This window comes from Acomys russatus, chromosome 16, assembly GCF_903995435.1.
Source record: "Acomys russatus chromosome 16, mAcoRus1.1, whole genome shotgun sequence".
NCBI lineage: Eukaryota > Metazoa > Chordata > Mammalia > Rodentia > Muridae > Acomys > Acomys russatus.
The window spans coordinates 24,071,444-24,193,016 of NC_067152.1; the positions used below are offsets into that span (position 1 = coordinate 24,071,444).

The 121,573-nt window shown below is 51.2% G+C and overlaps 7 protein-coding genes and 3 non-coding genes across 12 annotated transcripts; 5 read left to right on the forward strand and 5 right to left on the reverse strand.

The window, feature by feature from the left end:
* The first annotated feature begins 567 nt into the window (after positions 1-567).
* Positions 568-21,085, forward strand: Mllt6 (MLLT6, PHD finger containing). 2 transcript variants are annotated; one of them, XM_051158440.1, is made up of 20 exons: positions 568-754; positions 2,055-2,134; positions 2,793-2,847; positions 3,050-3,159; positions 4,159-4,262; positions 4,437-4,530; positions 6,485-6,706; positions 7,338-7,436; positions 10,042-10,264; positions 11,068-11,679; positions 12,229-12,410; positions 12,558-12,666; positions 13,638-13,704; positions 13,825-13,970; positions 14,561-14,758; positions 14,851-14,939; positions 16,007-16,356; positions 16,692-16,782; positions 19,058-19,414; positions 20,135-21,085. In XM_051158440.1, the coding sequence occupies exons 1-20, from the start codon at positions 646-648 to the stop codon at positions 20,174-20,176; spliced, it is 3,339 nt and encodes a 1,112-aa protein (XP_051014397.1). In that variant the 5' UTR covers positions 568-645; the 3' UTR covers positions 20,177-21,085. The 2 variants fall into 2 exon arrangements, with proteins under 2 accessions (XP_051014397.1, XP_051014398.1); XM_051158441.1 differs by having other exon boundaries at positions 10,042-10,177.
* Positions 21,086-24,571: 3,486 nt separating this feature from the next.
* On the forward strand, positions 24,572-27,799 carry Cisd3 (CDGSH iron sulfur domain 3). Its single transcript, XM_051158438.1, has 3 exons — positions 24,572-24,693; positions 24,983-25,102; positions 27,365-27,799. The coding sequence occupies exons 1-3, from the start codon at positions 24,580-24,582 to the stop codon at positions 27,542-27,544; spliced, it is 414 nt and encodes a 137-aa protein (XP_051014395.1). The 5' UTR covers positions 24,572-24,579; the 3' UTR covers positions 27,545-27,799.
* On the forward strand, positions 26,933-27,039 carry LOC127200941 (U6 spliceosomal RNA). Its single transcript, XR_007832157.1, has one exon. It is a non-coding gene; the product is annotated as a U6 spliceosomal RNA (small nuclear RNA).
* An 842-nt stretch (positions 27,800-28,641) lies between the features above and the next one.
* On the reverse strand, positions 28,642-38,400 carry Pcgf2 (polycomb group ring finger 2). Of its 2 annotated transcripts, none has more exons than XM_051158434.1 (10): positions 38,363-38,400; positions 32,442-32,593; positions 31,799-31,895; positions 31,569-31,624; positions 31,424-31,474; positions 31,096-31,204; positions 30,923-30,977; positions 30,753-30,848; positions 30,028-30,108; positions 28,642-29,412 (listed from the first exon to the last, which is right to left on the reverse strand). In XM_051158434.1, exons 2-10 carry the CDS (start codon positions 32,551-32,553, stop codon positions 29,041-29,043), a joined length of 1,029 nt encoding a protein of 342 aa, XP_051014391.1. In that variant the 5' UTR covers positions 32,554-32,593; positions 38,363-38,400; the 3' UTR covers positions 28,642-29,040. The 2 variants fall into 2 exon arrangements, with proteins under 2 accessions (XP_051014391.1, XP_051014390.1); XM_051158433.1 differs by lacking the exon at positions 38,363-38,400 and adding an exon at positions 38,008-38,114.
* Positions 38,401-41,480: 3,080 nt separating this feature from the next.
* On the reverse strand, positions 41,481-41,554 carry Trnan-guu (transfer RNA asparagine (anticodon GUU)). Its single transcript has one exon. It is a non-coding gene; the product is annotated as a tRNA-Asn (tRNA).
* Positions 41,555-42,381: 827 nt separating this feature from the next.
* Psmb3 (proteasome 20S subunit beta 3) lies at positions 42,382-52,331 on the forward strand. The gene is made up of 6 exons (XM_051158437.1): positions 42,382-42,517; positions 42,813-42,997; positions 45,534-45,641; positions 49,487-49,664; positions 51,084-51,178; positions 52,230-52,331. Exons 1-6 carry the CDS (start codon positions 42,515-42,517, stop codon positions 52,276-52,278), a joined length of 618 nt encoding a protein of 205 aa, XP_051014394.1. The 5' UTR covers positions 42,382-42,514; the 3' UTR covers positions 52,279-52,331.
* A 4,486-nt stretch (positions 52,332-56,817) lies between these two features.
* Pip4k2b (phosphatidylinositol-5-phosphate 4-kinase type 2 beta) lies at positions 56,818-91,289 on the reverse strand. Its single transcript, XM_051158449.1, has 11 exons — positions 91,041-91,289; positions 77,950-78,047; positions 74,975-75,071; positions 66,284-66,436; positions 64,049-64,195; positions 62,570-62,608; positions 61,954-62,067; positions 59,581-59,839; positions 59,054-59,157; positions 57,351-57,472; positions 56,818-57,048 (listed from the first exon to the last, which is right to left on the reverse strand). The coding sequence occupies exons 1-10, from the start codon at positions 91,197-91,199 to the stop codon at positions 57,392-57,394; spliced, it is 1,251 nt and encodes a 416-aa protein (XP_051014406.1). The 5' UTR covers positions 91,200-91,289; the 3' UTR covers positions 56,818-57,048; positions 57,351-57,391.
* A 2,317-nt stretch (positions 91,290-93,606) lies between these two features.
* Cwc25 (CWC25 spliceosome associated protein homolog) lies at positions 93,607-117,096 on the reverse strand. The gene is made up of 10 exons (XM_051158451.1): positions 116,952-117,096; positions 112,222-112,394; positions 106,903-107,139; positions 104,472-104,541; positions 101,484-101,611; positions 100,816-100,879; positions 98,088-98,293; positions 97,199-97,288; positions 94,497-94,658; positions 93,607-93,807 (listed from the first exon to the last, which is right to left on the reverse strand). The coding sequence occupies exons 1-10, from the start codon at positions 116,967-116,969 to the stop codon at positions 93,693-93,695; spliced, it is 1,263 nt and encodes a 420-aa protein (XP_051014408.1). The 5' UTR covers positions 116,970-117,096; the 3' UTR covers positions 93,607-93,692.
* On the forward strand, positions 105,153-105,615 carry LOC127200287 (60S ribosomal protein L22-like). Its single transcript, XM_051158450.1, has one exon. It carries the CDS (start codon positions 105,161-105,163, stop codon positions 105,545-105,547), a length of 387 nt encoding a protein of 128 aa, XP_051014407.1. The 5' UTR covers positions 105,153-105,160; the 3' UTR covers positions 105,548-105,615.
* A 2,708-nt stretch (positions 117,097-119,804) lies between the features above and the next one.
* Positions 119,805-119,876, reverse strand: Trnac-gca (transfer RNA cysteine (anticodon GCA)). The gene has a single exon. It is a non-coding gene; the product is annotated as a tRNA-Cys (tRNA).
* Between the last annotated feature and the right edge of the window lie 1,697 nt (positions 119,877-121,573).

Here is a 121,573-nt window from a genome sequence, read left to right on the forward strand (position 1 = left end):
CCCAAAGTGTGACACCGAGGGCTGGCAGAAGGGAGGGCTCAGGAACTACCCACCTAGAGTCATAAAAGCGAAAAGAAAAGACGGAAAAAGCTGCACGGAGCGCACGAGCGAAAAGCTCCCTACCAAGCCAGGCTTTGTTCCCTGAACCTAAGACTTTACCCGGCGGCGGGCGGGCCGGGAGCGAGCGAGCGAGCGGAGGCGCGCGGCCATGGCTGCCGCGGCCGGGCAGGGGGGCCGGGGGGGCGGCGCGTGAGCGGGAGGCGCGGGGCGGGCGGGCGCCCGCGATGTGCCACTCGGCGCCTCCCCCGCCGGGCCCGGGTTGCACGGTGGCCGGGCGGCCCTGGTAGCGGGCGAGCGGCGCGGAAGGAGAGCGCGGCGCGCGAGTCTCATTGTTGGTTGGGGGGGGGCCCGTCGGGGCATGAGGGCGAGAGCACGGCGGGGGGGGCGGCCAGACAGAGCGAGCGAGGAGGAGGAGGAGGAGGAGGACGCCGAGGAGGAGGAAGGAGGAGGCAAAGAAAAGAAGCGGCGGCAGCGGCGGAGGAGGGGGCGAGGAGGCGCGCGGCCCCCGCTCCCTCCCTCCCCCCCTGACCCCCGACCCACGCCGGCCGGCCCCCAGCCCCAGCCCCGGAGGGAGCTCATGGGAGTATGAAGGAGATGGTAGGAGGCTGCTGCGTATGTTCGGACGAGAGGGGCTGGGCCGAAAACCCGCTGGTCTACTGCGATGGGCACGCGTGCAGCGTGGCTGTCCACCAAGGTAAGGCGGTGGGGGGGGGGACGGCCGGAGGGGGGGTGCTGCGGGACCCCGGGGGCGGCGCACGCACCGGGTGCCCTCGGCCGCGCCCTCCAGAGCCCTCCCGGGGCGCGTGCCCCTCCCCCACCCACCTGAAGCGAAGGGCGACGTGGGCTACCCCCCCCCCCCCCCGCAGCCGGGTCCTTCAGGACCGGGTCAGGCATTGTTTTCTTGCCTATTGTTCCAGTCCCGCGCCCCCCCACCCCAAGTTGGTGGAGTTTTGGGGAGAGTCCAGGGAGCCAGGAGTGAACTCCCTGAGCCCCGCACCGCCGGTGTCTTGGGCTGTCCCGGGAATGTTTACCTGCGATGTACCTCTCCCCCCCCCCCCAACTCCCGCCCAGTTTATTTTGGTTCCCGCTCCCGGAGGAAGAGGTCAAGGGGGGGTCATCCCTCTTCGCTTCCGGATGCTGGGAGGAGCGGAATTGGGCAGGGAGGAGAAGGGGTCCCACGGGAGAAGGGACTCCTGAAATCCTCCCGGGAAAAGCTGAGGCTGGGAGAGCGGTTGTACAGGGGGCCGGAATGGAGGAGAGGGAGGTTTGGAGTTTCCCCCAGCAGCACATGGTTCGGGAGTTAACTCCTTAAGGAATCTTGCCGAGGGCGCAGGCTGGCATCTCCGCCTGTCTGGCACAGGCAACCGGCCTCCCCCTCCCCCTTTTTCTGAGACAACCCTTTAAGGTTTGTGGTTGCGGGCTCTTCCCGCCCTCTCCTCCGGGTACCTGCACCGCACCTGCCCTCAGTTTTGACTTTTGACCCGCACCTGTGTTGGAGGCAGAAGATGAGGTCCTTGGACCCCCGACTTTCATGTTTTATCCCTTACTGGCCCTTTAAGAAGTCCCCCCCACCCCCCAGTAACAACAAAACGTGTTACAATCATGACTATTTCTTGTTATGATGCCTAGGGGACTGGTCAGGGCGGGGCGGGGTGGGGCACGGGACGGGACCGGGGAACACGTCTAGAAAAAAAGGGGGTGTGGGGGATGAGGATGGAGGATCTTTGGAAGTTTAAGGTCAAGGACCCTTGTCAGACTTTTTGCTCCTGTTTGGAATGCTTGGTTGTGTGTGATTGAAGGCTGGCTCTGTGCTGTTGGGACATTTCTTGTGGTCCTGTTTCATAGAGTGACCCCCGGGTTTGGGGAGGAGCCCCACCTACTGGACTGGTTTTAGTCTCTTCCCCACCCCCAATTTTGGGTAGGTGGGTGGGTGGGGGCCCCAGGGAACCAGTGGCTGACAGCTGTGCTCACTGACTCTCTTCCTCCACCCTTAGCTTGCTATGGCATCGTCCAGGTGCCCACGGGACCCTGGTTCTGCAGGAAGTGCGAATCTCAGGAGCGAGCAGCCAGGGTGGTGAGTTCAGACTCTTAGTTTTTCCCTCTCTTCCTGCGACACCTGAGCATCACCTCCAGGTTGAGCTAGGGTTCCCTGGGGCTGGGGCAGGACTCGGCTTTGTCACTCAGGATTTCCTGTTTCCTGTTGCCTATCACCAGACCCATCTCTTCCCTCAGCTCATCACTCCGCTCTGACCCACCTCTTGGGGGCTTTGATTTTCTTTTCTTTTTTTTTTTTTTTTTTTGCCTGTATGTGTGCTTTTCTGTAACTTTTTTTTTTTTTTTTTTTTTTGAGACAGGATTTCTCTGTGTAGCCTTGGCCATCCTGGACTCACTTTGTAGACCAGGCTGGCCTCGAACTCACAGCGATCTGCCTGCCTCTGCCTCCCGAGTGCTGGGATTAAAGGCATGTGCCACCACGCCCGGCTTCTGTAACTTTTTTTATTATGGAAAGTTTTCAAGGCTACAGAAGTAGAGGGGCTACAGTAATGAACCCAAGGTTCTCCTTATTGTAGTCTTCACTAGTTATGACCTCATGGCCAAAAACCTCTCTTCCTTTTACACCCTCACCCCCCACACCCCCCAAGTCTTGTGTCATCTATGGGCCTTTTGGATGAGTTCAGGGAGGGCCCAGCTCATCAGATTCCCCCAACCCCCTGTGCTCCTTGCATTGGCAGAGGTGTGAGCTGTGCCCACACAAAGATGGGGCGTTGAAGAGGACTGACAATGGAGGTGAGGGGAGCCCTGAACACCTGCTGAGGTCAGCCAGCCCTGCCCCCACCCCCCCAGCAGGTGTGGGGTGGAGGCTGGCTTTCCCTGCTCTGACTGGTACAAGAAGGCTGTGGAAGCAGGGCACAGTCTATGGCTTGGTGTTGGGGAGAGGTGGGGTCTTGGGCTTGCCACCCTGCTGAGGCTGTTCCGCACACTGCCCCAGGCTGGGCCCACGTGGTGTGTGCTCTCTACATCCCCGAGGTGCAGTTCGCCAACGTGCTCACCATGGAGCCCATCGTGCTGCAGTACGTGCCTCACGATCGATTCAACAAGGTCAGCGGTCCCTTGCTAGTCCCTCCCTGGCCCACAGTCCTGGGGAGCCAGCACGCTCAGGGAAGTCAGGAGGTGGGTGGTTACCCACCGCTGTGCACAGACAGATGTGTGTGTGCGCGTGCCTGTGTTCTGTAACTGTAAGCTCCCTCAAAGTAGCACAGCCAGAGAGTAGCTTTTAGTTAAGTGTAGTGCCTTCCATAGGTCACCTTTTATTGAGTCTCCAATGCGTCCTTGCCGTTAATCAAGACAGATGTGTGAAGAGGCTCTGCTTAGATAAAGGCTGTTCAGTGAGGCTGGCTTGGGTATAATAAGGTGGTCAGGGAAGGAGATGTCTAGGCTGAGACCTGGGGCATGAGGAAGAACTGATTTCTCAGGCTGGCCGGTCCCAGGGTCCATAAAAAAAGAGACAGCACGCGCAGAGTCCAGCAAGTGGGGCAGTGGGTACGTCAGGGAGCGAGGCTGATGTAAATGCTGGCCTCTCAAATCTTACCAAGGATTGTGCTGTTTAACGAAGCAGCTGGCTACAAGAGGGTGTGGCGATTGACTATTCAGGGGCTGAGGGGATGACTTAATGGTTAGTCCAGGTTGCACCCACATGACAGCTCACAACCGTGTTTACGTCCGATTCCAGAGATTGAATCCAGTGCCCTCTTCTGGCCTCCGAGGGCACCAGGCACACAGTATGGCACACACGCGTACATGTAGCCAAACACGCTCACATACAAAAATCCAAAACAAACCTTTAAGTTGAATACTCAGAGTCCATTTCCTCGGTCCCACCAGCTGCATTTCAAGTGCTTGATGGCCCTGTGACTAGTGGTGGCTGGCTTAGCTTGTACAGGTTAGCGACCCTTTCTGTTCCTGCAGCAAAATCTGTGGAATAGCTCTGATCTGGGGTGGTGGGGGACAGGATAGAATTGAGGGGGAGGCCAGAGGATCCCCTTATCAGGCAAGGTGGGGTTCCCTGGAGGAGGGGGTCAATTGTGCTGTGCCCCACAGACCTGTTACATCTGTGAGGAACAGGGCCGGGAGAGCAAAGCCGCCTCAGGAGCCTGCATGACCTGTAACCGCCACGGATGTCGCCAAGCTTTTCACGTCACCTGGTGAGATTCCTGTGCCCAGCTGCTGAGGTGTGAGGTGGCTACTGAGTGAGAGCACCCTAACTCCTGTGTTGTGAGAGACTCTGACAATGCCCTGCTTGATATTGGGTCCAGGAGGAAGGAGATGGGGGGCTGCTGTGGTTTGTGGGTACTCCTTTCTGACCTGAGTCTCCTCAGTGCCCAGATGGCAGGCCTGCTGTGTGAGGAGGAAGTGCTGGAGGTTGACAATGTCAAGTACTGTGGCTACTGCAAATACCACTTCAGCAAGATGGTGAGTCCCTCCTGCCAGTTGGGGCACGTAGGCTATGGGCCTTGCCTATACTGGGTGCTGGGACTTAGGCCCCATCCCCCAGTTCCTGCCTTTCAGGAGCTCTGCCTGTGACAGGGAATGAGTTGCAACCAGAGGGGTGCAAATTGGAACCGAACCAAGCAGTCCAGGCTAGGAGACAGACACCCTCACCCACACACATACACACCACCTGTCAGTCTGGGAATCTTTGAGCCAGGTAGAATTAGAAGGACAAGTAGCATAACAGCTCCCTACTGGGGGAGTGTCTTTGCCACATCCATGACATGTCTTGACATCATGTGGCTCTCCCTCAGCCCCAAGTGTGCTTGCATGTGCCCCGTTTCACAGATGGGTAAATGAAGGTTCCAGGCTTATCATGTAGCTGGTCTCCCAGCTGGGCTGGTGGGTGGGATTCAGAGCAGTTTAAGCAGAAGGCCTCTGAGGACCCGGCGCTGCCAGCGGTGGACATAGCCCTAAGATGAGAAGGACCTTGTGTTGGTGGCAGGAGGGGAGGGCGTTAGGTGGGGCTAGGCATGTCACGAGTTTGAGGCAGGGAGATGAGAGCTTGGCCCAAAGCTATCGCGGCCGAACAGACTCGTAGGTTCTGGATGTATCTGCAGAGGTAAGCTGCAGCCAGGCCTCCGCCCTAGGCCACAGTTTGGAGCACTCCTAAGCCGGGGAGTAACCTGATCAGATTTGTGTTACAGGCAGATTACCCTGGCATCAACCACAGAGCTGGGTTGAGAGACAGCTGCAAGGATGGGGGTGGGTGACAGGGTCAAGGCTGGATGCTGGAGTCACTCGCTTAGAGGTGGATTATCCAAGTGTGAGGGTGGTCGAGAAGTGGACGGCGAATGTGAGATAAGATCCAGGTCGTAGCTAGTCGTGGAGTGAGGAGAGGGGGCTACCTGGGGGTGTTTGGAAGGGGGCAGCTGGCCTCTGAGGTGAGGCCATCTTGGTTTGTGGCTGTTGCCTGGTGTATTGATTAATAGTCCTCCTTCCATCCCTTTACAGCAGTGTCCAGGTTTGCTCATAAGTTGCACGGTTGCCATGCTTTCAGAGTTTGCTGGTGACTTAGGACAAGATCAGGACTTCTGTTGCCTTTGCAGGTGGCCCCAGGTAGAGACGTTCAGATTTGGAGGGCGTCCCTAGGCAGGAGGCCAGGGCAGATGGAGGTTGCAGGACTGAGCCTGCCTCTCTATGGGTGTCCAGAGTAGACTGGACCCAGGTGTGAAAGAGCCCTGGGAGAAAAGATCTGGAGCTTGAAGTAGGGGCAGAGTCCAAGCTGGTGAGGCCTGAAATTAATCCTAGGCGTTGGCAGTTGTGGGGTAGTTGGTGAGCTTAGATTGCAGCTGTGAGCCTGGGCTGGGTGAAGCCAGCAGACCAGGCACACGGGGAGAGAGAGCAAGCCCAGGGAGGAAGTTTGGTGTTGGTTGCCCTAGTTCGGGGCAGCAGGTCTTCTGTACAGAGCTAAACGGGGGAGCAGAGGGAAAGCAGAACCAAGGGAGGAGGATGTGATGGTTAGAGAGAAATGGGGTTCCCAGGGAGCAAAGGCTTCCTGAGTGTCCTCTGCACATTCTTGTTCTAAGGGAAGAAAATGGAAGCGGCTGGGGTGCAGTCTGCCCGAGACTGCCAGGAGAGCACTGTGGGGTGGCGGAGTGGGGGACAGAAGGCGCAGGTCCATCTCCAGCCCTGCTGCCCCTTGTTGGGGGCCGAAGCTGGTCTACACCTCTTCTCAGCCTCTGTGGTTGGATCTGTATGTTGGTTAAGACAGCCGGGAAGCTAGGATATCTAGGGTGACCAGAGTGTCATGGAAGACACAGGTGACTTGCAGCAGCAGCAGAGGAGCTAGCACTGGGAACAGGCGACCTTCAGGAGCCTTCTCTAAGCTAGTGAAAGGAAGGTTAGGCAGTCCCTCTCAATCTCTTTCCCACAGAAGACATCCCGACACTCCAGTGGGGGAGGAGGAGGAGGAACAGGAGGAGGCGGCAGCGGTGGAGCAGGCGGCTGCAGCAGCGGTACCGGTGGCGGAGGTAGCACAGGGGGAGGTGGCAGCAGCGGCGGCAACAGCTTCCTTACTGGCAGGAGAAGCCGGTCAGCCTCACCGTCCACCCAGCAGGAGAAGCACCCTGCCCACCATGAGAAGGGCCCGAAGAAGGTGAAGGGCTGCGCGCGCACGGCGCTCTCTCTCGCGCGCGCGCTCTCTCTCTCTCTCTCTCTCTCACACACACACACACACACACACACACACCTTTTTTCAGAGACTACAACCTAGGCCTAGGCCTTCCTCTGAGGCCGCTGAGGTTGGAGAAAACTAAAGAACAGCTACAGCTGGAAGCTCAGGGATCGGGACCTGGGTTCTGTGTCTTCTATTCCCCTCATGACATGACAGTGACCCAAACCTCCCAGTTTGTGGCCCTTTGTGTTTACACACATCTCGTCTGTCTCCTCCTGCCCGGTCCCGTGGAGTACCCACTTTTGTTCAGTGTGTGTTCCAGGAGGGACACCCTTGTGAGTGCCTGCTCATGTCATGTGTGTGGCGCTCTGTCACTGGCACGATAATGGGACAGGCTATTTTTAGCAGGAGGGAGGATGGGGGGGAGGGGCTCTTGGCTCTCAGAGGATCTTGCCTGAGCCATTCCTGTCCAGCTGGAATCTAGATCCCTCTGTAGCGGGAGAGGATTCACTGAGCCCCACTCCTAAGAGAGGTTCAGTTCGCCACACCCACTAGTCATGGTTAACCTCACACAACCCCTGGGTCAACATCTGGTCACCTTTCCCTCCACTAGAGTCGAAAGGACAAAGAACGCCTTAAACAGAAGCACAAGAAGCGGCCTGAGTCCCCCGCCAGCATCCTCACCTCGCCTGTGGTTCCCACTGCTGATAAGGTACCTCTGCTTACTGTCAGGACCCAGGGTGTGCTGGTCTGGGGGTGAGTAAGCACGAAGTGTGAAGGGTTATGGAGGATGGGGGGCCGCTTTGGTATCTTCTCACCGCTCATGGTTAATGTCACCTCTGCTACCTCCACCCAGTTGAAAGCCCTGACACTTCTCAAGGGTGAGGTGGGGTGCTTCCCGGCACCTGCCAACAGGCAGAGAGAGGCTCAGTGTGGGCCCTCAAGCTTGTTACCCACATTCTGGGGCTCAGCCCTGCAGGACTGGTGAAGAGCTCCTACCACTGAGCTCCTTCCACCAGGAGGACTTCTAGATCCCGTTGTGCCCTGTGGGGCTGGGGGTTGGGGCCAGTTTGACATTCATCCCACCCTCTTCTTTAGAAATGTGTAGCGTCTGAAGGTGCTAGGCCAGTGAGTGCTAATCCAAGCCAGAGCAGACCCTGTGAGTCCCCCGAGGGGCTGGAGGAAGCACCCCCTCCTGTCCCATTACTGCTAGACACCTCCGCTCCCTAACAAGGTTGGCAGGGCACTGGGCATCTTAGCCGGAGGCTCAGGTATCAGGTTTCCAGGGTGATGTTGCTGTGGCAACTGCCCCAGTAACTAACTAACTAATTAACACACACACACACATTCATATTCCCGCCCCCCCCTTTGCTTCCCTGGGCTCACCTGGGAAAGTTGGTCTGACCTTTCCTGGAGCTTATAGGCAGGCAGAAAGACCTGGGAGGCCCCCTACCAACTGGGTAACCTTTGGTGGACTGTGCTGTAGAGTTTTGCCTGTCCCCCCCAGCACCCATCCCAACATTTAAGCTCCCCTTCCCCCAGCTCCTCTCTTCCATGGCTTTCTGAACCACATCTGGCTTCCTTCAGAACTCCAGCTGCTGAAAAGAACAAAGGAAGACAGAGACTAGGGCTCCACCCAGGGAGGGGAGCAGCACAGGGTGCCTCTCACTTCCCCCTCATTTGTTCTTGAGCGCAATTTGAATACCTGGTATTCACCCAAGAGAAAATCCTCTTTCCCTGGTGCTTGAGGCACAAATACATAAAGGCCAGACTGTCTTCAGATCTAGGGAAGAGAAGGGACAAACGGGAGGGCTTAGTTTATTTCTCAAAATAGCCCAGCAATAGATGCCTTACCATTTCCACTTAGTAAGTGAAACAGAGACACAGAAGGTACATAATTTGTCCAAAAACAAACGGTAAAGTTTTGAACCAAAGTAGTCTGGCTAAGGGCTGTGTTCTTTTTTTTTTTTTTTTTTTTTAAGATTTATTTATTTGAGCCAGGCATGGTGGTGCACGCCTTTAATCCCAGCACTTGGGAGGCAGAGGTAGGTGAGTTGCTGTAAGTTCGAGGTCAGCCTGGTCTACAAAGCGAGTCCAGGACAACTAAGGCTAACACAAAGAAACCATGTCTTTTAAAAAAAAAATTATTTATTTATTATTTTATGTGCATCAGCGGTTTGCCTATATATGTGTCTATGTGAGGATTTCAGTTGGAACTGAAAGTTACAGGCCGGTGTGAGCTGCCATACGGGTACTGGGAATTGAACCCAGGTCCTCTGGAAGAACAACCAGCGCTCCTAACTGCTGAGCCATCTCTCCACGTGCTGCTGTACAAGTCAGACTTGTGGACTGACACTCTTCACTGTCTGCCATGGAGTTGCTTTGACCCTGAGTAGGCCCCTAACGATGATGCAGCCAAGCTGGGTCTAGTGCTGTGAGGAGGGCAGAGCCTTTTAGGCTCACAGCTGCTGCCTTCCCTCAGTACTTCCCAACACCCTGCCCTCCTGGGTTACTGACCTCAGACATGGGACAGTTTGCTTCCCTTCAGGGCAGCATGGCAGTTCCTGGTACACACAGGCACTATTCCCAGTGTCATGAGACTAAGACCGAAGGAGTCATTGGCCTAGGTGTGTAGGGGAGGCTTCCTGGAGTGGGGACTTCCTAGTTGCATGTTGGAGGAGCAGAAGCTGCAGGCCCAGGTGTCCAGTAAGAGCTTGAGCTTGCAGGGAATGGTCAGAGATGGGCCAGAGCCAGGTGCCCAAGACCAGCACCAGCCTTTAGGCCAGAGGTGTTTATGCATGAGCCTTGGATGAATAGGCCAGTGCAGATTGTGGACTGGTCTCTCTGATGACAGACCTTTCTAGCTGGCCATGGTGGTGCACACCTTTAATCCCAGCACTCTGGAGTCAGAGGTAGGTGGAGCTCTGTGAGTTCAAGGCCAGCCTAGACTATAAAGAAAGTCAAGGACAGCCAAGGGTCTATGTAGCAGAGAAACTCTGTCTCAAAAAAACAAAAAATAAATAAAATAAGATAAAATAAAGACAGAAGCCTTGGGTTCATGGCATTCCCTAGAATTCCATAGCTACCTCCTAGTCAGGCTGAGCTGGTCTGTTCCTCCTTTTTTTTTTTTTTTTTTTTTTTTTTTTTCGTTTTCGAGACAGGGTTTCTCTGTGTAGCCTTGGCTGTCCTGGACTCGCTTTGTAGACCAGGCTGGCCTTGAACTCACAGTGATCCACCTGCCTCTGCCTCCCGAGTGCTGGGATTAAAGGCGTGCGCCACCACGCCCGGCTCCAGTTCCTCCTTTGTCTCTCCCTTAGGTCTCCTCAGCTGCTACTTCCTCCCACCATGAGGCCAACACTCAGGAGCCGGCTGAGAGCACCAGGGACTCAAAGGGGAAAAAGTCTTCCAGCCATAGCCTGAGTCATAAGGGGAAGAAACTGAGCAGTGGGAAAGGTGTGAGCAGTTTTACCTCCGCCTCCTCCTCTTCTTCCTCCTCTTCCTCTTCCTCCTCTTCCTCTGGGGGCCCTTTTCAGCCTGCAGGTGAGTATGGGTGTCCTGGAGGAGGCTGGGAGCCTCTTGAGCTGTGCTGTGGTGGCAGGAGTGTTTGCCTGCTGGTTACATACACCTCTTGTGTGTTTTTACAAGCTGATGTTGGGTAACAAGGTTGGGAATCCCCCAGTGCCTCATTTCTCAGCTGGGTTCTCCACCCTTCCCCCTTTTCTTTTTCTTTTTTTTTTTTCCCTGTAATTTTATTTATGTATATGGGTGTTTTGTCTGCATGCCAAAAGAGGGCGTCAGAGCCTGTTATAGACGGTAGTATTGGATCCCATTATAGATGGTTGTGGGCCACCAATTGGGTGCTGGGAATTGAACTTAGGTTCCCCGGAAGAGCACTCAGTGCTCTGAACTGTTGAGCCATCTCTTCAGCCCCCACTCAGTCCCTCTTAAACCAGAGCTCCCCTTTCCTTACAGGGTCCACCCCTGTAACCCCACAGTAGTGTCCCCCACCATTTGGAAGCACCAGTATTAATTCCAGACAGAGAGGCCTGCAATCGCAGCATTTGGGAGCTGCAGGATTGCCTGAATTTGAGGGCAACCTGTGCTAAGGCACGAGAGCCTGCCCCCAGTCAGTACTGGCATAACAGCAATTTGTTCGGTTTCCTCAAGAGTGGGTGTGGCTTTCCTCCTGGTTTTTTTTTGTTTTGTTTTGTTTTCCAGCAGGGACTATCATCCTAGGGCAGAGGCAAGTAGAGCTGGCTGGGACTTCATTTTCTAGCTAGGCTCTCCCTCATGCTGTTGGGGGAGAGGCGGTGGTCCACAGCAGTTCCCCCCCTCCTCTGCAGGCTCTTCTCTGCAGAGCTCTCCTGACTTCGCGGCATTCCCCAAGCTGGAGCAGCCTGAGGATGACAAATACTCCAAGCCTGCGGCCCCCACTCCGCCAGCCCCTCCCTCACCCACGGTCCCTGAGCCGCCAAAGGCTGACCTCTTCGAACAGAAGGTGGTCTTCTCTGGCTTTGGGCCTATCATGCGCTTCTCCACCACCACGTCCAGTTCTAGCCGAGCCCGAGCCCCCTCACCTGGAGACTATAAGTCTCCCCATGTTTCGGGGGTTGGGGCCTCAGCAGGCACCCATAAGCGGATGCCTGCACTGAGTGCCACTCTTGGACCTGCTGAGGAGGCTCCTGAGACGGGCCTGAAGGAGAAGAAGCACAAAGCCAGCAAGCGGAGCCGACATGGGCCAGGCCGGCCCAAGGGTAGCCGAGGCAAGGAGGGTGCCACAGGCCCGACTGTCTCCCTCCCTGCGGCTCAGTTGGCTGGCTTTACTGCCACCGCTGCCTCACCCTTCTCCGGGGGTTCCCTGGTCAGCTCCGGCCTGGGGGGCCTGGCCTCCCGAACCTTTGGGCCTTCAGGAAGCTTGCCCAGCTTGAGCCTGGAATCTCCTCTTCTGGGGGCAGGTTAGTGACCCCAGTAGACAGGAGAACATCTCAGTATCCGGCCAGTCCTGTGAGGGGTTGGGCAAAAACAAGAGTTGAGGGAAATGTACTTAGGTGGAAACTCTCCAGAAGGCAGAATGGAGGTGGCCGTTACCCTGAAATGTTCCCTTAAACACCAGCAGGACTTATATGGTTCTGGTAGAGGAGTAAGAAAAGCTAATGAGGCTGGAGAGATGGCTCAGCAGTTAAGAGCACTGACTGCTCTTCCAGAGGCCATGAGTTCAATTCCCAGCAACCACATGGTGGCTCACAACCATTTATAATATGATCTGATGCCCTCCTCTGGCCTGCAGGTGTACATGCAGGTAGAGCACTGTATACATAATAATAAATCTTCCAAAAAACAAAAGAAAAAGCTAAGAACTTCCTAGACTAAGGCAGGGTAGTAGACTGTATGGCCAGAGCCCCAGGCATGCTGTGTTCCTGAAGGGAGGCTGCCTTCAGCACTTAGAGGATCCTGGGGTGCAAGGTGACCATAGGGCTTCTTCCTCTGTGTCTTTGTACCTTTAGGCATCTATACCAGTAATAAAGACCCCATCTCGCACGGTGGAGGGATGCTACGGGCTGTTTGCAGCACCCCACTCTCTTCCAGCCTGCTGGGCCCCCCAGGGACCTCAGCCTTGCCTCGCCTCAGCCGATCCCCATTCACCAGCACCCTCCCACCCTCCTCTGCTTCCATCTCCACCACTCAGGTGAGACCCTATTCTGGATTCTTCCCGGACAGGTTGGGGACAGAACTCCCTCTGTGGTCCCCTCTTGTTTCATACCACACAGTAGTACGACTGTATTCAACTGTGCTGCATCTGAGTATGAGAGCTAGTGTCTGTTCTGCACAACAGGTGTTTTCTCTGGCTGGCTCTACCTTCAGCCTCCCTTCTTCCCACATCTTTGGAACCCCCATGGGCACTGTTAACCCCCTCCTCAACCAAGCCGAGAGCAGCCACACAGGTATGCTGGCCCCTGCTCCTGCCCCCTATCTTCTGAAGGATGAGGCTATAGGAAGCATGAAGGTCCCCTCCCTCTGGCCTGGCTGTTGCCTATGCTTCCTAAACAAGTTTACTTCACATACAAAGGGTCACCTTACAGGAAAACCAGTGCAGGGTCAGGCATGGCAGTGCCACTCCATCATGCAGAAAAGACAGGACTTGCTCAAAGCCAGTTCTCACAATCAGGTGCCAGCCCGATGTGATCCCTCCCCCTCTTCCTGTGCAGTTGTAGTGGGATCACAGAGGTCCTACCAGCTGGGCTTTCTGCTCTCCTGTTTAGGAGTTAAGGAGGTGGGTGGCAAGCTCCCCCATCTTCCTAGAGCCTACCCAGCACCCCCTCCCCAAGCTGGTCTGTCAGCCTGGGGGCGGGGCTTAGCTGCAGGCTGACAGCTCTGGTAAGCTTTCAAAGACAGCAAGTTGACTTCAGTTTCAGGGCTCTGTGGTGGGATCTTTTGAGTTTTCTGTAAGCTGGGTTCTGTGGCCGGCAGTTTTCTCATTTGAGTTTATGACTGTAAAAAGTCAAACAAAGCTCATTATGATAATGCAATGATGGAGGGTTTGCTTTGTGCTCGCTGAACCCTCCAGCTGAAACACTTCCCTTTTATGACCTTATTTTCATCTTCATAATAATCACTGTTGAGAGCCTGGTTACCAGCGCTAGGTCACACAGCCAGGGTCAGGTTCAGTTGACCCAGGTGTGTCTTGGCCTCAGGTTCTGTCACTGGAAGATCTGGAAGCAGGGCAACAGGAAGCCCGTAGAAAGGGGGAGAGAGCTCTCCTGAGGTGAGGGTGCTCTCCTGAGGTGAGGGTGCTCTCCTGAGGTGAAGGGTCAGTTTTGCGGTCTGAGGAACAGCAGGGACTTGACAGGGAGGGCCCTGAAACAGATAGTGCCCCCTTCTCCCCTGACCCTTGCCAATCCGTTCTCCTTCCAAGAGCCAGACCTAGAAGACTGCAGCTTCCGGTGTCACGGGACCTCCCCCCAGGAGAGTCTCTCTTCCATGTGAGGGAGGGTGCACCTTGGAGGAGGGAGGAGTGGGTGGGGACTGGGACCTTCTGTGGGAGTGGGTGGGGCTGGAATTGGTGCTGGGTTAGCCTGAGGCAGTTTCTCCTCTGGACCCAGGTCTCCCATTAGCAGTCTCCCTGCACTCTTCGACCAGACAGCATCAGCAGCCTGTGGGGGCAGCCAGTTAGACGCCACGGCCCCAGGGACAACGAACATGGAGCAGCTGCTGGAGAAGCAGGGCGATGGAGAGGCTGGTGTCAACAGTGAGCAGGGGTGCACAGGGGAGAGGCTGGCCGCAACAGTGAGCAGGGGTGCACAGGGGAGAGGCTGGCGGCAACAGTGAGCAGGGGTGCACAGGGGAGAGGCTGGCGGCAACAGTGAGCAGGGGTGCAGGGTGGCCCAGCTGTCCCTTCCTGTTCCCCAGGGCCTCAAGCCTCTTTACTGGCCTTGCCTAACTGGGCACTCTGTTCTCAAGGCCTCCTGGCACAGATCTTTTTTTGGTTTTTCGAGACAAGGTTTCTCTGTGTAGCCCTGGCTGGCCTCAAACTCAGAGCAATTCACCTGCCTCTGCCTCCTGAGTGCTCAGATTAAAGGCGTGCACCACCATGCCTGGCTCTGGCACAGATCTTAACCAACACCTCCCCCCTCCCGTTACACCCACTCCTCTCCATCTCTTTGGTGTGTCAGGCCCTTGCACCAGCCTCAAACTTGTGTGTCTCAGACCCACCTTACCACTAGTAGGAGCAGCCTCCCCAAGGAGATCTGAGTTGCCTTTTCCCTCCAGACCCTGTCCCTCCCGCTGCCCCCCCCCCTTGATGGATGGTGCGCTAACGCAGACTCTTCCTTTCTGAAGTTGTAGAGATGCTGAAGGCCCTGCACGCGCTGCAGAAGGAAAACCAGCGGCTGCAGGAGCAAATCCTGAGCCTGACAGCCAAGAAGGAGCGACTACAGATACTCAATGTGCAGCTATCTGTACCCTTCCCCGCCCTGCCTGCTGTCCTGCCGGCTACCAATGGCCCTATCCCCGGGCCCTATGGGCTGCTTCCTCAAGGTGAGGGGATCCAGTCCTGGCTGGGGTGAAGAATTCCTGCCTGGTGGCTTGAACTGGCCCCATTGCAGCAGCTCCTGTGTCCCCTCACTTAGCCGGCAGCAGTGACTCCTTGAGCACCAGCAAGAGTCCTCCAGGGAAGAACAGCCTTGGCCTGGACAATTCGCTGTCCACGTCTTCCGAGGTGGGCACTGCGCAGAGGAACAGCGAGGGAGGCGGGACAGGAGCAGGCCCTTTCGGTCTAGTTACTACCCAGAAGCTGTTGTAGGCTGGCCAGTGAGGAAGGGATTGCCTGGAGAATTGGCTATCATATTTGCTATTTTAAAAGAGTAATTTACACAGCACTGACAAAGCAGTTGGTGAATAAAATCGACTTGGTCCTCCTGAAGGTGGGCTGAACCCAAGAAAACAGCACATAATTGCAAAGGAGAGAGAGAGAGAGAGAGATGAGCTCAGTTAAGGGCTGACAGAGCATGAGGGAAGGCTGTCTGGGGAAGGAGTGTTGAGAAGGACTTGTAAAGGGCTTATTACAGTGCATCCTACGAACTAACCCTGTGTAATTGGTGGCAGTCGGAATAGCACTTGGTATTGTTACATTGTGGTTATTATTGGGATCAAACCGGGCGCTCGCCACTTCTCTGCCACTTACTGTTACGTAGGGCAGTCGTAATCATAAATAACACTAGTTGCGTGCTTGAAACTTAAAAAAAGCAGGAGTTTCTTTAGTCTCCACGGTGACCTTGTGGAATGGATATTACTGTCACCCGTAGTTTATGCATTCATAAACTGAAGCCGAGAGGTTGAACCCCAGGGCTACCCAAGCCATTGAGTTGTGGGCATGGGATATGAACCCGAGCCTCTCACTCCAGTGAGAGTTCTGTGCTCTTGGCTGCAGAGTTCCTGAACTGTTAAAGGCAGTGCCTTTAGCCATAAAGTGGAAATAACAGGCTAGTACAGGTCAAGTGCTAACCCTAGACCTCCTGGCTCCCTTGAACAATCACCGCCATTACCACTGTTTGTTATTAAGCCTGAGGAACAAAGGGTGTTGGTCCGCCGGAAGTGGTCAGTAAACGTGATCGATGAAGACTGCAGATCTTTAGCCTTTATCCCTGGGCCTTGCTGTTTCTCTGGAGTGTCTGCAGGCTTAGGGGGCTTTGCCGTGGGAGAATGCTGGTGGCTACTGGGCTAGGGGCCAGAAAGGACCCACTGGCCCTTTGCCCTCTGACCGGTCCCTTCCCCCTCCCTCCCCAGGACCCACACTCAGGCTGCCCGAGCCGCAGCAGCTCATCGCTGTCCTTCCACAGCACGCCCCCACCGCTGCCCCTGCTCCAGCAGAGCCCTGCCTCTCTGCCCTTAGCCCTGCCTGGGGCCCCTGCCCCGCTTCCACCTCAGCCACAGAATGGGCTGGGCCGGGCCCCCGGAGCAGCGGGGCTGGGGACCATGCCCATGGCCGAGGGGCTGTTGGGTGGGCTGGCGGGCAGCGGGAGTCTGCCCCTCAATGGGCTTCTGGGGGGGTTGAATGGGGCTGCTGCTCCCAATCCTGCCGGCTTGAGCCAGGCTGGCGGGGCACCCGCACTTCAACTGCCCGGTTGTCTCAACAGGTGAGGGGAAACTCAACCCTCGGGAAGGGGATGGGAAGCTGGAGCTGGGGGGGGGGGATTGCCCCCTCCAATACCCCTTGTTCAGCCCAAAGAAAAAAATGCCCCTGGCCCTATAGGATTTATAATCTTGGCAGTCTGTTGACTTTAGGAGCTCCTCATAACGTTAGTCTGGGTGTATCTGCAAAAGAATAGTCCAGGGGACAAGATTTTCAACCATGTCCCTACTGTAGGTCTTCCAGACAGGACATTCTTCTGCCTGGGCCTGAGGGAGTCTGGGGGGCTCCTTGGTTGGGGGTACACTTCTGCACCTCCTCATCTGTGTTCTCTTGCCTCAGCCTGACGGAGCAGCAGAGACACCTCCTTCAACAGCAGGAGCAGCAGCTGCAGCAACTCCAACAGCTCCTGGCCTCTCCACAGTTGACCCCGGTGAGCGTCCCCTCCCTGTCACCCACTGCCCTGCTCTACCCAAATTGCCTACCTCCAAGAACTCGGCCACCCAGGGGGTGTCTCCAAGCTGGTAGATTGAATCTTTGGGGCCTGCAGGCTGTTAGAGGATTGTTTCCAGAGCCTCCTGGGCATTGGGTAAAGGCTGTGTTGTGCGGCAGTGAGTCTGGAGGTGGCAGGAGACGGTGTCTGGGCAGGCGATGTTCCCTTAGCTAGCATCTCAGGTCTCCTATGTTGTGCTCTTCCGTTCTCTAGAGAAGAGTGGTTCCATCTGTGAGAATGAGAGAATGGAGCAGGGCGTGGCCTGGTGGCCCAGTGTGCATGGGTCCTTGTATGTATTTCCAGCAAGGCAAACAAATAGCGGTTGCTTGGTATGGTGTGTGCTGTACTACAGTAATCCAAGCATTTTGGCAACTGAGGCTGGAGGATGGCTATGAGCTCAAAGCCAGCCTGGGCTACATAATGAGTTTCAGACTACCCAAGACTACAGAGTAAGACCCCTGTCTTAAAGAAACAATAAAACAGCCGCCCCCCCCCCAATAGCAAAAAGGCCATTAAGACGGCTTTCCACTTAAGTGAAGGGCCTTCCCTGCTGTCCAGCTTGATGCACTAAAATAAGTAAATGTAACTTCATTCATTCATTTATTATTTGTTTTGTTGTTGTTAGTTTTTTGTTTTCTTTGTTTGGAGACAGGGTTTCTCTGTGTGGCCCTGGCTGTCCAGGAACTGACTCTAAACGAGGCTGGCCTCGTACTCAGAGACCCTCTTACCTCTGCCTCTCAAGTGCTAGGATTAAAGGTGTGCACCACCATTGCCCAGCCAAATCAATGTAATTTCAAAACAAGTTATTCAATAAGAGAAGCAATTTAATTGATTACTATATGGGAATAAAAATAGGCACAAGGTTTTCTTTTTTGTTTTAAATATTTATTTATTATGTATACAATGCTCTGCCTGCATATACACCTGCAGGCCAGAAGAGGGCATCAGATCACATTCTAGATGGTTGTGAGCCATCATGTGGTTGCTGGGAGTTGAACTCAGGACCTCTGGAGGAGCAGTCAGTGCCCTTAACCTCTGAGCCATCTCTCCAGCCTTTTTTTTTTTTTTTTTTTTTTTTTTTGAGACAGGATTTCTCTGTGCAGCCCTGGCTGTCCTGGACTCGCTTTGTAGACCAAGCTGGCCTTAAATTCACAATGATATGCCTGCCTCTGCCTCCCAAGTGCTGGGATTAAAGGCGTACGCCACCACGCCCAGCTCAAGTTTTTTATTTTTATTTTTGGTCTCCTTAGTTGTTTTATTTTTATTTCATGTGTATGTGCACCATAGAGTGTAGTGCCCACAGAGTCCAGAAGAGGGCACTATACCCCTTGGAACTGGAGTTACAGACTGTTGAAAGCTTTGGCCAGGTCCTCTTTGGAAGAGCAGCCAGTGAGCCATCTCTCTTGTCCATAAACCAGTTTTCTTCTTTTTTTGGGGGGGGGGTTGTTTTGTTTTCGAGGCTGTGTCTCACTAGCCCTGATTGTTCTTGAACTCACAGAGATCCTCCTGCCTCTCTCTGCTTTTGTCTCTTGAATGCCACCACACACCCAGCCAACAAACCAATTTGTTTGCTTGTTTGTTTTTAATTTTTCCAAAACAGGACTTCTTTTTTCTTTTTCAATATTTTTTTCTTTCTTTCTTTCTTTCTTTCTTTTTTTTTTTTTTTTTTTTTTGAGACAAGGTTTCTCTGTGTAGCCTTGGCTGCCTGGAGTGGCTTTGTAGACCAGGCTGGCCTTGAATTCACAATGATCTGCCTGCCTCTGCCTCTTGAGAGCTGGGATTAAAGGTGTGCGCCACTGTGCCTGGCTTGCTACTTATTTTTTAAAAATCTTTCAAACCAGTTTTTGGAAGGAAGGAAAATGGGGGTCAGGGGAATGCTTGGCGAGTGCTGTCCCAGTTCAGTGGTTTTTATTTGGAGTGGCATTGTGGTTGTCTTAGGGACTGAGGACCTGGTACAGTGGGCAGGGCCAGAAGTGTTTACAATCTGCACTGGCCTAGGTACTCAGCTGACTGATGCGTCCCTCTGTGTGTAGTCCTTCTCTTGTCTGGGTGGAAGACGGAGGCCCAGAGTGTAGAGGTAGAGACAGAACCTTGGTTGTCTCCCTGTCGTGGGCCTTATGGTTCTAGTATGAGGGGCCTGGGTCTGGCCAGGCAGGCAGCCCTGGGGAGAGACAGCAGGGGCCCCCTGCCAACGTGCAGTGTGTCCTTCTCACAGGAGCACCAGACTGTGGTCTACCAGATGATCCAGCAGATCCAGCAGAAACGGGAGCTGCAGCGGCTGCAGATGGCTGGGGGCTCCCAGCTGCCTGTGGCCAGTCTGCTGGCTGGGAGCTCCACCCCGCTGCTGTCCACTGGCACCCCTGGCCTGCTGCCCACAGCATCAGCCCCACCCCTGCTGCCTGCTGGAGCCCTGGTGGCTCCTTCACTAGGCAGCAATACAAGTCTCATGGCTGCAGCAGCTGCGGCCGCAGCAGTGGCGGCAGCAGGTGGACCTCCAGTCCTCACTGCCCAGACCAACCCCTTTCTCAGCCTGCCTGGGGCAGATGCCAGTGGGAGTGGCCCCAAAGGAGCGGTGAGTAAGGGGCCTGGGCCTTCCCATGTTCCTATGGGACAAGGGAGGACAAGGGGTTACAGCTGCATCATCAGAGACGTCTGAGCAAGAGGCAGCTGTAAACTCTAGGGCAGCCTGGTACCCTGCTCCAGACGACAGGACCTCAGCTCCCATTGGGGGTTCTCTTCAGAGGGAAGAAGGCCACTGTGTAGGTCCCAGTAATAAAGGGGCCACTTAGAAAACAGCCTTCCAGCCTTGTGAGATGGCTCAGTCTGTTTAAAAAAAAAAAAAAAAGCTTGCCGCTGAGCCCAACGACCTGAGTTTGATTTCAGAGACCCAGAGGGAGAGAACTGATTCCAGAAAACTGTCCTCTGCTGCCCACACATGCATGCATACACATATAATAAAGGAATATTTTTCCTTTAAATTTTCTTTTTAAAAGAAAACCGCTTTCCAATGGGAGGAGAAATTAGAAAATAACATTTCTGTTGACAGTTTTAGAAAAAGATGACACTTCAGGTGGGCCTTTCTTCCTTGGAGGGCTAGCCTGAACCCCAAAAGTCAGTTTTGGGCACAACAAGCTAGTCACTTCCTCACTTCACACAGCACGCTCTAGGCTGAGGCCTGGCCGGCTTCTAGTCCACTCCTTCAGGAGCCTTTTCCATCCTTGGGAGATGTTCCTGGCTGGGGATTAGGGCTAGATGCCTCCAACACTCAAAGCCTGCCGCCTTGTCTTTGCAGACTGCTGACAAAGGAGCCTCAGCCAGCCAGGAAAAAGGCTAACTCTACTCTGCCCCTCCTGATCCCTACATGGCTTGAGGGTCCTTGCCTGGAGTGGGCGCCTGGGCCCAGACTCTGGAGAGCCAGGCCCAGTGCCTGTGCTGATTCCAGAGAGTATGTGCCGGGAGTTCCGGGTGCTGAGGACAGAGACTGGAGGGGACCCCTTCCACCTGGCCCGTTCCCTCACCACACTGGCTGCTTCAGGAGAGAGGATCAGGGAGGACAAGCTCCAAGCCTGCCTAGGAGCCCCCTCCTCTGCAGATGCCTAGGGGCCCCCAAAGAGCAAAGTAGGTCATAGCATAAGAAGTGGAGGATTGGTTGGACCTACCACATAACCCAGTCAGCACTTGAATGGGGAAGGTGAATGAGGGGGCCCCTGGGCCTGTCCCTATGTGGAGATTCCTTATGGAAAAAGGGCTGGTCCCACTTGACCTTCGGTTCCTTCCCAGCAGAAGGGATCCATCCCTTTGACTGTTTCTCATCATCCCTCCCCACTGAGGGTCACAAGCTGAGCTTGGAAAAGCCTACAGATGTGGGGGGCTGAGGAAAGGCAGGATAGCACCTCTTAGGGCCTCGTGATGGGGCTGGGCGGGAGGGGGGGAAGTCCCTTGCTATCCTTGGTGTCCTGCCTCTTTTTGCACTATTGGCTTGAGGAGTGCCGAGGGTGGGGAGAGGGAGCTGCCTGACTCCACAGAGCGTGAGAGTGTGTGAGTGTGCGTGTGCCTGTGTGTGTTGGATGGTCAGTCTGTCTAACTTGTCTGTCACTTCTTCCTCTGGACCCCGGAGCAGCAAAGGGCAAGGACAGGAGCAGTGGCCGGAACCAGAGCAGGAGCTCCTGGCTCTTGTCCCCTTTACTCTATCACCAGCTCTGGTCCTTTTCTAGGGCATGAGTGGTTAACTTTTTAAAAAACAGAACAGTACTCCAGTATTGGAGGATTCTTGGGGTGCTGGGGCTCTGAGTCAGGGTAATCTGCCTCCCCTTCCCTGGACCCCACTTCATCTCAGGGTCCCTGCAGGGCCCCCTCCCCCACTGGCAGTTTGATCTTTCCTGGCACAAGAGATCAGGGGAGGGGTAAAGTGCCACTTCTTTTAGCAAAAGTCTCCCTCTCAGAAGTAGCCAGCCTGTCTCTTGAATCCTACTTTCACCAGCTAGTAGAGCCACTTAAGCTAATGACTGTCCCCTTAACCCATCAGCTATTTTCCAGGGTGTAATAATAGGTGACAGAGTTCGTCTGTTGAATGGGACATGGGAGGCAGCCACGGAAACCTGTGTCTCTTTCTCAGTTGCACTGGCTGGGACTGAAAGTCAGTCCAGTTTCCCTAATGCTCGTGTCTCTGCATGTGTGCATTTTGGTGTGTTTCTGTTTGGGTTTTGTTGTTGGGGCTTTTCGTTGCTTTTTTCCCCCCAAAATAAAAGATGTGTATATTTTTGGCAATGACAGAAACATAGTGCAGATATATTTTTGCCTGTGCTGCTCAACTTTTTTTTTTTTTTTTCCTGATCTGGGAAATAATCTTCCTGTTGGTAAGACTGTAAGATGTCAGGTCTGGCTGGGAACCTTCAGAGGCACATGGAATGGTTTTGGGGGTCAGTTGTTCAGTTGTAATCTCTCAGAAATGCTCGTTTTTCTAACTGCTTAATGTCAGAAAGACATCATCTTCATCGTTTCAGCTCTTTAACCCCTGTCTACAAGCCAGTGGTTTCTTCAGACTCTTAGACGAATCCCTGATCCAGGCTCACGCCCTTGCCCCAGCCACATTCAGAACCGAGTAGCCTCCGCCGTGTCTGCAAAGGGTGTCTCTTGAGGAGCAGGAGCTCTCAGTGCCCTGGGCCTGATGCTCCCTGGCCCCAGTCACTCTGATCTCTGGAACTCTGGTCTCAACTTTTTTGAGCTCTTTTTCCTACTTTGGGGCAGGATGCACTTAGCAGGTAGTCAGGTTAGATTTGCTGAGAGCTTTAGGCCGTGTGTGGATTGGTGCTGCTCCTTTTTTGAGGGTGTGTGAATTTTTCCAGGCAGCTTTCTCTGTGTGGTCTTGGCTGTCCTAGAACTCGAGGTTTGCCTCGAACTCAGATCCTAGAGGAGGGCTGCTGGCGGTGGTGTTCCTTGTACTGAGACATGAGGGAAGTTGTGCCACTTCTGGTGCAGCCTCACGGGGAGAACTATGGCACCCTTGAAAGGAAACAGGATACTGCAGAATGGCTCTAATGACCTCAGATCCTCCAGCCTTGGCTAGTCCGTCCTTTTCTTTCTTTTTTCTTTTTTTGATTATGTAGCCCTGGCTGCCCTGGAACTTGCTATGTAGACCAGGCTGGCCTCAAGCTCACAAGAGATCCACCTGCCTCTGTTTCTGCCTCCCGAGTGTTGGGATTAAAGGCGTGTGCCACTAAGTTTGGCTTTAGTCCATTTTTTGGTAAAGAGCTTGGTAGAGGGAGGGGAAGGATGCAGGTTTGGGGCCGTCTCTGTCTGGGAGGAGGAGGATGTGGTTTGCAGAGCGGAAGTGGAGTCTGAGCCTGCATGAGTGGATCTTAATGTCACCACCTTCAGAAGAGAGCAAGTAATGTGCACTGAGCCTGTGCCCACCAAGTGGGGGTCATGGCTCCTGGATGTCAGAGCTAGAAGGGACTGTATTTAGGGGTCATTGGAGCTGGCTTTACAGGTGACTGCTCTAAACCTAGGAGGCACAGGTACTCAGTGACAGCAGCGATGAGCCTCAGTCCCCAGCCTGTTACTCCTGCCCCACTGCCTAGCCTTTTAGCTGCAGCTGGTTGGCTGGCTGTCCCTCTGTGTGTGTGTGTGTGTGTGTGTGTGGTGTGTGGTTGTGAGTGTAGGGTTGTGACCGTGGTGAGAAGGTATCTATGTAGCACTGACTGTCTTAGCTCTGAGCTGACGAATCCTCTCCATAGACAATGACACTTTAAGGGTTGCCTTTAAAAAAAATAAAAATAAAAAGATGTATCTCCCATCCCCTCTTCCTCATCCCAGCTTGTGGGTTTCCCTCTTAGGCTCCTCCGTCTACTGCTGCCCCTAGGTAGCCTGATATTTAGGCTGGTGACCCTTTCCTTCCCTTTCCTGTGTTGAGACCCATGGAGTGCACACCCTAGACTCCTAGGAAAGGCCTAGACAAATGAGGGGAGCCCAAGGAAAGGCTAACATTCACATTTCCCTTTCCCAACCTGGAAATGCTGACACAGGCTCCCCTGCTAGTTCCCAGCATCATTAGGAGCACAGTGGGCAAAAGGGGAAAGCCAGCTGCTGGTTCCTAAGGGAGAGGTGTCCAATAGGAGGGAGGTAGCTTCACCCAGACTCTGGAGGAAGGCTGGGCCAGGGAGCGCCCCCTGCTCCCTCCAGCCGCTCCCTCCTGGGTTATAGGTGTGTCTACTTCCCACCAGACCACCTTGTCTTGATCTACTGAGGACTTAGGGGCTGAGGGCTACCCTCATTCTCCTGTGTTCGTGTTCTCCAGCCCCGCGTGGGACTGAAGACCCGAACTCCGGCTCCCTTGCTTACATCCCAGCCTGTTTCCATGTAGCAGACCCTTCCTAGGGGAGCAAGGAAGGGAAGCCGCAGATTGCAAACCCAGGGGTTCATTTTTCATTCTTTCTGAAACCTTTATATCCTCAGCCCAAGAGGCAGGTTCCCCTGCGACCTCCAAGCCTGGAATTGTGCATATAAGCCTGGGTCTTGTATCTTTGTATAACGGATGTTATTTGTACGAAGGGCAGTTCGTAAACAGCACTTGTTCTTTTAATAAAAGAATGTTTTACTAAAAAAAAAAAAAAAAAAAAAAAAGACCTTGCTTTGTCTGGCTTCATTGAAGGGAGGGAGACACGCTGCCAACTGTGAAGGCCTGTGGGAGGAAGATAGGGTATGGATGGTGACCCTTTTTTTCCAAGTGCTTGGAAGACTAGGTTAAACCGGAGTGCACAGAGTGTTGCGTGCAGGTAAGGGTGCAGGCACCTAAGCCCTACAGGGCGAGATATCCCCCACATTGCGGGTGCTTGTAAACACACGGCCTTCCCTACCTCAGGGCCAGGGCTGCTCGGCCCTGCCCCTCCCGCACGGGGCTGGGCGGTGTCTTTCCGGGGGGCGGAGCGGAGAGGGCGGTGACCCGGACGCGGCGACGGCCATGCGCGGCGTGGGGACGAACGCTGTGGTCATGCGCGGTGTGTGGGTGAGCGTCACCCCCCATCCTCGGTGACCCCGGGCCTTTCGGCCCCGCCTCCCCCGGCCGGGGTCAAACTCCACCCCTCGGCTACAGCTCCCCTCGGGCCAGTTTTTTTCCCTAAGGGAGCAGCCAGTGGATGCTAAGAGCAGCCAGGCCTCTTCTGTGACCCTTTTCCCCAAACCTTTTATCGCTCCCACGCCCCCTTTAGCCTGTGGGTTTCCCCCTCCCTTCCTTCCCTGATGGGCTTCCGTCGTCTTCCCTTCTCCACTGATTTTATTTTTCTGTTTCCAAATCACATCTGCCTGCCTGCCTTGTCGAAGCAGTGCCAGAAGCGGGCAATCTCCTCATGGCTGGTGAGTACGTACACCTCATTTCTTCTGTCAGCACACAAGTCCCATCAACTTCCCCAGGCTTCCAGAGCTACATCAAAGACAGCGACAGGGACACCCCTGCTGCCAGCGGGGTCTAAGGCAAGTTTGGTAGAGGGCAGAAGGCAAAGGAGCCAGGCTTCTGGGCGGAGGCAAGGACAGCTACCTGATAGGCCAAGACCCTAGGTTTGAAGAAAGTAACCGGACCTTGCAAACTTAAAAGTACTTCCAAGACTTGGGGTGACCCTGAGCTGCTCATCTTCCCTGGCCATAGACCCGATGGTTCCCCAAGGACCCAGCCAAGCCGGTGGTGGCACAGAAAACACCCATTAAGTTGGAGCTGGTTGCTGGAAAAACCTACAGGTGGTGTGTCTGTGGCCGAAGCAAGAAGCAGGTGAGTTACTTCTGTTGCCTTTTACTTAGCTGTGGCCCAGGTCTGTGGCCATGTCACCCTGAACAAGCCTGATTTTCGAAGCTAAGTAGGCTTAGGCCTGGCTAGTACCTGGATGGGAGATGTGACACACACCCGTCTCCTCCATTGCTTGGGGTCAGCGTGGTGTATAGTGGGAACTTCCAGTTCATCCGCATTTCCTTTCTTCCTGTACATACCCAAGTCTCAGTGGGGGGTGGGGCATGATAGCAAACGCCAGCTCACAGGCCAGAGTCACCACTGTCCATAGTGGGCATTGTTTGTGTATGCCATGTCCCTCCCGAGAAACGTTCAAAGCGGAGAAGTGGACGATGGCCCTTCAGCAGCTGCCACAAGTGCTGAGGCTGCCTTCAGTCTTCTTGCAGTTCCTCCTCCAGGGCACCAAGGACCTGTCTGTCTGTCTTTCTGTCTGTCCCTCTGTCCCTCCCTCTCCTTCGTCCCAGGGAGCATCTCTGTCCATGTGCCAGGCCTTGGACCTCCTCATGGCTGGGAAGATTCCGCCCAGTCTTTCCCAACGTCTGTCCCTCCCCAGGTCTCTTCTCGTCCCCTCTTCACCTTGGATGTGACTTGTGTTTGCCCGATGCCCTCAGGTGCCATCCCAGCTGTACATGAGCCCTACGTTGTAGCAGGAGCTTTGCCCTGCCCTTTCCTCTTGGAGAGCTCTGCCCTGTTCCCTATGCTGTGGGCTTGGGTGCACTTTGTTGTGGCCTTTGAACATATTCCAGAGGGTGGGGCAGTTCTGAGGGCATACCAGCTAGAGGACTGTGGGCGCAGTAGGTGCACATGACCACTCCATGCCTGTTAGGCAGGGTGCTGGCTTCTCTCCTCCTCCCTTAACAATGCCTCTCCCTTCTTTGGGCCTCAGTCTCTATCATCCTCGGCTTTGAAGGGTCCTCGAGACTTGGTGTTTGCATTAATGCTGCTACTCCAGGCAGGCGGGCTGTTGCCCACACCCCCTTGCTTGTTTCCTGAAACCAGGAAAAGACTGATCACACTCTCCCTGCAAAGGCACTGGGGTGCTGGGCTCTCTCTCCCACTCTGGGGAACATTGAGGAGAATGTCACTTTCATGAGCCAATAGGGGTTCACTTAGCCATAAAAAACAAAAATCTAAGGGTGAGGGTGGGTATATAGCTCAGTGGATAGAATCTTTGTCTGTTGTGCTGAGACACCCTGGAGTCTCTCCCCAACCCTGTATAAACAAGGTGTGGTGACACATCCAGAATTCTAGCACCTGGAAGGTGGTAGCAGGATAGGAGTTCAAGGTAGGCCTGGGCCACATAAGAACTTGGCTGGCAAGATGCTCAGTGGGCAAAGGCACTTGCCACACAACCTTGCTGACTACTGTGTGCATAAGCATATGCACACACAGGAAACTTTAAATATGTAAAAACTAGCTGGGTGTGGTGGTGCACGCCTTTAATCCCAGCACTCAGAAGGCAGAGACAGGCGGATCTCTGTGAGTTCAAGGCCAGCCTGGTCTACAAAATGAGTCCAGGACAGTCAAGGCTACACAGAGAAACCCTGTCTCGAAAAACCAAAGGGCGGGGTGGCGGGGAGGGGAAGCTGGGGCTGGAGAGATGGCTCAGCAGTTAAGAGTGCTATCTGCTCTTCCAGAGGACCTGAGTTCAATTCCCAGCAACCACATGGTGGCTCACAACCATCTATACCCTCTTCTGGCCTGCAGGTGTACATGAAGACAGAGTACTCATATACATAAAATAAATTTAAGAAAAAAGTAAAAGCCAAACAGCAAAAACCACCAACCTTTTAATGTTATATAATACCTAGAGGTGTGCTCACTTCGGCGGCACGCGTACTAAAATTGGAACAATACAGAGAAGATTAGCACGGCCCCTGTGCAAGGATGGCATGCAAATTTGTGAAGCATTACAAATTAAAAAACAAAACAAAACAGGGCAGGGGCAGCACTCGAGAGGCAGAGGCAGGCGGCTCCCTGTGAGTTCGAGGCCAAAGCGAGTCCAGGACAGCCAAGGCTACACAGAGAAACCCAGTCTTCGAAAACCAAAAAACAAAAACCCAAAACCTAGAGGTATTAACATTGTCTCTATCCGAGGCCCAGTTCCCCTTGCAAACGGTCCTGGCCTCCAGGGTCTCCAAAAGGTGAGCATGGAGAAACACCTGTAGTACTGTGCAGTGACATCATCTCCCTGACAGCCTTCCTGTGCCTCCCCACCCCCACTCTGACTTCTTTCTCTCTCACCAGCCCTTCTGTGATGGTTCCCACTTCTTCCAGCGCACTGGCCTTTCCCCACTCAAGTTCAAGGCCCAAGAGACCCGCACAGTGGCCCTGTGTACCTGCAAGGCCACCCAGCGACCCCCTTACTGTGATGGTACCCACAAGAGCGAGCAAGTACAGAAAGCAGAAGTGGGCGCCCCGCTCTGAGAGGTACTGTGGCTCCCTTCTGTGAAGCTAACAGCGCCAAGCCACGGACGCCAACAGCCAAGGACAGGGCTCCTAGTTAGCCTGTATTCTCCTGCTGGACAGCTGAGAGCAGGCCCTGGCTCAGCACCTGGAGAAGCTGTCATTAAACAATGATGCCCACCCAGACTGTCCCTGTGGTCACTGGTGAGGCTCACAGGTCTCCCGCTAGAGAACAAAAAGGTATCTGGTGTCCAAAGGTGGGTTTAGAACCCACTCCTGTTAGTACGGTAAGGCTGCCGAGCACTTCACCGCTCTCCTCCCTCTACCCCAAAGAACCACAGGCTCAAGAGAGTATGCAGTATTTATTACAAAGCCAAGAGGTACAAATGACCCAGAACAGGAGGGTACAGTCACAGGACCTCAGACTCAGGACACAGTGCAAACAGACCCCAGGGGGCTCAGAACCTCACATACTGGTCCAATACCCTGGCCTCCTCTTCCTCCCCCCAGGTCTATGTACACTCGAGGAAAACCAGGTGGGCAAGGTCTGCCCCGAATAGATGGTCCGCCGGGTAGAGCTGGGGTCAGCTTACACTTTTATTTTCTTGTGCTTCTAGATGCTTCTGTCCCATCCCTGCTCAGCCTCAGCCAGGGACTTTTGGCAGATCAGGAGTCTGTGCTTGTCTGGGGTTACTCACCCCAACCCTCCACCTTAGGCCCCCCCCAGTGAGTGTCACCTCCAGCCTTGCTAGTATGGGTTCCTGGGTCAGGGTGGGGCAAAGGAAACGAAGTGTTCACAGCGCCAAAGTCACACATGGACTTGGTAGGACCAGGGTCTCCCACAGCCGGACTCTTCCACAAGGCCACGGGGTAGGGAGTGAGGAAGGGAAGGGGGAGGCAGAACCGTCTACTCTTTGCACAAGGTTTCCACTGTCCGAGGAGGTGAGGGAAATGCCTTCTCCAAGGCCACGTGATCCTCACGGCCAGGGGACAAACTGTACTTGTAAAAGGCACTGTCTTAGCAATTCTCTGGACATTCAACAATGGAGGGGGTGGGGCTTGGACATGGGTGAGGAGGAGCTGAGATGGACCCCATATCTAGTCTAGGAGACCCAACATGCCCTCTGCCCTGGGAAGCAGAAGGGACACAAGGGAGGGCTTTAATACCTCCAATACCCCCTTAAGACCACCAGGTACCCCCAGAAGAACAGAGCAAACTACAGAAGACCTCTAGACTCTAATACCCCAACACACACACACACACACACACACACACACACACAGTTTGCTTTCTGTGGCATTTAAATTAATCTGGTTGGTCCATAGAAAATAAGTATGTATATTTGGTTTTTCCTATGTACATATATATATATTTATATATAGATAAATTTATTTATAAAACCCACCTCCCACTCTGAAGATGGGAGGAACTAGGGGAAGTCAACGGTGGGTGGAAAAAAAGGGCCCAGAAAAAGTAAAAAGGAAGGGAAAGGTGGCTGCTGAAAGGGTGCCTTTCCTCAAGGGGGGCAAGGCGCTCCATTAACAGTCATCTTGCGCCCCCTGCTGGTGGAGGATGGTGTTTGCAGGCAGTTCGAAGTGCCTCCGTTGGTAGCTGTGGTGGCCCCACTGGCAGTAGAAGGTGGAGTGGGGGAGGTAGGGTGAGTGGCTGGAGGACCATGGGAGCTGGGAGAGCCATGGGATGGGGTCGCAGGGCTGGGCAAGGAGGAGGAGGTGGCTGGAAGGGTAGCAGGGCTGGGAGCTTTGTCGCTGACTGACTCACACTCTGATGCCCCACTGGTATTGGTGCCTTCTGATGGAGTGGGCACTGTGGGCAGAGTGAGCCGCTTGCAGGCTGGCTGGACACGGTACTTGAGGGGGAGAGGCCCATTCTGTGGTGAGAAGAAAGAGGCCAGCAGTGAGGAAACAAGATTGTCAGAAGAAAAGACCAACCTGGGGCCACCCATCCCTACACTTAACCAGGACCCAAACAGGAACAAAAGGAAAGTCTGAGCCTTGAAGAGAGGGGCCCTGCAGAGTGAAGAGCCAGACAGACAAACACAGAGACACAGACCCAGTGATGAAGACAGAGTGTAAGGGACTGGGGTGGGTGTAGTGGGGGAGTTAGCGAGGAAGACCAGTACAGGTGGTAGGGCCACCCCTACCACTGACCCCAAATCTAGGTAGTAACAACCAGGGCACCAGTAAGGGACATGTGGTAGGTATGCCAGTATCTCAACACCCAGAGGGCTGAGGCAGGACTGCTGTGAATTCAAGGCCAGCCAGGGAAAGACTCTTTTTCAAATGAAAGAGAGAGAGACAGAGAAAAAAAAAAATGAGAAATGAAGGTGTCTAGAGCTGACTTGGTAGAATGGTCCACCTGGGCCAGACCGGGCTCCAAAGACAAGGGATGGCTTGTCTGACGTAAGAGGCTGTCTCATGTCACTGTGGTGGTCCAGTAGGACCTTGGCCTGCCCCGACCCTGCACCACCTGCTCACAGGCTCACCCTCCGCCAGGGGTAGATGTAGGCTATGTCCATGAGAGTGTAATATTCCTTCAGGGGCTCATCTTCGTAGAGGATCTCCACCTGGAGGGATGGAAGGGCACCATGGGCCTGGCAGCTGCACCCCTGGCTGCCAGGGCTGGGAGTCTTGTGGGTGGGAGGTGAGTGAAAAGAAACAGTAAACTGTAGGAGGCCTCCCTTCCACCATTGTCCCAGAGTCCCTTAAACCGCTGACGGGGAGAAGGGAGGCATCTCGCTCTTGAGTCTCCTGGAGAGCCAGCAGGACTGACAGGACCCGCCTTGACCCAGGCTCTCACCTATGCCCTGAAGGGAAGCACAGAAGCAGCTTTGATACTACCATCCCAGCACCCGACTCTCCCTACGCCAATGTAGGCTAAGTAAAGCCTTCGAAGGAGCGGTGCCTAAGAGCTTGTCAAAGAAGCAGGGTCAAGCGCATCAGAGACGTCCAAGGGATCCTGCGGTCCTGTGTCGCACACAGGATTTACTAGCCTGTGTTCTAGAGTCCCCTGGCCCTATCGAAGGACTGGCATTATTTGCAAGCACACCTCCCTGGTTCCCCCTAAACAGTTGGGCTCGGCTCACCCCACCCTCCCATCCCCTCACCTGCATTCCTGCAGGCCCGGCTATCTACCTATGTGATGGCTGGGATGCCCACCCATCAGACACACTGACAGACTGCTGCAGCCTGTGAGGGCACAGGCATTCACCTTGTACTTGCTGGGCACATCCATTTTGTTGCGGAGGAACTTTGCGAGGTGCATGACGGTCATGGCTGCTGGGCATCGCAGGAAGCGCACCCCTGTCTGTGGGGGAAGAAGGCCCAGTGAGAAGGTCCGACCCACGGCACTCTCACTCCTGGGCAGGTCCCAAGACTCACCTTCTCCTTGTCCCCATCCCCATTTTCCACGAGGCTCTTCTTCTCCTCTCGGTCCCTGGAGGAGGAGAGAAAAAGAAGGTAACGATCATGGAGTTGCTGGATCAAAGTGGCATTTGTCTGATGGGCTCTTGGAGAACGGGCCAGGGTGGAAAACAGGGGTCGGTTGAACTTGCCTGACTCCTTCGTAGAACTCGATGGAAAGGCTGACAATCTCATCGTCGCCGAGAGCCCCCCTCTCTTGCTCTACGACCTCGCCTCGGTCCTCGTTGGAGCCATTGGGGACTGTAGAGGAAGACAGCTCGGAGGGGTTGGTCAAAGATACAGCTAGGGACTGGGAGGGGGGAGGCAGTGGATAACTCGAAGGCGGAGCCCCGCCCCTGCACTGCGCATGCGCACGCACATGCGCGCGCACGCGTCTGTTGGAGGCGCCACACAGCTGGGGCACCCCTTAGGCACTCAGGAACTAGACCACGCTTGTGGGGTTAGAATACACACACTCACCCTCCGTCAAGGGGTATGCCGCGTAGAAGTCCCGTCGCCGTTTCATCTCATCTAAAGGAGGGAGGCAGGGATGAGCTGAGCGGGCAACAGCCGAGAAACGGAGGGGGTGGGAGGTGCGCAGGACAACACAGGGGGCTCACGATACCTTTAAAAAGCCCAGGCACCAACTTGTAGACGATGTCCTGGAGGGTTTTGTCAGATCTGGGAAGAGAACGTGCAGGAACGTTAGCAGCCACGGTCCCTTTCTTAACCACTCCAATCAGGGGTCACCTTTGCACCTAGCACCCAGGCATGCAGGTTTCCGGTCTGGCATTTCTTAGCCTATCTTAAGCCGGTAGCTACTGTAGGGGGCAGGGTAAGGGGACAGTAGCCCACCTGATGCTCAGCAGGGGTCGGGTTTTATGGACCTGGACATCGCACATGGGGCAGTATTTGTTGGTCTCCAAGTATCGCACGATGCAGGTCTTGCAGACTTGGAGTGTGGACAAAGACAAGAGAGTCAGAGCACCTACCTGCCCAGGCCTCCTCTTTAGACCACGACCCAGTAGTAGCTCAGCATTGCTCACAGGCCCAATGTGCACTCACTCACACATCCGGCCTGCTGCGCCTTGTCCAGCCTTATGGGAGGATGGGCCTGTATCTCTATGTAAGACCGGATGGTGTCCTACCTAACACACAAGTCCTAGGCTCCTCTGAGCCAGCCTGGGAAGGCCCCTCACCACAGTCCTGGATCTCTTGTAACCAATCTGACATCCCAAATGAGTGACCCCCAAATAATCTATGGGGTGGTGGTGGTGGTAGGGGTGGTGTCAAACTTCAGCCAAGATACCAGAAAGTTGAGGTTTCTAATGCTGTCCCAGGGATGAACTTCTGGGCCCAGGACTACCCCACCTCCCCACCTTGTCCCTTCTTGGCAGTCTCTCTGTGGTCCAGGGTCTGCTTTCCGGGGCAGCGAGAGATTTCTTCCGGTTTCCCTAGGCAGTGTCCCCAAGCTGAGCCTCCCCTGTATTCAACTCACAGGAGTGTAGGCACTCCACAATGGTGGTGGCATCGATGAAATAGCCCCCACAGAGGGCACACATGAGGTGAGGGTTCAGCTCGGTGATTTTAATCCGGGTGGTCCGATGCATGGTGCCGGGTCAGGACTGAGGAGACTGGGGACGTGTCACCCTGGGAAACAGAAATGGGGTCAGAAAGCTTGACACCCCGAGCTGCTTCCCCCGAGCCCCGAGTCCCTTTTCCCCTCTGTTTCAGATCTGGGTATGCGGTTGAGGCTGGCCACTTCTGGCCCTCCCTCTGAGTGTTTACTGGGTGGGGGGGTGGGTGGGGCGCGCTCAGGAGGCTTCTGCAACCTTGAGAAACAAGAAGCAGTAGGAAAGACTGGAGTCAGACCATAAGAAGCACTACCGAGCCGGGCGTGGTGGCGCACGCCTTTAATCCCAGCACTCAGGAGGCAGAGGCAGGTGGATCGCTGTGAGTTCGAGGCCAACCTGGTCTACAAAGTGAGTCCAGGATGGCCAAGGCTACACAGAGAAACCCTGTCTCGAAAAACAAAAAACAAACAAACAAACAAAAGCACTATCTACCCCTTTGAAGATGGATGTGGGCAGGCAGGAAAAGGGAAGATAAAATGCCTTTAAGGATCTCCCTGGGACCCGTGGGGCTGTGAGGGCGCAGCAGGTAAGGGCACAGCCAAGCCTGCTCATCCACATGGCGGAAGGAGAGAAGAGAACTGTGCCTGCAAGTTGCCCTTTGACTGCTTGTGTGCACATGTGCGCACACACACATACACACACAAGTAAATGTAATAAAAACATTTTCCTGATCCCAACTCATAGTGGTCAAATATTTACCAAGTGCTAAGAACTATGAGAAGTCGTTCCGGACAACTCAACTCAGACCAAAATGAAGAATAAATTATCACCTCACTGTTCCATCAGAGTTCTTCATGAGGAACTCTTGCAGGGAGACATCAGGACACAGGCCCACCACCCGTCTTTTTGGCTGTGTCCCATGCAGGCCGCAGAACGCTCCCCTCCTCTGAGGTCTCTAGCCACCGACAGCCCCTTGCAAGTCCTACTACTGCTGACCCTCTGGCTGCCCGGCCCAACCTGAGACTGGTTTTCCTAAGTCCCAAACTATGCAGAAGCTGCAGACCCAGCTCGGCACTGGACTCTACAGATAGTCCAAGGGCCTGGCAAGAAGACTTACTGTCCCATGGCTGGAACAGCCCCATGCTGCCCCACCCCGACCCCAACAGCTCACTAAATGCTCTCTAGCATGTGTGGCCTAGGAACCCACTTTCAGGAAGATGCAGGATTGCTTCCTGTGCCATTGGGGCTCTACCATGTCCCAACCCGCTGTCTCTTGCCACCTGTTGACAGACTGCCCACCCACAACCCACAGGTTCTCCTAGACAAAACTAGGCAGAGAGTTTTCTCTGTCCTCAGCTTTCCAGTGCACCTAGCCAGGCCCTATCAGACCCAGGTCAGATGGAAGCTGGCTTTGGCTCTGGACCGAAGGGGACTACACTTCCCTCTCTCCCAGAGCAAATAGCCCAGGGACTTTGAGAGAGGCTGGCCAAGGCCCAACTGCTCCTTTACAACATACTCCCTTCTCTCTTTTCCAGAAAGATTTCTAAAGCCACCACACAGGGTTTTCGAGGACGAGAAATTCACAGCCAGGATCGGCAGTTTCTATAGAGACCCCAGGATGAGCCTGGCCAGGACCCAAACAGCCAATAAAGCCCCAGGGGCCCCTGGCCAGAAGCTAGGATAGATGGGGAGACACAAAGGCCACACTTGGGACAAATACCAAGTTGCAGAAAAGAGAGAGGGGAACAAGCCAGCCAGACATGGCCCAGAGACTGGGCAGTGAGGCGGCCCACCCTCCCCCCCTCCATCTGTAAACCTGGCCCGAAGAAGAGTTCTTACCCTATATGTGGCCTTAGCTGGTCTTCCCTGCATGGGTCCCCCCTTCACAATTTCAAAAAGGCTGCTGGCTACTCTACTGTTTAGTTGTTTCCATGGTAACCCAGTCTCTGGCAAGAAGCCCAAATATTATTACAACCATCCAGAGGCTAGAACAAACTCCAAGTCGCTGTCTCTTTGAGCATAACAGCCACTGTGTGTACGTGCTGTCTGGGCTTCCAAAGGCACTTCATGTGATTGCTTCCTGTGTGTGTGTGTGTGTGTGTGTGTGTGTGTGTGTGTGTGTGTGTGTGTCTGTTTGTCAGCATATTAGATAGAGTAGGATCCTGCCTGAGTCCAGGCTCCTAGAGTAAATGCCCTCCACCCAGTACACATGTGTAACAACACACACACAAATATATATGTGCTCTTCACATCGCCTTAGCTACCTCACTCACACACTCACTCCCTATTTGCAGATAGACACAGGAAGCCCCACTCAGTCCGTCATTTTTGAGGTGTCATGCAAGAGCAGCCCCCAGGTCCTTTTCTAAGCTCATGCAGTAAAGGAGACAGTATAGACTGAAATGTTCCTTGGAAGCCTCCTAGTCCCCCCCCCCATCCCCATCCCTAGGGGCCTCAGAAAGCCACCGCTGGGGCTGGGGGTGGGGAGAGGCACTGATTGGCTCCTCACCTGATTGCCATGGTTACCTGCAGGGCCCTGTCAGCAGGTGCCAAGAGTAGCAGTAAACAGGGGCTCCGAGTCCCCAGAGCATCCCCCCTCCCCATTTCCCTGCCTGGGATCAGGACCTGGGCACTGTTCCTCCCTGATGCAGGGGGCTGTGGTGCTGGGACACCGGGGTGGGGGGTGGGGGTGGGGCTGGAGAAGAGGGAAAAGGAAGGAAAGATGTACTACATCACTACAGAGGGACAGCTGGGAGAGACAAAGGGCCTGCGGGAGAAAAAGTGAAAGACACCGGTCCCAAGGAGCAGAAAAGGAGTTGAGACCATTTGGAACTGACCTCGGTGGTGCCCTAACTACACTCCCCCTCCCCCAAATCTTAAGTCCTGGTTTCTTAGCTCCTGGCTCCCGGGGACCGCTGGCAGGAAAGGGGCGTAGCCAGCGCCTAGCACCCAGTCGCTTGCCATTTGAGCTCCTCTCTCTCTCTCCTCGCTCCCGGCCCACAGACATTTCACATCTCTCCAGTGAAGCAGACTTCCTTTTCTTCTGTAGATGTTGGCCTCTGACACCATAAAGAGAGGGTCCTGCTGCTCCCAAGGACACCAGCTACAGCTGGTGCCCTGAGCACCAACCAAATCAAAGCAGGCCCCAGGCCACAAGGAGGTCATTCAAGGTTACATATTCTAGCAGATGTGGTCTTTGAAAGTGCGTTGTACAGTATTCTCATTTTACAGATAACAAAAAAACCTTAAGATGTGACTTGCCCAAGGTCACTCAGAAAACTGGGTGATGCCTCCCACGGGTATCTGCCCACCTTCTGGTCTAATGCTAATGTCATATGCTGACACCCAGGTTGGTGCTCCTCGCTAAGCTGAAGAGCTGGGCTGAAACCCAGAGAAGGCAGTTTAAGGCGGGAAGCCCATCCTGTGGGCCTGATAGGGAATCAAAAGCTAACTTAATGCCTTCCACCACGTCCACAGTATGGATGGGGAAACTGAGGCACTGTGGTAACAGAGAATGGTGGGCAGACACGTGACTTTCTAACATTGGTTCCCCTCCCAGTTTCATAGACCCTACTATACAACAGCTCTCATGTGTTACAGACAGGCCGGAGGGCTCTGCACTAGGGCCCCGACTCGCTCCTCTTCACCTAACCTTTGACAGCCCTTAGCATAGAAAAAAGCTGGAAGCCAACCACTCAGTTCCTGAAGACAAAACACACAGGGCAACATGGCAGGAAAACACACATTCAGAACCAGGCACACCCCCTTCATCTCTCACAGTCGCAGCGCCCAGAGCCAGATAAGCGTGGTCACACATACACAAGCCAGACAGACACTTGGCCAGACACACACCACCACATACACTGCTAGACTGGAGCCAGGCTCCCACTCCACAAAAGCAGAAACCATCCCCACTCACCCCATCACAACCCTGCCTGAAACCGGAGCCAGGGAAGTTAACCTTCTATGAAGCTCTCTGGTCCTCTCAGGGTAAATTCTAATTTAAGTCTTCCAGCAACCAAGGAAGTTCAGTCCCCACCACCAACCACTCTGGGGTCAGAGGCTAGAAGGCTATACAGTTGGCATCTGACCTGTATAGTATGAAACCTCTTCCACTTCAGGCTCTCTCCATTGCCATGGCGACAGCTCCATCCACCAGGATCACTCAGGGAGCCACTACACACACACACACACACACTCGCTCACCTCCCCGTATTTCAACTTGAACGGGATCAGGCGACAGCCGGACTGGATCCTGGAGTCTGTTTCCTGCCTCATTCCAAACACAGTTCTAAGTGAGCAAGCCCCAACATCAAACCAGGGGAACCCCTGGGAAAACCTCTCCACCAAAGCCCTGCAACAGAGCTAGCTTTATGCTTCTTCGATTACAGTAATAACACCTTGGAGTAGGGTGTGTGTGTGTGTGTGTGTGTGTGTGTGTGTGTGTGTGTGTGTGTGTCTGCGTGTGTGTGTGGGGGGGGGGTAACGAGTTTCGGGAACAGTATAACTGTAAGAAGTCCAGAGCCTGGCGACCCAGGACTGTGAGAGCTGGCTAAAAGAAGCCCCTCCCTCAGCAAGAGGAAACCAAGAGAGACTGAGGCAACTCGGGGGGAATGGCGGGAGCAAGGCTGGGGGCTAGGAGAGACAAAGAATCAGGGAAAACTCGAGGCAACACCTGTACACACTTAAGCATTTCAATCACACAGCCATCCTCATCCTCGCTCAAGCCAACTAGAACAATTTTGGGTAGATGCGTGGGTAGATCGGGAAGGGAGAGTTAGGGGCTTGCCTAGATGCCCCCGGGAGACAGACCGGGCGCAGGGTGCCTGCAGGCCCAGGGATCCCCAGCTATCAGAGCTGGCAGCGGCAGGGCATAGGGAGGGAGGAGCAGCCTCTTCCCCTTTAGCCCCCGCCCCGTCCCCCGCCACCCCCGTAGCAGAAGGGTCGGTGCATCAGACCCCCTTCGCGACACTACTGATGAAAGGATAGAGCACGGTAAATCTCTCCTCGCTCTCTTTCTATCCGCTCCACCCGTGCTAACCCCAGACCCCAGGTTAAAGGATCAGGCACCCCAGTGACCGAGTGGCCACTCCCTCCTTCCCTAGAGCCAAACTTTGGTGGGGCCCCAGGAGGGATGAGGGGGAAAAGCTTGGCTGAAGTGGTTCATGGAGGGGGCGGGGCGCCTCGCACTGGGACGAAAGAGACCTCTGGGAGAGGTGCCCAAGATGCGGACCCCAGTAGTTAGGGCGCCCTCCCCCGGCCTCGCAGCCACTAGAGAGCCAAGTCCCCTTCCTCCGGGCCTCAAATCCTGGCGCGCCAACCACGTTCACTGCCCATTCGAAAGGCGACCCTTGCCCGACTCGAAGGGGGGCTGATCGGCCGGAGCTACAGTCTGTTCCAGATTGTGGAGACACTGGGGTGGAGGACGAGACTCAACCTAGCTTGTGTCCCCAAAGCCCTCGTGGCCTCCCGGACCCTCCCCCTCGATACCTCGCAAGCAGGGTCTTAGCAGGGGGCTGGTGCACAAAGAGGTGGTCGAGGGAGACGCCAAATCGTTAAGAGGGGGAATCCACTTCGGCCATCTTGGAAGGGAGAAAAGGAAAAAAAAAAAAAAAAAAAAAGAGGGAGAGAGAAAAAAGAGAGACCGGGAACGAGAGAAAGAAAGGCGGACGGGGCGAGCTTGGACAGCGGCTTGGCGGGGCGGGAAGGGGTCGCGAGCGGCAGGCCAGGCCGGGGCTCCCGGCTCCCACTGGGGTCTGCGGGAAAAGGTGAACCGGGCCCCGGTCACCAACCCCAGACGCTAACGAGGTAGCAAGGAGGCAAACGCGAGTCGGCGTCCGCTTACCTGGCTTCGGGGTCCGGTGGGTCTCGGGGAGGGGGGGGGATGGGAGGGAGGAGGGGGAAGGGAGGGGAGGGGGGCCACAGCCCTGTCGCTCGCTCGGTCGGCGGGAGGGGAGAAACCTATGGTAAGAAAGGAGTTTGTAAGAGCAGCTTGGGGTGGGAGGGAGAGTGAGGAGGGGAGGGGACGAGAGGGGAGGGGAGGGGCCATGGGGGGGGCCGACAAAATGGCTTTTTTCCTCCAGACAAGAGTAGGTCCCGCCCACTACTCACCCACGTGACCTCATTCCTTCAGGATGTTTGCAGAGAGGGAAAGAGGAGGGGGAGAGGCTAGCTCAGCTGCTCGCCACCTCCTTGCGCGGGGCTTCCCCCAAAGCTAGGCGAGACCACCTCTTATCTAAACAGATCCCTTAAACCCGGAAAAAAGGTCTTGTTGTGGTACCGTCCGTCATGAAACCTTCTCTTCCTCCTCCTCAAATAAGTGTGTACCTCCTCCCACCGACCCTGCGATACCCACTCTAGCTGGGGAGCCTGGAAAATGGTTGAGATGCAGACTGGGCGGAAATGTGTCTCGCAGTACCCGGTGCCTCGCCGCCACCAAAAAGCACTTGGCAAGGGACGCGGCGCCGCCGGCCACGCGTCCGAGCGAGGCTCACCCGCTCCAGCTGACATTCCCTTGAGATTCCAAAGTGCGTGTGTGACCCGGAGCCTACCCTCCCCGCCCCACGCGCGTTCGGGGACCTCGCACCTCGCGGGAAGCGCCAAGTGGCCGCGGGGCTTGGCTGTGCAGAGAGGCTGGCGCTTTCAGCGTGCTCGGGCGGAGAAGAATGGAACGCAGTCCGGGGCGGAGAGAGCAGCCCGAGACACGAACTCGGGCGCCGAGCCAGAGACACAATAACTAGCCGAATTCGAAAGGCCTGGACGCAGTAAGAAGCGAAGAGTCGAGAGAGGACGCGCGCCTTTTCGCCGCCGGTGCGCCCCCCTCGCCGCCGCCGAGGAGCAGGCGAGCGCGAAGGCGGCCGGTGCCAGCCTACTCGGACGGTCGTCCTCGGCTCCACCCAGCGCTCGCTGTCCGGTCCCCAGTGGCCCCGGCCCCGGGCAGGGTAGGAAGGAGAGCTGGAAGAGACGGCGCCAAGGAAGCGAATCGATTCTGCGTTACCACAAGAAACGTGTGCCTCATTAAGTCGCTCGATTTCGCTGATTCGTTACTTAGGATTTATTGGGTTGGCTCCTGTGGCTCTCCCTCCAAAGAGCTCGATTATCCCACCTGAAATGCCTTTAATCGCCTAAACGGTGGGTTGGTTCGAGTAGGGAACGAATCTTTATCGAGCCCGCCTCCTCTCCTTGTCCGAAGCCCAAAGCAGCCCCTAAATTGGGGGCCCACACTGAGTGCTTACATACACTTGAAGGCTTATCAGGAGCCCCGTGGACGCAGGCTGCCCAGTGACCACCCCGCGCCCGCCCCCCATCTTCAGCTCTCAGCCGGCAAAACCGATTGAGGGCGCAGAGGAAGGGCAGGAGAGATTTCCGCTTAGACTGGGTTGTCCAAGAGCGAGTGGGAGAGGCCCCAGGAAGATCGGTCACCTGCTTCCCGACCCCTACGTCGGGTACCACGAGCTCACAGGCTACTATGGAAAGGGGGCTCGAGCTAGACACGCCCACTGTCAGAAGGGCTGGTGCGTCCTGGCGTCTTGAACTCTGCTATAGTAAACACAAGTGCTCAGCACGAAGGGTTCCTCTCGCCTCTGTCATTTTTTAACTAGAATCCTCAAGGGGCGTCGCGGAAATCTCAGTCCCATCAAACACTGGCACCCAGGAAGGGCTGTATCTTGCTTATTAAGGGTGGGTTTTCATTTGCTTCTCAAACAACTATTAAAGTCCGGTCCTAAATAAACCCCTGGAGAGTTAGGAGCGCACTGAAGACCCACTGCCCGCTAAAACTCCAATAAATCATCTATGCTGGGAGGTTGCTAGCCTCTCTGATTTATCAGGAGAACCCCTGACTCAACTCTCCCAGCACCACAGATTCTGCCTGGTCTTTCAGTCTTTATTAATCACCCAGAAGCACCTGGCATGTGCCACTACCAAGTACTGCTTTAGGCACGGCAGGTAGGCCAGGCTTCGGCATAGATCAGCATCCGTGAGGGCAGCCCTGAAAAGACCCTTCTCCACTCGCATTTGAAGCGCCAGGAGGTCCTCTAGGCTTGTGCACATGGGTGTGCAAACAGGACAGAGGGAGTTCAGAAGGATCTTCCTATTAATCTGATTGAAAGAATCCCTTGCGACCGGGCATGGTGGCGCACGCATTTAATCCCAGTACTCAGGAGGCAGAGGCAGGCGGATCTCTGTGATTTCGAGGCCAGCCTGGTCTACAGAGTGAATCCAGGACAGCCAGGGCTACACAGAGAAACTCTGTCTCGAAAAACCAAGAGAGAGAGGGAGGGAGGGAGAGAGAGAGAGAGAGGGCACGAGAGAGAAAGTCCGTTGCACATTCTCCACGAAGGTAGAGCTTCCCGCCTACCTCCTCCAACGCACCTTGGCAAACATAAAGAGACATTCCTTCTCCACGTTCGGATCTTCCCCGGTCCTCTAGTGATAGCTACTTGCCCGGAACCACTATCAGTCTTGTTTTGTTTTTGTTTATGGTTTTTTGAGACAGGATTTCTCTGTGTGGCCTTGACTGTCCCGGACTCACTTTGTAGACCAGGCTGGCCTCGAACTCACAGCGATCCACCTGCCTCAGCCCCCTGAGTGCTGGGATTAAAGACGTACGTGCGTCACCACGCCCAGCATATTAAATTCATTTGTTTATTTTTTGGTTTTTCGAGACAGGGTTTCTCTGTGTAGCCTTGGCTGTCCTGGACTCGATAAAATTCATTCTTAATCCAAGGGAAAATGCAGTGTGAGACGCGGCAGTGAGACCAAAACCTGTCCTATCTGTAATCCAGATTGTGAGAGTGGTGGTGGTGGTGGGGAGATGTTAAGGAGAAATTAATCCCACCATTGACCGAATTTCTAAATACAATGACCCTCTGGGTTGGTGTATCACGCTTCATCAGTGCCGAATTTGGCTTTTGAAAATTTGTGATTTAAAGGGGGAGGGTAAAAAAAAGGTACACTCAAGCCGTCCCTGGGTGGGCTCGAACCACCAACCTTTCGGTTAACAGCCGAACGCGCTAACCGATTGCGCCACAGAGACGGTGACTGCTACTCGCCAGCCAGAGAGCTGAGTCAATAGGAGCAAGCGCGATATGGCGCAAGAGCAGCCATAAGGCAAGCAGTTACAGTAGCTCAGAAATATAGGGAAAGAAATCGGATCCCGAAGAACTACGACTCGTGGCCGGGCCACCGGGTGTTGGGCTCGGGAGAGCAAGGCGAGGGACGCACAAGTCCCATCTGGGTCGCCCTGGAGCGGTTGGCCCAGGCTATCCCAGGTCAGGCAGGGTCTTGGATGTGACACAGAACGTTCCTTTGGAGAGTGAACCGAGACTTAGGGCTAAGTCAGTCGACGTGCAGGGATGGGGGTGAGGGACTCCAAAAGCTGAACAACTTGTTGCCTTACCCCTCTGCGCCCCGGGTCCCGCAAAAACAAAACAAAACAAAACAAAATGAAACAAAGCTCCCTCTCAGCACGAAACTTCGGCGCCGGCTTTCCGTTCAGCAATGAATGGGCGCCTTCGGTATACTAGGCGCCTGTGGGTTTTCGCGGCCCCTCAAAGTGCCCGCCACACAGTGGTTGTAGGGGGTCTGTGAATGAATACATGATGTCAGCTAGCTTGAGGAAAATGCCCAACCAGCTCCGCTACAACCGCAGCCCTACCGGGCCGCGTCCCCCAGCTCACGTGTTCCTAGCCCCGCCCCTAGGCGGGACGGCCCGGAGTCAGGTCCGCCGAGATCCCGACATGCCCCGGACCCCCGGCTCTTCCGCACTCACAGTGACTTTTCACTTTCCTCTTTCCATTGCCTCCTTTTTGATGTCTCAACCAAACTATGCATGTTTGTGATTGACGGGATGCTTATCCAATCGAAAGCTGCATTGGTCAAGCCAAGTAGACCCTCCAGCCAATGGGGAGGACTGGGCGACGGCGTTGGCCCAGAGAAAGCCTGAGCCGGCTGGCAAGCACCGCAGAGGCGATAGGAGACCTGCTACATCGCAATCATGGTGAGATCGGGAAGTGAAGGGAAGGAGTCTGGGGTGGGAATTGAAAGCATGGACGGGTGAGGCTTGGATTCTGGACGGAGAGGGCCTGGTGGTCAATAGAATGCGCATGGGAGGACCGTACGGATGAGTGCGGTTCCTCGGTGCGCCCCACCGGGCCCATCTCAGGGCTGGAGCTCCGGGCGTCCAGGCGTCTCCGGAGTGGAAAGCGCGGCGTCTATGAGCTCTGGGGTCCGGGACTGGGCCTGCATTGGGACTTAGCTCCATGAACCCCTTGGTTTGTTTGCCCCCCCCCCAGTCTATTATGTCCTATAATGGAGGGGCCGTCATGGCTATGAAAGGAAAGAACTGTGTGGCCATCGCTGCAGACAGGCGTTTCGGGATCCAGGCCCAGATGGTGACCACGGACTTCCAGAAGATCTTTCCCATGGGTGACAGGCTCTACATAGGCCTGGCCGGGCTGGCCACCGACGTCCAGACAGTGTAAGTGTCCCGGGGCTCTACCTCCGCCCAAGCTGCTTCTTTGAGCAGACTTGTCGTTAACCATCTGCCAAAGAACACCACTGAAAGTGAAACTCAGCTGAACCCTACAGTGGTACAGAGATGGGTCCTCATCTGCCTTTCAGTTTCCTCTGTGCTGGCTTTATAGGGAGAAGCATCTTTGTTAGGGAGCTCTCTTTAAACATCGCCCTGATATTAATGGTTAGCTGTCTCATTCTGCAGACGAAGTAATTGAGAGTCTGAGACGGTCTTCTTCTTGTTGTTGTTCGAGATGCACTTTAATGGAGGTCAGCCAGGATCCCAGTGCAGGTCTCTGTAAAACCAAAGACTCTGCTCCCTAAAGCGCTAGGTGGCCGGCGAAGCAGACATAACTATCCCTGATGAGTTGGTGGGTTTGAACTGCCCGCTTACTTACCTAGCTGACAGTGGTTATGTGATTTGAGAGTCGGCAGAGTCTGAGAGGGGAAACAGGTCGTTGTTTGTGATGGCCTTAGGGTGCTGGTCCTTACTGCTGTGGTTGGTGGGGGGAAGGGAAGGGTAGGACTTTAAACAATAAAACACATTGATTATTCTTTTACTTTTATTTCATGTGTATGGGGGTTTTGCCTGCATGTGTGTCTGTGCACCTGTAGAGGCTAGAAGAGGATGTTGGACACACCCCCTCGTACCCCACCCCTACCCCCTGCCAGCTTGAGGTGCAGATGGTTGTTGTGAGCCATTCTGTAGATGCTGGGAATAGAAGGCAGGTTCTCTGGAAGAGCAGTCAGTGCTCTTAACTGCTGAGCCATCTCTCCAGCCGTTGCAATTATCAGTAGTATTTTATTGTGCCTCCGTCCGTGCCCACGTGCCACAGCATGTGTGTGTGTGTGGGTCGGAGGACGAGTTGCAGGAGGAGTTGGTTGTGTCTTTCCAGGAACTGAACTGGTCAGGCTTGGTGGTGCGGGTTTCACCTGCTGCCCCATCTCACTGTCTCAAGGATGGGATGTTGCGAGCTCTTGCCCACCAGCATTCGTGGCTATAGGGAGGCCAAAGAGAGATTCATTCATTGATTCGTTGGGGTCAAGAGTCATGCACTGCCGCCCCCCCCCCCCCCCTTCGTGGTACTAGAAATTGAAACCAGGATCTCGCATGCTTAAGCACATGCAGGTGCTGTTGAACGGTGTCCTCGAGCCCAGGCCCCCATGTCCTGTTAGCACTAATGCTATTAATTATAAGATCTGTTTTGTGTGTATGCACATTCGCCCACATATATGTCTGTGCACTAGCTGCACGCTGTGCCCCAGGAGGGCAGAAGTACGTATTAGATTCCCTGGAACTGGAATTATAGGAGGTTGTGAGCCAACATGTGGGTGCTGGGTAGTGAAGCTGGGTCCTCTGGAAGAGTAGCCAGTGTGCTCTTACCCACTGAGGCATCTCCCCAGGCTCCACCCACCCAGGCCTTTTAATTTTTTAAATGTAACACAGCCCCGCCCTTTGTGTCTAAAGCATCTGCACCAGATGAATTAGCTTGAATGAAAAATAATGTGCTATACGGGGCTGGAGAGGTGGCTCAGAGGTTAAGAGCATTGGCTGCTCTTCCGAGGTCCTGAGTTCAATTCCCAGCAACCACATGGTGGCTCATAACCATCTATAATGAGATCTGGTGCCCTCTTGTGGCAGGCAGGCACACATGCAGGCAGAACACTGTGTACGTAATAAATAAATCTTAAAAAAAAAAAAAAAAAGAAAGAAAGAAAGAAAGAAAAATACTGTGCTGGAATGGGGCAGCAGTTCAGTGGTAGAGGTCATATACAAGGCCCTGGGTTCAATGTCTAGCATTAGGGAAAGAAAAAAATAGTCATGACGGCACATGTCTATAATCCCAGCATTAGGGAGGCTGAGGCCGGAGAATGACACCTACCTCAAGGAAAGCTGGGTTCTAGGATAGCCTGGGCTACAGAGCTCAAGCACTCATTGGTGGTGACAAAAATCATATGTCTCCTTGTGTCACTCCTGATGGCTGCACTTTGAAGATTGGAGGACTTTTAAAAAAATCTTTTTATGTATACAATGTGGCCTGGGCATGGTGGTCCAGAACAGCCAAAGCTACACAGAGAAACCCTGTCTCAAACCTCCCCTGACCAAAAAAAAATGTGAGTGGAGAGATGGCTCAGTGGTTAAGAGCGCCACCTGCTCTTCAAGAGGCCCTGAGTTCAATTCCCAGCAACCACATGGTGGCTCACAAACATCTATAATGAGATCTGCTGCTCTCTTCTGTAAAGCACTCATATGCAATAAATAAAATAGATAAATCTTCTTTTTTTAAAAAATGTATACAGTGTTCTGGCTGCATGTACACCTGCACACCAGAAGAGGGCACCAGATCACATTATAGATGTTTGTGAGCCACCATGTGGTTGCTGGGAATTGAACTCAGGACCTCTGGAAGAGCAGCCAGTGCTCTTACCCGCTGAGCCATGTCTCCAGCCCCCTAGAGGATTTCTTAACAATGACTCACTCCCTGTTTCTCCTTCCCCAGCGCCCAGCGCCTCAAGTTTCGGCTGAACCTTTACGAGCTGAAGGAAGGTCGGCAGATCAAGCCTTACACCCTCATGAGCATGGTGGCCAACCTCTTGTATGAGAAACGGTGAGTGTAAGCAAAGCCTGGGGGCTCAGATGCTTAGCAAAGTAGTGTGCAGGGGTGCGGTGGGGGACAGTTTCTCCCTGGCTCCCCACTTTGTTTCATGTTTCATCTTACTGTTCTTTCATCGTTCCCCTCATTCCTACCTGTCTGAGGCAGTCTCACCCCCCGCCTGGCCGACCCTGAGGTTATGGCGATGTTCTTGCCACTGCCTCATGGGATCTGTCCTCCCACTCCTTACGTGCAATACACTGAATACACTGTCCTTATTCGGTGCTTCTGAGTTCTGTGCGCCTGTCACACCAAATAGGAACAAAAAGACTGACTTCAAAAGCCCCGAATCCAAAGAGCCATGACGTTGTTTGGAGCCCCGTCAGACAGTGTCCTGGAGTCTTGCTTTTCTTTTGGCACTAGATTCTAGGGTTTGATGAATTCCTTTTTTGTTTTTGTTGCTGTTGTTGTTGTTTGGTTGGTTTGGTTTTTTCTGTAAAAGATTTATTTATTATGTATACAGTGTTCTGCCTGCATATACGCCTACAGGCCAGAAGAGGACACCAGATCTCATTATAGATGGTTATAAGCCACCATGTGGCTGCTGGGGATTGAACTCAGGACCTCTGGAAGAGCAGTCAGTGCTCTTAACTTCTGAGCCATCTCTCCAGCCCTTGTTTTGGTTTTTTGAGACAGGGTTCCTCTGTATAACAGTCCTGGTTGTCCAAGACACGCATTTATAGACCAGTCTGGCCTCGAACTCACAGACATACACCTGCCTCTGCCTCCCAAGTGCAGGCATATGTCACCACACCTTGTAGTGAATTCCTTTTTTATTTCATGGGCATGGACGTGTACCATGTGGGTTCTGGGAACCAGATCCAGGTCCTCTGCAAGAGCAGCCAGTGCTCTAACCAATGAGCTGTCTCTCCAGCCCCAGTATGTTAGTGTTTATTAGTAAAAGACACACAGGGATGGGTGTGGTGGCGCACGCCTTTAATCCCAGCACTCAGGAGGCAGAGGCAGGCAGATCAATGTGAGTTCGAGGTCAGCCTGGTCTATAAAGCGAGTCTAAGATAGTCAAGGCTACACAGAGGAGCCCTGTCTCCAAAAAAAAAAAAAAAAGACGCAGAAGCTGGGAGGGACTGAAGGGAGACTCCTGGATACAAGTTGAAATGTGCTTTGTTGTTTTCATTCTCTTTTTTCCCCTTTACCTTTCACTTTGAAGTCATTTTAGGGTTTATAGAAAGGTTATCAACAAAAAACAAAAATGGGGGTGGGGCTGGAGAGATGGCTTAGCACTAAGAGCAGGTACTGCTTCTGCAAAGGACCAGTGGTTGGTCCCCAGCACACAACTGCCTATAACTCCAGCAGGGGCATCTGATGCCTCTTGCTTCCTTGGGCCCCTGCACTTGTATGCAGTCTCACACACAGACACACAGACAGACAGACACACACACAGACACACACGTGACTAAAAATAATACATCTTTTAAAAAATATACTTAGGGCCGGGCGTAGTGGCACACGCCTTTAATCCCAGCACTCGGGAGACAGAGGCAGGCAGATCGCTGTGAGTTCGAGGCCAGGATGGCCAAGGCTACATAGAGAAACCCTGTCTCGAAAAACAAAAAAAAAAAAAAAAAAAAAATATGTATATATACTTAGGGGGCTAGAGAGATGGCTCAGTGGTTAAGAGCACTGCCTGCTCTTCCAAGGGGCCCGGGTTCAATTCCCAGCACCCACATGGCAGCTCACAGCTGTCTGTAACTCTTAAGATCTGACACACTCACACCAATGCACATAAATAAAAAATTAAATAAAATATTAAAAAAAAATACTTAGGCCTGAGAAACGGCTCTGCAGGTAAGAGCATTTGCTGTTCCTGTAGTGGACCCAGGTTAGATTCCCAGCACACACAGGACAGCTCACAGGAGTCTGTGACTCCAGCTCCAGGAGATGCGGTGCCCACTTCTGGCCTCTGGGACACTGTATTCATGAGGCACACAGATATACATGCAGGCAAAACACTCATACACACAAAGTAAAATAATCTAAAAAAAATAAAGTCCAAGGTCATCATATACCACGAGAAGATAACATAAAAATTTAAATTTCTTACAGTAATTGTGTTCAGGAGGTTTGAGGGATTCAGGATCATCATGCTTCTGGCAGTCTCAGCACCCACACACATGTACATAATTTAAAATCACATGGTTTTTTCTTTTATTGGTTTTTGGAGACAGGATTTCTCTGTGTAGCCCTGACTGTTCTGGAACTCACCTGTAGACCCTATAACTCAGCGCTCTGCTTCCCACGTGCTGGGATTAACGGTGCCTGCCACCACCACCCAGCTTAAAATAATCTGTAATAAAATAAACAACTCTGCATCATGTTATCCTATTTGACTTGGGCATGGAGGCGTATAGTTCTCATCAGAGCACAGGGTAGCTGGAGCCAGGAGGGTCAAGAATTGAAAGCTAGCTACATAGGAGGTTGAAAGCCGCCTCGCTCTAGGAGGCCCTGTCTGCGCACAGGCTTGTCCTGCCCTTAATGCTTCTTCCACTACACGCTTCCTCTTTGTTGTTTTAACCCACTCGTGGCTGTGTGCAGACCTGCACAGTAGGCAAGTTCCCGTAGCCTTCATCAAACTCCCTCCCCCAGCACTTTTTTTTTTTTCCTGTAAGTATTTATTTTGTGGTGATGCAGGGTAAGTTTAGGGCATCCACACCTGCTAGGCAAATGGCTTCAGCTTCAGCTGTAGGTAATTTTTACAGCACTATTACTGAATACCATGCCCTCAGAAGTACTGAGCTGAGTCTAATTCCCAGGACCCACATGGGGGAAGGAGAGCAAGTTTACTCTCCTCCGCAAGTATGTACACCCCTGCATCACACACACTGACTTCTGCATGTGTATATACCCCGCCACACCCCCTACTGACCTGTGTGCACACACATAAACACACACACACACACTGACCTCGGCATGTATACAATCCTGCATCACACACACTGACCTCCACATGTGTATACACTTCCCACATCTACATCCTGATCTCTGCATGTGTATACGGTCACAGATGCACACTGACCTCTGTGTGTGTATACAACAATCCCCCCCTTCACTGACCTCTGCATATGTACACACACACACACACACACACACACACACACACACACACACACAATTAACTTTAAACATTGCTACAAACCAAGGAGAGGATAGTTTCTACTGAGAAACTGGCCATTTGGTGTCGAACCTTAACTTAGTCTGTTTTGAGACAGGGTCACTCCGTGTAGCCCTGGCTGAACTAGAAGTTGCTGTGTAGACAAAGCTAACCTCAAACTCAGAGATGCTCCTGCCTCCCCACACCCAGCTTGGACTTGTACATTAAGGTCCCTTGGGGTGTTGTTTGTGGTCCAGGTTGGTGCACCCTTACGTCCAGCCGAGTTTAAAGTGTTTTTCTCTTTTGCAGTCCTGGAGCTCACAGGGCTCCATTATGCTGGACGTGTGCTGTGCCACTGAGCCACACCCTAGCCCGGTCTCAAATCCATCTTCTAAAGAAGTAGAGGAGCAAATGTACAAATAGCGTGTACATAGGGTGTCCTAGAGTGTAGGGCTTGGGGTCAGTAAGGAAGATGAGAAGGCAGAATTCTCAAAGACGAGGACAGGGATCAGAGGAGGCCGAACACATCTTAGACTATTGCCAGATGCTGGGTGGGGGCAGGGGCTGCACAAGGCTGGCCACAGGGAAAGGGCGTTTCCAAGCCCCTCCCCCGGTAGCCTCCCATGTGCGGACAGCCGTGTGTGTGAGAGCTGGTGCCCTTGACCTCTGCATTCTCTCGCCCTGGCCACAGGTTTGGTCCCTACTACACCGAGCCCGTCATTGCTGGGCTGGACCCGAAGACCTTTAAGCCCTTCATTTGCTCTCTTGACCTCATTGGCTGCCCCATGGTGACTGATGACTTTGTAGTCAGTGGTACCTGCTCCGAACAAATGTACGGGATGTGTGAGTCTCTCTGGGAGCCCAACATGGTAAGTTAGCCACATACCGCAAGGCTGGCCTCTGCACCCAAAGCCATCTGAGACAGATGTGTGTGTAGAGCAGGAAGTGGAGAGGAAGGCGTGGTAAGAGGAAGGCCACAGCTGCTGTGCCATTGGCAGGTTCTGTCAGGGCTGGCTAGCTGTGTGGGCAACAACCTCTTTACCTACCCTGGTCTCATGTTTACTGTGGCATCAAGCTGGTATTCTCCTGTCCCCAGTGACCCTGGAGCCTGCTTGTCCTAACAGAAACCCCTTGTTTGTTTCTTTTGGTTTTTTGAAACTGGGGTTCTCTATGTAGCCCTGGCTGTCCTGGAGCTCACTCTGTAGGCCAGGCTGGCCTTGAACTTAGAGATCCACCTGCCTCTGCCTCCCGAGCGCTAGGTAGAAACCTGTTCTGCATAAGTGAGTCTACCTCCAATTATCTTAGCTGTCAATGGGAACATTCGTCAGAGTGGGCACTGAGGAGAGTACATGGAAAAGCTAGAGCTACACCTCACAGGGAGGTGCCTTTCAGGCTTGGGGGCAGCCAGGTACAAAGTGACTTCAAGGGTTTACTGCCATTGAAATGCCTGCTCAAATGCTTGGAGGAGGAAGAGGAAAAAGCAGACCTGGGGCAGGCAGGACAGCAGGGCCAGATACGCTCAGTGGGTTGAGAGTGCCTTTGCTGGTAGAGTGTGTGTGGTGACAAGTGACATGAGGCCAGAGAAGAGTAGAGGGGAGCCTTGAAGAACCACACCAGTTTAAATGCCTTTCCTCAGTGGGGTCCCGGCTATAGTTGGGTGTGGTGCTTGGGGTCCTGACCGGGCACAGGAGGGCAGCCAGAATCAAGGTGGGGAGGCAAGGTAGTTCAGGAAGGACAGGTTTGAGGGGTGGGCTTGTAAAATGGATGGGCTGGGTTTTGAGGTACCTGTGGGACATACAGGACAGCCTCAGGCTGCTGAGAGAGAAGCACACCAGGACCACGTAGAAATACTCTCCGTTTTCCAATGGAGGGATTGAGGCTCTGTAAGAGAATACAATTATGACAGTTGCCTGGGATCACCCTTTCACGCTTGAACTGTTGGTTTTGTTTTTAAGATTTATTATTCATACAATGTTTTGCCTGCATGTACACCTGCACGCCAGAAGAGGGCACCAGATCTTGTTATAGATGGTTTTGAGCCACCAGGTGATTGCTGGGAATTGAACTCAGGACCTTTGGAAGAGCAGATGGTACTCTTAACCTCTGAGCCATCTCTCCAGCCCCCTTGAACTGTTTTCTTTATCCTGTTTCTTCCCAAGGAAGAAGCTGAGAGATTCCTATATCCATAGAACTTTCCCTCACACCAGGCATGACAGGGCCCAGAGCAGGGCAGTGGGATCCAGAAAAGGGGTGAGGAGCCAGGTCTGAAAGCTTTACTTTGTTGGCAGGATCCAGAACACCTGTTTGAAACCATTTCCCAGGCCATGCTGAATGCTGTGGACCGGGATGCCGTATCAGGCATGGGTGTCATTGTCCACATCATGTGAGTATGGGCTGGGACGACTCCTTCCCCACAGTGTACCACCTACCTGGTACAGCCCATCAGTTGTACCATCAGGCAGGAGCTGCCCCTGGAAGCAGAACATGGTGACAGGAGCCAGGTGGTGAGCACTGGGGAGGCTGAGACAATTCAAGTTTTGAATTTGAATTCGAGATGAGGCTGAGCTAAATGGTGAAACCCATCTTTAAAAAAGGAAGAGAAGAGCTAGGCAGTGGTGGTACACGCCTTTAACCCCAGCACTTGGGAGGCAGAGGCTGGTGGATCTCTGTGAGTTCAAGGCCAGCCTGGTCTACAAAGTGAGTCCAGGACAGCCAAGGCTACACAGAGAAACCCTGTCTCGGTGGGCCGGGGGGAGGGGGGAGGGGGGGAAGAGAGGGACAGAGAAGGAAGGAGTGAACAAACAGGCCCAGAATAGCAGTGTTAATGCTTTATTATGTAGGTAGCTGGGTGCTGCCCAGACTCTCCAGACCTCTGTGGGTGACACTCTGTGACCAAGTCTCCTCACGGTAGACAGTTCTTCCCTTCCTTAACAGTGTCCCCCAAGTTTCAGGGATGACCATGGGCAGCAACTAACTTCCTGTAGACTGAGTGGCTGGTGGCTCCCTGGCCTCCACATGCCCCCAGAACCATGTGTGTGCCTCACATCCCAGTCCCCAGCCAGACCTGAGGTGCATACTGCTCTCCCTGTCTGAGGCTATCACCCGGGACCTCACAGAATGGAGTAGCGTCCCCTTTCCTCGTGATCCCCCTCACTGACCATGAAAAGCAGCAGAACCAAGTGAGCCAAGGTTCTTGTGTCCTCCACAGTGAGACACAGGTGCTGGTGAAGCCACTTGTTCTGTAGTCCTGGGTGGCTCTGGTCCTTTGGAGGGTACTCAGTGCAGCCCCACCCATCCCTGGAGAAAAAAAGCTCCCTGCCCAGGCTGCCTTCGTAAGTCTTTCCCTATCTTACAACTGAGGGTCAGAGGAGAGGCAGGCAGGCGAGACTACTAGTATACGTGATTGTGTGTGTGTGGTTTTTCTCCCTGGGCAGTGAAAAAGACAAGATCACCACCAGGACACTGAAGGCCCGGATGGACTAACCCAGTTTTCCTTTTGTTGTTTTTCTTTTTAATAAAATCGCCTCTTTCACTCCTGTTTGCCTTTGTTCTCACAGCTTTGTCCCCATTGGGGACAGAATCCTCTCTCTACAGAGCTGCTCTGTCTCGGCCTCTGTGGGTTTTTGCTTTGCTTTGTTTTGGTGCAGGGAATTGAACCTGGGCCCCTTGGACATGCTAAGCACACATTCTGTTACTGAGTCAGTTTTCTTTTGGCCTTGCCCTGGCTTCCCTGGCACACCTGGGCTCCCTACTAGTCACCAGTGGGTGCCTGTGCTCAGCTGGGCCATGCACAGAGTGCTTTACGTGCCGTAGAGCTCTGCCATCACTGTGAGCCAAGGCAGGCAATGCTCATGCAAGTATCTAAATCCACTTGCTAATGGTGGTGCAAGGAGGTAAGCCCCGTTCCATTTGCCCCCAGCCTGTCAGTAAGCGCCCTTGGCATTCTTCCAGTGCTTCAGTGGAACTTGGCCAAGGACCCATGGATTTTCTGCGTCAGAGTTCAGCTTCAGCTCGACACTTCGGTGGGGAGGGGTGGGCAGGGCCTCCTTAAGATGATTTCATTGACCACTGGGAGCGAATGTGGCTCACAGTAGCTCATCCTGTAACTGCTGCAGATGCAACGCTCCCATGTCAGTGGACGTAGCCTCTGAACTAATGACCTTGAGGCCCATTTACACTCATTCCTATTTAAAATAATTCTTTGTAGTGCTGGTTGTGGGAACCGGACCCAAGGCCTTCAGTATTAGGCCGCAGCCCAGGCCTGTGTCTGCCTTCCAGACACCAGTGACCCTTCTTCCTTACACTCTGCAGGGCTGGAATTAGAGACCGCCACGGTGGGATTTGACATTTGGTGGCCTTTTATTTTTCTCAACTTTCTAAATCAGAAGGTCCGGGATGAGCTAAGTTTTGTTTCTTAATTCTCAGGTACCACTGACATGGCTGGTATAGGTCCACACTGAGAAGCAGCAAACTTGTGTGTGTGCGTCCTAGGGATGGAATGCAAGGATAGCACATCCACGCTAGGTGAGCGCTCTACCACTGAGATGCATCCAACAGCCCAAGTACTAGACTTTAAGGTACAAGTGTGTGGGTGGATAGCTGGAGGCACACAGGGATGTGTATACAAAGCCACGCAAGCCAGTTGGGCTACTTGGCTCCTAGCCACCGCCCACAGCTGGGGGTGGGGTGGGGGAGCATCAGTACGTGGTAATATTACCGAGTAGGCACCCCACCTAGTGTTGTGAGCTTAATATTGCTCATTAGTTGTATCTCAGACTGGGCTATGGCCACACCGCTTCTCCAAGCCATATGCTGATTTCGCCCAAGCCGCCTCGAAAACTGGGACAAAAACATTCTAGTTGTACAGCGGGGTGGGGTGCATCTCCAGGGACTCACATAGCAGATGTACACAAGCTTTCTGAGTTTTATTTTGTCCTCCAGTTGGAGATTAATTTTTAACATGCATGCATTTTAAAACAGTAACAGGGGCTCGGACTGTTCAGAGCAGACATTAGACAAGCACAGGGGTGAAAATTCCTATTTAAAAAAATGGAACTCGTAGCCGGAAATGGAGAAGTCACATGTGGTGGGTGGTACTTAAATCCTGCAGTCCCAAAGATGACTAGACTTCACTCACATTTTCTGTGTTCCACATCCTGACCTGCTGCTGAGATGTGCTAGACAGATGCCTTACCCCGCCCTCCCATATACGTATGGGCCCCCACCTCACTCGACGGCTGTGGGCAAGGGGCGTGCTCTTCTAGTGTCTTATAAGCAAAGGACAGCGGAGTCCCATTTCCCCTTGGAGTCACTCTTCCTAAGCGGCAAGGTTCAGAGCACTGGGACAACAGCTGGCAGGCTGTGGGTCCCTGTCCCAATGTGCATCCCTCTGAGCTCCCTACCCCGACCCCGTCATTTCTGCCAGGTCTCTAAAACTTGGGAAATCTAAGGCCAGAGCTCTTGAGTATACTGTCCTCTCTGCCCAAAATAGTTGGGTAGGTCATATGCTAGAAACAGCTATTGTTTTACCCCTCTCAACCTGAATTGTTAAGACTACTGAGGGAGGAGAGTGGAACTGGCCACTAAGACAGTCCTGGGTCTTTGACCCTCCTCCCCAGACAGGGCTGGCATATTGTTGAAGAGGGGATGTCTCCAAGGCAAGCAGTCAGGCCAGGCTCCTTCCTTGAGCACTGCCAGGGGACCTGTTCAGGCCTAGAGCCCAGGACTGAGAAAACTGATGTGGGGTGGGGGGTGGGGAGAGCTATAGTGCCACTGAGAACAGCCTGGGGGCCACTCATGGCGCCAGCCACAGACCAGTAACCCCTGAGCTTGATAAGTAGAGATTGAGCACTGTGGCAGAGCCGTGCTCCTGCAGGCCCAGCACAGGGGAGAGCTCAGACTGGGCACACAGCCTGCAGTCATTACTTAGCGTCAAGAGTTTTCGTGGTATCCCTGGGTGGTGTCAGCTGGCTGTGAGACTTGCTTTCTCGCCTTCACACTTTCCACAGGTGGAAGGGGACCGGATGCAACACACGGTAAGTGGCAGGATGAGGAACCGGGAATACTTTTCCACATGCCTCCCTCGCAAAACTGTCAAGGTATTTATTCTTAAATGTCTATTCCTGGAAGACCCAACATGATTCTGGGCACCGTGAGACAGTTTTGCCTGTTCCTCATGGCCGGAGGAGGTGTCAAGTTAAGGGTCGCGTCTTCCCTCAACACCTGGTGCCCAGAAGGTGGATGGTGGGACTCAGAAAGGAGGGGTCAGGGAAATGGGGGGAGGGAGTGATCATTTTGAGGTTGAAGCCAAATAGCACATCTTTGTCACAAAGAGAAAAAAACTTGTATGAAACCAAGATAAATAGCTTTTAAACATACGAATGCCAAAGGAATCAGAGGGCCAAGCCCGAGGTTTTAAAGACAGCACAGAGAACGACCTTTAAAAAAAAACAACCCAAAAACCTAAAATCCACCACACCACAGCTCAAGTATCTTGACCCACTCAACAATACTGTCAGGGAAGCAAAGGTTATTTGAAACAGAATGCTATCTCTCAAAATTGTAAACAATATACAAACAAAAACAACCCCCCCACACACAAAGCTCAACGTTAACCCAGTTAGATGTGGTTGCTTCATAGGACTGTTAGGCTTTTCAATGCACAACAGGAGCTGCCAGGAGCCTCAGCTTCCAAGCCTGGGGCTGCTGGGAGCCGGTCCAGATTTCTCACCCTTGATTGTGAGGTGGGGAACGTCAAGTCCAGACACTATTCCTACATAAGCCCTCTCCTAAATTAAAATCATTTCTCCATGAGCCATGTGGTTGAGAGCCTTCCCAGGACCCATGTGGTTCTGCTCCCCGGAACCTTATCTGTACTCCCTTGAAGGGGTGTGGCCCCCACCTGCCTCCCCGGAAGCGCTACCACCCACCGCGGCAGCCCCAGAGAAGCCTTTCTTAGTTTACTGCTGGGTAAGGAGGGCACAGCACTGTGGCTCCAGCTCCCCAAACTGTGCTCGGCCAGTTTTGTGGGGGTGGGGGCTGGGGTGGGGGGAGCAGTCATTAGAAATCATCTGTTCACCCAAGATAGTCCCACAAACCAGCTTCACATCTTTGGGGTTGTCTACAAATTTTCCATCTCACCCTAAGTTCCCGATTCCTTCTGAGGGGGTGGGAGGAGGTAGGACTGTACCTCTCTCCCAAGTGCAGGCCGACAGGGCTGGTTTTTTCTTTCTAGCGACCAGTTGCCCTGTGGCCTAAGAATGACTGGCGTAGCTCCCTTCTAAGGCCCTGGGGCTAGAATCCTGAAGGAAGCTGCAGCATTGCCACTCTTTCCAAGGAGGCCTGTAGGCAGATGCCAAGTTCAGAAAGGGGAAGAGGGGGCAACAGGGGAAATCAGCCCTGAGGCCGGGGGATGGGTCAAGCCCCATGTCAGGCCTCCAGATAGGCTTTTCTGGGTCACATCCTCAAGTGACTCAGGTAAGCTCAGGTGGAGCACCTTGCTGGCTAAAGCTGTCCAGGTGAGAAGTCACAGGCACAGGGAGCCAGACACCTGCACGGCAGGCCGGGGCTTGGAGTGGCGTCTCTGCATGAGCACTCAGGTGCTCCGGCCCCGACCACATGTGGGTTACAGATGACTGTACCCAAAGGTCGGGGGGTTAGGATATGGATGATGCGCATGACCCCGTTTCACACATATTAGTTTCTGGGATTTTTCCCAAAGGGAAACAGCCACTCAGGCACAGGGGTCCCGATAAATGGAAAGATGCTTTCTTAGTTCCCCTTGAGCCAGTGGGAGGAGGGCTTGACAGACATCAGAGTTCCAGTCAGAGGCGCAGCTGGCTTGGGTAGTGATCGCTGGGCTCCTTGCTAACCGGCTGTCTGAGGGCACAGCTGCTTTCTGGTCACTCACCATGGCATGAAGGTGAACCTATTTCCCCTCTGAGGCCTCTGACTCGGGTCCAACCCGCAGGGTTCTTCCGTGAGGACAGGATGGAGGAGTGAATTTAACATTTCACTTGGATCCAAGGCGGAAACATGGAGGGGATTATGCACAATGCTCCAGGAAATTAAAAATGCCCATTTAGGTGAGATCAAAGCGTGGCTGGCTGCGCTGTCTGACCTCCTCTTCGTGGCGTCGTCAGAGCAACTGCTGTTCGCGGCACATGTGCTGGCCTTAACTGAAGTGAACTGATGCCTGATAGGAATAGGGAGGGCAGCTGGGGCGATGACATACAGCATTTATAAATAGCAAACCTGGAGCAATGAATTTAAGAAACAAACCCAAATGAACCCACAAAGTAAACTCCAGCCCCAAGGTATCATAGAAGGTAACAAGATACCCAAGAGGGAACCCCGTTTTAAACAGGGACAAAAGGGGCGTGTCAAGGGTGCCCGGAAGTAAGGCGTACAACCAGCACGCCCCCTCCCTTCCTGCTAGAGCTGCTTTGTGTTGCAGGCAGGCTGCAGTCCCTTTACTAAAGCCCTCTTGACCCCCACTCTGCTCCCCACCCTCCCTTGAAGCCCAAAAACACCCTCTCCCTCTCCCGATCCCCGACCCCTTGTCCAGCAGTCTGGCTCCGGCAGGAGGTACACACGACTACGTCAGGATGTTAGACATGAACTCATTGAAGCGTTTCGAGTACTGCTCCGGGTTCACAGTGGAGATCTCAGCCCCTGCCTAGAACACATAAGATACGACGAACTCTGGTCAGAGGCTTGGCCTGAGCAGGAGACAGGGATGTGAGAACTGAGAGGCAGAAACTGGAAAGCGACCGCCGAGACGTGATTAAAGGCGTGCACCACCATGTCCGGCTAAACTCCTTTTTTTTTTTTTCTTTTTTTGAGACAGGGTTTCTCTGTGTAGCCCTGGCTGGCCGGGACTCACTTTGTAGACCAGGCTGGCCTTGAACTCACAGCGATCCGCCTGCCTCTGCCTCCCGAGTACTGGGATTAAAGTCGTGTGACACCACCACGCCCGGCTTATTTTATTTTATTATATATGTATTTATTTATTTATTTATTTTTTTGTTTTGTTTTTTCGAGGCAGGGTTTCTCTGTGTAGCCTTGGCCATCCTGGACTCACTTTGTAGACCAGGCTGGCCTCGAACTCACAGCGATCCGCCTGCCTCTGCCTCCCGAGTGCTGGGATTAAAGGCGTGCGCCACCACGCCCGGCTATATGTATTTATTTATTGGTTTTTCGAGACAGGGTTTCTCTGTGTAGCCCTGCCTGTCCTGGAACTCTCCTTGTAGAAGAGGCTGGCCTCAAACTCACGGCAATCCACCTGCCTCTGCCTCCTGAGTGCTGGGACTACAGGCATGCGCCACCATGCCTGGCAAAAATTTTAGAGTAGTGGGTTTCAACGTTCCTAATGGTGCGGCCCTTTAATACACTTCCTCATGCTGTAGTGACCCGCGACCATAAAATTCTTTTTGTTATTTCAAGACTAATTTTACTACTGTTATGAATAGTAATACAAATATCTGATACATGACCCCTGTGAGAAGATAGTTTGACCCCTAAAGGGGTTTTGACCCATAGGTTGAGAACCTGCCTTAGACAAAAAAAAAACCCATTTCTTTAAAGGGCTGTTTTGGATCTGGCCTGTGCTGACCCTCAGTTTATATAGTTTTCTTGCCTCAGCGTCCCGAGCACTGATGTGTCATTAGGCCATGAGCCTGTTATTCAACATTGGGGATCACCAGGCTGGGCAGGCCACCTCAGGAAGTGACTTATGTGCCATGTGAGAGTTCTCTTGGGCCAGACAGTGGTGGCGCACACCTTTAATCCCAGCACTCAGGAGGCAGAGGCAGGTGGATCCCTGTGAGTTTGAGGCCGGCCTGGTCTACAAAGCAAGTCCAGGTCAGCCAGGGCTACAACAGAGAAACACCGTGGGGGGGGGGGGGCAGGGAAGAGTTCTCTTGGGCTCTCCCTCCTCTAAGTGATGTACCCACTGAAGATGTGGAAAGGCGAAGGTCTCTCTGGGGGGGGGGGCAGCGTGTGGGGAGCCAGCCTGTGGGGAGCAAGCACCGTGAACATGTAAACAGAGCTATTCTTGGCTAGCTGAGGAGATGCACAGCAAGCCGGGCCCCAGGGGAAAGGTCTGACAACTCCTGGGCAAAACAAGCTGTGTCTCTTATCTGGCCAGCCGGGGGCCAGGTGGGGAAGCATGGAGCGCCAGGCGAGGCAGCCAGGCTGCTCTTCTCTATCGGGAAGGCGGGGTGAGGGGTACTGTGTTGGAAGAAGACTGAGGACTCACCCCATGTTTTACTGTTTTGGCAGCATGTGCAGCTTTCTTCTTAGCATCATACGGGGTGAGAATATCAATGACGGCCATGAAATAGACCTCCTTCTTGGGGGCACCTATATGGAGAAGAGAACAAGGGTCTGGGGCATACCCATAACCCCTGGGGCACACCCATAACCCCTGGATCCAAGGTTTAGAGCTCCTCTGTCATTCTGGGCTCAGGGAGCAAAGGGCTCACTTAGAGTTGTGTCTCCTTTGACTCCTTTGACCTTCAGCCACTCCGTGGGGCCAAAGCAACACTATGAAAAGGTCTGTCCTTCCCATGAACTGTGTCTCATCACCCAGGCCAGCCAGAGAAGTGACACAAGACATAAGAGAATGGACCCCAGGTTCCAGTTCTCAGGGTGACCGGAAATAGAAGCCTGGAGGCAAGAGGTGGCAAGTCACCAATGTATGAGGTGGGAAGATGGATGCCCTAAACCCCAACACTGAGCAGGAGCATTGAGTGCTGGCCGGGCAGAGCGGCACAAAGCTCTTACTTTCATGGCTTTTCATGGCATAGACGTCCACAGAAGGGTCGAACTCGCCGGGGCCAAAGAACCGGGGGAAGCTGAGGAGGTTGCCGGGGCTGTCAGGGGGCGTGCCGTAGGAGCAGAGCAGGGTGCCGCCCGTGCCCTCGTTCTCACACTCTTCGTCCTCTGCCCGCTCTTCTACCTCCATCTCCTCCTGCTCTGCCCGGTCTACGTCATGGATGCCCACCAGAAGACTGTAGTCCATGATCTTCAGCTGGGCCAGGAACTAGAGAGGTGACAACGGAAAGATGGAAGGAAGGGGTCATATGGGATGTCCCCAGGGGTACCCAGAGAGAGAAAGCTGTCCTTTGGATTCATCTCTACGCTGACTACGACACCGTAGTCTCTACCATGAGAGTGGTGTCTAAGGTGAGGCACTCACTCAGCAGGCCAAGAACGTGTAAGGCTGGCAGTGGGGGTGACAGGAGTCCCTGAGGACAAGCACGGGACTGTGGGGTAAGTGTTACATTAAAAATGTATTGGTTCGGCCTAAGACGGCTAATAAAAGACACAGAGTCTGAAGCGTAGCTTAAAGCTGCCAGCACTATGCTGGCACTACTACAAATCTACTCCTAAGCTAACATAAACTACTTAAACTGATATATAATACATATACCCCAAGCATTTGCCACTACGGTGATGCACCGGCCATTTTCCCCTCTGTCCTTCTACACAGTCAACTGACAATCCTCCTGATCCTCCAGGAGGTCCCGCCTCCACTCCCTGTCCTTCTGCCCAGCTGATTGGCTAAACAGCCTTTATTGACAGTTGTTACATCCACTCAGCATTCCTCCACAGGTAAGGAGCAAAGTGCTCACTGCCTGAGGGAGGCACACCCCAGAATGGTCTCGGACCAACTGAGGCCATGGTTGCGTCTGAGGAAAGACATAAAGGCATGCATGCTGCACTGTGGAAGAGGGGGGGAAGATTGGTGCAACACTGCAGTTCCCCTCAAACCACAATTCTCAACTGATGCTGAGTCCTAAGCCAATAAAGCAGGCTGGGACTAAGACTTTTTTTTTTTTAAGATAAGTGTGGTTATGCACAGTTTTAATCCCAGCACTCTGGAGGCAGAGGCAGGCAGATTTCTTTGAGTTCGAGGCCAGCCTGGCCTACAAAGAGAGTTCCAGGACAACCAGGACTATTACACAGAGAAACCCTGTCTTGAAAAACAAGAACAAAACAAAAAAGCACTAGCTGCTCCTGCAAGCGGACCTGGGTTCAGTCCCCAGCACCCCCATCAAACAGCTCACAACTGCCTGTAACTCCAGATCCAGGCGTTCAGACATCCTCTTGGGCCTCCACACACAGGCACCTGCACAAACTCAGGTACTCAAAGATAGATGGTGCATGCGCGCGCACGCACACACACAAATAATAAAGCAAGCAAACAAAAAGGCAGTCCTAGCCCACCACTCTGTTGAAGGTCAAAAGATGACGTGTGGACCAGGGAAGAATTCTGGACCCTCCCCTAGGGAAATAGGGAGTCAGAGAGAGAGAGAGAGAGAGAGAGAGAGAGAGTGTGTGTGTGTGTGTGTGTGTGTGTAGGACCTTAACAGCTGGTTTCCAGTCACTGTGATAATGCTAGATGCCCTACCACTATGGGAGCACCATGTGTCAGAGAAACTAGTAAGGATACAGGGAGGAAACACTCCATACTGGGTTCCAAATGCCCCACCAGTAAAATGATATGTCAGGAGGTTTGAATGAGACTGGTCCTCATGGGCTCAGAGGGTTGCATACTTGGTCCCCAGTTGGCGAACCTGTTTGGGAAGGATCAGGGGGTGTGGCCTTCTTGGAGGTGGCGTGTCACTGAGGTGGGCTTTGAGGACTGTGCCATTCCCACCAAACTCTGCCTCCTGCCTGTGGGTACTCGTAGGCGCTCAGCTGTTGCTGCCACCCTGCCTCTGCTCCACTATCATGGACTGTACCCTTTGAAACCATAAGCCCAGCTAAACACTTCCTTTTCTATGTTGCCTTGTCAGAGCAACAGAAACATAACTGATGCAGTGTGACTCTATGGAATGCCCATCTGTACGGGTTTTACCTGTGACCCATGCTGACACCACTGATACCGCCCAACCCACCAGCCTTTCACTGCACTCCTGGGAACCAGGAGTTCCCTGTGTTCTGAGGGTTAAAGAGGTTCTTGAGAGCCTTTAATCCCAGCACTTGGGAGGCAGAGGCAGACGGATCGCTGTGAGTTCGAGGCCAGCCTGGTCTACAAAGTGAGTCCAGGATGGCCAAGGCTACACAGAGAAACCCTGTCTCGAAAAACCAAAAAAAAAAAAAAGAGGTTCTTGATCTGGAAACAGGATGAAGACAAAGGTTAGCTAGTACCTCAACGTCCCGCTTCAGTTTTTCCAGGAAGTTCTTTTTACTCTCTTCTCCCACGTGCAACTTCTGCCCTTCATTGAGGAAGTCGTTATCTTTGAATGTTGGCAACTCCTTGGCCTGGGAGAGCAATCAGCAGGGTCCAGTTAAGGCAGGGCAACTCGCTCGGCCAGGCAGAATGGCTGTTCTGCTGCGAGCAGTGTGCGGAGTGGGCAGAGGGCTTTGACACAGACTCAGCCGCAGCACAGAAGCGGAGAGGTGAGTATGGGACAGCCAACGACAGCACACGTGATGCGTATCAGCCAGTGAGGGCCGAGGGAAGGATCCTCTCCTCTGAGGCTGGACGCCACCAGAGCACAGAAGCTCCTGAGTGGTTCAGGCTGGACTACAGCACAGACACATTCTCCACCCCAGCAGAACTACAAAGGACCCAGCAAAGGCAGAAATGAAACGCTGAGTGCGCCAAGGACAGGCAGGCAGGTGCTTAATGACACAGAACGTTTCATGGTAACAGGCTGCATGTTTGGGGAAGCTGGGGGGGGGGGGCGGTCACAGAAGAGGTGACAGATGGCCAACAGAAGGTGACAAGTGACCCTTTCACCTTTGCTCAGCATCGCCATACCTTTTCCTTGTCACTCGCTTCTCTGGCAACAGTAGAACCCTGGAAAGACAAGAGCCGTCAGAGGTCACGCTGAGGCAAACCCCTTTTGCAGATGCACATGTGTGCAACATACGTGCATGTGTGTACTGGAGCCAGAGGTGATGTCAAGTGTCAAGTGTCATCTTCTGCTTTTTTTTTTTTTTTTTTTTTTGGTGGTTTTTTGGCATAGACTTTCCATATGTAGTCCTGCCTGCCCTGGAACTCACTATGTAGACCAGGCTAGCCTCCAACTCACAAGGCTCTGCCTGCCTCTATCTCCCAAGTGCTGGGCCTGACCCTGCACCTGTCTGTTTGTTTTGAGACAGAGCCTCTTACTGAGCTAGGAGCTCACAGAGTTCGCTGGACTGGTGTGAAGGCAAGCCTGAGCATCCCTCCTGTACTGGGATCAGAAGTGAACAACCTCATGCTTGGCTTTTTATGTGGATGCTGGGGACTGAACTTTGGTCCTCAGGCTTTCACAGAGGGCTCTTAACCCACTGAGCCATCCCATTAGCCCCTGAGGGGCCAACTTCTTTGAGCAAGCAAATGGACACTAGACACTAGATACAGTTAGCAAGCAAATGCAAGTAGGCTGGGGAGTGTCTGAGGGGAGCCAGAAGGCAGACACGGCCCACTCTAGCACAGCCATTTCTTGGGCTGACTATGACTAAAAGACATGGCAAGATGCTCAGTAAACAAGATCGCCCTGGATACCTCAGTTCCCACTCTCACGAACCGTCCTCAGAGCAGTGGCCAAGTCCCTCATCACAACGGTGCTAAGTGGTACAGGAGGAGGAACTCTAAGCATGAAAGGGGAGGCAGGGCCTGGACTGTGGATGAGCAGTAGTGGCCAGGCCTACTTCTGAAAGGGAAGTAGGAACTTTTTTTTTTTTTTTTTTAGGGGAAAGAGGAGGTGTGGAGGAGCACAGGGCTGTTGCGGGGGGTGGGTGGGGGGAGGACAGACTATTTAGACAGAATACATGAAATCCTGGCTAGGGGGAGGGGAAGGACTGTGGGGATGCCAAGGAGACGAGTGCTGCCACAGCAGAGGGAGAGGACAGCAACGGGAGGTGACAGAGTCCAGGCTCAAGGACAGCAGAGTGCCCTGCTTCGTAGCCATAAGCGCCTCCTTCTTGGTGTGTAGGAACCCATTCGTTCGGTCACTTCACGGTGCCTGGACATAAAGCAGAGTGTGTGCATCCGCACAGCCTGTCCCCACTCTGCTGCCCTCGGTGTGCACATCCCACAGTCAGAAACTAAACAGCGTCGACTGTCACACCCATATGGTATGCCTAGGGCTTAAATAACTGTCACCTCGGCGTCAAATAGCTGTAGGTCTACAATAGTTAGGCACACCAACTCTAGGGTTGTCTGTGCCACTAAAGGCGTACTTCCCTTCCCAGTACATAGACTTGGAGGAACAGCGGACACGCAGGGGCAGGGACACACACAGCCCTTTACCTTGAGGTCGTATTTGCGATGTACAGTCAGCCGATGACTGAACACATTCCTGGTGACCACCATGTAGGTTTCCACGCCATCCACGGTCAGGCGGTACATGCCCAGGAACTGCGGCAATAGGGTGTTGCCATGGCACTCCACTATGAACTAGAATGGAACACAGGGAGAGAGGGAAGGCTCAGGGGCAGGAAAGCGCCTCTGCCAGGCCAAGATGCTCTCTGAGCTCCTACCACGGGGTTTTCTTTTTGTTGTTGTCGTTGTTGGGGGTTTTGTTTGTGTCTTTTTGTTTTTCAAGACAGGGTTTCTGTTTTAGCCCTGGCTGTCCTGGAACTCCCTCTGTAGACCAGGCTGGCCTTGAACTCACATAGATCCTCCTGTCTCTACCTCCTGAGTGCTGGGATTAGAGGTGTGCGTCACCACCGCCTGCCTCAACTAGTGGTTTTCAAAGCAGGCTCTGTTGGGGCTGGAGAGGCAGAGTCCAGTGGTTAAGAGGGTGGGCTGTTCTAGAGGACTTCAGGAGAGCCAAAGGGCTCTGTATTCACAGCTCTGACTACAGCATAGTCCTTCCTAGACTTGCTTTGTAGACCAGGCTGGTCTCGAACTCACGGCGATCTACCTGCTTCTGCCTCCCGAGGGCTGGGATTAAAGGTGTGCGCCACCACTGCCCGGCTGACAGCGTAGTTTAAAACCCAAGGCTTCCGCTGTCACACTGAAGGTCAGAAGTTCCCTTTGCTCCTTCTCTTTGCCTAGTGACCAGAGTAATGCTTTACCTCCGACTGTAACTCAGCTGGTCTGGAAGCATCTAAGAGAGAATGAGGGAGATGACTCTGGATACGAGCATTTGCTCTCTTCTCGAGAGTCTGGCTTCAAACCCCAGCACCCACATGGCAGCTCACAACTGTCTGTACCTCCAGTTCCAGGGGTTGTGACACTCTCTTTTGGCCTCTCTGGGCAGCATGTTCATATATGGTGCATATACATATTTGTAGGTAAAACACCCATAAACATAAACTTAAAAAAAAAAAAGATTTATTTATTTATTTATTATGTATACAACATTGTGCCTGCATGTGTGCCTGCCCACTAAAAGAGGGCACCAGATCTCATTATATATGGTTGTGAGCCACCATGTGGTTGTTGGCAACTGAACTCAGGACCTCTGGAAGAAGAGACAGTGCTCTTAACCTCTGAGCCATCTCCCCAGCACCCATACACATAAATTATTTTTTAGAAAGGTATGTAAGAGGTCATACAACACACCTCTGGGGACACAGGATATATTCCAGACTCAGAGCCAATAAGATCATGCGGGCCAGACCTAAGGAATGAGCTAATCTACTAATGTAACCATAGCATGACGGCATATGGGGAAGGCTAAGGGGTGGGAGCAGGCTGGTATCTGGGACATGTCCTTAGGAGCAGTGCCTGCTCTAGCCACTTCCTTGCTACACATTTCCAGCACTTTAATACTCTGCCCAAGCACATGAGGCACAGGGACTGGGCTCTTCGAAACCACGAGCCAAAACAGATCCTTCCTCTTTTTTATTTTTATTACACTTGGCTGATTGACTGGTTGGTCACCCATGTACTGCATGCCTGTGGAAGCCAGAGGACAACTTGTAGGAATCAATTCTCTCTCTCTTCTCACCATGCGGTGGTCCAGATGAGAATGTCCCTCACAGGTTCAGATGTCTGGATGCCTGGTCCTCAGCTGGTGGCATTTGTTTGGGTTGGCTTAGAGGGCGTGGCCTTGCTGAAGGAAGTAATGCTGCAGATACCTGACCCCACTGTGATCCCGACACTGCGAACTGTAAAAACTTCTCTTTTGTTTGGTCTGGTTGAGCCTTAACACACACATTTAATCCAAGATATTTCTGTACACAGGATTTAATAAAGTTAACCCTAGGTCAAGAGGTGGAGCAAGAAACCAGCTGACAGGAATTAAACAGTAGGAGGGACTGTTTTTGTTTGGTTGGTTTGGTTTTTCTAGACAGGTTTCTCTGTGTTAGCCTTGGCTGTCTTGGACTCGCTTTGTAGACCAGGCTGGCCTTGAACTCACAGAGATCCACTTGCTTGTGTCTCGCCGTTTCCCTCAGGTGTTTTGCCACAGCAATGCAAAAAGGAACTACTATACCGGGAAGCACCCGTCATCCCCAGACTGGGCCCCGCCTCCCCACCAAGCCCCACTGGAATTCTCTTTCCCTCTCCCAACCCATCCCCTGGGACTCACCGTACCTGGTGGTATTTCTTTAGGATGTTGTGCATCTCGGCCACATCCTCACTTGACACAGTCTTGATGACAAAACGCCGGTCATAGGTGGTGAGGAACCGTGTGCCACACCTGCCCTGGCTGTCACTGTTGATGGGAGCACTGCGTGTCACTGAGTTCTGAGGAGTCCAAACAACAACAGTTGGTTTTGATGAGGAACACAGTAATATTTTTTTTTCCCTTTTTCTTCCCACAGTGCTTTTCACACACTGGGCATGTGCCCTAGTGCTCAGCTACCTCTCCATTCCTAAGGTTCTGGCTTCAACTTGGAATCTTCTACAGACTAAATGGCTTAAGGACCGACAAACACCAAGACAGAGGTCTCCAGGTAGACATTTCCTGACCCATTTTCTCTTGATATGTTCACATCCTTCTATACATTTTTCTCCGTATGATGAGAATTGCTCTCATCTTTGACCTCAGACACCTAGGCCGTGTGTGGACGTTATGACGTGTCTGTCAGTTCTGACCCAGAAAGCTGATCTAAAAACTACAACTACCTTGATGTGAAGCGAGCAAGGTTTTTGTTTTGTTTTAATGTATTTTTTTAAATTTATTTATTATTATGTATATAGTGCTCTGTCTGCATATACTCATGCGTGCCAGAAGAGGGCATCAGATCTCATTATAGATGGTTGTGAGCCACCATGTGGTTGCTGGAAATTGAACTCAGGATCTCTGGAGGAGCTGACAGTGCTCTTAACCCCTGAGCCATCCCTTCAGCCCTTTCTTTCCTTTCTTTCTTTCTTTCTTTTTTTTTTTTTTGGTTTTTTGAGATAGGATTCTCCGTGTAGCCTTGGCTGTCCTGGACTCATTTTGTAGACCAGGTTGGCCTCAAACTTACAAAGATCCACCTGCCTCTGCTTCCCTGAGTGCTGGGATTAAAGGTGTGTGCCATTACTGCCCAGTTCGAGGAGACCAAGTCCTAATCTTGACCCTCACAAGCAGTGTGGCCTCCAGTAAGCCATTTAAGTTTCCCCACTCGGAACCCAGGGAGACAAACCAAGAGGACCACTGAGTCTCTTACGTAACAAAGCTTAGGAAGGGCTCAGGAGGCCCCACCCCAGGGAGCGAGGACACACACATGCTTCTTTCTCTCTGTACTGACTCCATCACTTGATGACCCCTCCTAAGGAGAGAAGTTGGTTTCATCTCTCTTCCACTGCCTCCCTCATGTGGCCCTCACTCATCGGTGCATGATGGAAGGCAGGCTAGGAGCCTCTGTGGCTCTATCTCTGGTCCTCCTCAAGACCTGTCCCCCATTATGCTCAGACACAGAAGCACACAGAACATGGGGGGACGGGACAGGTGGACATTGGGAAGTAAGACAGAGGCGAGATCTCTTCTGCCCAGGTTCTTAGAATCCACCACTGGGGATCAGCTCACAGAAACGCCCTTTGCCCAGCCCTTCCTCACCTCATGAAGTCCTACTTGGTCACTTAACACAACCTCACTGAACCCTCGGGAGGGGCTGGAGAGAGGGCTTAGCGGTTTGAGGTGCATACCGATCTTTCAGGAAACTGAAGTTTGACCCCCAGCACTTAACAGTAACTCCTATTCCAGGGGAAATCCATGGGCACCCGCACTCATATACACATACCCACACAAAGACACACCCAGTGTTAAAAGTAAAAATAAATCTTAAAAAAAAAAAAAAGTGGGGGGGCTGGAGAGATGGCTCAGAGGTTAAGAACACTGTCTGTTCTTCCAAAGGTCCTGAGTTCAATTCCCAGCAACCACATGGTGGTTCATAACCATCTATAATGCAATCTGGGCCCTCTTCTGGTATGAATACTGTATTAATAATAAATAAATCTTTAAAAAAAAAAAGTGGGGGAGGGGCAAGGTGTGGTTGGCACACATCTTTAATCTCAGTACTCGGGAGGCAGAGGCAGGTGGATCTCTGTGAATTCAAGGCTAGCCTGGTCTACATAATGGGTTCTAGGACAGCCAATGCTCTATAATGAGCTCAAAAATCAAATGAGCGACAGAAACTTGTGGAGGACCAGCACTGCCTTCACTGGGTAGCCTCTTCATACGAGAAGGAGCTCGGCTTTCTGCAGTAAAGCCGCTAAGTTAATGAAGCGTGTTCTATGAGTCCCCAAGCCAAAAGGTGAGTAGGCTGTGAGCTGTACCCTCTCCCTGCCTGGTCCTGCAGTAGCAGATACACAGCTGTCGCCTTGTGTCCACTGGCATCCGGGAGCGCGCAAGCTAAGAGGCCCCCTGCCCCCAACAGCACCGTCCACACTGCTCACTTCAGCCTGGAGCAGAGTCAGGTGCCGGAAAGCCTATTGGAGGTTATGATGCCGACACAGAGAGGATGTGGTGAGACAGCAGGGACAGGGGACAAACCACAGTGGGAGGAACAGAGCCAAGTAACCTAGGGTAGCAAAACTGGCGAGCAATTTTCAGAAAGGCAGACTCCATTCAGGTTACGCCTCGGTTCGGGGTTTGGTCCCAGCAGAGCGGCTGGAACCAACCTCGGGACTTCTCAGCCACGGACCGTCCCTCGGGCTTAAGCCTGGCATCTACTCTTTCCTCCTCCTCAGGACACTTCCCTCCACAGTGGAGGAGGAGGGGAAGGTTCCTGCCAGTCTCATCCCACCCCTGTGAACTCTACAATGTTTTCAACAGTGCTTTCCAAGGTTTAGGCATTGGTTTTTGATCCACTGTGATGTCATCACAAATGCCTAGAAAAGTCAGCTATGGTCCTACTGCTTAAAGGCCAAGAAAGTCTCTTCCACCTTAACTAGCAGGCTATGTGCCAGGAAAGGGGCTCAAAGGGGCTGGAGAGATGGCTCAGTGGTTAAGAGCAATGTCTGTTCTTCCAGAGGTCCTGAGTTCAATTCCCAGCAACCACATGGTGGCTCACAACCATCTATCATGTGATCTGATGCCTTCTTCTGGTGTGTAGATATGCATGCAGATAAGGCACTCCGATACAGAAAACAAACACACAAACAAATGAAGAAGAAGAAGAAGAAGAAAGGAAGGAAGGAAGGAAGAAGGGAGGGAGGGGCTTGGCATGTAAGGCTGAGAGGGCACAGAGCCGTCGCCGCTGAGTCAGACTCAGCTGTTCTGACTGACTTTCCTACTAGGCCAATGGCTTCTATGACAAGCTCGTGCTCCAAAGGCAGCAGTGGCCCTGCCATACCTAACCCCTCCTGCCATACCTAACCCCTCCTGCCATACCTAACCCCGCCTACCATACCTAACCCCGCCTACCATACCTAACCCCTCCTACCATACCTAACCCCTCCTACCATACCTAACCCTCCTACCATACCTAACCCCTCCTGCCATACCTAACCCCTCCTACCATACCTAACCCCGCCTACCATACCTAACCCCTCCTACCATACCTAACCCCTCCTAACCATACTCTAACCCTCCTACCATACCTAACCCTCCTAGCCATACCTAACCCTCCTACCATACCAACCTCCTACCATACCTAACCCTCCTACCATACCTAACCCTCCTACCATACCTAACCCTCCTACCATACCTAACCCTCCTACCATACCTAACCCCTCCTACCATACCTAACCCCTCCTACCATACCTAACCCTCCTACCGTACCTAACCCCTCCTACCATACCTAACCCTCCTACCATACCTAACCCCTACCAACCTAACCCCCCTGCCATACCTAACCCTCCTACCATACCTAACCCTCCTACCATACCTAACCCCTCCTACCATACCTAACCCCTCCTACCATACCTAACCCCCCCTGCCATACCTAACCCTCCTACCATACCTAACCCCTCCTACCATACCTAACCCTCCTGCCATACCTAACCCCTCCTACCATACCTAACCCTCCTACCATACCTAACCCTCCTACCATACCCTACCCGCCTACCATACCTAACCCCTCCTACCAGATAACCTCCTGCCATACCCCTAACCCCTCCTGCCAGACCTAACCCCTCCTACATAGACCTAACCCTCCTACCATACCTAACCCTCCTACCATACCTAACCCCCTACCATACCTAACCCCCCGCCTACCATACCTAACCCCTCCTGCCATACCTAACCCCCCCTCGACCATACCTACCTAACCCCTACCTACCATACCTAACCCCTACCATACCTAACCCCTCCTACCATACCTAACCCTCCTACCATACCTAACCCCCCTACCATACCTAACCCTCCTGCCATACCTAACCCCTCCTACCATACCTAACCCTCCTACCATACCTAACCCTCCTGCCATACCTAACCCCTCCTACCATACCTAACCCTCCTACCATACCTAACCCTCCTACCATACCTAACCCTCCTGCCATACCTAACCCCGCCTACCATACCTAACCCCTCCTACCATACCTAACCCTCCTACCATACCTAACCCCTCCTACCATACCTAACCCTCCTACCATACCTAACCCCTCCTACCATACCTAACCCTCCTGCCATACCTAACCCCGCCTACCATACCTAACCCCTCCTACCATACCTAACCCTCCTACCATACCTAACCCCTCCTGCCATACCTAACCCTCCTGCCATACCTAACCCCTCCTACCATACCTAACCCTCCTACCATACCTAACCCCTCCTACCATACCTAACCCTCCTGCCATACCTAACCCCTCCTACCATACCTAACCCTCCTGCCATACCTAACCCCTCCTACCATACCTAACCCCTCCTACCATACCTAACCCCTCCTGCCATACCTAACCCCTCCTACCATACCTAACCCTCCTACCATACCTAACCCTCCTGCCATACCTAACCCCTCCTGCCATACCTAACCCCTCCTACCATACCTAACCCCTCCTACCATACCTAACCCCTCCTACCATACCTAACCCCTCCTACCATACCTAACCCTCCTGCCATACCTAACCCCTCCTACCATACCTAACCCCCCCTGCCATACCTAACCCTCCTACCATACCTAACCCCGCCTACCATACCTAACCCTCCTGCCATACCTAACTCCTCCTACCATACCTAACCCTCCTACCATACCTAACCCCTCCTACCATACCTAACCTCCTGCCATACCTAACCCCTCCTACCATACCTAACCCCCCCTGCCATACCTAACCCTCCTACCATACCTAACCCCTCCTACCATACCTAACCCCTCCTGCCATACCTAACCCTCCTACCATACCTAACCGCTCCTACCATACCTAACCCCTCCTGCCATACCTAACCCTCCTACCATACCTAACCCCTCCTACCATACCTAACCCCTCCTGCCATACCTAACCCTCCTACCATACCTAACCCCTACCATACCTAACCCTCCTGCCATACCTAACTCCTCCTACCATACCTAACCCTCCTACCATACCTAACCCCTCCTACCATACCTAACCCTCCTGCCATACCTAACCCCTCCTACCATACCTAACCCCCCCTGCCATACCTAACCCTCCTACCATACCTAACCCTCCTACCATACCTAACCCCTCCTACCATACCTAACCCCCCCTGCCATACCTAACCCCTCCTACCATACCTAACCCCCCCTGCCATACCTAACCCTCCTACCATACCTAACCCTCCTGCCATACCTAACCCCTCCTACCATACCTAACCCCCCCTGCCATACCTAACCCTCCTACCATACCTAACCCCCCCTACCATACCTAACCCCTCCTACCATACCTAACCCCCCATACCATACCTAACCCCTCCTACCATACCTAACCCCTAACCCCCCCTACCATACCTAACCCCTCCTACCATACCTAACCCCCCCTGCCATACCTAACCCTCCTACCATACCTAACCCCTCCTACCATACCTAACCCTCCTGCCATACCTAACCCTCCTGCCATACCTAACCCCGCCTACCATACCTAACCCCTCCTACCATACCTAACCCCGCCTACCATACCTAACCCTCCTGCCATACCTAACCCTCCTGCCATACCTAACCCCGCCTACCATACCTAACCCCTCCTACCATACCTAACCCCCTCTTACCATACTAACCCCTCCTGCCATACCTAACCCTCCTTGCCATACCTAACCCCTCCTGCATACCTAACCTCCTGCCATACCTAACCCCTCCTACCATACCTAACCCTCCTACCATACCTAACCCTCCTGCCATACCTAACCCTCCTGCCATACCTAACCCCTCCTGCCATACCTAAACCCTCCTGCCATACCTAACCCACCTACAATACCTAAACCCCTCCTACCATACCTAACCCTCCTGCCATACCTAACCCTCCTACAATACCTAACACTCCTGCCAATACCTAACCCTCCTACCATACCTAACCCCTCCTGCCATACCTAACCCTCCTGCCATACCTAACCCCTCCTGCCATACCTAACCCCTCCTGCCATACCTAACCCCCCCTACCATACCTAACCCCCCTACCATACCTAACCCTCCTGCCATACCTAACCCCGCCTACCATACCTAACCCTCCTGCCATACCTAACCCCGCCTACCATACCTAACCCCTCCTACCATACCTAACCCCTCCTACTATACCTAACCCCTCCTCCATACCTAACCGCCATACCTAACCCCTCCTACCATAACCTACCCTCCTGCCATACCTAACCCCCTGCCATACCTAACCCCTCCTACCATACCTAACCCGCTCCTACCATACCTAACCCCCTGCCATACCTAACCCCTCCTACCATACCTAACCCCCCTGCCATACCTACCCCTCCTGCCATACCTAACCCCTCCTACCATACCTAACCCTCCTGCCATACCCTAACCGCCTGCCATACCTAACCCCTCCTACCATACCTAACCCCTCCTGCCATACCGAACCCTCCTGCCATACCTAACCCCTCCTACCATAACCTAACCCCTCCTGCCATAACCTAACCCCTCCGCCATACCTAACCCTCCTACCATACCTAACCCTCTACCATACCTAACCCCTCCTACCTACCTAACCCTCCTGCCATACCTAACCCCCCCGCCTACCCTACCTAACCCCCTCCTACCATACCCTAACCCCCTGCCATACCTAACCCGCCTACCAACCTAACCCCTCCTACCATACCTAACCCTCCTGCCATACCTAACCCCTCCTACCATACCTAACCCTCCTACCATACCTAACCCTCCTACCATAACTAACCCCCCTACCATACCTAACCCTCCTGCCATACCTAACCCCTCCTACCATACCTAACCCTCCTACCATACTAACCCTCCTACCATACCTAACCCCCCCTGCCATACTACCCTACTACCAGACCTAACCCTCCTAACCCTCCTACCATACCTAACCCTCCTGCCATACCTAACCCTCCTACATACCTAAACCCCCCCTGCCATACCTAACCCCTCCTCCATACCTAACCCTCCTACCATACCTAACCCCTCCTCCATACCTAACCCTCCTACCATACCTAACCCTCCTACCATACCTAACCCCTCCTACCATACCTAACCCCTCCTGCCATACCTAACCCCGCCTACCATACCTAACCCTCCTACCATACCTAACCCCTCCTACCATACCTAACCCTCCTACCATACCTAACCCCGCCTACCATACCTAACCCTCCTACCATACCTAACCCCGCCTACCATACCTAACCCCTCCTACCATACCTAACCCCTCCTACCATACCTAACCCCTCCTACCATACCTAACCCCGCCTACCATACCTAACCCCTCCTACCATACCTAACCCCTCCTACCATACCTAACCCCTCCTACCATACCTAACCCCTCCTACCATACCTAACCCTCCTACCATACCTAACCCTCCTACCATAGGACAGGGGCATATTTAGGAGGTGATGCTCATACTCGGCAGTAGATCCGCAGTGTGTTATGCCACCCTTGGTGTCTTCCTTTTTTCTATTCTTTTCTCTTTGTTTGCTTGTTTTTTGAGACAGGGTTTCTCTGTGTAGCCCTGCCTGTCCTGGACTTGCTTTGTAGACCAGGCTGGCCTCGAACTCACAAGAGATCCACCTGCCTCTGCCTCCCGAGTGCTGGGATTAAAGGCGTGCGCCACCACGCCCGGCCGGTGTCTTCCTTTTCTAATGTGTTTTTTTTATTTATTTATTTATTTATTTATTTATTGGTTTTTCGAGACAGGGTTTCTCTGTGTAGCTTTGGCCATCCTGGACTCACTTTGTAGACCAGGCTGGCCTCGAACTCACAGCGATTCGCCTGCCTCTGCCTCCCGAGTGCTGGGATTAAAGACGGGCGCCACCACGTATTTATTGTTTTTCGAGACAAAGTTTCTCTGTGTAGCCTGGGCTGTCCTGGATTCACTTTGTGGACCAGGCTGGCCTGGATCTCACAGCGATCTGCCTGCCTCTGCCTCCCTGAGTGCTGGGATTAAAGGTGTGCGCCACCACGCCTGCAGACTAATGTGTCTTATCTGCTTTTAACAGGCATCATTGCTTATGCTCTCTCTCTAGCTCAGTCAAACTGTGAAGGAGCGGGTTCTTCAGCCTCGACTAGGAATGTCAGACTGAAAGGAAGCTGCTCCCACGCCACTCCCTCCCTCACCAGGCAATCCTCAGAAGCCCCAGAAGGCTCAGCAGTCCTGTCTGCTGCCTGTAGGAGTGAGCTCAGACCGGGTGATGCAGCAACTCAGAGACAGCTGACAACCTGTCTGTTGCCTGTCTAGAGACTTCCTGACCCCCTCATTCCTAACAAGACAGCCCCGTCCATCCGTACCTGGTAGTCTTGGTCATCAATACCAAACCTCTCCCTGAGGTTTCGGAACACCATGGGGCAGTACTCCTTGAACTTGAAGCGGCTGGGGAGATTTTCCCTGGAGAAAGCAGACACAGGTTCTGTGAAACACCCTTTCCTGTTTGGAGTGACACCAGAGTGCTTCAAAGTGTGGCCCGAAGAAATTCTGAAGTGAGTCTCAATTTTTGTTTTTTTTGTTTTGTTTTGTTTTTTTGCTTCTTTCAAGACAGAGTTGTGTGTACCTTGGCTGTCCTGGACTCACTTTGTAGACCAGGCTGGCCTTGAACTCACAGAGCTCCCCTGCCTCTGCCTCCCAAGAGCTGGAATTAAAGGCATGCGTCACCACAGCCTGCAAAAATCTGCATTTCCAACAAACACTGTAGGTGATTGGAGGCAGGTAGAACTTTACATCTCATCTCTGTAAAAACTCATCTTATTGCACATTTGTATTTTGTGTGACATTTTTGTTTGTTTGTGTGCTATCCTTAAAACTTAAAAAGAAGCCAGGCATGGTGGTGCACGCCTTTAATCCCAGTACTCAGGAGGTAGAGGCAGGCGGATTGCTGTGAGTTCGAGGCCAGCCTGGTCTACAAAGGGAGTCCAGGATGGCCAAGGCTACACAGAGAAACCCTGTCTCAAAAAAACAAAAAACAAAAAACAACAACAAAAAAAATGCTGGCATGAGAGTAACTGCCTAGAAAGATCTTTCTCATTATGAGGCCATTCTTTTCTGGGATGCTACCATGGAAACATTCTGACGATACCTATGTCCAGGAAGGCCTGCGTGGATGTCCGCAGATGAAAGTAAAGGCAGTCTGATCCAAGTGTTCCCCTGTAATGCCAGCACTCAGGAGACTAGGGCAGCAGTGCTGAGAGTTCAAGGGCAACTGGGGCTACCTAGTAAGCTCCAGACAGCCTGGGGTGTACAGTGAGACACACCTCGAGCAAACAAACCAGGTGTGCGCTGAAGCGCTGTCAGCCAGCTGCCTAGGAATGCAAGGTTTGTGGGGTTTGTGGCCCCACAATGCAAGTGTTCTACAGCTGAGTTCCAGTGCCAGTCCTGGAATCAGGTGCCACTCCTTAGTCAAGCCCAGACTCCCAGAGAGAGAGAGAGAACACGATGTGAAAATGAGGGCTCGTCCCCATCTCCTCCTTTATGGCAACTCTGCCAAGGGATCCCCTTCTGGACGGAAGCCCTCTAGCTACAGCACGATGATAGACTTCCTGACAACCAAATAACGGCTCCTCCTCACGCCTCCCTATATGTCTTCTAGAACAGCCCTGTTGTCTAATAGTAATTATATAATAGTGAATAATAATATTGAAATGAAGCTGGGCGTGGTGGCGCACGCCTTTAATCCCAGCACTTGAGAGGCAGAGGCAGGCGGACTGATGTGAATTCGAGGCCAGCCTGGTCTACAAAGCGAGTCCAGGGCAGCCAAGACTAACACCGAGAAACCCTGTCTCGAAAAACAAAACAAAACAAAAGGTAATAGCTCAGGGAGTCTGTTCTGGATCAAGATGCAAGTGAGATGGGAAACTCCCTCCACCCCCACAGCCCTCACCTCCCAAACAGCAGTACTTTGTCTGTCTGAGTGGAGGGCTGCTACCATGCCTCAGGAGGACACTTAGGAGGTGGCTGCTCTGAAGACAGACAGCTTCTAGAACAAGATGTTCCTACCTACTATAGCAGAGAAAAGCCACTGGGAGATGTTCTGAAATCCAGCTTCTCCTCTGGGCAGACAGCCTGAAAATACTATGGTGACTGCCCAGCTGGTGAGGCGGTAGTGACCGAGGACAGGAGGGACATGTGGAATGGAGCATGGGGTGGTGCCAGAAGGTTTCTACAGTGGCTCATGGTGAAATGTAAAACTCAGGCTGCCAAAAGGCTCAGGAGCGAGCCAGGAGCGGGGTGAACACCTGAGCCGGAGGCAAGTGGACTGTCAAAAGTTCAAGGCCACGTAAGATGATGTATCAAAGCAGCAGCGGCAGCAATACCAAGTAAAGGCTTGGCAGGCAGGTGGGAGGGCGTTGCATCTGAAATACTAGCATCCCAGAGGTTGAGGCAAGAGGATTCCCAAACATTTGAGGCCAACCTTGTCCACACCTCAGGATTCAGGCCACTCTGAATAATGCTGGCACTGAGGGGTCAGAGGTAAGGAGTTCACCAAAGCTCAAGGCTAGCCTGGTCTACATAGTGAGTCCCATGCCAGCCAGCACTACATAGACAAATCCTGTTTCAAAAAACAAGCAAACAACGCTTTAGAGTAGGCCCCTCACAGTGCTAGGCAAGAGATGACCACTGGAAGGTCTCCAGAAATGTCAACTTTTAGACGTTGGTCTGAAGTCCCAAAACCACAAAGTCGGAAGTGAGAAGTGTTCCTTTGGGTAGTGACCTTGTGCACCAAGCTCAGCCTTCCGTTCACACTCAGGTGGGAGAACCAAGGACTTGCTACATCTCGGCCAGGAACAAGCTCAGTGCTCAGCGGTGCAGATGAAGATAGGGCCCAGGCTGCGGCATACCAGCTACCTCAGCTCCCTGGTGCTGGCCCTGGGTGAATCACTGGGGGCCCAGCCACACGCCCCAAGGGACACTGGAAGTAGGCTGATCCAGAAAGGCAATGACATGCATGGGGGGGTAATCACATTTTAAAATGTATTATTTTCCAGGCTTGTTTGTCAACTCTGCTAACAAGTGTACTTGATGTCACAGTGTCAGGTTGGTTTTTTTTTGTTTGTTTTGGGTTTTTTTGCTTTTTGAGACAGAGTTTCTCTGTGTAGACTTGGCTGTCCTGGACTCACTTTGTAGACCAGCTGGCCTCGAACTCACAGCGATCCACCTGCCTCTGCCTCCCTGCTGGGACTAAAGGCATGAGCCACCACACCCGCCTAGTCAGGTGTTTTAAGGAAGTAAAAGATTTGTCCACAAAACCCGAGCCCCGCAGGGGACCACTTACTTATTGAAGAGATGATTGTCCACCTTGATCTTGCTATAGGCTTTGAAGTCATCCGGCATCAGCATGACAGGGACGGGGACATTGCTCAGCTCATTGATCTGCAGAGCAAGGGCAAAAGTGAGGGCTTGGAGATGGAACACGCAAGGTGCAATGCACATGACCCCCCACCCCCCACCCACCCCCACTCCAGACTCTCTCTGCCTGCTTTCTGCTCTTCCTTGGAAGACTGCATTCCCAGCCCCACCTCCACCTTCTCTTCCTGAGTTCCGAAGGCACCTGACGCGTCCCTTGACCCTCAGGCCTCCCACACACTTCAGTTAATGCTGATAAACCTCGTGGGCCTGCTAACCTTCAGCTAGGTAATGCCATAATGACTGATCTTTCTTTTCTCTCTGATGCTGGGGATCAAATCCAGAACCTTGCATGTGCCAGGCCACACTGATGACTGTGCTAGCAAGGATCACCTAGTTGACCACTGGGGACTCCCATGATGGCACCCTGACTTGTCCATCACAGTTACTCGGTAAATATTTGTCAACTGTAATAAGCACATTAATGAACGAATCCCCCCCCCCACCCTCCATGCATACTAATGCCTTTTGGCTATTAACATAAATTGAGAGTCACTCAAAAAACTAGCTCAAGGGCTGGAAAGGTGGCTCAGAGGTTAAGGGCACTGGCTGCTCTTCCAGAGGTCCTGAGTTCAGTTCCCAGCAACCACATGGTGGCTCACAACCATCTATAATGTGATCTGATGCCCTCTTCTGGCCTGCGGGTGTACATGCAGGCAGAGCATTGTATACATAATAATAAATAAAGAAATCCACTCAGGAGATAGAGGCAGGCAGACTGCTGTGAGTTCGAGGCCAGCCTGGTTTACAAAGCAAGTCCAGGATGGCCAAGATAACATAAACCTTGTCTAGAAAAACAAAACAAAACAAAAAAAAATATATATGTAAAATAATAATAATAATAATAATCTTTTTTTTTTTTTTTTTTGTTTTTCAAGACAGGGTTTCTCTGTGTAGCCTTGGCCATCCTGGACTCACTTTGTAGACCAGGCTGGCCTCGAACTCACAGCGATCCGCCTACCTCTGCCTCCCGAGTGCTGGGATTAAAGGCATGTGCCACCACACCTGGCTAATAATAATCTTTTTTAAAAAGAAAAGAAAAGAAAAAGAAAAAAGCTGGGTATATCACAGTGGGTGTAACTTGTATTTCCAAAGAAAAGGATTAAATTTAAAATGATGGGGTACGGTGTTGCACTTCTTTAGTCTCAGCAGACGCAGGCTGGATCTCTAATGAGTTCAAGGCCAGTCTGATCCACATAGAGTTCCATGAGCTCTATGCCAGCTAGGGCTACGGAGTAAGACCCTGTCTCAAAACAAATTGATTAATTTCAGTGAGCAGAGGAGTCAGACATCTGGGCCCTGGCTCACTTGGGCTCTCCAGATGAAAGCAGAACTAGTTCACTATGCAATAACCTGCTTATGCTGAATTGGGAGAGGGGGTGCCCCTACTGCAGACAAGCCTTCTCAGTGTGACAGACAGACAGACAGACACAGACACACACACACACCTAGACAGGGAGCCAGCTTCCGGTTGGTGCAGAGCTGAGGACGGATCCTGCACTTCCCTGTTTTGTTTTGTTTAAGATTTATTTATTTATTATTTATACAGTGTTCTGCCTGCATTGTGAGCTTGCACACCACAAGAGGGTACTAGATCTTAGTATAAGTGGTCGTGAGCCACCATGTGGTTACTGGGAATTGAACTCAGGACCTTTGGAAGAGCAGACAGGGCTCTTAACCACTGAGCCATCTCTCCAGCCCCGCACTTCCCTATCTTGCTTAGCCAATTAATGGTCTAATTAGCCACAGATGTCCTACTCCATCACAGCAGAGCATTTGACATTTGACCCTCAACCCAGTTGCCACTAATGCATTCAGAATTTACAGGGGGAAACCTTAGTCATGACTTAATGGACTCGGGGTGAGGGGCACAGCCTATGTCTCCCAGATACGCTCATTGCAGGATCCCTATTATCTACCCGAGGCCCCAAGTGGCAGAAGGGGATACCCTACAGTCATTAGGACTCCATCAGGAGTACAAATGGGGGAACTGGCATTTAATTTGTTGCTCCTTTTATGTTCTAAATCTTTTTTACTTAATAATGTCAGATGATGGAGTAAGTTTCAAGTTAACTGGGCCAGTGAACCACTTTCCCAGAGTTGGTGAAAAGCCAAAATGCACTTATGGGTAAATTGAGGAAGAGAGAGAGAGAGAGAGAGAATATGAGTGTGTGTGTGTGTGTGTGTGTGTGTGTGTGTGTGTGTGTGTGTGTGTGTGTGTGTGTGTGTGTAGCTGCCTGCTGGGAGTAAAAGGTCATAAGAAACATATTCCTCCCCAGGTATGGTGGCACTTTAGAAAAATCCCAGCACTCTGGAGGCAGGGGCAGGTGGAGCTCTGTGAGTTCAAGGCCAGCCTGAGCTACATAGCAAGTTTCAGGACAGCCAGGGCTACATAGAAAGACCCTGTCTCAAAACAAAACAAACAAACAAATAAAAAACAAAACAAACAAACAAACCAACCAAAAAGAAGCAGCAGCACATTCCAGGGTTTTATTAACCCAAGACCAGGAGTGGTGGCACTTGCCAGTAACCACAGCTCTTGGTAGAAGGAAAATCAGGAGTTCAAGGCCAACTGAGCTGCATGAGACCCTGTCTAAAAGAAAAGAAAGCACAAAAGGCTGGGCACTTGGCTCGGTGGCAGAGTGTTTGCCTAGCATATGCAAGGCCTTGGGTTCAAATCCTAGCACTGCAAAATAAACAATAAATAAATGTAAGTAACCTGTGTTTGGTTACATGAGCATCTGCCTTTTCCAAAAGTCAGTAAACTGTACAGTAAAAGTTCCTGGGTTTCAATGGATGCTCAATTTTCTTTGATAAACGCAGCTTTATAATTTCCAGCCTCCCCAACTGGTGACCTTTATTGGCTACCCCGTCCACTAGCCACAGAACAGTTGCCTTGCAACAATGCAGGCACGAGAATTTGACTGTCAAATCTGTGCCTACAGCGGAAACTGTTCCACTGCCTTGTTTTTCTGCCACCAGAAACAATTCATGGCGGTTGCCCCACTTCCTTTTTCCTGACTTTTAAGCCTTGCTCTTAAAAAAAAAAAAAAAAAAGGAGAAACAGACACTCAGAAGGCTGAAGCGGGAGGACCCCAAATTTTAAAAGGCCAGCCTCGGGTACACAGGAAGGTACTGTCTGCAAAGGTAACAAAGTGTGGGGTGTGGTGGGACATGCCTGGAGTCTGAGCTGTTAGGAGGCAGAGACAGGAGGGTGAGTCAGACATCAAGAGGATCACACACTTGCACACTCGCACACACTCACTCACACGCACACTAAAAACAAAAGGGAGAAAAGGCCTTTAATTTCAGCACTTCAGAAGCAGCAGCAGGCAGAGCTGTTTTAAGATGGATACCAGCCGCATCTACACAGCCAGGTCCAGGCCATCCAGGTCTACATGGCGGTAAGGCCCTAGCTCAAAACAAAACAAAACAAAACTCAGGTGAAACACAGAGACTAAACAACACATGGAATGCAGGGCTTTTCGCCAATTCTGATTTTTCTTTTTCTTTTTGTTTTTTCGAGACAGGGTCTCTCTGTGTACCCTTGGCCATCTGGACTCACTTTGTAGACCAGGCTAGCCTGGAACTCACAGCAACACGCCTGCGTCTGCCTCCCGAGTGCTGGGATTAAGGCGTGCACCACCATGCCCGGCCTCAATTCTGACTTTTCTCTTTTTGCTTTTGTTTTCCGAGACAGTGCCTTCATATGTAGTCCCGGCCGGTCTGGCATCTGATATGTAGACCAGGTTGGCCTCAAACATGTGATCCCCGTGCACCACTCCAAACTTCAGTTCTGCTTTCCTAGCTCACCCCTCCATCAGGAAGAACATTTCTGAGGCTCTGAGAATACTTTTACTCCAAACGTTACACACCCTGCTACAAACTAACTCTGGACTAATACAAGACACAACTTGGTGCTAAGGCCAGGGCTTGACACTTCCGGAACTAGAGGACTGTATATTAACCATGACTCATTTTTTGTTTGTTTGTTTTTTCTTTTTTGGTTTCTTTCTTTCTTTTTTTTTTTTTTTGCGGGGGGGGGGGGGGGGTGTTGAGATAGGGTTTCTCTTTGTAGCCTTGGCTGTCCTGGACTCGCTTTGTAGACCAGGCTGGCCTGGAACTCACAGTTGGGCTGCCTCCCAACTGACTATTCTAATAGGACCAGGCTGAATTATTCTAACAGGAACCACGAAGGAATGCTTTACTCATTAATTCCCTAAATCCTTTTTTAAAAAGCTTTATTTTTAATTATGTTTTCAGGTGTATGTTTCTGTGCATAGATAGATACATAGTGAGTATAGGTACCCAAGGGCAATAAGAGGGTGTTGGGCCAGGCGTGGTGGCGCACGCCTTGAATCCCAGCACTCGGGAGGCAGAGGCAGGCGGATCGCTGTGAGTTCGAGGCCAGCCTGGTCTACAAAGCGAGTCCAGGACAGCCAAGGCTATACAGAGAAACCCTGTCTCGAAACAACAACAACAACACAACAAAAACAAAACAAAGAGGATGTTGGGGCCCTGAGCTGGAGTTACAGGTGGTTGTGAGCTACCTCCCAGGTGGGTGCTGGAAATGGAATTGAGAACTTTTGGTCCCTGCAGAAGTAGTATGCACTTCCTTTTTTTTTTTTTTTTAAAGATTTATTTATTTGTCATATACACAGTGTTTTGCCTGCATGTACAACAGAAGAGGGCACAAGATCTCATCATTATAGATGCTTGTGAGCCACCATGTGGTTGCTGGGAATTGAACTCAGGATCTCTGGAAGAGCAAGTCAGTGCTCTTAACCTCTAAGCCATCTCTCCAGCCCGGGCACTTCTTTCTTAATATGTATGTGTATTTATGTGTGTGGGTGTGTGTGAGTGCTTGCATGTGTATGTATGTGTGTGTGTAAGAGAGGCGGGGAAAGAGGGCGGGGGGAGAGAAAGACTATATGCTTGCCACATACATAAGGATGCCTGCAGAGGCCAGAAAAAGATGTTAGATCTCCTTAGCTGGAGCTACAGTTGTTTGTGAGCCACCAAACATGGAAGCTAGGAACTCGAACCCTGGTCCTCTGGAAGAGCGGCAAGTGCTCTTAACTACTGAGCCATCTCTCCAGCCCTCTGTGTAACTCTGACTGTAACATAGTTTAAGTGGTTGTAAACTGTCTTTCTTTGGGTTGCCATTCCATCCTTATTGGGCATGCAACCTAACGGGAGAACTTCTAAACTCAGATCATACAATGGTGATCAATCTGTATCGCGCCTTTGTTTCTCTGGAGGAAACCAGAAGTTCTGCCCTCCCCCCCCCCCCCCCCGCCACCGCCCGCCCCTTGGTTGTACTAAATTTTATATCCCCCAGGGAGCGCCAATCAATCTCAGTTGAACAGGACTTACTGAAATAGCTACTATATGCTTCTTTCTATGTTGGGTGTATGTGTGGGAGGGGGAGGGACGGAGATGTCACATACACAAGAGAAATTAGACACTCATGCTCTTACCGGGAACATGAGACAAACCCCACACAGGGACTCTCGGGGAGGACACGATGAAGAGGCACATGGGGAGACGAGAACAGAGGTCCCAAGGGCAGATCTCTGGCCCTCACACCTCAGTCTAGAGACAGGGCACCTAAGCCTCTCCCACGTGGCCACGGACACCTGACACTGGAAGACTCTACATAAGATCATGTTACACGTCTGCTTAAAAATCTTCCATGGCTTCTCGTCCACCTCAGGGCCAGGCTTCAATCCCGGGCCTGGCCCTCAGTACCTTCCCTGATCGGGCTTAGTCTCTGAGCCAAACTCCACTGACTTTAGGCCTGGAGTGCGCTAACAGCTTGGGATATGCGAACAGAAAGACATCTTTCCATCTGGCTGGGAAGACAGACAAGTACCAAAATCAATGGGATGGGTGCTGGAGCTGTGTTATGTGTAAAGGGAGATGAAAAAAAAAAAAAAAAAACCAGATTAGGGGACAACAGACTCTGTCTGGGAGTGGGGAAGAGAGTGCTGGTTGCTAGAGCCAGTGGCAGAGAAATACATTTGAAAGGGGTCTAGGATAGGTCTCAAAACAAAACAAACAGAAAAACCGAAGGAAGGGAATTCCAAGTGGGTGCTAGGCATGGCCAGAGCCAGGCCTCAGCTGTGAGATGCAGTGCGTGTTTCTGGAACAGCAAGGGTGTGCAGGCACGTGTGGGAGGGTGCAGGTCAGCGGTAAGGGGCTGGGGGGTGCTATAGCAGAGACAAGGAAACGAGCCGTTGGGGCATGGATATTAATAAGTAACAGCTAGCTGAACCTGGGGGTGTAAGCCTTCAGTCCTAGCCATTTAGGAGACTGAAACTGGAGGGACCATGAATTCAAGACCAGCCTGCACTGGGCTTTGAGGCAAGTTCAAGGCCAGGGTAGGCAGTTGGGTTTTTTTTTTTTAAGACTATATTATTTATTTACTTATTCTACATACAGCCTGCATGTACACCTGCATGCCAGAAGAGGGCACCAGATCACATTATACACGGTTGTGAGCTACCATGCGGTTGCTGGGAATTGGAACTCATGACCAGTGGAAAAGCAGCTGGTGCTTTTAACCTCTGATCTATCCCTCCAGCCCAAGGGTAGGCAGTTTTGAAAAACCGGGTCTCTAATCCCAGCACTTGGGAGGCAGAGGCAGGCAGATCTATGAGTTTGAGGCCAGCCTGGTCTACAGAGTGAGTTGCAGGACAACCAAGGTGACACAGTGAAATCCTGTCTGAAAAAAACAAAACAAAAAAACAAGCTGAGCATGGTGGCGCAGGCCTTTCATCCCAGCACATGGGAGGCAGAGGAGTCTACAAAGTGAGTCCAGGACAGCCAAAGCTACACAGAGAGACCCTGTCTCAAAAAACCAAGAAAAGAAAAAACAAAATAAAACAAACAAAACCCAAAGAAAGATAAAGAAAAAGAAAGAAAGAAAAGGCACAGAGAAACCCTGTCTCGAAAAAAACAAAAAAAAAAAAAAAAAAAAAAAAAAGAGAGAGAAAGAAAGAAATATTTATCTCAAAGAGCTTAAAAAGGGGGACGGGGAGTGGGTGAGCTACAGGGAGACATCTGCTGCCAATCCTAAAGAACCGACCGAGTTCCATCCCTGGACACCTCAGGGTGGAAGAAAACACTGACTCCTAAAAGTCGTCCTCCAACCTCCACGCACAGAGGATCACAAATAAATGAATGAATGTTTTAAAATACAATGAAGAGAAGCTGGGGGGAAGGGGGTTGCAGGATAGCGGGTTATAAAATGAAACGAAGGAGCTGAGGACGCAGTTCAGCATTAGAGAGCTTGCCTAGAGCAGCAACTGATTCCAACACCCAGCACCACAAAAGACCAACTGATTAAAATAAGAATCGCTTGCATTGACTAAATGCCAGGTTTCTGATGCTCCTCCGCCCCCTCACCCCTCACCCCCACAGGTTTTCTCTGTGTAGCCTTGGCTGTCCTGGACTAGATTTGTAGACCAGGCTGGCCTCGAACTCAGAGATCCACCTGAGTGCTGGGATTAAAGGTGTGCACCACCATGGCTGGGGTCTAATGCTTTCTAAGATGGTAACATCAGTATATTCAATGAATTTTCTCTTCTATGTCTTTTCCCCCATTTATTTGGTTTGTCCGTATGTCTGCCCATGTGTGCAGGGAGAGCATTTATGGGCCCATATGATAAAGTAAGGCCACAAGAATGGAAAGGATATGGGCTGGAGAGATGGCTCAATGGTTAAAAGCACCTGTTGCCCTTACAGGGGACCCGACGCCCTCTCCGGGCCTCTGTGAGCACTACATGCAGGCAACACACCCATACGTATAAAAGAAAAATAAGTAATTCTTTTTTTTAAAAAAGGGCGGGGAGGGGGAGCCTGGGGCTGGAGAGATGGCACAGAGGTTAAGAGCACAGTCTGTTCTTCCAGAGGTCCTGAGTTCAATTCCCAACAAACCACATGGTGGCTCACAACCATCTATATGAGATCTGGTGCCTTCTTCTGGCATGCAGACACAGATGCGGCCAGAATATTGTATACATAATAAATAAATAAATCTAAAAGGGGGGGAGCTAGAGAGATGGCTCAGCAGTTAAGAGCACTGGCTCCTCCCAGCAACCACATGGTGGCTCACAACATCTATAATGAGATCTGGCGCCCTCTTCTGGCCTGCAGGGGTATATACAGATAGAGCACTTCTATACATAAAATAAATAATAAAAATGATAACAAAACAAAACACTAAGCTTTGTTTGAACCAGACGTGGTGGCACATGCCCTTAATCTCAGCACTTGGGAGGCAGAAGCAGGTGGATCACTGAGTTCGAGGCCAGCCTGGTCTACAAAGCGACTCCAGGACAGCCAAGGCTACACAGGGAAACCCTGTCTCTTTAAAATAAAATAAAATAAAATAAAAAACACGGGAGGTGGTGGCTGAATGATAGCCCTGTCTTGTAGCCCTGTCTTGAGAGGCTCCCTGCGCCCCCCTCCCAGGATGGATCAATTACTTGTCCCTCTGTGCACCCTAACAAACTAAGTATCACGGTCAGGTGATTTTGTTTATTTAATCAGTTATTTACTTATTGTTTGTTTACTTATTTATTATTTGTGGGTGCCACAGTGCAGGTCAGAGGACAACTAACAGGAGCCGTTTTTTCTCTCTTCTCTAAGTGGGTCCCAGGAATCGAATGCATACATCCGGTCAGGCTTGGCGGCAGGCGCCTTTTCCTGCCGGGCCATTTATGCTGCCAGGTAATTACGTCTTTACACGTCTGATTTCTTCACTGGACTAAGACCCCTTAGCACATGACTGGAACCTACGAGTTGCTCGATAAAAGTTGAGCTGAAGGATATATGGGGGGGGGGGGGGGGGAGGAGGGGGGCGGGGCGTAGGAGTTGGGGTCTGCAGGATGAAGGTGAGCAGAAAGTTAAACCCAGGGGAGACAAGCAAGCCGGCTGTAACTGTGCCAATGTCTCCCTGTCCGGAGGATTGGGAGGAAGGTTAAGGTCAGCTGTTGAGGCTATAGCCTGACGGTGAGGCCACAAGTACCAGAGAGAAAAGGAAACTTTACTTGCTAGACTGAAGAGTTTTGTAGCAGGAAAGGTTGCAGGAGATGTGGGCGCGCTGTATTCTCCGCACGGCCCACCAGCCTTCCCCTTCAGCAGCATGGAGTGCGTCCCGGAACTCAGGCTAAGCACACCTCCCTGGGAGGCCAGTCTGGCGCATCTCCTCATATACACGGTTTTTGGATTATCCACATGATTAATTCCACGAGCCATGAGCATAAATAATGCAGAGGCCGAACAATCGAAGAAGCAAGGCTGGGGACCGCGGCTCGCACTTCCGCACTGGGGGGTGGGGTGGGTGGGAGGGGATGGGGGGGAGAGGAAGAGAGAAACAGGAAGACCACATTCCACACACTGAGATGCTGGCTCAAAAGAAAATCAACTGGACCCTGTGGAGCTGGGGATTTCCCAGCTGCTTAGAAAGACTGCAAATCCAAAGCCTGCCCGGGATACAGAATAAGTTTAGGCCACCCTGTGCAACTTAATGAGGCTCCATTAAAAAAAGGGGGGGGGGATTAGGCTGTAACTCAGTTGGCAGAGCATTTGCCGGGTATATACGTACATGGCTTTAGCTTTGATACTCAGCACTGCATAAAACTGAGAGAAATGACACATGCATGTAAATCTAGAACCCAGAAGGTGGAGGCAGGAGTTTCAGAAGTTCAAGGTCACGCTAGGCTACACAGAGAGTTTGAGGCCAGCTTGAGAGCTAGAGGCTCCGGCTGCATTGCTCCTGGTGGGTTGCTAGCCTCTCTTGATGGTTCTCAAGCCTGACATAAGACTTTATCTTAAAGTTTTCTTTTCTTTTTTCTTTTTAAGTGCTTGTCTAGCATGCACAAGGTAATCAGCTCATAAGCATATCCCAGGACTGCAAAAGTAAATAAATAAAATAAATAAATAAATAAGCACAATTTGTTTTTAAGTGCACAAAGGGTTTAATAGACATTCTCCAAAGAAAATACACAACAGCCAATGCACAGGGAAGGATGCTTAACATCATTAGTTACCAGAGAAATGCAAATCAAAATCACAATGAGATACTGTTTCACACCCACTAGAATGCCTATGCTAAAAAAGACAGTAACAAGTGTTGACAAGGATCTGGAACAATTACATCATACACTGCTGGTGGAAATGTACAATGGTACAGCCACTCTGGGGAAGAGCTGGCGGCTTCTCAAATGAGTAAATACAGAGTTACCATCAACTGCTACTACTCTTTCTTGTGAGGCTCCACACATACGTGGTTCCTAAAGGGACCAACAAATACCAGACACCCAGACTTCCTGTTCTGTGCTCCTTCAAAGAGGACCCTAATTCCAGACCCTTTGAACTATATTTCATCCACTAAAATGCCAGCTTGCTTTCTTTCCTTATTAATTCCGCCCTGTCGGCAGACCGGGTTTCTCCATGTAGCCTTGGCTATCCTGGACACTTTGTAGATAGATTAAGCTGGCCTCGAACTCACAGCAATCTGCCTGCCTCTGCCTCCCTCCCTAAGTGCTGGGATAAAATGGTGTGTGTCGACACACCCAGCTTATCATCTTGGTTTTTTTTTTTCTCTACCCTCTTTTCTTCCTGGAGTGAGGGACTCCAGGGACTCCGATGACAATAATGAGTTCAAATGCCTCTCTTACCAAAACAAGACAGTTCTTTTTAAAAAAGGTTTCTCTTTTCCACTCATGAGAAGGCAACTGGCTTTTGCCATAGACATATGCATTCACATCTGAAATACCATTTAGCTCCAGATCAACATGACTAAAGGCTTCAAAGACTAGGAAACTGAGGGACTGAAGAAAAGGTGGTTATCTGAAATCAGCGGCAAAGAGGAAGCTTCTGAAGAAAGGGAACCTTCGAGAAAGGCCAGCGACTCTCCAGGAACAACGCAGCCCTGATCCCCTTGAGAAATGGAAAGACGTTATGCTCTTCTGGGAACATGTACCTCACATGGAACCTCAGCACCTTTCCGTAGGCCAGCAGAAGGAAGCAAGACAACTAACTTGACCTTAAAAGCTCATCAACCCAGGGCAGTGATGCCCAGTACCCTTCCACTCATGTTCAGATGTGTGTGGACCTTGGCTAACACCCATCTTTCCCACTAGCCCATCAAACTTTCTTAAAGCTAGTAAAGGGAAATGGTCACCATCATGCCCACTTGCCACTCAAAAGTCTTCCATCAGATGCCCATGTCTTTGAAGACTTATTGCCTGCCCAAGATAAAACCAAATGCCATACACGATCCCAGGAGCTGGTATGCACAGCAGACAGACAGACACACACACACAGGTTCTCTAGCAAGACCATACCCTCATCTAACCTTGGTCATAGATAAGAGAGTAAAAGGAACAAAAGACCTGTCACCCAAGAACCACCACGAACCAAACAAGCCTCTTGGGTCTGAACAAGGAACTGTATCTATCTTACAGTGACCACAAGCAAGCTACCCTCTACCAAAGATGTCAGTCTCATGAGTGAAATTAGGGACCCGGAGTTACCCACCTTCAGGCTTCTTCTACCAGCTCTCTGCACACAGACAGGATGCTTTCTAGTGAGAAGCAGGATGTCAAACAAAATTAAGGACTCATTTCCAGAAAGGGATACAGGGTTCACGGTTTTTGCTGACCCAGTTTCCCTGGAAAAGTCAGATGACCCCTGAAGCAGCAGGAAACAAGAGGAGCAAACCCTGCGCTGTTGACCTCCAGCCCTTTAGAGGTCCAGGCATCACTCATTAACCCCTGTGATGACGTGGAAAAAAGACAACCCGCACAAGCCTGAGAGGCCAGCAAGGACCTCACATACACATGCACCCTTCTTTATGGGACACAGAGATCTGACACACTGGCTGAGGTGGTGAAGCAATCTCCAGCCAAAGGCCCCTCTAGGTCTTCTCCCAAAGCAACAGAAAATGAACTCTTGCTGACCCCAGGCTCCTGGGTCATCGTTTGTTCTTATGGACAATTTCAAGTGTTCAGAAATGTCAGGGGAACCCACAGGAGACACAACCCTTCATTCCCCTTGTTCTAAACTTGTGGCTGGTGAAGTTAGCAGCGCCTCAGGTCCTATCCCGTCGTCTGTTCGCTCCCAGTGTAGAGGCAAGCGGCTAGGAGAGGACAGACCCTGAACAGCACATAAAGTCAACCAGCTAATAACTGTCCACACGCAACTACTTGACAAAGGCACGCTCCCAAAGCCACCCGGGGCTCATCTGGGACAGTAATCACCATTATCACAGCCTGGAAAAACCATACGATAGACAAGAAGTCAACATCTTTGAAACACCACCGAAGAACAGGTAAAAGACACATTATTCCTATAACCCGGTCTACGGTCCCTCAAGCCTTGTGTTCACTCCTCTCCTTCATCCAAGAGGACCCAAGTCAAGTGTCTGGGGTTCAGAGAAGCCTCTGCTTCTGCGGTTGCTATGTCTTCGTGAAAAAGGAGAAAAGAAACCCAGAGAGGCTTCCACTGCCAGGGGTAAGGAGGCCTAGAAAAATGGGAAACTTTGAGGAGCCACACCAATGAAACGACCCACAAACAGGAATATTCAGACAAGCCAGTGCCGCTTGCCCTGTCAACTGGGCAATGATCTGGCAGGCAGCTAGCTATAAGAGACAAGAGGTCTCTAGCAGCGTCGTAACAGTACCCAGGCCTTCCCTTGGAGCCCCGGGGTTGCACGGAGCTAGCATACCGACGCAAGGAACCAGAGGGGCTGGAGCGAAGGGGAGACGACGACGGCATAGCACGGGGACACCAGGCCTCGCGTGGCGAACGGGGAGTGCACGCCCGGCCGGAGAGCGTGCACGGGTGGGCGGGCATGCAAGTGGCTCGGCGGAGGGGTTGCAGGCGTCACCCACGGGCGAGCGTGGCGAGGCCCTGGGGAGTGGGGACGCGCACGGGGAAGCTGGTTACCGTGTGGTTCACCCCCCACATCAGGACGCTGAGAATCGGCTCGCTGGCCCGGAATAGCTTCACTTTCTGGCACACGAAATGCTTCTTCTTGGTCTTGGTTTTGCTGGCGCTGAGCGGCGCCACCGCCACCGCCGTGGTGCTGGTGCAGTTGGACGACATGCCCGGGGCGGCGGCGGCGGCGGCGGCGGCAGCGAAAGGGGGGGTGGCGGAGACAGCGCACCAGCAAGCGGCCCCAGGCCTCCCCCGAACCGATCCCCACCCCCGCTGCCTCACGGAGCCATGGTCGCGCCCGTCCCGTTACCTCCCCACCCCGCCCCGGTGGTTCCGTCCGCCCCACGCCCCGCCCTCGCCGCCCCGCCCCGCCCCGGGGAGCAGGCCAGCCCGTTCCTCACCCCGCCCCCGGGCGGCACCGCCCACCAGCTCCCGACCCTCCCCTCCACATCGGAATGGTACCGCCCTTCCCGGGGCGCCTGCAGCCGTCCCGCCCGCCCCTCCTCCGGGAGCCTAGCAGGAACCCAGCCGGATTCACGCGCGGGAGCGAGGAAGACAGGGAATGGATAGTCTCGAGACACTCCACAAGAAGGGCTCCCTGCTCAGGCACCCTCAAGGCCGGGATTTGGCTTTGCTTCAACGTGAAGTACCAAGATGGCGGCAGCGCCACAGCTTCGGGAGGGGAAGAGGGGCCGGCATGAGAGGAGGCTGGGACATACCATCCCCACCTTCGCAGGGGAGAAGAGTAACGCGGCGAAGGGAAAAGGAAGTCCTACCCGGAAAACCAGGGACCGCCCCCTCGCTCCACCCAAGCGTGGATCTTCCCACTCCCCTGGGCAGACGACGCGCCCCACCCCCCGAGACACGCCCCCTCTCCCCGGGGCCAATCAGAGGAGCAGGCCGAGAATCCTAGGTTTTATGAATGGGCCGCGTCCCCACCCACCTGCCGCCTGGCCTCTAAACTGAGGGTCAAGTTTAGAGACCGCTAGCACCTGCAGATGCCTAATAATCCTTTCGTTCTTGCTCCAAGAAATCTGTTAAGTGCCCATGGTTTATTACGTAATTCCTCTTGGACGAAGGATCTCTGTTTTCAATACAAATCACAGGGTCAATACTTGTGCGGCGATATGAAAACTCAGTACCGTGCACGTGCTCGGTCGCTCTTTACATAGTTACAAAAATAAATGTAGCCTTTATTGCCAAGTAATAAAGTAAAAGCCATAATTAACTCTAGCACAGGACGGCAGGACGAGGTGATTAAATGAATAATACATTCTCTGGGGGGAAACTGAGTTCTAAGAATTTCAGTGCCTGGAATTTTAGTGCATAAAAAATCCAAATATATTTTAGGCTGAATTGGGAACTAGTAGAACAAGGAAATGGCTTAACTAATGTATGGGTTAAGAGCGCTTCTGAGGGCCACAGGGTCTGTAATCACAGCTCAGAAGGCTAATAGGTGGACCGACAGTTCAAGGTCAGCCTGGGCTAGGATGAATCTGTTATTTGTTTAAAGAGCACCTAGAAGTTCCCTGGTTAAATAAGAGCCTCTGGTGAAAGAATGGAGGAAGGAATGTAAAGACACAGGAATGGCCCCTTGATTTTTAGTTACTACATGACAAAAGAGCAGCTCGGATGCAGGAGGAGAGCCACCACCAGGTCAGCCGGGGCCAGTAAGGGTCCTGTCTCAAAGACAAAGGAAACGTAGCAGCAGCCAGTGTGTGTGGTGCTGTGATCCCAGCACTTGGGAGGTAAAGGTCAAAGGATGTGAAGTTCAGGGTCATCTTCAGCTACACTGTATGTTCAAAGCTAGCCTGAGCATAAGAGACCCACCTTGCCTCAAAAAATAGCCAGGAAATAAACAGCTTCCATAATGTCTTCTTTTAGGAGCCACAGAACATCCTGACAAGGGTCCTGATTCCTGTCTCACTGGGCTCTGAGGAAAGAGGAGGATGTGGCAAGTGTGTCCTTCCTGAGGCCAGTACATAGCTATAAACGCAGCCCAACACATTTGTATCCCAAAGTCAAAAGGTTAGCTACCCCACAATTAGACTCTGTCAATGACCCTAAAGCTCCCCTAGGCCGTAAGTCAGCCAAGTAAGACAAGCTGCCTACTGTGTTACTTTCTAACAAAGTTATCAAATAAAATGTTCTCACAAAGCTAACTCTTTTTAAGTAGAAAATTATACATTTGTACATATACACATTGTACTGTGACAGCTCAGAGACCCAAGAGTTGACAGTCCATTTAACTGTTTTCTAACTTCTTGGCCACTCTCTTGGCCCTTCCTGATACTTGGCTATTCTGTCACATAATCTACTAAACAAAGTCAATATTCATTTATCCCAGTGAGCATGGTCTCATCTGGGTGGCTGTGGAGAGGGGTCTCTGGAAGGCTAATCCAGTCAATGAGGAGGGAGGGAAGAGACGTGACGAGCATCCGTTAACCCACAGTCAACACCCACAGCCAGAGTTCCTGAGGGTCCCCGAATCAAGTCACACTGGCATTTAAAGGATGAGCGACGTTTCTGGAGTCAGTGGACAGGGGCACTTTAAACAGTGGTGGGTTTTCAAAGAAGACATTTGAACTCTTATAAAGAGAAATTTAAGGAGTCCGCAGGCTCCCTGGCAAATTGAGGGGAACCATCAAGAGTGACGGGTTTTCATCTTTTCATGAAGTTCTTCTCCAGGGCTACAGACGTTCGCTGTAAAGAATGGATGTTGCGCTTCACCCGGTCCTCCAGGGAGGACGCAGACGCGCTCTCCAGCTTCATGCGCCTAGGGAAGGAAAGACAGGTGAATGGAAAAATAAAAAAATAAAAAAATTTTTTTTTGGGGGGGGGGGGTTGTTTTTGGTTTTGTTTGGTTTTTCGAGATAAGGTTTCTCTGTGTAGGCCTGGCTGTCCTGGACTCACTTTGTAGACCAGGCTGGCCCAGAACCCACAGACATCTTCCTCCCTTTGCCTCCAGGCATGTGCCACCATGCTAGGCTCAAAAAAACATTTTTTTTTTTTTCTCCAACTGGTCAACTCTAGCAGAATCAGAAGAAAAGGTTTGTAACCAGAAAGCAACTGTAGAAACACAAGTTCTTTTCAGCCCACATAGACAATTTTCAAATGACTCCATCTGGAACCAGGGTTTTTAAATGTCCATAAGGGAAAACTCATCTGTTTTGGAAAACAAGTCAAGTTTCATTGGAAAAAGGTTTTCTGAGCCATAAATTTTCACTTAAAAGGAAGGCCAAAGAATTTCAGTGATTTGGGAAAAATACCAACCACTTCTACTTCAAATAGAAAAATCTCCCACTATCTGGCTAGAAACTGGGAACAGTACCAAGAGTGACCCCAAGGCTGAGTTCTGAGGTCTCTGGACAAGGACAAGAAACACCACCAAGCCCCAGCAGTGAGCCAGCTGCTGCCTCATGGACGTTATGGAGATGGAGCCGTGGCATGGACAATTCCACCTACTGGATGAACTTGCCGGACCGAGAGTCCAGCCTCTCCAGCCTGCGCTCCTGCTCCTCTTCCTTGGCGTGCCTCCTGAGGGTGTTGAGCCGCTCCTCCTCCCTCCACTTGGCATTCTCCATCATCTCCTGCCGTTTCCGCTCTAGTTCCTCTGCTGAGAGTTTTCTGTTGAGCACAAAAACAATCCCACTGGTTCTACCCTTCCCCAGCAAAGGAAAACTGAAGCAGCTCCACAAGCCAGCGGCTTCCGGGGGAAGAGAGAAGGAAGAGAGAGAGAGCAGGACGAGTTTCCTTCCTTCTGATGCCTCAGTCAGTGGTTCCGACCAAACCACCAAGACTTTCAGTGAAGCAGTTTAGAACCCCACTCAGTAATGTCTAAGATAATTATTTTAAAACACCAACTATGAAATAGACCGAGAGCTAATCAGGAACCTAACCTCCTAGCAAGGGTGTCATCACCACTATGAACTTACAGCACAGAGGACTGGGCCATCCGTGTGATTGCTGCTACCTCATACTCCATAAGGAATGCATAAAAACCCACGGATAAAAACAAAAGCAAAGCCGGGCACGGTGGTGCATGCCTGTGATCCCAGCACCAGGGAGGCAGAGGCAGGCAGATCTCTGTGAGTTCAAGGCCAGCCTGGTCTACAAAGCAAGTCCAGGATAGCCAGGCCTACACAGAGAAACCCTGTCTCAAAAAACAAACAAACAAACAAAACAAAAAAAATGAGGTTCTGAGTTCAAATCCACAGCACCCATGTAAGAACTGGGCATCGCCACACATGCCTGGCAAAACCAGGCAAATCCCAGGACAGGGCTGGCCATTTAACCTAGCCAAGTCATCCACCCTCAGACACAGTGAGAAACCAGGCTCAGGGAGTAAGGGAGAGTCCGGTGTCCTCCTCTGACCCCGCATGTGTGAGTGGGGGCATACAAGACACACACAAGCATGCATGCAACCCAAGAAGGGAGAATACCACTTTGGATGGAGTTAGATGCCAGCAACCTGGCTTAACTTGACCTCAGAATAAAATAGGTATGTCTTCTTCCCTGGCACTCATCCTAAATAAAGCCATAACAAAAAAAGGAAGTGATGAGCCACAACAGTCACCAGTTAACAATGTCAGACATCCAAACCTACTGCTTCTAAAATGGCTACATTACAGTTGTACATAGTTAGTTTGTGATACACAGGTTTCTCTTTAAAGGGAAAAATGACGGAGTTCTATTTTTAAGAACCTCCCCATTTGGAGAAATGAACTGAAATGCTAAAACTTTGTGTTTAGCTATCCATGGTAACTATGCTTCCTGTCAAAAACACTAAGGAGGCTTGTCAGACATGTTGGTGCACGCCTGTGATCCCAGCACTCGGGAGGCAGAGGCAGGCATCCCTGCGTTCAAGGCCAGCCTGGTCTACATAGTGGATGCCAAGACAGCCATGGCTACTTAGTAAGACCCTGTCTCAAAGACAGAACAACCACAAGGAAGGCACCTACTGAGCTAGATATGGTGGCACTTGCCCGTAGTCACGGAACTTAGCAAGTGGAGGCAAAAGGATGATGAATTTGTTTGTTGTGAGGCCCTATCTCAAAAACAAAACAGAAACTCCAAAATACAACTCCACTAAATAAATATATCAACTGATTATTGGGGTGACTCATACACACACTTATGATTCTAGTATTTTTGTTTTTGTTTTGTCTTTTTGAGACAGAGTTTCTCTGTGTAACAGACCTGGCTGTCCTGGACTCACTTTGTAGACCAGGCTGGCCTCGAATTTACAGAGATTCACTTGCCTCTGCCTCCCAAGTGTGAGCCACTATGCCTGGCCTGATCCTAGTATTTTAGATACGTAGGTAGGAGGATTGCAGAGAATTCCAGGCCAGCTTGGGCTATAGAAGATGCTTTATAATCTTTTTTTTTTTTTTTTTTTTCCTAGACAGGGTTTTTCTATGTTACCCTTGGCTGTCCTGGACTCACTTTGTAGACCAGGCTGGCTTCGAACTCAGAGATCCACCTGCCTCTGCCTCCCGAGTGCTGGGACTAAAGGTGCGCACCACCACACCCAGCGTGCTTTATAATCTTTTTAATTTATTTGTGTGGGTGAGTGGGTAGGTGCACCAGGGTGCACATGTGGAGGCCAGAGGACAACTTGTACTTTTCCTCTATGTGCATGTTGGGGATGGAACCCAGGTAAAGAGGTTGGGGGGAAATGATTAAAAGCTGACTAGAGGGGTGTGGACATGGTTATCCACGCCTGTAAACACATCATTTGAGAAGCTGTGTAGAAAGATCACGGCAAGTTCAAAGCCAGCCTAGTTTACAATGTTAAGACCCAGTATCAGAAAACCCAATAAAGTTGACCGGGGCTGGAGATGTAGCTCTGTTGGCAGAGTGCTTGCCCTGAATGAACAAAGCCCTAGTTTGATCCCCAATACCACACTAACTGGGAGTAGTGGCACATGCTTTTCATCTCAGCACCCAGGAGATGGAGGCAGAGTGACCAAAAGGTCAAGGGGCGCTCTTGTTTATATACTGTTTGAGGACAGTTGGCTGGGATACATAAGACTATATCTCAAACAAACAAACAAACAAACAAACAAACACAAGGAAACAGTTACCAGAGGAATAAAGGAAATCAGATGCATTAATTCCTCTGCTGTGAATACCTCTAGATGCAGCCTTATGAAATCCAGACTTACTTGCTGTATCCGGAAGCATGCCGCCTCTGGTAGACCTCCTTTTTAGGTGACGGGCTGTCTCTCTCCCTCCTGTTTACCTTAGAGGCATGCCTGCAATAGTCACAAAGGGACAAGTCTTTTCATATGGGGGATTATTAATATATTCTCAACCAATGGAACCCCCTGGAAAGTATAGCCTAGGTGGGGCCAGCGAAATGGCTCACATGGTAAAGGCACTTGTCACCAAGGCTGACAACCTGAGTTCAGTCTCCAGGAACGGCCATGGTGGAAGACAGAACCAAACTCCTCAAACTGTTCCCTGACCTCCACAGGCACTTGGTGGCATGCACGCACGCACGCACGCATGCACGCACGGCCTCAGGAAGCCCAGCAGTTAATATTTCTTCATAGGTAAGTATGAGGCCCAGAGCTCAGATCCCAGCACCCACATAACAAGGCAGGCATGCCTGTAGCCCCGGCACCGAGGGGGAAGGAGACAGAAGGATCTCGGGGGTTTGCCAGCTTCCAGAGTAGCCAAAGGGGGAAAAAGTGAGCTCTAGGTTTGAGGAGAGACTGCCTCCATGGATATGGTGGTCAGCGGCAGACACCTTCCTTTGGCCTCCATATAAGGCCCAGTATGTGCACCCACCTGCACATGTATGTATACACCGCACATGTACACTACACTCACACACAGAAGAAGAGAGGAGAGGAGCATCTTCTGTGGACGCAATGCAGTCCTACAAGCGAGACCTGTTTTGATTACACTGTGACTGCAGTGAAGAGGGGGACGAGAGGTACTGAAGCCGAGACAGCAGAGAATGGAAAAGATGACCATCACTCAAAACAGACACCTCGGGGACAGGCCCTTGGGGTCATAGGTTATCTCCCAGGGAATTCTCATACTCACGATTTGCTGGGCCTTGGGGACCGGGACCGGGACCTTCTGCCTGGAGATCGAGACCTCCTGTCCCGGGACCTCTCTTCTTTGGTGCTCTTCTTGCTGACGAGTCTGGGTGGTGAGTGGGAGGAGCTTCTTGACCGGAAATGGTTCTTCATGCCCTTTTGCTCAGCCAGAGAACCCTGCAGCCCCTGACTGCGGCCAGAGTCCCTCACCTATATCGTTAAGGAAGACATGAGAAAGCATTCATAGGAAAATCTAGGTGGTGAGACAGAAATGTAGGAAAGCAAGGGAAAGAAAGAACCACAAGGTCTTTACACTACTGCAAGTAATGAAGATGACCGTATGTCTGCATGTGGGGGGCATACCTGAATCCCAGTACGCAAAATGCTAAGGTGTATTCTAAGTTCAAGACCAGCTTGTGCTACACTCTGAAACTCTGTCTTAAAATGAAGGGGTTAGAAAAAAGAGCTGGGCATAATGATGCACACATAATCCTGGCAGCTCAGGAGGCAGAGGCATGAAGATCAAGTTTAAAACCATGCAAGGACTGGAGAGAGGACTGCTCTTCCAGAGGTCCTGAGGTCAACTCCTAGTACCCACATGGCAGCTCACACCTATCGGTAACTTCAGCTCCAGTGTTTCTGACACCCTCACACAAACATACATTCAAGTAAAACACCAGTGAACAGAAAATTATTTTTAAGAAAAATTTGAACTACATATGAAAATTCTATTTAGAAATGTCAAGGGTTGCCTATCAAATCTCTAATCCCAACATTTAGACAGCTAAAGCAGAACTTGAGATTCTGTCTCAAAAAAAAAACAAAAAACAAAAAAAAAACAAAACAAAACAAGGGGGCTGGGCTGGAGAGATGGCTCAGAGGTTAAGGGCACTGACTGCTCCTCCAGAGGTCCTGAGTTCAATTCCCAGCAACCACATGGTGGCTCACAACCATTTATACTGGGATCTGATGCCCTCTTCTGGCCTGTACATGCAGGCAGAGCACTTTATACAATAATAAATAAATAAATCTTTAAAAAACAAAACAAAACAAAACCAAAGGGGCTGGAGTGATAGCTCAGAAGTTAAGAGCACTGTCTGTTCTTCCAAAGGTCCTAAGTTCGATTCTCAGCAACCACATGGTGGCTCAAAACCATCTACAATGAGATCTGGTGCCCTCTTCTGGGGTGCAGGCACACATGCCGGCAAGACACTGTATAAATAATAAATTAATAAATGAATCTTAAAAAAAAAAAACAAAAACAGCCCAGCTCACACCTTTCATCCCAGCCCTTGGGAGGCAGTGGCAGATGAGTTCCAGGCCAGCCAGAGCTACATAGTAAAACCGTGTCTGAAACACAAAACAACAAGAACAAAAGAAAGCCAGATATATCAGGGTGCTGTCTGCTTAGCACTCAGCAGGCAGAAGCAGGAGAGCTAGAATTTCAAGGTCAGCCTAAGTTCTATGCTGAGACCTATGTCAGCCTTCATATAATTTATAAGGTCTCCTCTCAAAAATACAAAAGCACTGGATGTGATGGCGCACGCCTTTAATCACAGCACTCGGGAGGCAGAGGCAGGCGGATCGCTGTGAGTTTGAGGCCAGCCTGGTCTACAAAGTGAGTCCAGGACAGCCAAGGCTACACAGAAACCCTGTCTCAAAAACAAAAAACAACAAACTCAAAAACCAATAAATAATTCCCAAAGCAAGGGGTTGGAGAGCTGGCTCAGGAGTCAGGAGTGCTTGCTGCTCTCTCAGAGGATCCAGATTTGGTTCCTAACAGCTGGCGGCTCACAACCATTTTTAATTTTAGATCCAAAGGCTCTAATACCCTCTTCTGCCTTCCGCAGGCAGCAGGCACTCATGTGGCACACATACATGTAGGCAAAATACTCAAACACATAAAACAAAACAAAACAAAAAAATCAATCTTAAGGGAAAAAAAAAATACAAAAACAGTCGGGAGTGTTGGCGCACACCTTTAATCCCAGCACTCGGGAGGCAGAGGCAGGCAGATCGCTGTGAGTCCGAGGCCAGCCTGGTCTACAAAGTGAGTCCAGGACAGCCAGGGCTACACAGAGAAACCCTGTCTCAAAAAACCAAAAAAAAACAAAAAAAACAAAAACCACAAGCCCAGTGTGGTGGTGCACGCCTTTAATCCCAGCACTTAAGAGGCATAGGCAGGCCTGGTCTACAAAGAGAGTTCCAGGACAGCCAGGGCTATTACATAGAGAAACTCTGTCTTGAAAAAACAAAAGAAGCAGGGCATGGTGGTGCATGCCTTTAATCCTAACACTCAGGAGGCAGAGGCAGGAGGATCGCTGTGAGTTCCAAGCCAGCCTGGTCTACAAAAGCGAGTCCAGGACAGCCAGAATTATTACATAGAGAAACCCTGTCTCGAAAAACCTAAAAAAGTTTTTAAAAAGAAAAAAAAAAAAAAAGAAAAACCAAAAGAAAAAGTGAGAGTTGTCCGTTGTCCCTTGGTCAAAAGCACTGACGTGTACACATGTCAAGTAAATTATGCACAGATTTTGGCAGGATGCTAAGTGCTCCAGCTAGTGGTTTCTAGTAGAGGACTCTCAGAAAGAGGCAAAGGGCTCTGGGATGAGGAACAGGCCTGGCCTCCGGGAGCCCCAGCATCCACTATCCAAACCCCTTGTTATCTGCAGGGGTCAAGGGCGACAAACTGCACAGTCCCATTGTCACTCCATTTGAAAAGCCCATATCCGTACCTGCAAGCCATATCCGGGGACTTTGGACAAAACAGGAGAGGAATTTGCCATCTTCTTCTGAGATCTAAGAGATTAAAACACACACATTCACTGAACAGAAAAGGCCCCTGAGTCCCGTTGAGTCTCTCCTGCGGAGACGCGCAGCCTCCCCCGGCACCTAGCTATTACTTCCACGGCTTGGCAGCGCCCTTTTTTATTTGGACCGTCTTCACTGGAAGACGCATCAGCACAGTCAAGTTTTTCCTGTGAAAAGCGGTGGGCAGAGCGCTCAGTCTCAGCGCCTGAACTCACTCTCCTCTCACCTCTCATTACTATTCTGGGGACTAATCGTGAGTCAGCAGCCACACAGCTGACTGTCCCTGTGGGAAGATGCGGAATGGGCCCACATGGACCCAGTAATCCATTTTTTTAAAACAAAGTGGGGGAGAGAGAGTCTACAGAAAACCTTCTTCAGTACCCAAGGTTCAAACTGAGGTGGAAGAGTCGCGTCAGAGTTCTGACCTGATGAGAGCTGCGAGGCTAACATCAGCCTACCCTAGAGTGGAACAACGGACACACACTTAGTATCTCCAAGGAAATCGAATGCCAGAGGCTGCGCTCTGCGCTTCAGTGTGCGTATCTGTGTGTCCCCACTGAAAGCCCAGCACTGGCGGGCGCCACCTGCTCACCTGGCCTGGCTAGGCTCGTCCTCGCTGCTGGAGCGATCGCTGCTCGAGCTTCTGTGTTTGTGTTTCTTGTGCTTCTTTTTCTTCTCCTTCTTTTTCTTCTTCTCCTTTTTTTCAAGACTCATTTGCAACTAGAAAATGTTCAGAACATAACCACATGAGATTACGGGGAGCCCTGCTAGTACCTGGAGCAGGGAAGGGCTCACATCCAAATGGCCCAGGGCATTACCAAGGTAACCATGTTGAGCTCAAAGGTACCCCAGACCCCCCCTAAGAAAAAAAATCTCTGATACATGAGCAAGGAATCCAGATTTTAAAATTTTATTATTGGGTCCTGGGAGATGACTCAGTGGTTAAGACCACAGGCTGTTTTTCTTTCTTTCTTTCTTTCTTTTTTGGTTTTTCGAGACAGAATTTCTATGTGTGTTTCCCTGGCTGTCCTGGACTCACTTTGTAGACCAGGCTGGCCTCGAACTCACAGCGATCCGCCTGCCTCTGCCTCCCAAGTGCTGGGATTAAAGGCGTGCGCCACCACACCCGCCACAAGCTGTTTTTCTATAGGACCAAGGTTCAATTCCCAGCACCCACTGGCAGTTGACAACTGTCTATAACTCCTATTCCAGTGGATCCAGGCCATCATACAAACATACATACAAGTAAAACACTAATGTACATAAAATAAAAATAAATAAAATATTTAAAAATTATTTTTTTTTAGAGAAAGAGGGAAGGAGCTCTCACCACCAGCTCCTCCTCTTCTTCCTCCTGTTTCTTCTTAGTTTACTTTTACTTTATGTTCATTGATGTTTTGCCTGCATGTATGTCTACATGAGGGTGTCAGATCATGGAGTTACAGGTGTGAGCTGCCATGTGGATGCTGAGACCTGAACCAAGGTGCTTTGGAAGAGCAGTCAGCACTCTTAACCACTGAGCCATCTCTCCAGACCCTAAAAACTATTATTATTATCATTATTATTGTTGTTATTGTTATTACTACTACTACTACTATTACTTTGAGGCAGAGTCTAACTACCTACCTCTGCAGTCTTGTGAATCGTAACACCCCAAACCTGACAACTTGAATTCAATTCTCAGGACCACTCACATGCCATGGCACACGTGCCCATACACACACACAACCACTAAATGCAATTACAAAATAAAAAGGAAAAAGCCGGGCGTGGTGGCGCAAGCCTTTAATCCCAGGACTCGGAAGGCAGAGGCAGGCGGATCACTGTGAGTTCGAGGCCAGCCTGGTCTACAAAGTGAGTCCAGGACGGCCAAGGCTACACAGAGAAACCCTGTCTCGAAATAAAATAAAATAAATAAAAAGGAACTGAAGGCATGCAGTTCTTTCCCAACCAATAAGGAATAAATCTTAATTAGTATTATGCCAGGGCTGCACAGAATCACCAGGAGATAGTATCTAAAAAATAAAAACTGGGAGGTTGGAGAGATCTTTAAGTAAACTTGACCCCTACCCAGATCTAGCCAATGGACAGGACATTCTCCACAGTTGAGTGGAGAGTGGGGACTGACTTTGTCATGAACTCTGGTGCCCCATATTTGACCACGTCCCCTGGATGGAGAGGCCCGATGGCACTCAGAGGAAGGATAGCAGGCTACCAAGAAGAGACTTGATACCCTATGAGCATATACAGGGGGAGGAGGTTCTCCTCAGTCACAGACATAGGGGAGGGGAGTAAGGGGAAAATGGGAGGGAGGGAGGAATGGGAGGATACAAGGGATGGGATAACCATTGAGATGTAATATGAATGAATTACTTGCTGGCCAGGTGGTGACAGTGCACACCTTTAATCCCAGTACTTGGGAGGCAGAGGCAGGCAGATCTCTGTGAGTTCGAGGCCAGCCTGGTCTACAAACCAAGTCCAGGACAGCCAAGGCTACACAGAGAAACCCTGTCTTGAAAAATCAAAGGAGGGGGGGGTAGAACTTGCTGCTTTTCCAGAGGACTTGGACTCTATTCCCAGTATCTACATCCAGCAATCCAGAAAAGCCTATAATTCTAGCCTATAACCGATGCCCTCTGCACCCACACATAAATAAAAATAAGCCTTTAAAAAAGTGTAAGCTGGAGCTGGGGTGGGGGTGGGGTGGGGGGGGGGGGGTGGCACACGCCTTTAATCCCAGCACTCGGGAGGCAGAGGCAGGCGGATCGCTGTGAGTTTGAGGCCAGCCTAGTCTACAAAGTGAGTCTAGGACAGCCAAGGCTACACAGAGAAACCCTGTCTCGAAAAACCAAAAAAAAAAAAAAAAAAAAAAAGTGTAAGCTGGGCCAGACATGCTGGTGCACTCCTTTAATCCTAGCACTCGGGAAACAGAGACAGGTGGACTGCTGTGAGTTCGAGACCAGCCTGGTCTACAAAGCGAGTCCAGGACAGCCAAGGCTACACAGAGAAACCCTGTCTTGAAAAAAAAATTGTAAGCCTAGTAATCCTGCCACTCAGGTTGAAGGAGGATTGAGCTCCAGACTGGCCTGAGCTACAGAATAAGTCCTAAATCCTGTCTCACGGAACCCAGAAAGAAGTTATAAAAGCTAGTGCAGCTGGGAAGTGGTGGCACACACCTTTAATCCCAGCACTGCAGAGGCAGAGGTAGAGGCAGGCGGGTCTCTGTGAGGTCAAGGCTAGCCTGGTCTACAGAGCAAGTTTCAGGAGAGCCAGGGTTACACAGGGAAGCCCTGTTCTCAACAAAAAAGGAAAAAAGAAAGACAGAAAAAGAAAGAAGAAGAAGAGGCAGAAGCATCCACAGCAGCAAAAGGAAAGGCTGGAGAGATGGCTCAGCACTTAAGAGCAATGGCTGCTCGTCCAGAGGACCAGGGTTCAATTGCTAGCATCCACATTGGAGCTCCAGAGGGTCTGATGCCCATGTCCTGCCTCCTCAGGCACTACATGCACACAGTGCAGACACACGCACAGGCGACCCCTCCTCACCCCCTCCTTTATGGTGCATATCTGACCCATGACTTACTAGCTCTTTGATTTTCTTCATTTTCACAGGATTGTTCAGTACTTCTCTTTTTTTCTCCTCCTCTTTCTTCCTAAATAGAAGAAAGAATTTTAATGGCTCTTCCTTTTGCAAAGGGAATTATGTTATGCTGTTCACCAAATTCTACTTAACAGCCCCTTTTCAAAATTCATATTCCAGGCGGTGGTGGCGCACGCCTTTAATCCCAGCACTCGGGAGGCAGAGGCAGGTGGATCTCTGTGAGTTCGAGGCCAGCCTGGTCTACAAAGTGAGTCCAGGACAGCCAAGGCTACAACAGAGACACCCTGTCTCGAAAAAAACAAAAACAAACAAACAAAAACAAAATCCATACTCCGGCCAGGTAGGGCTATACAGTGAGAGCCTGTGCCAAAAAACCAAAACCCAAAAACAACAACAAAACCCCATAGACAGCTAGTTTACAGTACAATCTACAGGGTGGTGTGGAAACAAGAAAGCTCGGCCAATACATACAAGAGTACACTGTGGAGAAGATCAATGTGGGGACACTGCCGTGCATGACAGCGAGTTCAATCTGCCTCTCATCTGGCTTCATGCTCAAGGCTTCCCCCAGGCTGAAGGAATCGAGTGTGGACCTGGGAATCCACTGGCTGCAACATTTCAAAACCAATCTCCACTGCTTAGCATAAAAACAGCCTCATCGCTCTGCCGCCATGGTGCCCGTGAAAAAGCTTGTGGCGAAGGGGGGCAAAAAAAAGAAGCAAGTTTTGAAGTTCACCCTTGACTGCACCCATCCTGTAGAAGATGGAATCATGGATGCTGCCAACTTTGAGCAGTTCCTCCAGGAGAGAATCAAGGTCAACGGCAAAGCGGGGAACCTAGGCGGAGGGGTTGTGACCATCGAGCGGAGCAAGAGCAAGATCACTGTCACTTCTGAGGTGCCTTTCTTCAAAAGGTATTTGAAATATCTCACCAAAAAATATCTGAAGAAGAATAATCTTCGAGACTGGCTGCGCGTTGTCGCCAACAGCAAAGAGAGCTATGAATTGCGCTACTTCCAGATCAACCAGGACGAGGAGGAGGAGGAGGACGAGGATTGAGACACGCTGGTCTGGAGTGTTTTGTATTAATTCATAAATAAAACTTAGGAACAAAAAAAAAAAAAAAAACAGCCTCATCATGTGGGAAATAAAGACAACAGAATGGCTCTTCTTTTGAGAAGAGAGAGAGTGGGTGCTCTGTTGGTGCTGGGAACTGGAGACATACTCAGGAGTTAAGAGCACATAAAAGGGCCGGGCGTGGTGGCGCACGCCTTTAATCCCAGCACTCGGGAGGCAGAGGCAGGCGGATCGCTGTGAGTTCGAGGCCAGCCTGGTCTACAAAGTGAGTCCAAGATGGCCAAGTCTACATAGAGAAACCCTGCCTCGAAAAACCAAAAAAAAAAAAAAAAAAAAAGAGCACATGAAAGAAGAAGAAGAAGAAGAAGAAGAAGAAGAAAGAAAGAAAGAAAGAAAGAAAGAAAGAAGCCTTTAATCCCAGCACTTGGGAGGCAGAGGTAGGAGGATTGCTGTGAGTTCCAGGCCAGCCTGATCTACAAAGTGAGTCTAGGCCAGCCAGGACTGTTACACAGAGAAACCCTGTCTCAAAAAAAACTAAAAAAAGAAGAAAAAAGAGAGAGTGAAATGTGGAGGGGGGGACGGGACACGCCTTTAATCCTAACAGTCAGGAGGCAGAGGCAGGCAGACCTCTGTGAGTTCGAGGCCAGCCTGGTCTACAGAGTGAGTTTCAGGACAGCCAGGGTTACAGAAACCCTGCCTTGAAAAGAAAAAAGAAAAAGATTTTATGTTTATAAGTACTCTATCTGCATGTACTCCTGTGGGCAGAAGAGGGCATCAGATCCCAATATAGATGGTTTTGGGCCACCATGTGGTGGCTGGGAATTGAACTCAGAGCAGACAGTGCTCTTAACTCCTGAGCCATCTTGTCAGCCCTGCTTTTTTTTCAAGACAAGGAGCAATACACGCCAGATTTTGCCTGCATTTATGTCCATTTGATGGTGTCAGACCCTCTGGAACTGGAGCTACAGACAACTGTGAGCCGCATGTGGATGCCAGGAATTGAACTCAGGACCTCTGAAGAGCAGCCAGTGCTTTAAACCGCTGAGCCACCTCTCCACCCACAATACATGCTCTTAACAGCACAGTCCTCCCCATCCCCCAGCCTTCCAGCCCTCACTCTTGTTTAAGAGTTAAAGCAGGGTGGGTAAATGTGGTCAGGCTTGCTGCACTTTCCAGTATCTTTCCACAAGGCCTGCAGCAGGCACCATTACAGGGGCTCTTTCTCACCACCCGGAAGCACGAATGGAGACCAAGGCATGGAACGCAAGAGAAACACCAGCCTTGGAAACATGCCTGGGCACCCCTGTAACAGCCCCTCACCCCACCCCCAGCAGTACCTGATGATGAAGAGAGGGTCTTCTCGGATTTTGCTGGCCATGTCAAGAAGGGAATTGGCCCCGGACGGGGCAAAGATGGAGCCTGGAAGGAGTCCTGTCTCAGAAGAACAGCCTGCTTCCTTCTCCTCCATCTTCTCAAAAACATACTTGTCAATGGGGCGCCCCAGCAGGTACTCATCACGGTTCACCATCCCACCAGGGCCCTGGTACATCCAATCCAACTTTTCTTCCTTTTTCCTAGTTGAAGAAATAAATAAAAAGGGGCTGGAGAGATGGCTCAGAGGTTAAGAGCACCATCTGCTCTTCCAGAGGTCCTGAGTTGAATTCCCAGCTCACATGGTGGCTCACAACCATCTGTAATGAGATCCAGTGCCTTCTTGTGGCGGGAAGGTGCACATGTAGGCAGAATACTGTATAAATAATAAATAAATCTTTAAAAAATAAATAAATAAAATAGGCAGGCAGGTAGACACACACACACACACACACACACACACACACACACACACACACTCTCTCTCTCTCTTTCTCTCTCTCTCTCTCTCAAGGAATGGAGGGTCCTGCCAAGCTCCACCCAGAACCTGAGCTGACCAGCATTGGACTCTCCTCTGCAGGTACCTACTTGCAAGCCAAACACCATTTCCAATTTGGCAGACAGAAAGAACTGATGCTTCTAAATGAACTGAGATACTTTTCTCAAAGACCAATTCATGAGGAAAAACCAGAATCCTCCAGCTAAGGCATGGATCGTCACTTAGCTACAAAGCCTACACATCATACCTTCATGGCAAAGATAATTCTAGGGGATTGGAGAGATGGCTCAGAGGTTAAGAGCACTGGCTGCTCTTCCAGAGGACCTGAGTTCAATTCCCAGCAACTACATGGTGGTTCACAACCATCAGTAATGAGATCTGTTGCCCTCTTCTGGTGTGCAGGCACACATGCAGGCAGAACATTGTATACATAATAAATAAATAAATCTTAAAAAAAATAATTCTAGAAGCCGGGCATGGTGATGCATGCCTTTAATCCCAGCACTCAAGAGGCAGAGGCAGGTGGATCTCTGTGAGTTCGAGGCCAGCTGGTCTACAAAGCAAGTCCAGGACAGCCATGGCCAAAACAAAACAAAACAAAAAACTAAAAACACCCACCTGTGCCACCAAGCCTGACTGAACTTTTTTTTTTTTTAATGTATATAGTGCTCTGCCTGCATGTACACCAGAAGAAGGCATCAAGTACTTATAGATGGCTGTGAGCCACCATGTGGTTGCCGGGAATTAACCTCAAGACCTCTGAAAGAACATATAGTACTCGTAACCTCTGAGCCATCTCTCCAGCTTCTGAACTTTTTTAAAATATAATTTTACGCCTTTAATCCCAGCACTCGTGAGGCAGAGGCAGGTGGATCTCTGTGAGTTCAAGGCCATCCTGGTCTACAAAAGGAGTCCAGGACAGCTAAGGCTACACAGAGAAAACCTGTCTCAAAAAACCAAGAAACAAAAAAGAAAAAATATATATAATTTTACAAATATGAGTGTTTTGCTTCCATGAACGCCTGTGTACTATATGAGTGTTTGGCACCCTCAGAGGCCACAAGAGAGCATTGAATTCCCTGGACATTTTTTTTTATCCAAAATATGTTTATTGGGGTGGATTCCCCCTCATCTTGAATTAGGTACTTTCAGTGCTGCTTCCTCCTGAAGGAGCATCCTTCTGTCAGCCTTGCTTTTCCTCCTGTAGGCTGACAGAGAATACCCTGGACTTTTTTTTTTTTTTTTTTTTTTTTTTTTTTTTGGTTTTTCGAGACAGGGTTTCTCTGTGTAGCCTTGGCCATCCTGGACCTAGACCAGGCTGGCCTCGAACTCACAGTGATCCGCCTGCTTCTGCCTCCCGAGTGCTGGGATTAAAGGTGTGTGCCACCACGCCCGGCTCACCCTGGACATTTTTAATAAAAATAATTTAAAGCAAAACAAACATAACCATTTATAACTTTTCTAGCTATTAAAAGGATCTGTATGAAACAGCATTAGTCTGTAATTGAGAATTGATTGTGGTTGCTGGGTCAAACTGCAAATAGTGGACCCAGCTTACCCAAACTGCTGGGGTCAAGAGGGATGGTCAAACCGAATGCAGAGTTCTGGCCGACTGTGGAAGCCTGGGGAGTGGCAGGGTGTCTTTACATCAGGGGCCACAGACAGTGGCTTCCAGGTAGTCACAGGCTTTCCTAACTCTCCAGTGCAAGTAAATCACGGACTAGGAGGGAGTCTGAGAGCTGTGAAGCCTAGGGCTCCAGGGAAGAGCTGTTCCAGGCCAGCTCGGGATGACCTTAAACTTCTTATCCACGTATTTCTACGCCCCACCCCCATGCTGCCAGGACAGCCCTATGCCACTCAGCCCGGTCTACGCTGCACGAGGGATCAAACCCAGCGCTTTGCGCATGCTGGGTGAGCATCCACCTGAATCATCTCCTGGGTTTTAATTTGCTTCAACATTTTTATTTACCATTAGTGTGTGTTTAATGGGGAGGGACATACATGTCACAGTGTGTGTGAGAAGGCAGGAGAGGACAATTGCCAGGTACTACTCTCTCCTTTCGGGGTCACCTGGCTTGTAGCCAAGGTTGGGCTTGAACTCCTAATCCTCCTGCCTCTTCCAGCCCCAATCTTTTTTTTTTTTTTTTTTTTTTTTTTTAAATAACTAAATCTTAAAAGATCACCTGGGGGCTGGAGAGATGGATTAGTGGTTAAGAGCACTGTCTGCTCTTCCGAAGGTCCCAAGTTCAATTCCCAGCAACCACATGGTGGCTTACAACCACCTGTAATGAGATCTGGTGCCTTCTTGTGGTGGGCAGGCGCACGTGTGGGCAGAACACTGTGTAAATAATAAAAAATCTTTAAAAAAAAAAAAAAGGATCACCTGAAGCACAAGAGTGGAGTGAGTCACTAAATCAGTGGTGTTCAACGGGATAAAATACAAATCACGTCATTACAGAAAGCGTTCAAGCCAGCCATATCGACGAATAGGTTGGCTACAAAGGCCAACATCCCTACAGCTGCCCGGAGGCACTGCAGGGTTGGCCTGCCTTTCTGAGTTCTGCGTGTTTTTTCCCTGTCTCTTCTTTTGGATGTTGGCCAGACCTGAGTGTATTTTCTCTAGCTCTCTGGGCTGCACCCTCCAGCCACGAGACTGACTTCCATGCTGCCTCATCCCAAACGGCATGGCCTTCTCTGCCTTCATTTCTCCATTCCCCACCTCCAGGCAACTGGGAGATTTATAGTTTGTCTGCCTTGGTTTTAAACTCTTAATGAACTGTCCCCAAACTTTAAAAAAAAGGGGGGGGGCTGGAGAGATGGCTCAGAGGTTAAGAGCTCTGGCTGTTCTTCCAAAGGTCCTGAGTTCAGTTCCCAACAACTACATGGTGACTCACAGCCATCTCTAATGATATCTGGTGCCCTCTTCTGGCCTGCAGGTGTACATGCAGACAGAGCACTGTATACATAATAAATAAATAATCTTTAGAAAAAGAAAAGAGCATGGAGACAGCTAACCTACAGCCCCAGCACTTAGGAGGCTGGAGCAAAAGACCAGCCTGACCTTGTCTGTACTTTTTAAAAAGCTGTTTTTATTTTGTGTATTTTGTCTGCATGTATGTGCATCACATGTGTGTGGTACTCTCAAAGCTCCAAAGAGGGTGTTCTGAAACTGGAGTTACAAAGTAGTTACAGATGGTTGTGAGCCACAGTGTGTGTGTGCTGAGAATCAAACCCTGTCCTCTGCAAGAGCAGCAAGTTCTCTTGAGCAAGGAACCATCTCACCAGCCCAAAAGTAATTAAAAAAAAAAAAACATTCTCTTTTTTTTTTTTTTTTTGAGACAGGGTGTACGGTACCATGCCCGGCCATTCATCTTCTTCCTTTTTTGTATTATTTTTTTACTTTGTATTTTGTATTAATGGTTGTTTTATTTTCTTTTTGTTGTTAGGATAAAATATCCTGACAAATGCAGCTTAAGGGAAAAAGGGCTTGTTCTGGCTCATAGCTAGAGACACAGGGCGGAGTCCAGGTGGCAGGAGCTGAGGCAGCCAGTCACACTGCATGCAGCCAAGCTCTCGGCTTGCTGAGTCTTAGACAGTTTGGGATCCCTACAGAGGCAATGGTCCCGCCCACAGTCCAGATGCATCTTCCCAAGATAACCCCACGGATGTGCAGGGGGCCATCTTCCACCTGATTCTGGAGTCTGCCGAGCTTCACCATCAACAGCCACTATTACCGTTCCCTAAATACACAGCATTTCATTTAAAAGTTCTATAAAGCCTCATTCCCTGCAAACATCTGAACCTCCAGACCAGTAGGGATGCACTCCTTTAATCCCAGCACTCGGGAGGCCGAGGCTAGCCTGGTCCCAGGACAGCCAAGGCTACACAGAGAAACCCTGTCTCCAAAAAACAACCAACCAAACACCAACCTGCCCCCCACCAAATCAGACCCTCCTCAATCCATTTCCTGAAGGAATGTGATCTTCTCCCTACTTATATGCCATTATGCTACACACACACACACACACACACACACACACACACACACACACACACACAACTATGGATGCAACAAATCCCTCGACTGCGAAATTGAGGAAAACCCCACATATCCCACAGGGAGAGTGGGCCACATCTCACCATGAAGGCGTGCTGTGAACCACGGACAGGGCACCAGCAGCGATGACCTCAGTACAGTCTGTCTGCAGTTTCTGTACCATTCTGAATTAAGAATGCACTATAGGGTTCGTTTTATGCCTTTTACGTTCTCAAAATCTACCCACCCTTTGTTTCATGAGATGAACAGAGTAATTATCTACTACTATACCCTGTATTTTACAAGAAATTGACCAAAGGTAAAATTCTCCCAGACTGTCCACAGCCGCAGCAAGGCTTTTTCTTACTAGCTGCCCGACGGACTCATTCCCTTGACCCCACTCCAAGGAGATGACCTGCAGGACACTGACAGTGAGTCTCCGCCACAGCCATGACTGCTTGCCAACCATCTCCTGGGAGCACGGCCTGCACTAAGTGGTTACACGCCACGCCTCAGCGACCCTTACTGACTTGGGTACTATGACTTCCTGGCTCCTACTGAGATGCCCAAGGCTTCCAAACCTTCTCTCGGGCACACAACTGGGGACACGCAAAGCCAGTCTTAGAATCAAGTGGGTCAGGCTCCAAACTGCACGTGCTGAGCCGCTTAGCTATTACGCAGCACCTGGATCGGGCATGCAGCCCCAGCACTGCAGTTCACTGCGCACAGAACACCCAGATGCTCGCTCACTTGACAGCCCCGACATCCTCGGCATAGCGCTGCATCTCCTCTCGGGCTCTCTCCTCTCGAAGCTCGCGCTGCAGCTCCTCGATCTTCTTCCGCTCCGCCTCATGTTTCTGCTCAGCCTTCCACACTTTCTCCACATTGCGAAGGGTCTGTGGGTGCCAGCTCTTCTTCAGGTTCTGTGTGAATGATAGGACAGAGGAAAGAAGTCAGTCAGTGGTGGGTGGAAGGTGGTAAGTCTAACCAACCCTGTGTTCTAACTGCACTTCTGTCGCTATGGAGGCGAAGGATTTATTTCACCTTATGACTCCAGGTTACAGACCATCACTGTGAGAAAGTCAAGGAGGAAACGTCAGACGGCTAGTCACATTGCATCCAGTCAAAAGCACGAATACATAAGACGCACACGTGCGCATGCGCGCTCACTTTGCTCAGCTTGATTTCTTCACTTTTATACAGTCCAGGAGCCCTTACCTAGGGAATGCTGCTCCCCACAGTGGGCGGGGTCGTCCCACATGGATTACTTAGGACAATCTCCAATAGACATGACCACAAGCCAGTCCAATGGAGACCTGCCCCACTCACCCTTCCAATAACCAGTCAAGTAAAGGCAAGATAGCAGGGTGGGGAGTGCAGCCCGACGGTAGAGCGCTTGCCTAGCATGCGTAAGGCTGTGGGGAATGTCTTCAATTACAGTTTGAGGAAGGAACAGGCCTTTTTTGAAGGTTTCCTTCAAACAGTTTTAACTTTAGACTCCATTAGCCATGCCTAAAATAGGAGCTGATAACAGCAAGAAAGGAGGAAGAGGGGCCGGGTGGTGGTGATGGCGCACGCCTTTAATCCCAGCACCTGGGAGGCAGAGGCAGGTGGATCCCTGTGAGTTCGAGGCCAGCCTGGTCTACAAAGCGAGTCCAGAATAGCCAAGGCTACACAGAGAGACCCTGTTTCAGGAAAAAAAAAAAAGAAAAGAAAAGAAAAGAAAGGAAGGAGGAAGAGGGCAAAGCGAAAGACGCCATATTTTGAGAAGCAACAGTCACGGGGGCAGAGCATGCATTCTTAGGCAAATACCTTTCTTTTTATTGAATCCATTGACCTCACCCATGCCCGAACGTGCGTGCTTACCAGGCACCTAGATCTCTCAACTTTCCTTCCCAGGCATTGCCCCTTGCTTCCTGCCCGTCACTCTTTTTTTTTTTTTTTTTTTTTTTTTACTTATTCATTTTTTATGTACATAGGTATTTTGCCTACATGAATGTCTGTGTGAGGGTGTCAGATCATGAAGTTACAGACAGGTGTGAGCTGCCATGTGGGTGCTGGGAATTGAACCCGGATCCTCTGCAAGAGCAGTCAGTGCTCTTATCCTCTGAGCCATCCTCCAGGTCCCCTGCCCTTCACGCTCAATGAATGCTTCTCCTTTCTCTTCTCACTACTGGGCTTCAAGCTGTAACAAGAAGCTTCCCCGAGGAAGCAGCTTCCAAGGATGGCTGCAAAATAGCTGGTGCTGCGTGCGGGAAGTACAAGAGGAAATGGCACTCAAGACGACAGCCCGGTGGTGAGAGAAACACAGCAGGAATAATCCACTGTGGCTGGACGTGGAGTGCAGGCTAGCGGAGAGGCGCGTGTAAGCTAAAGCCGGCTAAGAGGGGAGCAGGCCCCGTCCCTTACAGGCACGTGAAAGGACTGGACTTGACACTGGTGATGGCAGGAAGCCAGAGCTGGAAAGGTGCAGGCAAGAGGCAGGACCAGCTGTCCTGTGAAGGCTGGATGGGAGAGGTGCAAAACTATAGACCAGTCAAAAAGACTAAATGAGATTAAAAAAAAAAAAAAAGAAAATACGCAAGGTGCCTTGCAGGTGCAAAGCACACAGTCATCGAAAACCCAGCTATGTGTGAGTATGCACACATGCATGCAGGCCAGGGCCTTGTTTCCTAGCTAAGGCTACCCTCAGACTTGCGATCTTACTGACTCCACATGCCAAGGGCTAGAACTAAAGGCATGTGCCATCTGCTTTCCTTTTCTACTGGTTTTGGTTTTGGTTTTTTGAGACAGGGTTTCTCTGTGTAGCCTTGGCTGTTCTAGACTTGCTTTGTAGACCAGACTGGCTTCAACCTCACAGTGATCTGCCCAACTCGGCCTCCCCAGTGCTAGGATTATAGGCGTGTGCCACTGCACCCAGCCCTTCCCCCTTTACCAGGCTGTTTTATCCTTCCTCTCTTCCTACTTTCTTTTATTTTGGGGGGGGGGGGGGTCGAGACAGGGTTTCTCTGTGTAGCCTTGGCTGTCCTGGACTCGCTTTATAGACCAAACTGGCCTCGAACTCAGTGATCCACCTGCTTCTGCCTCCTGAGTGCTGGGATTAAAGGTGTGCGCCACCATGCCCAGCTCTTCCTATCCAACTCCCCAACCCCCCTATCCCCCCCAACCCCCAAAACACATACACCCTTACTTTGACCTACATAGGTTCTGCTTTCCATCCCAGTGAACAAATGGCCATCAGTGCCTGGAGAAACTCAGAAGCGCCACCGTTGAGGGATAATGCTAATGGCACCCTGTAGGCTAGAGGCTGCTGAATATACATACAATCCACAGGAAATCCCCACCACCACACACACAAAGAGTGATCGAACCCAAACTGCCAATCGCTCTGATGTTAAGAATTTCTGGGTTAACAGAGCTTTCCTGGCAGGGATGGCCAGCCTTGGGTGTCAAGTTCAGTTCAGGAATTGTTGCCTCCAAGAGATTGTGGGGATGCTTGTGGGTATTTGTTTGTGAAGCCTGTTTTTGTTATGATCCCAAGTGTGGGATGGGGAACTGTCTTGTGAGGGAACAGGTGAGGTTAAACCACTAAAAAACAAACCACCTTGTGCAGGAGCTTGATTGTTGCCAGCTGAAAAGATCCCGTGAACACTCTGGGAGGGGATATATAAATGAGCCCAGAACTGGAGGCGGCGCTTTAGGAGACTTGGGATAGTTTTGGCTGTTCATTGCTCCAGCTCCACTTCGAGACTCTCCTAGAGAGAACCACTCAAGGGAAGACGTCGGGGCTCTGGGCTTCTGCTGAGGTTCCAGGTTCTGGTTACTTCAGGTTTCAGCAGAAGAAATCCTGCTGGCAATGCCAGGAGAACCATTCCTCGGAACTGATATCCTTAACGGTTTTGTAATTCTTTAATCCTCTTTTCCTATTGTTTCAGTTAGTCAGGTCATAAGGGACGCTCGGTTAATAAGTTCGCAATAAAATATATTGGTTAAGAAAACTGAACCGAGCCGGGCATAGTGGCGCATGCCTTTAATCCCAGCACTTGGGAGGCAGAGGCAGGAGGATCGCTGTGAGTTCGAGGCCAGCCTGGTCTACAAAGTGAGTCCAGGATGGCCAAGGCTACACAAAGAGACCCTGTCTAGAAAAACCAAAAAAAAAAGAAAAAAAGAAAAAAAAAACCTGAACCTACACGTTTGTTTGTTTTTTAATTGCTAGTTGCCATAGGAAGGCCCAGTCCAGTGTGGGTGGTGCCATCGCTGGGTAGGTGGGCCTCAACTGCTTAAAAAAGAGTCAGCCAAGAGAAGCGGGCCACAGAGCAGCACTCCTCCCTGGCTTCCACTTCAGTTCCTGCCTCGGGTTACTGAGCTCCTCCCTGGTTTCCCATAATGATGGACTCTAACCTGTAAGGTGTAATAAGCCCTCTCCCCTGAAACTTGCTTTCGGTCCTGGTTTTATTACAGAGAAGCAAACCAATGCACTGTCCATAAGCACAGTTACAGGAAGAACATACTAAACTAGATCAACTTTGATGGAGTCCTGGAACTTGGTCAAATTAAGGATACCTGGCAAGCCAGGCGTGGTGGCGCACGCCTTTAATCCCAGCACTCGGGAGGCAGAGGCAGGCGGATCGCTGTGAGTTCGAGGCCAGCCTGGTCTACAAAGTGAGTCCAGGACAGCCAAGGCTACACAGAGAAACCCTGACTCGAAAAACAAAAAACAAAACAAACAAACAAACAAAACAAAAAGAAAATTAAGAGCAGAAAAAAAAAAAAAAGAATTAAGAGCAGTTGCCACTTAACCTGAAAAAGTGTTATGAATACAGAAGAAAGCTGCCTTGTCACTACAGATTAAAGCAAAGCTCTTAAGCGGGTGGGGGGATGAAACAAAGATGGACAAAATTTAAAATGGACTCCAAATAGCACAGCTCAGAGTCAGAGAGGATTGGGGCCCACCCTTCGACGGTCCCCCAGGATATAACTGTAAACTCCTAGCTAAAAAAGAAGAGGACCACGGCCAGGCGATGGCGGCGGCAAACGCCTTCAGTACCAGAACTCGGAGACAGAGGCAGGCGGATCTGAGTTCGAGGACAGACAAGGCTACATGAAGGAACCCTGTCTAGAAAAATAAAAAATAAGAGGGGTGGGGATTATGTCCCAAGCACATAAAAGTCTATGTGCTCAAGATCAGCTTTCTTCCGTACCCTGGATGCAACTGTCTCCCGCCCTCACCTCACACTTCCCAGCCCAGAGGCTGGCCCCCAATCAGCAAACAGACTCAGCAGTCATCACTCGCCGCACATCCTCCCAGTCCCTCTGCGGTCTTCATCACCCGTTCCCTCTCAGTCTTTACCGCCTCCTTGAGCTAAAAACGAGACTTCATTAACAGGTTTACCCACTGCTACCCACAACTTCTACGTCTTCTCTATCAGATTTCGTCCCCGGCGCCAATGGGTCTCCGGCCTCAAGCCTCGGGCACTTACCAGGTCTCCGCCTCCCATGACGGTGGAGACGTTTCTTCAGTCTGTGGATCTGAAAGATTTAGCGGAGATCAAAAGAGAACGTAGTGAAATAGGTCAGAAACCGCCTCACCAGACCTAATCCCAAAAGGAATCAGCTGCCCTTTCCCCGCCCACTCTAGATCGCACTTCCGGGGGTGGCGTCATATAACTGCGTCAGCATCTCGACACGATGACGTTTAGTACTGTCCCTAACTCTACGTGACCCTGGAGTCTCATCTAGTTTCTTCTACCCGCTCTTATGGTTTTGGTGCTCTCATTTTGGTGGCCTCACATAGCCACCTCGTCCAAGGTCCCCAATTGTTGAAAAGCTACAGGCCAAGTTCTGTTGCCTTGGCAACGCATCCGGGCCCTGCTGTAGAGGCGCAGCTCTGCAAGACCTCAGAATCTACCAACCTAGGCCGCTTTCCTAGGCACCCCAACACCGGAATTTCCATCCAGCTTTCAAAACAGTGCCCTTGGCCAACTCCCTTACTCCTGCAATGTAGTATAGAAATTGATACCATCAAACAAAATTCGAAAAGTCAGACGTGGCACACTCTCATCATCTCTGAGCTTGGGTGACAGAAACTGGACAAGCAGGAGTTCAAGGCTAGCAAGTCTGAGGTCATGCTAGCCTAAAAAATCCTGTTTTTATTTTTTTATTATTTTATTTTTTTGAGACAGGGTCTATGTAAAACTCTGGCTGTCTGGGACAGTATTGACTAGGCTGGTCTTGAACTCACAAAAGATAAGTACCACCTGCCTCTACCTCCAGAGTTGTGGGATTAAAGACATGCTACATTGGAGGGCTAGAGAGATGGCTCAGCGGTTAAGAGCACTGACTGCTCTTCCAGAAGTCCTGAGTTCAATTCCCAGCAACCACATGGTGGCTCACAACCATCTATAATGTGATCTAATGTGCACTGTATACATAATAAATAATAAATAAATCTTAAAAAAAAAAAAAAAGACACGCTACACTGTGCCAGCTTGTGGTTGTGGTGGTGGTGGTGGTGGTGGTGGTTTGACTTTTTGAAGCCGGTCTCTCTGTGTAGCCTTGGCTGTCCTGGACTCACTTTATAGACCAGGCTGGCCTCGAACTCACAGCGATCCGCCTGCCTCTGCCTCCCGAGTGCTGGGATTAAAGGCATGCGCCACCATCGCCCAGCTCAGGTTATGTTTTTAAATTATTAAAATTAAAGAACTAGAGCTATGGCTCAGCCATTAAAAAACACTAGCTGCTCGTTCAGAGGACCCTGGTGCAATTCCTATCACTCAAATAGTGGCTCATTACTACCTGTGATTCCAGTTCTAGTGGCTCACAGACCCTCTTCTGGCCTCCCTGACCACCAGACACACAACGGATATACAACTATAAATGCAAAGAACACAAACACATCACATTCTTTTTTTAAGGCTGGTCATGGTGGTGGATGCCTTTTAGCCCAGCACTTGGGAGGCAGAAGCAGGCGGTTCACTGTGAGTTCGAGGCCAGCCTGGGATAACACAAAGAAACCCTGTCTTGAAAGACCACAAAATTAAAAATATTTTTTAAAGAATTTAACAGCATGGCTGGAGAGATGGCTCAGCGGTTAAGAGCACTGACTGCTCTGCCAGAGGTCCTGAGTTCAATCCCCAGCAACCACATGGTGGCTCATAACCATCTATAATGTGATCTGATGCCCTCTTCTGGTGGGCAGGCACACATGCATCATTGTATACCTAGTAAATAATAATAAAATACATAATAAACAAATCTTTTAAAATACTTTAACAGCAGAGCCAGGCGTGGTGGCACACACATTTAATCCCAGCACTCAGGAGGCACGAAGGCAGATCGCTGTCAGTTCGAGGCCAGCCTGGTCTACAAAGCCAGTCCAGGACAGTTAAGGCTACACAAAGAAACCCTGTCTAGAAAAACCAAAAAATAAAATAAAACAAAGAATTTAACATCAGGCTGAGTGTGGTGGCTCAGGCGTTTAATCCCAGCACTCATGAGGCACACAGGCAGATCGCTGTGAGTTCAAGGCCAGCCTGGTCTACAAAGAGAGCCAGGACAGCCAAAGCTACATAAAGAAACCCTGTCTTGAAAAATAAAAATAAAATAATTGGTGATGGTGTTGCATGATCCCAACACTTTTTTGTTTTGTTTTGTTGAACAGGGTTTCTCTATGTAGCCCTGGCTATCCTGGACTCAATTTGTAGCCCAGACTAGCCTCAAGCTCTACCCACCTCTACCTCTTGAGTGCTGGGATTAAAGGCATGCGCCACGACCGCCCCACTAATCTCACTGCTTAGAAGGCAGTTGAATCTCTTTGAGACCAGTCTGGTCTACACAGCCAATTTCAAGATAACTAAGGCTACACAGTGAGACTTTGCTGTTGTTATTTGAGACAAAAGAGGAAGACAAGAAAAAGGAAAGAAAAAGCTGGGCGGTGGTGGCGCCTGCCTTTAATCCCAGCACTGGGGAGGCAGAGGCAAGCGGATCGCTGTGAGTTCGAGGCCAGCCTGGTCTACAAAGTGAGTCCAGGATGGCCAAGGCTACACAGAGAAACCCTGTCTCAAAAAACAACAAACAAACAAACAAACAAACAAAAAAAGAAAGAAAAAGGAGAAGAGAAAAGGAGGAGATATCTATAAATAACCTTTCTTTCTTTCAGAGTCCAGTCTGGAACCAAGGATTCCCCATTAGGTTAGTGCTCAGGCCTTGAAATTCCAGTCCAGAGGCAGGATCATAGCGTCATTCCTTAGCCAAAGGACCAGGCTAAGAGTTCCTTGTCCTTTCTCTTGACAGTGGCTCTTGTTTCCACTTACGGAAACAAAAGGAAAAAAGAAAGGGGGCACCCGGATTTGAACCAGGGACCTCTTGATCTGCAGTCAAATGCTCTACCCCTGAGCTATACCCCCTCACCTTGTCACATCTCTCTTCTTTGTCCACTTATGGTGACTCACTGTGAACTGGTTCCACCCACATGAATGCCCTGGGGAGGTCTGTGTGCTCAAGCCTCACCTTTGTATGCATTTTCTGCTTTGGCTTTTCTCTTGGTCACCAAGAGACAGGCTGAGAGCTAGCTGCAGAGAAAACCTGACATCACGAACAGAGTCCTGTGATTTGGGCTAATAAGTAGCCCGGATGTCATCTCGGGACTCCTGCCCTCTAATGAATTATATGTAAGAAAGAGATGGATTCTGCCAGGTTTTTAGGACTAAGAATTGATCTTAAGGCTTAAACATGCTAGGTAAGCTCTCTTACCACCTAGCTATATTCCTATGTCCCTGGACTTTTTTCTCCTTTAGACAATGTCTCCCTATGTATCCCAATTTAGTCTCTTTTTTTGTTGTTGTTTTTTTTGTTTGTTTGTTTTTCGAGACAGGGTTTCTCTGTGTAGCCTTGGCCATCCTGGACTCACTTGTAGACCAGGCTAGCCTCGAACTCACAGCGATCCGCCTGCCTCTGCCTCCCGAGTGCTGGGATTAAAGGCGTGCGCCACCACACCCGGCTCCCCAATTTAGTCTTAAGCATGAAATCCTTCAGCTTCAGCCTCAGCTAGCTGGGATTATAGACCCAAACTTTTGGGCGGGTGGCGGCGGTGCACGCCTTTAATCCTAATCCTTGGGAGGCAGAGGCAGGTGGGTCTCCGTGAGTTCGAGACCAGCCTGGACTACACAGCAAGTTCCAAGACAGCCAGAGTTGTTACACAGAGAAACTCTGTGTTGAAAAACAAACAAAAATAGACCCAAACTCCCAGGCCCACTTAAAAAGTCAGGTTTTTGTTTTAATAGGGGATGACAATTATCAGGGAAATCATTATATATATATCATTATATATTTTTAATTTTTATTTATTTATTTATTTTTGGTTTTTCGAGACACGGTCTCTCTGTGTTAGCCTTGGCTGTCCTGGACTCGCTTTGTAGACCAAACTGGCCTTGAATTTACAGCGATCCGCCTGCCTCTGCCTCCTGAGTGCTGGGATTAAAGGTGTGTGCCACCAACACCCGGCAAATTATACTATTTTTGAGACTTGATGCAGGGTCTCTCTATAGTCCTTGCTGACTTGGAACCCACTCTATAATGCAGGCTGGCTTCATACTTGTGGAAATCTTCCTGTTTTCACCTCCTAAGTATTGGGATTCCAAATGTGTGTCATCACACCCTGCCAGGGCCCCACTGCCCACTCCTGCTGTATTTTTGCTCTTGTTTATTTGGGATTATTTTCTTTCTTTTCTTCCCCCCTTTTTTTTGTTGGGGGCAGTTCAAGACAGTGTTTCTCTGTGTAGCCTTGGCTGTCCTGGACTCACTTTGTGGACCAGGCTGGCCTTGAACTCACAGAGATCCACCTGCCTCTGCCTCCCAAGTGCTGGGATTAAGGGCGTGCACCACCACTGCCCAGCTCTTCCCTGTTCTTGATGGAAACGTGGCTAGCTTCTGGCCTAGAGGAGCCTACTGGTCCCTGGGGAAGTGCTTTATTGAGGACTGAGCTTGTACTGCTAATGCTAGCTAGACATGCAGCTCAGTGACAGAATACTGGCTTATCCTGCGCTAGACACGGGTTTAATCCCTGGCCCTGCCCAGGGAGGATGGACAAGTTTGGCCTTTTCTT

What these genes read in the sequence shown, in the direction of transcription:
- Mllt6 (XM_051158440.1), top strand. Translation starts at nt 646, where the DNA reads ATGAAGGAGATGGTAGGAGGCTGCTGCGTATGTTCGGACGAGAGGGGC. An exon ending in CAGCGTGGCTGTCCACCAAG is followed by an intron (nt 755 to 2,054) that starts GTAAGGCGGTGG and finishes CTCCACCCTTAG; the next exon opens with CTTGCTATGGCATCGTCCAG. An exon ending in CTTCCATCTCCACCACTCAG is followed by an intron (nt 12,411 to 12,557) that starts GTGAGACCCTAT and finishes TCTGCACAACAG; the next exon opens with GTGTTTTCTCTGGCTGGCTC.
- Psmb3 (XM_051158437.1), top strand. An exon ending in CTCTCTGGGAGCCCAACATG is followed by an intron (nt 49,665 to 51,083) that starts GTAAGTTAGCCA and finishes CTTTGTTGGCAG; the next exon opens with GATCCAGAACACCTGTTTGA. An exon ending in GGTGTCATTGTCCACATCAT is followed by an intron (nt 51,179 to 52,229) that starts GTGAGTATGGGC and finishes CTCCCTGGGCAG; the next exon opens with TGAAAAAGACAAGATCACCA.
- LOC127200287 (XM_051158450.1), top strand. Translation starts at nt 105,161, where the DNA reads ATGGTGCCCGTGAAAAAGCTTGTGGCGAAGGGGGGCAAAAAAAAGAAG.
- Pcgf2 (XM_051158434.1), bottom strand. Translation starts at nt 32,553, where the DNA reads ATGCATCGGACCACCCGGATTAAAATCACCGAGCTGAACCCTCACCTC. An exon ending in CGACCCCTGCTGAGCATCAG is followed by an intron (nt 31,625 to 31,798) that starts GTGGGCTACTGT and finishes TTCTCTTCCCAG; the next exon opens with ATCTGACAAAACCCTCCAGG. An exon ending in GGTGCCTGGGCTTTTTAAAG is followed by an intron (nt 31,475 to 31,568) that starts GTATCGTGAGCC and finishes TCCCTCCTTTAG; the next exon opens with ATGAGATGAAACGGCGACGG.
- Cwc25 (XM_051158451.1), bottom strand. An exon ending in GAGGATGTCGGGGCTGTCAA is followed by an intron (nt 107,140 to 112,221) that starts GTGAGCGAGCAT and finishes TTCTTCAACTAG; the next exon opens with GAAAAAGGAAGAAAAGTTGG. An exon ending in CGGTCCGGCAAGTTCATCCA is followed by an intron (nt 93,808 to 94,496) that starts GTAGGTGGAATT and finishes TTCCTTCCCTAG; the next exon opens with GCGCATGAAGCTGGAGAGCG.
- Cisd3 (XM_051158438.1), top strand. Translation starts at nt 24,580, where the DNA reads ATGGGCTTCCGTCGTCTTCCCTTCTCCACTGATTTTATTTTTCTGTTT. An exon ending in GGGCAATCTCCTCATGGCTG is followed by an intron (nt 24,694 to 24,982) that starts GTGAGTACGTAC and finishes CCCTGGCCATAG; the next exon opens with ACCCGATGGTTCCCCAAGGA. An exon ending in GTGGCCGAAGCAAGAAGCAG is followed by an intron (nt 25,103 to 27,364) that starts GTGAGTTACTTC and finishes CTCTCTCACCAG; the next exon opens with CCCTTCTGTGATGGTTCCCA.
- Pip4k2b (XM_051158449.1), bottom strand. Translation starts at nt 91,199, where the DNA reads ATGTCGTCCAACTGCACCAGCACCACGGCGGTGGCGGTGGCGCCGCTC. An exon ending in AAGCGAGTGACAAGGAAAAG is followed by an intron (nt 62,068 to 62,569) that starts GTATGGCGATGC and finishes TTGCTCTCCCAG; the next exon opens with GCCAAGGAGTTGCCAACATT. An exon ending in CCAAAACAGTAAAACATGGG is followed by an intron (nt 57,473 to 59,053) that starts GTGAGTCCTCAG and finishes TATGTGTTCTAG; the next exon opens with GCAGGGGCTGAGATCTCCAC.